General features: G+C 43.1%; 1 protein-coding gene across 2 annotated transcripts; it reads right to left on the bottom strand.

The window, feature by feature from the left end:
- Positions 1-68,004: 68,004 nt before the first annotated feature.
- Positions 68,005-142,155, bottom strand: SCARA3 (scavenger receptor class A member 3). 2 transcript variants are annotated; one of them, XM_066594610.1, is made up of 6 exons: positions 141,765-142,155; positions 130,634-130,690; positions 128,996-129,115; positions 119,573-119,671; positions 108,772-109,815; positions 68,005-71,891 (listed from the first exon to the last, which is right to left on the bottom strand). In XM_066594610.1, exons 1-6 carry the CDS (start codon positions 141,769-141,771, stop codon positions 71,437-71,439), a joined length of 1,782 nt encoding a protein of 593 aa, XP_066450707.1. In that variant the 5' UTR covers positions 141,772-142,155; the 3' UTR covers positions 68,005-71,436. The 2 variants fall into 2 exon arrangements, with proteins under 2 accessions (XP_066450707.1, XP_066450702.1); XM_066594605.1 differs by having other exon boundaries at positions 130,634-130,708; positions 141,765-142,154.
- Between the last annotated feature and the right edge of the window lie 2,024 nt (positions 142,156-144,179).

Genomic DNA, 144,179 nt, shown 5'->3' with positions numbered 1-144,179 from the left:
CAAGAATAGGGAAAGTGTATGTTTACAGAAAACATTCTTCAGCAGAATAGTGAGTGCAGCTCTGGAGTATAATACACTACTGATCCTGAGTTACATCCTGTATTATACTCCAGAGCTGCACTCACTATTCTGCTGGTGGAGTCACTGTGCACATACATAACTTATCCTGTACTGCTCCTGAGTTACATCCTGTATTATACTCCAGAGCTGCACTCACTGTTCTACTATATACACGGTGCCTCCACCAGCAGAATAGTGAGTGTAGCTCTGAAGTATAATACACTACTGATCCTGAGTTACATCCTGTATTATACTCCAGAGCTGCACTCACTATTCTGCTGGTGGAGTCACTGTGTACATACATTACTTATCCTGTACTGCTCCTGAGTTACATCCCGTATTATACTCCAGAGCTGCATTCACTATTCTACTATATACATATCGCCTCCACCAGCAGAATAGTGAGTGCAGCTCTGGGGTATAATACAGGATGTAACTCAGGATCAGTACAGGATAAGTAATGTATGTACAGAGTGATCCCACCAGCAGAATAGGGAGTACAGCTCTGGAGTATAATACAGGCTGTAACTCAGGATCAGTACAGGATAAGTAATGTATGTACACAGGGACCCCACCAGCAGAATAGTGAGTGCAGCTCTGGAGTATAATACAGCATGTAACTCAGGATCAGTACAGGATAAGTAATGTATGTATACAGTGACCCCACCAGCAGAATAGGGAGTGCAGCTCTGGAGTATAATATAGGAAACTCAAATTTTATTTTACGGCGGTGGTGAAGATGTCACAACTCTAATGACACGAAAATCATCCACTAAAGGTCATGCAAAGGGGGGAAAGTGTGGTACAAGAAAAAGCCTGTAGACTTCTTTATATTAGATTGATCCCCAGCAGGTCCAGTCCTTCTCGGGGGGGGGGGGGGGGTCGTGGTATATTATGGAAGTCCAGGAAATTCTACCTATCGTAGCGGGAGCCAGAGAAACACAGACAGAACCTCCGGCAGTAAAAAAGCAGTTGTCTTAGTTTAGAGGATTGGGTCCCGTCCGCTGGCGGCAGCAAAGCCTTCTACTGGCAGCATCTTTCCTGATCCCACTGGACGGGGCTTGGACTAGTCCGCTCATGCAAGGAGCTGTAATGCACTGGGCTAGTTAGCCGTCTCTAAGAAGGGGTACTATTCTAGCACCTACTACTTATGGGGGCACTCTTACAGCCAGTCTTGATGCATGCCCTCTCTGCCTGGCAGCGCATATATGGGCTCTCTTTGGCAGGCACTGCCTATCGGGATACCCTAGTTGACCCTGTTTTATGTGGGCACTCTAACAGGCACATTCCAGCTGGTTAGGTGGGCTCTCTACCTGCCCCTGATTCTGCTTTATGTGACCACTCTACCTGGCATTGCTTTTGGGAGTGCTCTCTGGTTGGCACTGCTTATTGGGACACGGTTACTAAGCCAGCCGCTAATATTTAAGGACACATTTATGAAGACTCTCCTATCATACGCCGGTGGAAGGCTTGCTCACATCTGTCATAGAGGTTCCGTTCGGAAGGTCCAGCATAGATTCCCATTAAATCAAGGACGAAATAGTTCTACATGCGGCTCTATTCCACTTGGGAGAATGCCGAGAGCAGAACGGAAACCGGACCGATCCCACCAGTCAGTGGGATCCACTCAGCACAGTTGGTTTTGTCATAGGACAGATCCATTCCAGGCGGGAATTCAGTTATTCTGCTCCTATAACAGAAAAGGAAACGGAGACCATAAGCACCGATGTAAACAGGCCCTCACGGAACACTGCATTATGTAGGATGGTCCTAATGTATAAAGAGGGGTGCGCCTCAGAATGTACACTTGTCAGGACAGGGAGGTGTCAGAATGTGATTATGATATCACAGCAAAAAGAGCAGCTATTGTTGGTAGAACCGACCCCTTGTAGGGAGGCTCTAGTACCCTGTTGTACTGCCTCTAGCTTGGATACAAGATGTGATACAGGCAGGCATGGAGGCTCTAGTACCCTGTTGTACCGCCTCTAGCTTGGATACAAGATGTGATACAGATAGGCATGGAGGTTCTAGTACCCTGTTGTACCGCCTCTAGCTTGGATACAAGATGTGATACAGGTGAGCATGGAGGCTCTAGTACCCTGTTGTACCGCCTCTAGCTTGGATACAAGATGTGATACAGGCAGGCATGGAGGCTCTAGTACCCTGTTGTACTGCCTCTAGCTTGGATACAAGATGTGATACAGATAGGCATGGAGGTTCTAGTACCCTGTTGTACCGCCTCTAGCTTGGATACAGGATGTGATACAGGCAGGAATGGAGGCTCTAGTACCCTGTTGTACCACCTCTAGCTTGGATATAAGATGTGATACAGATGGGCATGGAGGCTCTAGTACCCTGTTGTACCACCTCTAGCTTGGATATAAGATGTGATACAGATAGGCATGGAGGTTCTAGTACCCTGTTGTACCGCCTCTAGCTTGGATACATGATGTGATACAGGCAAGAATGGAGGCTCTAGTACCCTGTTTTACCACCTCTAGCTTGGATACAAGATGTGATACAGGTGGGCATGGAGGCTCTAGTACCCTGTTGTACCACCTCTAGCTTGGATATAAGATGTGATAAGGATGGGCATAGCAATAAACCTATGCCAGCTGCAAGCTGGTATAGTATACACCACCTTCTTCCATGAGTTATACATAAAGAGGTATTCTGGGACCTTTATACCATTACTTCATTTAATGTACCTTTGGAATTGAGCACTTTTGCCATATGGTTTTCTTACCTATTCCCAATAGATTGCTCCCTCTCCCCCACACCCCCGCAAGTTGGTCACATGACTATTTACTTTCCTTTTCATGACTTCCACCTACATCATGTCCATAGGCCCTTCTTTCAGTCCTGTCCATGTGCGCTGGCAGTGCAAGTTGTTATGGGTATTGTGAACTGGTAGTGGTCACTGTCGGAAGTCACGTTGGTAAACGTACCTCACCAAGAATTCAGTGGGAGCTGCGGAAAACTGCTAAGGTATCTGGGGGGGATTTTGAGAAACTAAAGAAGCTAGTGGAGCGTTTTTTCTTATAATTAATGTATGGCTGGAACACCTCCTTGAATAAGCATTCATTTTTGCAGAAAAGACTATTTTCTCCAAAATTTTGGCTGATGGAATTCTGGTTCCACCGGGTTAATACTGAACCCCCTATATTTTTTTGTGCAAAGATTTTTCCACAGCACACGACACTTATCAAATGTTAGCAACTATGGGCAAAGGTGTCTGTCAACCGCTCTCAAGGCCCATTTACACTGGACGATTATCGCTAAAAATTTGCTAATTGACGATCGTTTTAGCGATAATCGGTGCGTGTAAATGGGCGCGGGGCACCCACATTTCGGTCACTTTTAGCTGATCATTAAAATCAAGCTCCCCTAAAAATCATCACTCATTCTTATCAGTAGTTCTCCAGGGGGGGTGGGGGTGAGGGGGGGGGGGGAGGAAGGAGTGCTGATAGCATTGTTTCCCCATGGAGAACAAAGGATCTGAGCACAGATAATAGCCTCAGGCTATTAGCTGTGTTCAGAGAAGGCTTCATTTGCATACATAATTGGTATCTAAGTAGCTATCTACTTATGCAAAATGATCGCTCAAAGGTCTCTCTCACACTGTACTTTGAGAGATCTTTGAGTGATTATCTGCTCCTGTAAATGAGCCTTTACCGGAATGTGCATATTAATTAGGGGACTTGGAATGTAAACCAGCAGTTTCATGTCAGGACATAAGTATCTCTATGACCCTCACAGGATGCAGCAGAGCTGAGCGCCTGCAGAATTTTAGTGGAAAACCCGTAATCTCCCGGACTTTGCTGTTCTGTTTAAACAATAAATATGAATATGAAATAAATCCTGGAATGTGCAGACGGCGCGGAAATGTGGGGCTTCCACTAATGCTTTGTGACTTGTAAGAGAAAGCTGGGACTGAGAAGTGACTTCTACAGCAGCAAGTCCTGAGCTTGACACTGGGGCCACAATGGGCTCTAATCGGGCCCTGGAAGAAGCAAAAGGATGATGGGTCGTACTGGAAAACAAACCCAAATACAAGAGGAAGTCAGGGTATTGGATCAGTCTCTGGACCAAGAATGGTGTGATCGAGGAAATACATCCTGTGGACAGAAACAACTCATTAAAGGGGTCAGAAGAGGATGTCAGGAATCATTCTGATGAACAGGTGCTGCACAGTCAAGAGCAGCCAAATACAGCACTGGTGCTCCAACTAATATGTCTGAATGCACAACTCACCATTCCTTGACCTGGATGGGCTATATTAGTGTTGTACCCCAGAATTGGGTACTACTGCACTTGTTTGGTTATGTAAAAGGTTTAATACATGCTGGTTTTCGTGCAATCTAAAGTTGATGTTTTATTGTATAATGATGTGTTTCATGCCTCACTGCCTTACCCTTAGAAAGTACAGGTCACCTAGCAACAGTCTGGGGGAGTGTTTAGCCAGAATAGAGGGCCTGGGATTGGTAGCCTAGACCCCTATTACAGGTTAAGCTAATGTGGCAGTATAAATAGAGGAGTGTATAGAGCTATGTCAGTCTAGTCCAGGAGTGTAGTCCAGCACATCCTGAGATAGACCTGCTGCAAAGTCATTGCAAAGCCAGCCAGTGCGGTGGGAAGGAACATCACAAGTGTGAGTACTTTGAGCTAAGAACTGTCAGCTGAGAGCATCAAAAGAGAAGAGGAGAAGCTAGGGATAGGAAAGGAAACTAAGTCAGCCAGACATAGGCACAGCCAGGGAGACAAGCTGGAAGGAACAGCAAATGTATTTTCTTGTACCAAATCCCATGAGGAAAATGCAGAAATGATTGCCTACAGATGTAACTGTTTATCACCAAGTCATCTCATATGAACTGTTGAAAGTACTTAAACCTGAACTCTTATCTGCTCTTAAGGAATAAAGCTATTTTTGGTTTATTTTGCAACCTGACTCCTGGAGTCCCTTTCCATTAACCTAAAACCTGCACTGAGGTACCACACTACGTTCTCCAGGGACATAGAGGTTCTACCCCTTGTAGGTATTTCTCCAGTATTTATAATTTTTGCTCATAGCGGATCCCTACTAGAGATGAGCGAACGTACTCGTCCGAGCTTGATACTCGTTCGAGTATTAGCGTGTTCGGGATGCTCATTACTCGTAACGAACACCACGCGATGTTCGGGTTACTTTCACTTTCATCTCTGAGACATTAGCGCGCTTTTCTGGCCAATAGAAAGACAGGGAAGGCATTACAACTGTGACGTTCAAGCCCTATACCACCCCCTGCAGTGAGTGGCTGGCGAGATCAGGTGTCACCCGAGTATATAAATCGGCCCCTCCCGCGGCTCGCCACAGATTTGTTCTGACATAGAGGAGGGAAAGTGCTGTCTTGGTGGAGCTGCTATAGGGAGAGTGTTAGGAGTATTTTAGGCTTCAAGAACCCCAACGGTCCTTCTTAGGGCCACATCTAACCGTGTGCAGTACTGTGGAGGCTGCTTTTTGCAGTGTTGCACATTTTTTCTTTTGCTATATCGGCCGTGCAGAGCATTGCGCCCTGCAGTAATACTCCAGGGCCAGAAGCGCTTGGGCAGGGACAGAAGACATATTGATTGAATATAGGCAGTGGGCCTTTGCAAAAAAATTTGGGGAAAAATATCTATTTGGGCTGCCTGTCACTGTCCTCAGTGTTCTGGGTCTGTGCTGGGTGTAGTAGTTATCCAAATTCATACGCAGCCAGCTAAGTGTTACAGCAGGCTTGCGCAAAATTATTTCCTGGCTCTGTCTGGGCTGTGAAATCACCGCTGTATTGCAGTTCACAGTGCAACACTCTGCAGTTCTTTGACATACTCCAGGGCCAGAAGCGCTTAGGCAGGGACAGAAGACATATTGATTGAATTTAGGCAGCCAAGTCAGCCTCCAACCACAGGCCAATAAGCGGCACATTTAATTACAGCGTTCTGTTTCTGCACTACTGGTAATACACCATGCTGAGGGGTAGGGGTAGGCCTAGAGGACGCGGGCGAGGACGCGGAGGCCCAAGTCAGGGTGTGGGCACAGGCCGAGCCAGTGCGGTGGCCAGGGGTAGAGGCAGGGCCAGACCGAATAATCCACCAACTGTTTCCCAAAGCGCCCCCTCGCGCCATGCCACCCTGCAGAGGTCAAGGTGCTCTACGGTGTGGCAGTTTTTCACAGAGACGCCTGACGACCGACGAACAGTGGTGTGCAACCTTTGTCGCGCCAAGATCAGCTGGGGAGGCACCACCACCAGCATGCGCAGGCATATGATGGCCAAGCACCCCACAAGGTGGGACGAAGGCCGTTCACCGCCTCCAGTTTGCACCACTGCCTCTCCCCCTGTGCCCCAACCTGCCACTGAGATCCAACCCCCCTCTGAGGACACAGGCACTACCGTCTCCTGGCCTGCACCCACACCCTCACCTCCGCTGTCCTCGGCCCCATCCAGCAATGTCTCTCAGCGCAGCGTCCAGACGTCGCTAGCGCCACTGTTTGAGCGCGAGCGCAAGTACGCCGCCACGCACCCGCACGCTCAAGCGTTAAACGTGCACATTGCCAAATTGATCAGCCTGGAGATGCTGCCGTATAGGCTTGTGGAAAGGGAGGCTTTCAAAAGCATGATGGCGGCGGCGGCCCCGCGCTACTCAGTTCCCAGTCGCTACTACTTTTCCCGATGTGCCGTCCCAGCCCTGCACGACCACGTCTCCCGCAACATTGTACGCGCCCTCACCAACGCGGTTACTGCCAAGGTCCACTTAACAACAGACACGTGGACAAGCACAGGCGGGCAAGGCCACTATATCTCCCTGATGGCACATTGGGTGAATTTAGTGCAGGCTGGGACAGAGTCAGAGCCTGGGACCGCTCACGTCCTACCCACCCCCCGAATTGCGTGCCCCAGCTCGGTGGTGGTATCTGCGGCGGTGTATGCTTCCTCCACTAAACCACCCTCCTCCTCCTACGCAACCTCTGTCTCGCAATCAAGATGTGTCAGCAGCAGCACGTCGCCAGCAGTCGGTGTCGCGCGGCATGGCAGCACAGCGGTGGGCAAGCGTCAGCAGGCCGTGCTGAAACTACTCAGCTTAGGAGAGAAGAGTCAGACGGCCCACGAACTGCTGCAGGGTCCGACAGAGCAGACCGACCGCTGGCTTGCGCCGCTGAGCCTCCAACCGGGCATGGTCGTGTGTGACAACGGCCGTAACCTGGTGGCCCATGTCTTTAATTTGGTGGTTCAGCGCTTTCTGAAAAGCTACCCACACTTGCACATTTCCGCAACTCCAAGACGGACGCTGCCACCCTGCGGACCCTGCAACATCGGTTTCATCTGCCAGTGCACCGATTGCTGTGCGATGTGCCCACACAGTGGAACTCTACGCTCCACATGTTGGCCAGGCTCTATGAGCAGCGTAGAGCTATTGCGGAATACCAACTCCAACATGGGCGGCGTAGTGGGAGTCAGCCTCCTCAATTATTTACAGAAGAGTGGGCCTGGTTGGCAGCCATCTGCCAGGTCCGTGGAAACTTTGAGGAGTCTACCCAGATGGTGAGCGGCGATGCTGCAATCATTAGCGTCACCATTCCTCTGCTATGCCTCTTGAGAAGTTCCCTGCAAAGCATAAAGGCAGATGCTTTGCACTCGGAAACGGAGGCGGGGGAAGACAGTATGTCGCTGGATAGTCAGAGCACCCTCATGTCTATATCTCAGCGCGTTGAGGAGGAGGAGGAGGGGGAGGAGCATGAGGAGGAGGGGGAAGAGACAGCTTGGCCCACTGCTGAGGGTACACATGCTGCTTGCCTGTCATCCTTTCAGCGTGTATGGCCAGAGGAGGAGGGGGAGGAGCATGAGGAGGAGGGGGAAGAGACAGCTTGGCCCACTGCTGAGGGTACACATGCTGCTTGCCTGTCATCCTTTCAGCGTGTATGGCCAGAGGAGGAGGAGGAGGATCCTGAAAGTGATCTTCCGAGTGAGGACAGCCATGTGTTGCGTACAGGTACCCTGGCACACATGGCTGACTTCATGTTAGGATGCCTTTCTCGTGACCCTCGCGTTACACGCATTCTGGCCACTACGGATTACTGGGTGTACGCACTGATCGACCCACGGTATAAGGAGAACCTTTCCACTCTCATTCCCGAAGAGGAAAGGGGTTCGAGAATGATGCTATACCACAGGGCGCTGGTGGACAAACTGATGGTAAACTTCCCATCCGAGAGCGCTAGTGGCAGAAGGCGCAGTTCCGAGGGCCAGGTAGCAGGGGAGGCGCAGAGATCAGGCAGCATGTACAGCGCAGGCAGGGGACCATTATCCAAGGCCTTTGCCAGCTTTCTGGCTCCCCAGCAAGACTGTGTCACCGGTCCCCAGTCAAGGCTGAGTTGGCGGGAGCACTGTAAAAGGATGGTGAGGGAGTACGTAGCCGATCGCACGACCGTCCTCGGTGACGCCTCTTCCCCCTACAACTACTGGGTGTCGAAGCTGGACACGTGGCCTGAACTCGCGCTGTATGCCCTGGAGGTGCTTGCTTGTCCTGCGGCTAGCGTCTTGTCAGAGAGTGTGTTTAGTGTGGCTGGGGGAATCCTCACGGATAAGCGTACCCACCTGTCAACCGACAGTGCCGACAGGCTTACACTCATCAAGATGAACAAAGCCTGGATTTCCCCAGACTTCTCTTCTCCACCAGCGGACAGCAGCGATACCTAAGCAATACGTAGGCTGCACCCGCGGATGGAAGCATCGTTCTCTATCACCATCCAAAACGGGGACCTTTTTGCTTCATCAATCTGTGTATAATATTCCTCCTCCTCCTCCTCCTGCTCCTCCTCCTGAAACCTCACGTAATCACGCCGAACGGGCAATTTTTCTTAGGCCCACAAGGCTCAGTCATATAATTTTTGTAAACAATTTTTATACGTTTCAATGCTCATTAAAGTGTTGAAACTTTCACCTCAACCAATTTTTATTTTTACTGGGCTGCCTCCAGGCCTAGTTACCAATTAAGCCACATTAACCAAAGCGATTAATGGGTTTCACCTGCCCTCTTGGTTGGGCATGGGCAATTTTTCTCAGGTACATTAGTACTGTTGGTACACCAATTTTTTGGGGCCCTCGCCTACAGTGTAATCAAATGAATTTTTAGCCCACCTGCATTACAGCTGATGTAACATCAGCTGTGTTGGGCACTGCAATGGGATATATTTATGTACCGCCGGTGGGTTCCAGGGAGCCACCCATGCTGTGGGTCCACAGGGAGTTGTAACTGCATGTGTCCACTTCTAAAGAACCCCAGTCAGACTGGGGCATGCAGTGTGGGCCGAAGCCCACCTGCATTAAACATGACATTACCTCAGCTGTGATGGGCAATGTAATGGGATATATGTATGTACCGCCGGTGGCTTCCTGGCACCCACCCATGCTGTGGGTCCACAGGGAGTTGTAACTGCATGTGTCCACTTCTAAAGAACCCCAGTCTGACTGGGGCATGCAGTGTGTGCCAAAGCCCACCTGCATTAAACATGACATTACCTCAGCTGTGATGGGCAATGCAATGGGATATATTTATGTACCGCCGGTGGGTTCCAGGGAGCCACCCATGCTGTGGGTCCACAGGGAGTTGTAACTGCATGTGTCCACTTCTAAAGAACCCCAGTCAGACTGGGGCATGCAGTATGGGCCGAAGCCCACCTGCATTAAACATGACATTACCTCAGCTGTGATGGGCAATGCAATGGGATATATGTATGTACCGCCGGTGGCTTCCTGGCACCCACCCATGCTGTGGGTCCACAGGGAGTTGTAACTGCATGTGTCCACTTCTAAAGAACCCCAGTCTGACTGGGGCATGCAGTGTGTGCCAAAGCCCACCTGCATTAAACATGACATTACCTCAGCTGTGATGGGCAATGCAATGGGATATATTTATGTACCGCCGGTGGGTTCCAGGGAGCCACCCATGCTGTGGGTCCACAGGGAGTTGTAACTGCATGTGTCCACTTCTAAAGAACCCCAGTCAGACTGGGGCATGCAGTGTGGGCCGAAGCCCACCTGCATTAAACATGACATTACCTCAGCTGTGATGGGCAATGCAATGGGATATATGTATGTACCGCCGGTGGCTTCCTGGCACCCACCCATGCTGTGGGTCCACAGGGAGTTGTAACTGCATGTGTCCGCTTCTAAAGAACCCCAGTCTGACTGGGGCATGCAGTGTGTTCCAAAGCCCACCTGCATTAAACATGACATTACCTCAGCTGTGATGGGCAATGCAATGGGATATATTTATGTACCGCCGGTGGCTTCCTGGCACCCACCCATGCTGTCGGTCCACAGGGACTTCACAATAGGGAGTTGTACCTGCCTGTGTCTATGAATTAAAAAGCCCGGTCAGGTTGGGGCATGCAGTGTGGGCCGTAGCCCAGCTGCATTTAATCTGATGTTAGCTCTGCTGTCCAGGGCACTGCAATGGGATACATTTATGTACAGCCGGTGGGTTCCAGGGAGCCACCTATGCTGTGGGTGCACACAGAATTCCCATTGCGGAGTTGTACCTGCCTGTGACTATTTATAAAAAAAACGCAGTCTGACTGGGGCATGCAGACACCTTGACAGAATGAATAGTGTGTGGCACATAGGTTCCCCATTGCTATGCCCACGTGTGCAGCTCCAGATGGAGGTGGCACAGGATTGGATTTCTCATTGCTTCTGTACAGCATTGTGGACTATCGCCCCACCCCTTTTAAAGAGGGTCGCTGCCTAGCCGTGCCAACCCTCTGCAGTGTGTGCCTGCGGTTCCTCTGGCAGACGCACTTATAAATAGACATGAGTGTGGCGTGGCATGAGGGCAGCTGAAGGCTGCGCAGGGACAATTTGGTGTGCGCTGTGGACACTGGGTCGTGCGGGGGGGGGGGGGGGGGGCAGCATGTAACCCAGGAGAAGTGGCAGCGGAGTGTCATGCAGGCAGTGATTGTGCTTTGTTGGAGGTAGTGTGGTGCTTAGCTAAGGTATGCATTGCTAATGAGGGCTTTTCAGAAGTAAAAGTTGTTGGGAGGGGGGGGGGGGCACTCTTGCCGCTATTGTGGCTTAATAGTGGGACCTGGGAACTTGAGATGCAGCCCAACATGTAGCCCCTCGCCTGCCCTATGTGTTGCTGTGTCGTTCCCATCACTTTCTTGAATTGCCCAGATTTTCACAAACGAAAACCTTAGCGAGCATCGGTGATATACGAAAATGCTCGGGTCGCCCATTGACTTCAACGGGGTTCGTTACTCGAAACGAACCCTCGAGCATCGCGAAAAGTTCGTCTCGAGTAACGAGCACCCGAGCATTTTGGTGCTCGCTCATCTCTAATCCCTACCCGTATATAGACTGGCGTCACGGCAAAACAAAATCTTCCCCTACCTGTCTCAGTGGGTAGCGCCCCACTGGGGTATGACCATCTGACCCTGCCCGACTCAGTGGGCAGCATGTAGTTAGAACTGCCAAATTTACCACCATTATAGCACCGCCACAGACTGCTGGTTGCCACCAGAGAGGAGCAGCAGCGCCACTATGACTATCATCTAAATTTTTCCCACTACTCTCCCTCCTAGGTCTAGGTCGCTACGATAGCAGATAACCAGTTGCAGCACCAAACAGGAAGGCGAGACTCCAGTGGGCAAAAGAGCATGAAAATTATATCACTGAGGATCAAAAAAGCATCAGCTGGGCAGATACATTCAGATCTGTGCTGCAACGTGCTGATGACAGGAGCAGCTCCTCCATCTGATTTCCAGCAGCTCGACGAAGCTTCCTGTTCACAAGGGGGCCAATATTCCTGCAGAACGAGTTGGTTTGTGTTGCCACTTCAAGGCGTTTGAGATCATTTTAGCTGAGTAGCCTATAAGTTGCTGCCCTTCTCTATCTTCTTCTCTCTCCAATCAACTTTTTAATCAAAGTCCGTCCTTCATCAGAACAATGTCTGTAATGACCCACTTTCACCGGTACTGCAGAAGCATATGCACTACAATAACGTGCAACATTTGCCACCTGCCTACCATAAATACCGGCCAACATTAACTCATTCCACAAAATTAATGACCAATCTAACTCCTCGCTGCTACTATTTTCAAGAAATGATTCAATTACTCGGAATGAGTGACACGTCCTAATTGTTGGCTGTTCTTTTCTATTACCCTACTACACTTACAAGTAAATTACTTGCGGTGTAGAAACATTAATTCTACCAAAACCAGGTTAATGATGTTGCAGTGCTATATATGTAAAGACTATCAAACGTGTGAGCCAGGGAAAGCTACATTGACCATAGTCAGCTGCCCATGGCACACCCCCCACCATGGAAATATCATGAAGACATAACTAATGCTTACTTACCCTGAGACATATTGGGGATCCTGGTCCACAGGCCCAAAGATGCAAACACACCCCAACTCATGTTATACTGTATTCAGCTTCATACTGAGAAGAAGGGTGTAAAAAAGGGGAAAGGACAAAAGGGATGGATGGAAATGAAATGGTGTAGAGTTGTCTCAAAAGTCTAGTCGGTGGAGACAAAGCTGGCACTAAGATCACATTTCAAAAATGCAACATGTTGAAAATATGAAGTTGACCTTCCTATTATGACCAAGATAGCGAAATTATTAATTTGATATCGGAAGACTTGGCCGCCACCAAAATACAAACTGGTTTTCTTCAAGAAGCAGAAAGTATTTAGTGGTTGACCGCATAGGAAAGTATTTGGGTGCGGTGGGATGGAATGTTTAAACCTTCGTGGAAGAAGTCCTCTTCTGTCTTCCACTGGCAGGGCACAATCAGTTAAGTCTACCAAGTGTTCCTAAATGACCTTCCAGTGCCACAGCCTTTAGCATGTTGATTGGGAAGACCGGAGGTAATCCTGCAGATGTGTAGTGCCTGCTGTATAATGTAGACTTCTGCGCTTGGCTTGGATGTTATGTGATAAGTCCAAAATGATCAATTGTCAGAAAGTTCAATGATTTCAACTGTTCACAATATACCCTGGTGGTAGATATGGTTATTGTATAGCCCCCTTTATCACCATACACACAGTCAAGTCACATTATTATGACCACCTCCCACTTTCGCGGTCGGCAGCGTGTAGCTCATGAAGGAAGTGTCGTGGTGGGCTGGCTTGGTGGGTTGATAAGGTGTGTGGTAGACTGCTGCCCACATATCACTCTTTATATGTAAAGGGGGCTATTTATCAGAGTTGCAAAAATAATTATTATTGGCTTTCGGCCTAGGGTGGTGGTATTTCTTAGGCAGCGCAGTGAGCTGTTGGTGTGCTGCTTTGGTGAAAGCGTATTGTGACTGGACAAAGGGCACCATTGAGAATAACATATCTGGAAACTCTGGTGCATCATATGCCATTGATGTGAGAGGTGAATATCAACTCTGGAGGTATGCAAGGGCCAACCGATACGCTACAGTGGAGCAGCTCGCTATGAAAGTGAACCTGAGGACTACCAGACTTATTTCTAAAGCAACAGTTCAGCAAACTCTACTGTGTACAAGGCAACGAAGCTGACAGATGATCACTGCACCTATACTATCAAAGGTGCACTGGAAGAAAAGGCTTCAATTTAGATGGTAGTATTGGAATTGGACCACCGCTAATTGGCAAAGAGTTGCCTTCTCCAATGAGTCACATTTTCTGTTTCATCGAACGGATGGGCGTTGGGAGTGTCAGGCAAGAAACATGAGAGACCACCCACCCTGCAACCACTGCTGGAAGAACACAAGCTGGTGGAGCAGCATTGGTCTAGGGATTGTTTCCGTGATGTTCTCTGAGCCATTCATCCATATGGAAGGATCTCTAAACCAATTTGGTTATAAATGCATCCTTGCAGATCACGTACACCAATACATGCTGTGTGTCTTCCCTGTGGCAGATGGGACCTTCCAGCAAGACAAAGCTGCTAGAAACCTATGTGGTCCAACAGATCCCAGCCAGCACAACCCTTACAGTAATATGGTCCCTGTATGATAATGAGTATAGTACTATGGTCCCTATATGGTGGCCTGGTCTCTGTACAGTAGATCTGGGCGTGTGCTCTGGCTTTGCGCCCCGTACAGTAGTGGATACATGATGAGTTATTTCCAGATACGGGTGCTACTGAATGTTCTCTGTAGCCATCATTTCAGGAATTTTTCCCACAGTCCCGGGAGATTTGTGGCCGTCTATGTGGAATTTCTTCAGCTATAGTACTGTTGGCTGGATCTCCATTCGCGGCTACTTCTGTAACCACATGAAAAACTGCCGTGTACCTAACATCCATAGGGATGACACTGTATGTACTGGAGGTGCCGAGTATCGGAAGATCACAGCTTCTGTGCTGCATGAGGGTCCAGTGTTGAGTCTACAATGAGTACCTGACTAGCGGACTTTACCCCTTAGAATACAATATTGGACTCAGGACTCTACATCTTAGGACTTTTGTTGGAGGCCATCAGCTCATGGTCACCCCCTATATGATGGGCACATCCTACATGACTTGTTGTGTTTATAGTGGTCATTCCTGTAATTCTTCATATAGCAGATTGTCATTCTGAGTGTCGTGAAATAAGCACATATAATAAACACATATGATATACCTCTGATGGAATCGTGTAGTCATAAAGAGCTCATTGCTGCGACTTTTCACTGAGGATGGAGTTGTCCATCATTGTATCCGCTATGGACAATTCCATTCTAGTGACCGCTGAATTACCACGGAGAGTAGTCAGCCACAGGGGAGCCGGTTGAGCTGATTTGGCCCAACAGGTTGTGATATCAGGTGGTCTATGGTGTACAGAAGTGATAGTTGGTCCATGAATGGTGGCGTAGCGGGTCAATATTACTACGGCCCGCCCTCCTCCATTGACAGTAAACAGGAGTTGCTCAAATATTTAGCAGCTCCTGCTTATAAGGTCTGATAGTCGCTTGGTTTTTAAGAGTACTTCACACGGGGTGATTATGGAAACAGGGCATTCGGGGGATAATCGTCCCGTGTACACGGTCACTGACAGGGCACTGAGCGAGAGATCAAATTAGCTATTTCCAGTGAGAATTTGAGCGATAACGTCCCCATGTAAAGTACCCTGGAGTTTGGTTCTTGTGTTGTGTTTATGGGTTTGGTCCAGTTGCTGTATTTTTGTACTGAACTTGGTTCTGGTACTGTATTTATTAAAGGGGTTGTCCCGCGCCGAAACGGTTTTTTTTTTTTTTTTTAACCCCCCCCCCCCCCCGTTCGGCGCGAGACAACCCCGATGCAGGGGTTAAAAAAACAACCCGCACAGCGCTTACCTGAATCCCGGCGGTCCGGCGTCTTCATACTTACCTGCTGAAGATGGCCGCCGGGATCCTCTGTCTCCGTGGACCGCAGGGCTTCTGTGCGGTCCATTGCCGATTCCAGCCTCCTGATTGGCTGGAATCGGCACGTGACGGGGCGGAGCTACACGGAGCCGGCATTCTACACGAGCGGCCCCATAGAAGACTGCAGAAGACCCGGACTGCGCAAGCGCGGCTAATTTGGCCATCGGAGGGCGAAAATTAGTCGGCTCCATGGGAACGAGGACGCCAGCAACGGAGCAGGTAAGTATAAAACTTTTTATAACTTCTGTATGGCTCATAATTAATGCACAATGTACATTACAAAGTGCATTAATATGGCCATACAGAAGTGTATAGACCCACTTGCTGCCGCGGGACAACCCCTTTAACTGAGCTGTCCTGGTGCCGCTATGCTGCTATCTTGCTGCCTTTTTGCACAAGCAGAATACAGGCAGACTGCCTATCGGTGCAGTATATACTGCTTTTTTCTTATGATGAGGGGATTCCATACAGTGTGGCACTGATGCCAAGGGATGAAGGGCCCTCTCACCCTCGCCGGCTCTCAGTTGTCAGCATTCACGTTTGTATAGTTTTAAAATAGCAAGTAAAGACGATGACTCAGAAATAAGAGGAAATCAGCAGATTTCAGCAGCGCGGGGAGCGATCCATGTGCCCAGCTGCAGAGCCGCGAGTCAGCACTTCGGTCTTGTGACACATAAACCAAGATCTCGGTGCAGAAGCAGGTCACACACAAGGTTGTAGGAATAAAATGGATTATCAGCAGGTTTTAGCCTTAAAGTGCACCCGACACGCAGCTGCATGCACCGGGGAGGGGTGCGCCCTCCGACCACCACCCTGCCACCAAGATCACCTGATGGTTCTCACTGGACTTAACACACCTTACAGTATATCTCAGGAATATTCTAATTAATATTCCTTATCCAGCTGCTCTTCCTGTAACATTGGACATTGGCTGCCATGTTAGAGATTCTGAGAACTGTCTTTTGCCATCCAGTCCCAGAAGCTACATACAAGCTTGAGAACATTTCCTGGAGTCTGACTCCATCTTCCCTCGTATCTGTGAAAACACAATCCATGAACAGATCTCTGCTCTCTCGGGCTTCGTTATAGCACAAGTTGTGTCAAATTTAAGAAATGCTTTGAAAAAAATCCCACAAATCATTATCATCAAAAGTATCAGGAAAAGTTACTGATGTCATGTCTCTCCAGTGAACCGATAGGCTGTCTTAATTGTGATGTCATCACTCTGTACTGAATGGTTAGGCTGCATTCTTAGTGATGTCACCACTCTCTAGTGAATTGATAGGCTGTATTCTCTATGATGGCACTGCTTTCTAGTGAATTGATAGGCTGCATTCTTAGTGATGTCACCACTCTCTAGTGAATTGATAGGCTGTATTCTCTATGATGGCACTGCTTTCTAGTGACTTGATAGGCTGCAGTCTTTGTGATGTCACCCCTCTTTAGTGATTTCATAGGCTGTACTCTCAGTGATGTCACACCTCTCTAGTGAATGGATAGGCTACATACTCAGTGATGTCACCACTACTCTCTAGTGAATGAATCTGTAGCTCTGTGCCATTCAAGATGCAGTTTATTATCATGGCAGCGCATGCAGCTGTTATCTCCCTGTTCTGCTATTCTCTTTCATACTGTGTCTCCATTCTGGCAGAACCCCCACATCCATCTAGCCCCATTCCCATGCCGAAGGGAGCTCAACCTCTTCAGGACTGGCACCTGTGAGACGCCAGGATAGGTTTCCTAGACAGGCTGGTGCAGGGACCTCCTGGCATCTTCTCGGCTGCAGTCCTGAATAGGCTGAGCCCTCTTTGGTGTGGAAACAGGACTAGGTGAGTAATATTTTCTTTTTAATTGAGGCACTATTCTATTGCTCAGTGTGGTATATAGGGGTACCATTACTGAGGGCATTATTACTGGGCACTAATGGGGCAATATAACAAATTGTGGCACTGTTAGTTTGCTAGTGCAGCGTCTCGTAGAGTGACCTCGGACACAAGGCATACGATGAGGAGCTGGGAGGCCAAGATGCCATTTCCTGCAAATGATCACTGGCAAAAGCAATAATGCATTGCAGTACATCTGTACTGCAATGTATTATCATAGCTATCATATAAATCATGGGTTCACTACATGGACAAAAAAAAGCGTGTAAAAAAAATAAAAATAGTTTTAAAAAAGTGTAAAAATAGTGGTTAAAAAAATTAAACTTTTTTGCCCACTTTCCCCTAGCGTGCTAAGCCCCCTCCCCCCCCCCCCATTGCAAACAGCCGACAAGGGGTGGAGAGGAGGAGAAAAGGGGGTGGGAGTTATCAGACAGGCTGCTAAACTCCCTCCCACCTCTGGCAGCTACCATAGGCTCCCATCGGAGCCTAAGGGAGCCGCCGCCAGTGTAAAAGCACCCGGCTGAAATTCGCACCGTATTTGCTATCTTGGCCGGCCAGGCGCTTTTACAGTGCAGGAATCCGCCCATCTGAACTGATACATTGTAAACCAATGCATCAGATGGGCGGTGTATATCGGCTGGCCGTGAAAGCGCATCCGATATACGTTCGTGTGAATGAAGCCTAAAAGTCATGTATCCCAAGGTGGCACCAATAAAAACTACAGCTTGTCACGCAAATAAACAAATCCTCACAAGAGCCCCATCCTTGAAAAAATGAAAAAGTTCTGGGACTTTGAATGCAGCGGAGCAAAGAAAAACAATAATTTCCCAAAAAAAGGGGTTTTATTTTTATTGTGCAAAAGTGGAAAAACCTAAAAAGAAAAGTATATAATTTTGGTATTGTAATAATCGTACTTATCTGCAAAAAAAAAACTGATCATGTCATTAAAGCTCTACGATTCACACTGTAGAAAAAAAAGCAAAAAAAACAATGGCACAAGTGAGGCATTTTTTTTCTCCCTGTTCTGCCAAAATATGTAACAAAAGTTATACAATCCATTCTATGTAGCCATAAAATGTACCAATAGAAGCTGCAGCTCCCCAGACAGAAAAAGCCCTCACAGAGCCGTCTTGATGTAAAAATAAAGAAGTTAGGTTTTTTGAAAAGTGGAGATGAAATCTCCGCCAAAAAAGCACCATCTTTGCCGATCCCAAACCAATCTGTGTCCCCATACTGTGTTCTCACAGGGGCTTCCTGATTAGTACAAAGTAATATTACTAGATGTGCCGATACGCCCAGCTCTTGTAGGGGGCGCCATAGCTTGCCATGGTCGATGCAGTCAAAGGCCTTGATGTAGTCGATGAAGCACATGTAGATATTCCTTTGATATTCTCAAGCTTTTTCCATGGTCCATCGCAGGTTTGCAATATGATCGCCGGAATCCTGCCTGTGCATCAGGGAGCGCCGCTTCGACTACTAGTCTCAGACTTTCCTGTGTAATTTTGAGAAGGATCTGGCTTGAATGCGGAATGAGGGCGATTGTTGGGTAGTTGGAGCAATTCTGGGAGTCTCCTTTCTTCGGTAGAGGGATGAAGACAGATCTTTACAGTCCTGTGGCCATTGTCTGGATGCCCATACTGCCTGGCACAGCGCTGTGATGGTTTTCACTGATACTGGCAGCAATAGCTCTGCCGGTATGTTATCTATGCCTGCCACTTTATTTTTGGCTAGTTGTTTCATTGTCATAACCACTTCTGACTCCATAATGGAGGCTCCAAGTCCACCGGCTCCACCTCATGCAGAGGTCCATGTTGGTTGCAGGCATATAGTTCCTCTGAGTAGTCCCACTCCCATCCTTAATACTCTGTTGGTCATTCAGTTCCTTCCCATTTTTGCCTTTGATTGTTGCGTGCCATGAAAGGTTTTCGGACCATCTTGACCTGTGAGAATCGGCCTTGCATATGGCCTTTCATGGCTTCTGCTTCAATTTGTTTGTAACGCTCATTCCTGACCATCTCCTTGTCTTTCCTTACCGTTCACTGAAAATCAGCATTTAGTTCCCGAACTTCGTCTTTGTTGCCGGCCACCTTTGCTGCTCTTCTTTTATCGGCTATTCTGAGGGTTTGCTCAGACAACCAATAGCATTGTTTTTCCTGCTTCTTATAGTTGAGATGCTTACTGACTGTTTCCATAACCATGGGCTGTATATCGTGCCATAGTTCCTCTGGATGCTTTTCTTAAAGGGGTTGTCTCGCGGCAGGAAGTGGGGTTATACACTTCTGTATGGCCATATTAATGCACTTTGTAATATACATCGTGCATTAAATATGAGCCATACAGAAGTTATTCACTTACCTGCTCCGTTGCTGGCGTCCCCGTCGCTATGGATCTGTCTAATTCTGATGTCTTCTGGCGTTTTTAGACGCGCTTGCGCAGTCCGTGCTTCTGACTGGTGAATGGGGCCGCTCGTGCCGGAGAGCTGGTCACCGCGTCGTCATCGTAGCTCCGCCCCGTCACGTGTGCCGATTCCAGCCAATCAGAAGGCTGGAATCGGCAATGGAATGCACAGAGCCCACGGTGCACCATGGGAGAAGACCCGCGGTGCACCATGGGAGAAAACTGCAGTGCATCCCTGGGAAAGGACCGGCGGCCGTCTTAGGGAGAAGAGTTTTATAACTCCATATTTCGTCGGATCGGTGAGTAGCAAGCGGTTTAAAAACCGCTTTAAATTGCTATTTTATGCCAGGGGGGTGACAGGGGGAATGGGGTAATGTAAAATTTTGATGTTTGCCGCGAGACAACCCCTTTAAGTGTCAAGCAGTTTGAATCTGTTTGCTACCTCAATTGAATTTTATCAATGGAACAACTTTCTTAATGCTACAAAATTTGATCTTAGCTGCGAGGAGTCCATGATCGGTGCCGCAGTCAGCGCCAGGAAAGGTTTTCATTGCAACGACTGAACTTTGCCAACGATGATTACACAGGATGTAATCAATCTGATTTCAATGGAGACCACTTTGAGATGTCCATGTGTATAGTCAGTGTTTGGGTTGCATAAACCACGTGTTTGCTATCCTGAGACAATTTTCTTGGCAGAACTGTTCACCAAGCCCAAATCTTCTTTGATGGTTGCTTCTGGCTGGCTGCCAACTTTGGCATAAAAACCTTCGATGGTTTCCTTTTAAGCATCCATTGTTGGGGCATAGATCTATAGGATTGAGATGTCCACTGGCTTACCATGTATACGGATGGTGTAGTGGCCCAGTACATGCTTTTCTGGCCCCTTTCATAATGTCATACATCTCATGTCTTGTGTAGATGCACTGTGAAAACTGTCTTGTCATTTTGTTCTGTGTATTGCACAGCTGCAGCAAATAAGAGGTTAAAGGGGTTGTCTCGCGGCAGCAAGTGGGGTTAAGCACTTCTGTATGGCCATATTAATGCACTTTGTAATATACATCGTGCATTAAATATGAGCCATACAGAAGTTATTCACTTACCTGTTCCGTTGCTAGCGTCCTCGTCTCCATGGCTCCGTCTAACTTCAGCGTCTAATCGCCCGATTAGACGCGCTTGCGCAGAACGGTCTTCTGCCTTCGGGTCTGTCCGGCAGCAGCGGCGTCCTGGCTCCGCCCCCTTCTACGCGTCATCACGTAGCTCCGCCCCATGACGTGTGCCGATTCGAGCCTCCTGATTGGCTGGAATCGGCACACGTGACGGGGCGGAGCAACGCGATGACGCACAGAGACACATGAGGGCACCTTGAGCCCTCATGTGCTGAAGATGGAAGAGGAGGAGAGATTTCCCAAGCGCATAAGCAGTGAGTGAGCTCACCCCAGAGAGAGAGAGCGTGAGCCAGTCCTCAGTTTTCTACTCAAGGCCCAGTGCAGTACTCTTCCTTTCTCAAGTGTTCACGCCGGAGCGTCCTGAAGCCTGGGACGGCTGGGTGGAGGTATGCGTCTACAATTGTCACACACGCAGGCCTACTGAAATCTGGGATCGCTGTGTGGAGGTACTTATCTTCAAGTCTGTCTGTATATATCTCTAATTTTACCTGCACGTGGAATACTGTGTGTTTGTGCCTTGTATCGTTGGAGTTGTTACCCAGTAAAGTTATTCCAGGCCCTGAATGTTCCCATGGACCTGAGGTACTATACTCCTGTCTGTGGCTCGTTATTTCCCGCTGATGTTCATACCGGTGGGTGCCGGGACGGTGGTGTCACCCGTGAAAACCCCTTCACCTGTTCTGTTTATTCGGCATCCCCATACCGAGGGGGTTCAGAAGAGGCCCAGCGCTCTTAGCTGCATACCCTGGCCTTTGGTGCATGCGTCCCTCCGGGAGGGAGCGTGGTGTGTGCCATAGTGACAAGCCAGCATTTTGCCCTCCAAGCTCCTTAGTGTATGCCATGTGTCCGAGGTCACCCTACGGGACGCTGCAGATGGCCTCTGGTGTGGTCGCTGATTGTTCTAAAAGTTTCTATTGCCTTTGAGGTCCACTTGCTTGCAATAAAGGCTACTCCATTCTTTTTGATTTCCTCTGGCATAGTGCAGTGTGGAATCATCGGACTGAAAATATCCATTACCTGTCCAGTCCAACTTCCTTAGACTCATGCCACGCACATTCCATGTTGCTAGTATGTGAGCTTTGGTACAGTGTGGTCCTTTCCTTTCATCTTGAGATGCATCAGCAGATGGGCTTCCCGAGGGCTATCCCCCAGTTGCATCATGAGGAAAACCCCAACTACTTGTACTCAGACCTCGCTCTTCCCCAGTAGCATTTAGAGAATCCTTTGGCCTGGGGGTATGGGGGGGACCTGCCATCGGATGCCATGTCTGAATCATTTGAGCGCTTTTTCATAGTGTTTCCAAGGGTGGGTGGCCAGGTCTTCCCCTAACCCTCCCTATTTATCCGGCATATAGGGATGCATGGCTGGGTTTCAGCACATTATATGATACCTCAAATAGTACCATTCAAAAATACAACTTCTGCAAAAAAAAAAAAGCCACCAGACAGCTATGTTGATGGAAAAATAAAAAAGTTATGTTTTTTTGAAAGTGGGGAGGAGACACGTTAAAAATGGAAGACAAAAAAACAAAAAAATGTCCGCTTCATTAAAGGGTTAAAGGGGTTGTCTCGAGGAAGCAGTGAATTTTTTTTTTTGCCCAGTCCCCCTAAGTAAGCATACATTACTAAGCCCCCCTGTAAATGACTTTTCTAGCTGGTTTGTACTTACAGTTCCAGCGTTTCAGCAACTTATAAAAACTTTCCCAAGATGGCCGCCGGCTTTTTTCCCGTCGCTTGCTGTAGCCCGACGTGCACGCTCCCGAGGCGCTACCAGCTGTGTCTCCCTGACAACCAGACGCCCCGCAGCCGCCGACCGGACCCACCGCAGCCGCCGACCACGGCACACAGTCACCCACCGCCAGGCAGCAGGTAACCGGCGCTAGACCCCTGACACCAGACGAAGGCCCCCCCGGCCCAGCGGCAGCCCCCCCCCCCCCCGGCCCAGCGGCAGACCCCCCCCGGCAGAGCGGCAGCCCCCCCGGCAGAGCGGCAGACCCCCTGGCAGAGCGGCAGCCCCCCCCCCCCCCGGCACAGCGGCAGACCCCCCGGCACAGCGGCAGCCCCCCCCGGCCCATCACTTACCTGGGCGGCAGGACGGCGGGACAGCTGGGCGGCTTCTCGGGACAGCTGGGCGGCTCAAGTTACCCGGCCGGTAGCTATTTTTTTAACAGTAACATTAATAGCCGCTAAAAATAATTACCAGCAACCCGATAAGCAGTTAACCCGCTCAGTCTGCAGCTCCGGTCCAGTGGCCACCACCGCTGCTGTAATCAATCTGTGACCCCTAACCCACCTCTGGGACTACCAAGGGTTGGCCATTATTACTACTAGGGACACTATTGGGGACACTATTATTACTGTGACTGCTTTGGGGGCACTATTACTACTGGATCCACTATGGGGGGCACTTACTACTGAGACTGCTGTGGGGTCAATGTTACTACTGGGTCCATTATGGGGGTCACTATTATTACTGGTACTACCAAGGGTTGGCCATTATTACTACTAGGACCACTACTGGGGACACTATTATTACTGGGAAAGCTTTGGGGGTTACTATTACTACTGGGACCACTATGGGGGTCACTATTATTACTGGGACTACTATGGGGGTCACTATTATTACTGGAACTACTATGGTTGGTCACTATTACTACTGGGACCACTATGGGGGCCGCTATTATTACTGGGACTGCTATGCTGGCCAGTATTATTACTGGCTCTGCTATGGTCATTACTATTACTACTAGGGCCACTATGGACGTCACTATTACTACTGGGGCCAGCATGCGGGTCACTATTGATATGGGAGCTACTATTAGTACTGGGATTGCAATTGGGGCCACTATTACTATTGGTGCCACCATGGGGGGCACAATTACTATTTGGGCCACTACAGGGTCTATGTTACTACTGGGCCCCTAATGGAGTCATTGTGACTACTGGGAGCACTATTAACTGCTGGGGCCACTAATGGGGTCACTGTAAATACTGGTGTCACTAACCTAATTGATGTAGTGCAGCCACTAATATGGACACTATAGCTACTGGGGCCATTAAGGGGACACTTACTATTGAGGTCACTGAAGGGGGCACTATTACTTTGTCACTTCAGACATGTCTCAGTGGTTCAAACATGTGTTGGGTATCTTGTGTATTGGCGTTCTCCGTGCCTATTTGTTTTCTCCGCAGACATTCTAAGTGCTTGGGGCACTGCTGCTCCTATGATATCATCCTGGAGCCACGGTTTCCCCATAACTGACCCTGCACGCTCCTCACAGACTTGTTTTCGCCCCACGTCTCTGGTATATTGAAGTTCTGCTGTATATTTTCCTTTCGTGCACCTGCGCTATTTAATCGTATCACAGAAACTTGTGTTGGCCGCAGATTTTGCAAACCGTTCATTTCCACCTGATCTTGTGACTTGGAGAGAAGTTTCCTCTGCAGACAAAGGGCCTTGTGTAGCGAAGGACGGAGCTCCCACGTTTGCTGAGAAGATGTATTTTCCTAAATGAGGCAAAGTGCATGAGTGAGCACATGGCGTCTGTTGGCAGGACCCTCCCCGGCCACCTCAAAGTTAACGACCCACCCTGCCCGCCTCTCCCTCCCATTCCATGGATGGGACTGTGGTCTGACCAAGTGGCTGGCCAAGCCAAACAGCTGCCTCTCAGATCCCGCTCTGGAAGAACGTTCTATTTTTTTCTGCCCATTAAAGTGAAAAACAGGACTTAGGTAGATGTTTATTTGTGGAGGCCGCGGGCCACGGCCTGGGAGCGTTCCCGCTAGCTGCAGGCGGCCATGTACTTGTGGTGTGCCCCCTCAGGAGGGAACTGCAAGATGATAAACAAGGCCATAGAGGACTTAACCATATCCCGTGCAGAATAAGACCTCTCCGGGGACTCGTACTGATGTCCAGGGGGGCCGGGACAACCTATAGTATATGACTGTTAGTTCAGCTCCCGTAGAAGTTGGCATCCATTATCTACTGCTAGTCTATAGGAGTGGAAACTATACTGGATATTACCAGGGATGTGGCTGGGCAGGGAGCATCTCCTGTCTTTACCCTAGGGGGCACTGCTGGGCAGTGAGCATCACCTGTCTCTACCCTAGGGGGCACTGCTGGGCAGGGAGCATCACCTGTCACTACCCTAGGGGGCACTGCTGGGCAGGGAGTATCACCTGTCTCTACCCTAGGGGGCACTGCTGGGCAGGAAGCGTCACCTGTCTCTACCCTAGGGGGCACTGCTGGGCAGGAAGCGTCACCTGTTTCTACCCAAGGGGGCACTGCTGGGCAGGAAGCGTCACCTGTCTCTACCCTAGGGGGCACTGCTGGGCAGGAAGCGTCACCTGTCTCTACCCTAGGGGGCACTGCTGGGCAGGGAGCATGATCTGTCACTACCCTAGGGGGCACTGCTGGGCAGGAAGCATCACCTGTCACTACCCTAGGGGGCACTGCTGGGCAGGGAGCATCACCTGTCACTACCCTAGGGGGCACTGCTGGGCAGGGAGTATCACCTGTCTCTACCCTAGGGGGCACTGCTGGGCAGGAAGCGTCACCTGTCTCTACCCTAGGGGGCACTGCTGGGCAGGAAGCGTCACCTGTTTCTACCCAAGGGGGCACTGCTGGGCAGGAAGCGTCACCTGTCTCTACCCTAGGGGGCACTGCTGGGCAGGAAGCGTCACCTGTCTCTACCCTAGGGGGCACTGCTGGGCAGGGAGCATGATCTGTCACTACCCTAGGGGGCACTGCTGGGCAGGAAGCATCACCTGTCACTACCCTAGGGGGCACTGCTGGGCAGGGAGCATCACCTCTCACTACCCTAGGAGGCACTGCTGGGCAGGGAGCGTCACCTGTCACTAACCTAGTGGGCACTGTTGGGCAGGAAGTTTCACCTGTCACTACCCTAGGGGGCACTGCTGGGCAGGAATTGTCACCTGTCTCTACCCTAGGGGGCACTGTTGGGCAGGAAGCATCCGGTGTATCTACCCTAGGGGGCACTGCTGGGCAGGAAGCATCACCTTTCACTACCCTAGGGGGCACTGCTGGGCAGGGAGCGTCACCTATCACTACCCTAGGGGGCACTGCTGGGCAGGAAGCGTCACCTGTCTCTACCCTAGGGGGCACTGCTGGGCAGGAAGCGTCACCTGTTTCTACCCAAGAGGGCACTGCTGGACAGGAAGTGTCACCTGTCTCTACCCTAGGGGGCACTGCTGGGCAGGAAGCGTCACCTGTCTCTACCCTAGGGGGCACTGCTGGGCAGGGAGCGTCACCTGTCACTACCCTAGGGGGCACTGCTGGGCAGGAAGCATGACCTGTCACTACCCTAGGGGGCACTGCTGGGCAGGGAGCGTCACCTGTCTGTACCCTAGGGGGCACTGTAGGGCAGGAAGCACCACCAGTCTGTACCCTAGGGGGAAAGGCTGGGCAGGGAGCGGCACCTGTCACCTCCCTAGGGAGCACGGTTGGGAAGGAAGCATCACCTGTCATTACCCTAGGGCGCACGGCTGGTCAGGAAGCATCATCTGTGACTACCCTAGGGCGCACTGCTAGGCAGGGAGCATCACCTGTCACTACCCTAGGGGGCACTGCTGGGCAGGAAGTGTCACCTGTCACTACCCTAGGGGGCATGCATGGGTAGGGACGCTTGGTTCTGGGAACTGTGCACTATATTGCGGTAGTGATTGGGCACTGTGCATTAAATGATGATGGTGATCAGGTTCGGTGCACTGTATTGCGGTGGTCATCAGGCACTGTGCCCTGTATTGCGGTGGTCATCAGGCACTGTGCCCTGTATTGCGGTGGTCATCAGGCACTGTGCCCTGTATTGCGGTGGTGATCAGGCACTGTGCACTGTATTGCGGTGGTGATCAGGCACTGTATTGCGGTGGTGATCAGGCACTGTATTGCGGTGGTGATCAGGCTCTGTGCACTGTATTGCGGTGGTGATCAGGCACTGTGCACTGTATTGCGGTGGTGATCAGGCACTGTATTGCGGTGGTGATCAGGCTCTGTGCACTGTATTGCGGTAGTGATCAGGCTCTGTGCACTGTATTGCGGTGGTGATCAGGCACTGTGCACTGTATTGCGGTGGTGATGAGGCTCTGTGCACTGTATTGCGGTGGTGATCATGCTCTGTGCACTGTTAGGTGGTATATAGTGGAAATGTTTACCCACCCTTCTCAGAAACAGATGTACTATATGTCCTGCTTTGGAAGCTGATGATTTGGGCCCCAGAGTACTTTTGTTTCCATCCTCTCTGATGAGTATAAGGGGGGTTTGTTCGGCGGCGGTGATTCTGACTGGATGTGACATGACAGATTTTCCATGTTTGGCTCCCCGTCGCAGTGTGTGGGTGATCCGGTCCTGCCAAGCTGGGATTGTTCCTGGAGAATGTAACAAAAACTGTTCTCAGGACAGGCGTGAATGCCATGAATATATAGTCAGAACCCCAACCCATCCGTTGGAGAGGCGGCTCGCCCAGTGCGAGATATTTCCCTGCAGCCCCTTAATCCAACACTTTATGGTCCAGAAGCCTTATAATCCAGCAGGAGACAATAATAGTCCTGTGCCGGAGAAACAGAAATATGTAATAGTCCACGGAGGTTCCTGACACAAGAGGAGATCTGATATATAAATCACACTAGACCGCCAGGGACTATATGTATTCACCCCCAAGTCACCACCAACCACAAGCAATATTAGACATTATACCAGTGGTGGCGAACCTATGGCACATGTGCCAGAGGCGGCACTCATAGCCCTCCCTGCTGGTACGCAGCATATGAATTTAATTTTGCTTTTCATTTTACCTGGCCTGGAGGGTTATTTTACAGTGAGGCTTACATATAATGGGGGGCTGCTGTGGGATGTCACTATTACACTGGGGCCACTGTGGGGTGTCACTATTGTACTGGGGGCCGCTGTGGGATGTCACTATTCTACTGGGGGCCGCCGTGGGATGTCACTATTCTACTGGGGCCACTGTGGGGTGTCACTATTATACTGGGGGCCGCCGTGGGGTGTCATTATTATACTGGGGGCCACCGTGGGGTGTCACTATTCTACTGGGGGCCGCCGTGGACTGTTACTATTCTACTGGGGGCCGCCGTGGGGTGTCGCTATTCTACTGGGGGCCGCCGTGGGATGTCACTATTACCACTGGGGACCACTGTGGAGTGTTACTATTCTATTGGGGGCCGCCGTGGGGTGTCACTGTTCTACTGGGGGCCGCTGTAGGGTATGGGGGGGGGTCACTATTACCGCTGGGGTATTTTTACATGTGGTGGAAATGGGCAGGACTGTTTCAAAATAGACAGGGTGCAAAAATGGATGCAGAAATGCTGCAGAATTTTCCACAGAAATGTCCGCTGAGGACGTTCTGCAGCATTTCACCTCCAAAAAGCAGTCACAATCTGCACCCTGTCTATTTTGAAGCAGCCCTGACCTTTTTAGAACGTCAGGGGTAAAATCATACGTTGTGGTAAGCCCCGCCCCCTGACATTTTGGCACTCTGCGATAAATGAGTGGGTTTTGGGTTGCAGTTTGGGCACTCGGTCTCTAAAAGGTTTGCCATCACTGCTCTTGACCATCAGGGCTGCTGTGTTATGATGCCCTAAATTATCCTAGACCACTGGAGATATTATATGTATCAATCACCAAACCACCATAGATTATCAGAGCAATATATTAAACCCTAACACCCTAGTCCACCAGGGATGTTCTGTAATAACCCCTAGAGCACCAGACATGTGTACTAAACCACAAACTACCATAGATCATCAGAGAGATATATTAAACCCTAACTCCCAGACCACGAGGGATATTCTATATTAACCTGAAGACCACCAGAAATGTGTACCAACTCCCAAACCAACATAGATCTTCAGAGAGATATATCAAACCCTAACCCCTAGAATACCAGGGATATTCTGTATCAACCTCAAGAGCACTAAAAATATGTACTAACCCCCCAAATCACAACAGATCATTAGAGAGATATATTAAAACCCAACCTCCAGACCACCAGGTATATTCTATATTAAATGGGCTGTCCTGTTACCAAACAGCATCCCCTCAATGGGGCTGGATGTAGTAAAATAACAAACTCCGCATTACTTCCCCCTTCACTGCCGCCAGGATCCAGCGCCGCGGTCCTGATGTTTGTTGTGACAACTGACGCAACCAGAAGTCAGGCGATCGCTGCAGCCAATCTCTTCCAGATCAATCCCACCCTATTAAAGAGACAACCCCTTTAACCATTAGGTCCCAAAAATATGTACTAACCCCAAACCCCCCATAGATCTTCAGAAATAATGGGTCCGATCTACTACTCTTGTCTAACAGACGGTGCAAACTTAAAATGCACTGAATTTATCAAAGTGCTCCTAAATCTGTCATATCTATAGACGAGTCTAATTGTATACCAACTATTACTTGACTTAGTTTTACAACAGATTTAAACCAAACTTTGGTGCCAAAAGTCACATTATGCCCTGCCCCTTTCAGCAAAGCCACACCCAGTTCCTATAAAACCTGGCCCCCTTTGTGGACTAAACATTTCATAAATGTAGAGCAAACCATGTAAAACAGTTTTCTGTGGCAATTTGCATAATAGATCTGCCCTACTGTTGATTAGACCTTAACTATGCAACCAGTGGCCAGGTTTGACTTTACATTAAAGGGAAAATACTATTGATGACCTATCCTCAGTAGAGGTCATCAATAGTTGATCGGCCGGGGTCTTTCACTCGAGACCTTGAGTGATCAGCTGAGCGGGCGCATGCTGTCATCGCCGCAAATACACAGGTCTGAGTGTAAGTCTCCACGCCAACCTACGGCTCGCATTAAAGGAGATGTCCCGAGGCAGCAAGTGGGTCTATACACTTCTGTATGGCCATATTAATGCACTTTGTAATATACATTGTGCATTAATTATGAGCCATACAGAAGTTATAAAAAGTTTTATACTTACCTGCTCCGTTGCTAGCGTCCTCGTCTCCATGGTGCCGACTAATTTTCGGCCTCCGATGGCCAAATTAGCCGCGCTTGCGCAGTCCGGGTCTTCTGTAGTCTTCTATGGAGCCGCTCGTGCCAGAGAGCGGCTCCGTGTAGCTCCGCCCCGTCACGTGCCGATTCCAGCCAATCAGGAGGCTGGAATCGGCAGTGGACCGCACAGAAGAGCTGCGGTCCACGAAGGCAGAGGATCCCGGCGGCCATCTTCAGCAGGTGAGTATGAAGACGCCGGACCGCCGGGATTCAGGTAAGCGCTGTGCGGGTGGGTTTTTTAACCCCTGCATCGGGGTTGTCTCGCGCCGAACGGGGGGGGGGGTTTAAAAAAAAAAAAACCCGTTTCGGCGCGGGACATCTCCTTTAATTTCAATGAGAGCCTTGCCTGCAGATACCAGGGTCGGCCACTACACAGAGGTCGACGTGCAGACTTCTGCTGCTTCAGCTTCGACCTCTGTGTATTTGTGACGCTTACAGCATGCACCCGCTCAGTGGATCGGTTGAGGCCAGGTCATCAACTGAGGACAGGTCATCAATAGTATTTTCCCTGGATAACCCCTTTAACTTCAATGGAAACTTGGCCTGCAGTACCAAGCCTGACCACTGTAATGGGAACAGAGCTCTTTTCTTCCTGCACACATTAGCTCTGTGCACAAGCTCACCAGCCCGGCAAAAAGCTGATCAGTGGGGATGTCGGAGTAGGACATCCATGTACCCTAATAGAGCATATGAACAGGGGTTGACTTCTTGAGACAACCCCTTTAATACCCCTGAACTAGAGAGCACAATTGTATCTACCAAACGTTTGCCATATGCATTTTTGTATCAATAGGTGTATAGTTTTATTATAAGACTCTGTTTATACATTAAAAAAATTAAACATTTAAAAAAACCCCTCTGGATTATCCCCGAATACTTCTGTTACACGGGAGCGTCCGTCCCACACCGCCAGTCACAACTCTGATGCAGAGCTCATAATCCCCTGCATAGACATAGTAAGAGTGTGCTAAATACTCTCTCCCTGCAGCCACCACCAGAGGGAGCTCACTGTATACTATTGAGTGCAATGTACATACAGTACTTGAACCTCTCCCTCTGTGAATTGTCTCAGCTACAAAGTATAGTCGAAAGCGGTCACATCAGTGTTTTTCTCACCATTCGTATTCCAGCTTGTAGTTTTTAATGATTCTGCCTGTACTATAGTGGAAACAACCAATAGGAATAGACAGAGCTGCAGTATAAAGTATGGAGGGTTGACAGAATAGTAGCCTCAACCTGGGATGAGACAAGATGATGGGTCCTTCAGACTCCAAAAGACAAATCAGTTTAGCTGAATTCACTAATCATAGTAAGAAGACACTGGGGCCAACACCCAGCAGACAAGCATCGGGCCCCGCTCACGCCTGAGGAGCCTCCATCCAATATACTGGGAATATTGCGCTGCATGCAAAGCTATTTTTTCCAGTATGATGCCAGACACCCTGACAGCAACCCAGTGGACCCTACTATAGCTGTTAGTAAGACGGATCCAGCGTGGCTGTTAAAGGAGTTATCCAAGGTTAGAAGAACATGGCTGCTTTCTCCCAAACACAGCGCCCCCCTGTGAGTTGTCTGGTATTGCTGCTCACCTCCTATTCAATTTAATAGAGCTGAGCTGCAATACCACACACAACCCACAGACAGGGCAAGCTGCAGGTTTATGCATGACCCTGGGTCACAGAGTCTCAGTGGCCCCTTTGCAGTGTGTCACAACACATGTGGCAGTCAGTCTGCAGCAGCGCATACAATGACCATACGATACATACCAGCCCTACACAGATGCTTTGCAGACTGTATAAGTGATTGCAGTACAGTTATATGCAATGGTAACAAGTGACGCCCTTTCTGACTGGAGTCGTTCAGTTTCCCCTTTTCTTCTGTATCTGTCCCAGACCGCCATGATGATTTCTCCTGACCACAACTTGCCTGTGCAGAATTTTACACACAGCCATCTTTGGACCCTCGCTTTTCCATCACTCTGTCTACGTTGTCTACACCATCACACAATCCCTCTTTTATGGTACCCAAGATAGTAATAGTGCCACCTGTGGTACCCCACATAGTAGTACTGTCACCATATTTTGTGCCCCCGGCAGGCCCCACTCAGTAGTAATTACACCCTTTTGTCTCCACTCACTAATAATTTGCTCCCTTTTGGAAAGAATGTCCCCTTTTGCCCCCTTACAGATATTTGAGGGATGTTGACGCCGGCCCTGCCCACAGACAAGGGTGGCGCTGTGTTTAGAAGAAAGCAGCCATGTTTTTCTAACCCTGGACAACTCCTTGTTCCTTGTTGTGCTTGTATAGTTGTAAGGGTGTGCAGAAGCACATGTAAATATCGCCTTATCCAAAAGGGGGCATTAAAGGTAATGATGAGGAATGTGAAATGCTTCCTGGTGCTGAACCGGCCTTGTCCTGACACCCCCGCACTCTTACGCAGATGGATCCCGAAGCAGCCGAGTCATTGGGTTATTTTTGGACTTGAGCCTATTGGATTACCAGAAGTTGTGGACCATCAGGCTCCGGCTTAATGTTGGCTCACTTTATCCTTATTATGTCTTGGTTTTATGCGCCGTCATTGGTTTTTTGGAGGAGCAGCAGGAGGTGGGAGACCACTCAGTGTTTGGACTGGTAAGTAGTCATTTCCAGCATATACTTAGACGTATCTTTGTGGCCGCTAGTAAGAAGAGATAAGTATCACTCTCCCCTCTACAACTACTACTTCCACCTCATTCTCACAGCCCAGGCTCGCTCCTATTTCCTCCTGCCCTGAAGGCTGTAATTACTGCTCTGTGTGGCTCTCTTTTGTTTATGGGTGGTAAAGAACTTACCAAGAAATTGTAAGAATACCGTCTTTTCCACAAAGTCCCGACTCTGCATTTCTAGACTTGCCACATACATCAGTGCTATAGAATACATACATTACTTGCTGTGCAAAAGTCTTAGGCGGGTGGGGATAAAATGCAAGAGAGTAAGAATGCCTTCAAAATAGAAGTGATAATAGTTTGTTTTTGTCAATTAACAAAAGGCAAAGTGACCGAGCAGAAGAAAGACCAAAGTCAAATCAATACTTGGTGTGACACCCTTTACCTTCACATCAGTTCTTCTAGGTACACTTGCACACAGTTCTTGAAGGAACTCAGCAGGGTTGTTTTTCCAGACATCTCTGAGAACTAAGCACAGATCTTCTGTGGATGTCGGCTCGCTCCAATACTTCTGTTTCATCATGTAATCCCAGATAGACTGGATAATGATGAGATTCAGGCTTTGTGGGGCCAAATCATCACTTCCAGGACTGCTTGTTCTTCTTTATACTGAAGATAGTTCTTAAAGACATTAGCGGGATGTTTGGGTTCGTTGTCCTGCTGCAGAATAAATTTGGAGCCAATCAGATGCCTCCCAGATGGTATTGCATGATGGATGCGTGTCTGCTTGTATCTCTCAGTATTAAGAGCACCACTAATCCTGACCAAATCACCAACTCCATTTGCTGAACTGCAGCCCCAAACCTACAGGGAGTCTCCACCATGCTTCAATCTTGGCTGCAGACACTTATTATTGTACCGCTTCCCACCATGCTTTACTGCTGCCTGCAGACACTCATTTTTATACTGCTCTCCACGATGCTTCACTGCTGCCTGCAGACACTCATTATTGTACCGCCCTCCCCCATGCTTCACTGCTGCCTGCAGGCACTGATTTTTGTACCGCTCTCCACTATGCTTCACTGCGTCTGCAGACACTGATTATTGTACCGCTCTCCACCATGCTTCACTGCTGCCTGCAGACACACATTATTGTACCGCTCTCCACCATGCTTCACTGCTGCCTGCAGACACACATTATTGTACCGCTCTCCACCATGCTTCACTGCTGCCTGCAGACACACATTATTGTACCGCTCTCCACCATGCTTCACTGCTGCCTGCAGACACTCATTATTGTTATGCTTACCACTATGCTTCACTGCTGCCTGCAGACACTCGTTATTGTACCAATCTCCACGATGCTTCACTGCTGCCTGCAGACACACATTATTCTACTGCCCTTCCCCATGCTTCACTGCTGTCTGCAGACACTCATCATACTGCTCTCCACGATGCTTCACTGCTGCCTGCAGACACTCATTATTGTACCGCTCTCCCCCATGCTTCACTGTTGCCTGCAGACACTAATTATTGTACTGCCCTCCCACATGCTTCACTGCTGTCTGCAGACACTCATTATTATAATGCTCTCCACAATGCCTCACTGCGGACTGCACACACTCAATATTGTGCCGCACTCCACCATGCTTCACCTGCAGGCACTAATTATTATACCTCTCTACAGCCTTTCAGCTAACAAACTGCCTTCTTTTAGAATACTGCCTCCTATGTACAAGAACATACCTACTATCATACTGCCCTCTATGTACAAGAAAATAACTACTATAATACTGCCCCCTATGTACAAGAATATAACTACTATAATACTGCCTCCTATGTACAAGAATATAACTACTATAATACTGCTCCTATGTACAAGAATAGAACTACTATAATACTGCTCCCTATGTACAAGAATATAACTACTATAATACTGCCCCTATGTACAAGAATATAACTACTATAATACTGTCTCCTATGTACCAGAATATAACTACTATAATACTGCTCCTTTGTACAAGAATATAACTATTATAATACTGTCTCCTATGTACAAGAATATAACTACTATAATACTGCCCCCTATGTACAAGAATATAACTACTATAATACTGTCCCCTATGTACAAGAATATAACTACTATAATACTGCCCCTATGTACAAGAATATAACTACTATAATACTGCCCCCTATGTACAACAATATAACTACTATAATACTGTCTACTATGTACAAGAATATAACTACTATAATACTTTCCCCTATGTACAAGAATATAACTACTATAATACTGCCCCCTATGTACAAGAATATAACTACTATAATACTGCCCCTATGTACAAGAATATAACTACTATAATACTGCCCCTATGTACAAGAATATAACTACTATAATACTGCCCCTATGTACAAGAATATAACTACTATAATACTGTCTCCTATGTACCAGAATATAACTACTATAATACTGCTCCTTTGTACAAGAATATAACTATTATAATACTGTCTCCTATGTATAATATAACTACTATAATACTGCCCCTATGTACAAGAATATAACTACTATAATACTGTCTCCTATGTACAAGAATATAACTACTATAATACTGTCTCCTATGTACCAGAATATAACTACTATAATACTGCTCCTTTGTACAAGAATATAACTATTATAATACTGTCTCCTATGTATAATATAACTACTATAATACTGCCCCTATGTACAAGAATATAACTACTATATTACTGCCCCGTATGTACAAGAATATAACTACTATAATACTGCTCCCTATGTACAAGAATATAACTCCTATAATACTGCCCCCTATGTACAAGAATATAACTACTATAATACTGCTCCCATGTACAAGAACATAACTATTATAATACTGCTCCCATGTACAAGAACATAACTACTATAATACTGCTTCCTATGTACAATAATATAACTACTATAATACTGCCCCCTATGTAGAAGAATATAACTACTATAATACCGCCCTCTATGTACAAGAATATAACTACTATAATACTGCCTCCTATGTACAAGAATATAACTACTATAAAACTGCCTCCTATGTACAAGAATATAACTACTATAATACTGCCTCCTATGTACAAGAATATAACTGCTATAATACTGCCCCCTATGTACAAGAATATAACTACTATAATACTGCCCCCTATGTACAAGAATATAACTACTATAATACTGCCTCCTATGTACAAGAATATAACTACTATAATACTGCCCCTATGTACAAGAATATAACTACTATAATACTGCCCCTATGTACAAGAATATAACTACTATAATACTGCCCCCTATGTACAAGAATATAACTACTATAATACTGCCTCCTATGTACAAGAATATAACTACTATAATACTGCCTCCTATGTACAAGAATATAACTACTATAATACTGCCTCCTATGTACAAGAATATAACTACTATAATAATGCCTCCTATGTACAAGAATATAACTACTATAATACTGCCTCCTATGTACAATAATATAACTACTATGGTACTGCTCCCCTATGTACAAGAATATGACTACTATAATACTGCCCCTATGTTCAAGAATATAACTACTGTAATAATGCTCCCTTTGTACAATAATATAACTACTATAATACAGCCCCTATGTACAAGAATATAACTACTATAATACTGCCTCCTATGTACAATAATATAACTACTATAATACTGCTCCTATGTACAAGAATATAACTACTATAATACTGCCTCCTTTGTGCAAGAATATAACTACTATAATACTGCTCCCATGTGCAAGAATATAACTACTATAATACTGCTCCCATGTACAAGAACATAACTACTATAATACTGCTCCCATGTACAAGAACATAACTATTATAATACTGCTCCCATGTACAAGAACATAACTACTATAATACTGCTTCCTATGTACAATAATATAACTACTATAATACTGCCCCCTATGTAGAAGAATATAACTACTATAATACCGCCCTCTATGTACAAGAATATAACTACTATAATACTGCCTCCTATGTACAAGAATATAACTACTATAAAACTGCCTCCTATGTACAAGATTATAACTACTATAATACTGCCTCCTATGTACAAGAATATAACTACTATAATACTGCCCCTATGTACAGGAATATAACTACTATAATACTGCTCCCTATGTACAAGAATATAACTACTATAATACTGCCCCCTATGTACAAGAATATAACTACTATAATACTGCCCTCTATGTACAAGAATATAACTACTATAATACTGCCCCCTATGTACAAGAATATAACTACTATAATACGGCCCCCTATGTACAAGAATATAACTACTATAATACTGTTCCCTATGTACAAGAATATAACTACTATAATACTGCCCCCTCTGTACAAGAATATAACTACTATAATACTGCCTCCTATGTACAAGAATATAACTACTATAATGCTGCCCCTATGTACAAGAATATAACTACTATAATACTGCCCCCTATGTACAAGTATATAACTACTATAATACTGCCTCCTATGTACAAGAATATAACTACTATAATACTGCCTCCTATGTACAAGAATATAACTACTATAATAATGCCTCCTATGTACAAGAATATAACTACTATAATACTGCCTCCTATGTACAATAATATAACTACTATGGTACTGCTCCCCTATGTACAAGAATATGACTACTATAATACTGCCCCTATGTTCAAGAATATAACTACTGTAATAATGCTCCCTTTGTACAATAATATAGCTACTATAATACAGCCCCCTATGTACAAGAATATAACTACTATAATACTGCCTCCTATGTACAATAATATAACTACTATAATACTGCTCCTATGTACAAGAATATAACTACTATAATACTGCCTCCTTTGTGCAAGAATATAACTACTATAATACTGCTCCCATGTGCAAGAATATAACTACTATAATACTGCCCCCTATGTACAAGAATATAACTACTATAATACTGCTCCCATGTACAAGAACATAACTACTATAATACTGCTCCCATGTACAAGAACATAACTATTATAATACTGCTCCCATGTACAAGAACATAACTACTATAATACTGCTTCCTATGTACAATAATATAACTACTATAATACCGCCCCCTATGTAGAAGAATATAACTACTATAATACCGCCCTCTATGTACAAGAATATAACTACTATAATACTGCCTCCTATGTACCAGAATATAACTACTATAATACTGCCCCCTATGTACAAGAATATAACTACTATAATACTGCCCCTATGTACAAGAATATAACTACTATAATACTGCCCCCTATGTACAAGAATATAACTACTATAATACTGCCCCCTATGTACAAGAATATAACTACTATAATACTGCCTCCTATGTACAAGAATATAACTACTATAATACTGCCTCCTATGTACAAGAATATAACTACTATAATACTGCCCCCTATGTACAAGAATATAACTACTATAATACTGCCTCCTATGAAGCTTTGAGTGGTTTTCTGATAACTACAATGATTTGTTTAGTCACATCTGCAATGTTTGTTGATCCTTTTAGTATTGACGGTATTTAGGGAGGTTGCCTATATTTTTATAGGGACCAGTAGCTGTGCGTTCGCCTGCTGAGCGCCCCCTTCCTCTCGTTTATCGGTGCCATGTTGGTTACATTTTTTATTAAGCCTATAAAATAAAAAGTCAAGAGGAAAAGGTGGGAGGAGGAATCTGCTTACTGATTGTAATCTGCAGACCTCGTCAAAAGTGCAGCAGGAACACATTTTACCGCGACGTCTTATAGCTGTTTCATGGATCTGGAGGAAGTTATTGAGTCGCCCCCACCCACCTCCTCCAACCCCTCTCCCCGCGTACATCTGAAGCTACTGTACGTTGGTTGTCATTGACTTGTTACAAAGTGATAGAATTAAGAGACAGCTGTGTAGAAGTTTTACGACAAGTTGAGGTCTTCTTGGCTCTCAGTAGAATGCTCCTTATAATCCGGACCTCACCTCTCGGTGTCTGTTGTCTTCTCCATTATATACCGTTATCTCAATCAACTTCTCCTCTTGTCCATAAAACCCATGTTCTGCTAAATCTTTCCCTGAACATCTGGGAAGAGCGATCAGCTGTAAATGTGTGATCCGCGACCTCTGCATGTTCTCAAACCAAAGTGAGTCAAATAAGAAACATGTGTCTGGAGGCCGAGCCAAGGCTTCCCTAGCAAACCGTGGGGAGGCCACAAGCCGATCCACCCCGTGTCCAAAACAGCAGCTACCAGCGAAGATGTTCTGAGACAAGAGAAGGCCTGGATAGTGAGCAGTTTTCTCTGCCAGTCCTCAGTGCATGCAGCTCGTTATATACGGCTCGTTGCAGGCAGCAGCTTTTACTTATTTGCAACTGCTATATAGTCAGTTAGTACAATTAAACTTCCCCAACTTACAGGCCTCTGGAGGGCGTCCTGCTGCGCCAAAGGAGACAAAATTCAGACAACGGCCACTTCAAACGATTCGCTCGCCATTTCTGAAAATTTGGGGGGGGGGGGGGGTAATAAAAGTCACCAATAGGTGGCAGTATAGAAGACCCGGTCTACCGAGACAGACCGGTATCAGTATCTGATGTAAAGCACAGCATTCTTCGGCATGTTGAAGCAGTTAAAGCTGACTTTCTGCCTTCAGCAGTGGAAAATAGGGGGATGAATTGAACATTTGTAGTGTGATTTGCATAGCTACAGCGCCAACTATTGGCAAATTGATGCTTTTTTTCATTAATGGTGAGCACATCGTCTAAAGTCACCGTTGTCTGAATTTTGTCTCAATTGGAGTGACAGAACGGCCTTCAGATGCCTCTTAGTTGGGGAAGTTTAATTTCACTAACCCTATACTAACACTGAGGGCCCCTTTATTAGAGCCCTCGGCCCTCTCACAATTGGCACTTCCCTATATGAAAATTAGAGCCGTGACTCCAGAGGGCAGCATAAAATCATGTGACAAGTTTTCCTTAGATCGGTGTCACTATGAATCCACATTAGATGGGGAAAATCCAGTGATTGATGCTAGACTAGCCGGGGAGAGGGTTTCATTGCCAACCGTGTGGGGCTTTCTCTTGTAACGGTCTGGAGAGTACACTGAGAATGGCGCCATTAAGGAATTGAGAAAAAATATCCAGCAAAATTGGATTGTGTGGACGGGAGCAACTTGTCACCAAAAAGGGGTCATAGGAGGATGTCAGGAATTGAACCGATGACCAGATCCTGCACTGTCAAGTGAAATGCAGCCGAATACAATGCTAGTGCTCCAAATAAAATATCCAAATGCACAACTCGCTGTTCCTTAGCACGGATGAGCTATAACAGCAGAAGAACAGTTCCAGCACCATTGTGTCTCAGAAAAATAGAAAGGGGGGACTCCAAAAAGCGCAAAAAAACTGTACCATCTCGCAGTGCAAAAACATCACCTGGTCAGATGGATCCAGATTTCTGTTGCCCCATGCTGATTGGAGGTCAGTATTTGGCATGAGCAGCATGAATCGCTAACCTCTTCCTGTCAGCTGGTCAGAACTAGTCAGCACCTCTATCTAATCCGTGGTATGTGCAAGAAGATTCCTGTCCGCGGGGGCTGGTATTCCTGCCATCACCTAATGGAACCTATTCCATAACGAAATGCTGTGGTTCTGTAGGCCAAAGGAGTCCAATGTGTTACAAGATGGGGGTCTAATAAAGTGGGCATTCCGTATATGCAGCAGGCCTGAACTTTTTATCTGCCTTTAGTCATGTGATATCATGATTTAGCTCAGGTGTTACATAGACCTACCTGCATGTAGAACCCAAAGGTGGAGCACACATCTGCTGTGTTACCTTTATGAGAGAGACAGGACCGGGTACAAAAGGACTGCAAACAAATCGGGTCCCAGAGGAGCACCGTAACACGACCATGAAGAAAAAGTATCACAAAGGTCCAAGGTCCTCGAACAAAAGGATCCTAGAGGACAACTACTACAGAGGAACAGAACCCCGGATGAAATGTAACAGACCCACAGCATCTAGGGGCCTTCAACACACTCCTCCAGGAGACTGACAGCAGGACTCATGTAATCCCCAATACAGTCAGTGTTATCAGTGGGAAGCTGGTGGCGGGGAAGCGCCGTGTTGTAGGTGGCAGACGGAGAAGTATTTCCTTCTAAAACAATAAACTTACTAAAGAAACCTGCAACTTTGTATCATTCCATAGGAGGGGGTTATTACTTACATGTTACAATATGTGAACACCAGTTTATACATATAATATATATATGTATCCATATAAGAGTAACACATCGGAGCAACGAGGTTCTTAGTCTTAATTCATAATAAACCATCATCATCATACTCCATACTATGCTTTTAAAGGTCCATAGCATAACACAAACATCACAGCCTAACACACGGTAGGTGCAGATCATCACTCCCGTAACTGTACGCTTTCATCTGCACATATTGCCACTACTACAAAGTGCCTTGTCTTCCCCTCATACGGTATCCTACACATCACATCAGTTTACTAATATTTACCTTCATCATAACCAGTTCCATAAAGCAATGCACCATCTCCCTGTATTACTACAGTCCACCTGTTTCCGTCAAAGGCTCTATGGTGTACACACCACAACTTCATGTTGGAGACCAGTCTCACTTGTCTGGCCACACTGCTTTCGTCTTGGATCCATGATGCTGTCATCTGCTTCTGGACCAAATCCCATGTGGGAAGGAAGACTCCATGTTCTTCCACACTGTGTGTCATCTTTGGCCCCCGGTTCATCAGAGCCCCCTTAGTTCTCGCTGGATCCAAGAGCTATGTCATTCAGGTCCTCTAGCAGCTGCCCTAATCATCCCCCAGCATAGAGATAGAGCTGCCGATGTGGCTATGATGGTGGTAGCCTCTGTTACTTTAAATGCCAACCTGCTCACTCTGCTCTGCCCCACTCTGTGCTGCTTTTTGCATCACACACTTCCCTTAGGCGCAGCATCTATTTTCTTTTATAGGGGCCTAAGGTGCCTGGAACATTCCCGACTGTTTGGGATGTTGGGCAAGGCTTAGCTCCATTCACTATCCTGCAAGGGGATAGATGCATCACCACTAAACACATCTGCCAGGCAGAGCCTCCTTGTGCTCCAGCGCTATGAGGGCTTCCACTTTCTGGTGCTCCTAGTGGCTTTGTCCTGTCCACCCTCCACGGCTATGTCTCTGGCCAGTGAAGGGAAGTCTTCCCTGCGGAGCCTAAAGTGCCTCTTCATCTCTTCTCCCTGTCCTCCTCTTAGCAGCATACTAAGCAGGGGAGATGGGGGCTTAACCTTTTCCAATCCACTGACGTCTGAAGACATTATGATTTAAGGCTGTACAGCTCCGATGTTGGAAGACGTCCGTCGGGGTTCTCTTACTGTATATTGCCAGCCTGTCTGCTGTTGGGGCCTATCCAACGTGTCACCTCATGCAGTACTGGCTTTAGCCAGCATATAGCGCCATTGTATAACAGCAGAAAAAGAGTAAGCCCCCTAGGAAAACTAGGATACAAATTGGATTGGAAAGGGTTAAAGGGGATTTCCGTCACTGAACTACTGATGATCCATCCTCAGGATAGGTCATCAATAGTTAATCAGTGGGGGTCCATTGCTCATGATCTCTGCCAATCAGCTGATTGAAGTGACTGCGATGCTTGGGTGAGTGACGCCATCACTTAAGTCCATACCAGGCACAGCACTGTTCATTGTATAGTGGATGTGCCTGGCATTGCAATTCCGTCCCGTTCACTTGAATGAGTAGGAGCTGCTCTCGGGCCACGTGACTAATGAACGTGATGTCACTCGCCTGAAAGGAGGCCCCTGTACTCTTTAGTCAGCTGATTGGCGGGAATCATGAGCGGTGCACCCCCACGATCAACCATTAATGACCCATTTTGAGGACAGGTCATCAATAGTTTAATGCTGGAAAACTCTTTTCAGCTTGCACACAGCCACAGAGCCACTGCCCTCTGTACGAGGGGAGCAGGGTGCAGCTCACCCATCTCACAAGTGCACTATTATTTTGTCATTACATAGCTTCACATTTCAAGCCAGTTTGCCTCATTCCATCTCCGTCTTTTAAAAAAAGAGGAAGTCCGAGTTGATTAAAATTCCCCCGGCTTTATACCATGTGCGTTATGTAACTTTCCAGGATCTAATACTGATGGGGGAAAGAGATTTAGAAACAGATCACACCCAACTAAACTCTGTTCCCCCAGGACCAATGTCATGAGCGGCGAAGTGTGTCATCATCTTCACTGCATGTGCTGGAAAGTCACATCACCCTCGAGTATAAAGCAGAGCTGGTTTTAGGGGGAGGCCAATGAGGTAACTGCCCAATGCCTCCTTTGCTAGTGGGCCCCACAAAAGCTAAGTAACCCCCCAGTAATTAGTGGTGTGATGTGGTATTATTTGGTAACTGAACTCTATCATGTAATGAGAAGTATCTGGCGGTGCGATGCCGGATGTACAACCACATTCCGGACACTTCAGGTTGGTCTTTAGGGGACTTTTACATGGGATGATTATTGGGCAGCCGTCCCATCGCTCTTGTTCTCTCCCACATGAGCAGTAGTCATTCAGTGAATGGAGGCAGAGCGCACCGCAGTTCACTTCCGTCCGTCTGACTCCGTTGACTGCAAACAGGTAGAGAATGACTGCCTGTTCACACGGCCGATCGCCATTCAGTTTTAATGCCTTCAGAAACTGAACGAGGAACGCTAAGCGAACTAATTAATGTACGTTGTTCAGTCGCTGCATGCAATTACACTGAACCATTACCGTCCCATGATGCCTTGTGCACAGAGTGCGCTATTAACACCTGCCTACACTCAGCGAGAAGTCAGTCACCAGTCGCTACAGTAAGCTGGAACAAAGTAACTAATGAGCCATTTCCCATTGAGCACCCTGTCAGGTCCCACTTTAACATTGGATGACTATCGCTGGAAATTGCTCATTTTTCAGACAATAGCCCATATAAAATGTTCACTAAAGCCAACTTCACACGGGCGAGTGCGATATGGGCTGTGGTGCAACGCACAAATCTCACGCGATTTTCCCAGCCGTGTGAAACGAATGTAGATGCGCCAGGATTGAAAGTTGCTCCCTATAAACAGGACAGGAATACATTTCTAATCTGTAGGTGTCGATTCGCAAGAGCAGTATGAATAGAGAAGTATGCCATTACATTCATTTCAATGGAACTGCAAGAAACAACCACGTTCAAGCAGAACAGTGAGTGCAGCTCTGGAGTATAATACATGATGTAACTCAGGATCAGTACAGGATAAGTAATGTATGTACACAGTGACTCCACCAGCAGAATAGTGAGTGCAGCTCTGGAGTATAATACAGGATCAGTAATAAAATAAATCTTGGTATTTGTATAGCGCCAACTTATTACACAGCGCTTTCAGGTAATTATTACTTAATTAATTATTACTTAATTACCCCCCACCAAGCTAGGTTTTCATTTTACCAACCTCAGAAGGATGGAAGGCTGAGTCAACTTTGAGCCGGCTACCTGACACATGTGGAGATTGAACTTGCAACCTTCAGGTCGTAGGCAAGAGCTTACACTCTGCGCCACACGAGGCTCATGTAATGTATGTACACAGTGACTCCACCAGCAGAATAGTGAGTGCAGCTCTGGAGTATAATACAGGATGTAACTCAGGGTCAGTACAGGATAAGTAATGTATGTACACAATGACTCCACCAGCAGAATAGTGAGTGCAGCTCTGGAGTGTAATACAGGATGTAACTCAGGATCAGTACAGGATAAGTAATGTATGTACACAGTGATTCCAGCAGCAGAATAGTGAGTGCAGCTATGGAGTATAATACAGGATGTAACTCGGGATCAGTACAGGATAAGTAAGGTCTGTACACAGTGACTCTACCAGCAGAATAGTGAGTGCAGCTCTGGGGTATAATACAGGATGTTATTCAGGAGCAGTACAGGATAAGTAATGTATGTACACAGTGACTTCAGTAGCAGAATGGTGAGTGCAGCTCTGGAGGATAATACAGGGTGTAACTCAGCATCAGTACAGGATAAGTAATGTATGTAAACAGTGACTCCACCAGCAGAATAGTGAGTGCAGCTCTGGAGGATAATACAGGATGTAACTCAGGATCAGTACAGGGTAAGTAATGTATGTACACAGTGACTCCACCAGCAGAATAGTGAGTGCAGCTCTGGAGTATAATACAGGATGTAACTCAGGATCAGTACAGGATAAGTAATGTATGTACACAGTGACTCCACCAGCAGAATAGTGAGTGCAGCTATGGAGTATAATACAGGATGTAACTCGGGATCAGTACAGGATAAGTAAGGTCTGTACACAGTGACTCTACCAGCAGAATAGTGAGTGCAGCTCTGGGGTATAATACAGGATGTTATTCAGGAGCAGTACAGGATAAGTAATGTATGTACACAGTGACTTCAGTAGCAGAATGGTGAGTGCAGCTCTGGAGGATAATGCAGGGTGTAACTCAGCATTAATACAGGATAAGTAATGTATGTAAACAGTGACTCCACCAGCAGAATAGTGAGTGCAGCTCTGGAGGATAATACAGGATGTAACTCAGGATCAGTACAGGGAAGTAATGTATGTACACAGTGACTCCACCAGCAGAATATTCAGTGCAGCTCTGGAGTATAATACAGGATGTAACTCAGGATCAGTACAGGATAAGTAATGTATGTACACAGTGACTCTCACCAGCAGAATAGCGAGTGCAGCTCTGGAGTATAATACAGGATGTAACTCAGGATCAGTACAGGATAAGTAATGTATGTACACAGTGACTCCACCAGCAGAATAGTGTGTGCAGCTCTGGAGTATAATACAAGATGTAACTCAGGAGCAGTACGGGATAAGTAATGTATGTACACAGTGACTCCACTAGCAGAATAGTGAGTGCAGCACTGGAGTATAATACAGGATGTAACTCAGGATCAGTACAGGATAAGTAATGCATGTACACAGTGACTCCACTAGCAGAATAGTGAGTGCAGCACTGGAGTATAATATAGGATGTAACTCGGGATCAGTATAGGATGTACACCATGACTCGGCTTCTTATGCAGATGTATTCTATATGTAAGCTGTAAGTACATGAGCTGATGGAGTTCCAAGTGAAGTAATGAACTCATTAAACATTTTGTTCTGAGTCCCAGAATAATTCGGTTGTGTGGGAATGAGTGGCTGTTACTAGTATTATAATCTATAGTCCGGCTTTGCCCAGTTCTGTCTTGGCCCCGTTGTCCATACTGGATGCAAGTCAAATCCCTGCAGTAATGAACTATCCGACAACATACACTTTGGGCGAGGAACATAATTCATCAGGGCCGGCACTGCCATGACACAAGTGAGTGTGACACACATTATTCAGTAATCTGGCCGGGAGACATGAACAACTTTTAGTTTTGGTATATTGTGATTTTCCAGCATTGGGGTCCAGGGGACGGGCAGTTCCAGCCCCCGCTGCCAGGATAAGGTTTCCATCATAAAAATGCACATTTTTATTGATAATATTTACAAGTCTCATTACTCTACCCCACGAAGGAAGAAACAAGAACCACATGTCCCAACCAAACCAAGAGCAGCCCGTAAACTGACCTCCGGACCCCCTCATGCCCCTGATTGAGGTTCCTTCCCCCGGTTTCCTGATGATTGCCTTCTCCTCCCGGGTGGATGACTTACTTATAGGTTATAATCATGGATTTCATGTAATATAAAATACTTTCACCATGCATTCACTATCTGCTGAGCTGCTGACAGCAGCACCCCTACCATGAGGCGACCTGAGCCTATCGCCTCAGGCTGCAGCAACTCACAGGGGTGGTGCTGGAGTTGCCGCCTGGCCAGCAGTTCACTGGCCAGCAAGCAATAAAGGCTGGTATTTATGAGCCATATTAATGTACGGTAAAAAAATAATTGCCAGCTGTGAGCTGGCCAGGCGGCAACTTGACACCATCAAGCTTTTAACTCACTCCATCTGTAGCTTTGGCCGGATGGCCCTGCACAGCTGTCATCAGACTGTGACCCCTGACCTCCCCCCCAGACACTGCAGAAGTCGGGCAGAGAGGTCAGGGGTCACAGTCAGATTACAGCAGCAGTAGCCACTCAACCAGAACTAGGATGGAGTGATTTAAATGCTTGATGTTGTTGGGCAGCTGACCAGCCAGGAGATCCACTATTAGTATTCGGGCCACTAACAGGGTCACTATTACTGCAGGGGCCACTAATGGGGTCACAGTTATTGCTGAGACCACTAATGGGCCACTATTACTACTAGGGCCACTCTGGGGGTTACTATTACTAGTAGGACCACTATATTGGTCACTATTACTACTGGAACTACTAACAGGGTCACTATTTCTACTGGGGCAACTAACAAGTTCACTATTACTACTGGGGCCACTAATGAGATTAGTGCTACTACTGGGGTTGTTAACAGGGTATAGTTATGGTACCGGGGGTGAACTGTAGTGTAGTTAGGAAAGAAAGCCTTGGGACAGTGTAGTGGGCCAGAGTTAGTGGGGCCCCTCCATAATCTTTTATGTCAGTCTTGTGTCACTGTCTTGTCAATGTCTTATGTGTAGTATACATTTGGATTATGTGTATTGCACCTTTGCAGCACTGAATGGTTAATGCCTGGTTTATATCATGTTGTATGTCATGTGACTATGTCCTATATATGTGTTTGCAAGGTTGGAGTGTGGGGCTTTTTAGTCTGTGGATGCAAGTCAGTCTGAAGTTGTGGCCGGAGTTTGCACGACAGAGAAAAGCCACTGATCGGTTCGTGTGCGGAGAGAATGGAGAAAGCTGAGCAATTCCCTTCTGCTTGGCCTGGGACCAGTCTAACCATGATATGCCGATGCTACCACTAATCGCTGAGTGACAGAGAGAAGGACCACTGCTTAGTGAAAGAAAGGAACCAGAAGTGTGAGTGTTGACCAGAAGAGAATAGGAGAGAGAGAGTGAGAGAGTCGGTGGGAGCGGGATCACACAGATGACTAGGACTGTGGATTGTCCGGAGCACCCAGAGAATCCTCCCTATCACACCACTTCCTCTGGATGTACTTGTGCCAAAACTGTTGTTGTAAAGTGGAAGGTTGCTAAAGTTATAGTAAGCGGACACTACCGCCCATTCCCGGTTTTGTCCAGAACATTTTCCCGGTGTGTAGACTACTTGTTCTATCGTCAAGATTCGCCATAGAGGATGGAACGGTGTCATCAGGAGTGACAAGAAAGACTACAGGTAACCTCCGGTTACTTTTCCCTGTGATCTTCCCTAGCAGTAACTTGGTCAGGTCCCAAGCTACCCCCAAGGGAGGAAATGGTAGATCCTCGTGAGAAGGCCTTTATCTACCCCACTGTCTCCTCGGCTGTGGGCCTGCTCCTCAGACGCTGCAACAGTAGTGATGGTGTAGCAAAGTTGGGGATGAGATATAGTAGTGAAAGTCAGAAAAGTAGATGAGCCAAAGTTCAGTAATGGTGATGTTATAGGAACTCTGCAGAATGCTCCTATAACCAAATCTGGACAACTTGAGCCTAATGGCACAGTGCATTATCCTTAAGCACCCATAGGTGGCCACTGCGCTGCCCATTATTGGGGGGGGGGGGGTAAAGCCTGCTATGACTTATTCCTGCTACACAGTGACAGATTTAGGAATGTTAAATGTCCACACAATTTTGGAAATGGAATGTCCCATCCTTCTGACACCCACTATTATGGCTCATTCCAACTTCGGTAATTTACATAACCTTACCGTGAGCACACTGGCCAGAGGTCTACCTCACTCACAAGAAAACGCTTTACAACTTGTATGGGTGTGGGGGTTCCCAGGCCATCACACCAGATTTGTTGCCTCCCTAATTTTAATGTGCAGGTGAGAACCTTAGCATGGATCTACTCACCACATGCCCCATGGACAAGGGTGGGGGGCATTAACTGAAAATTCATGGAAAGGAGATGGGTCAATCATGTCTTCCTGCCCCATGTGGCTGGGGGTCTGATAGTGTTAAGCAGCACCAGAAGGGGGCTTCATTTTAATCTTTGCTTTGGGCCTTTACCCTACTATGTATATAGGGATAAAATGTTGCATTCCAAATATGCGATTTGACCAATATGATGCCATTCTTGCTGCTGACCAATACTAAGATCATTCACATTTCCCATCTCAAGCCTATGTTAGTATTCAGTAGTGAAAAAGTTATTTTGTCAATCCCACCATGCACTTTCTAGTCTCCTGACACCCTGCAGTGGAAGCTTTCCTCCTAAACTTTCACATCCTGTAGTAAAGACAAAAGGGAAAGTCTGTTTGTTGCTCATTAAATATCTGCGGTTCGTCCAGTCTTTACATGTGGTCAATCGAAGAACCACGGGAATATTTTCTCAAGACCCTAAATCTCTGTTTGTATTGACTGCAAAACTAGAAAGCCACCTCTAACATCTGTTCGGGTGTGCAGCACATAGTGAGACCTATATGGTGAGGACTAGTTGAGTCATTAAGACCTCACTGCCACCGAAGCATCGAGAGGTCTGAAAAATAAGGTGGCCTAGAGGCAAGTGAGGTATTGGGTAGTAGAAAAAGATTATTGTAATGCGATAAAAATATGGGAAAGACCTACTGAGCATCAGATGTCGATGCGGCTTCATACAGCAGCTTACGTTTTTCACCAATGTCCTAGGTACTCAATAGGACTGAATACGGACCTCGGCCACCAGCTGGCCAGACCTGGAGAAGGAGCCACTGCCGTTTCCCATTTCCCCCTCCGCTAACCCCTTTCAGTGTGGTCACATGACAGGACCTGGCGCTGTAGCAGCTTCTCTCCTCCCCGCCTCTGGACTCTCAGTGATCTTGAGATCAGGAGTCGGGGGAGCAGCGATGCTAGGCTGAGGCTCATAGCAGGAGGCAGCACCGAGCTCATCTACATGTGTGTGCTGGTGAAAGGAGGGGAGGATCTTACATGGGACTGTAAGGGTAGATAATTTGAGGGAGAATGTGGTGTTTACATGGAGCTGTATGTCGGGGTTGAAGGGAGGGGAGGCAGTGATCTTTCTTTGTATGGGACTGTGTGACGCAGGAAATGAAGGGAGGGATAGTGATTTTTACATGGCACTGGATGATGAGGAGCTAGTGGAGGGCAGCATTATAACTGAGAAGGGCCACAGGGGGACAGCATAACGAAAAGGGGCCACAGAGGGAGTAATATAACTAATAGGGGGCACAGAGGGGGCAGTATAACCCAGAGGGACGCTATTTACTATGAGGGAGTTACTGAAAGTGGCATTGTTGGGTAGCAGCAGCATGGAAAGAGTGTGCAGAGATGAGTCATGGCTGGTGATGGCGGTCTGGGCTCAGATAGAGAAGAAAGCAGACGTGACCAATCAGAGAACGTCTTTGGTCCATATAAGAGGAAAACTTCCTTCTGAGAGAGCACAGAGCGAGAGCTGAGAGTCCGTGGAGAGAAGTGTTGTTTACATAGTGGAATTGTCCAAATACTTGTGGCTGCGAACTGTGACAAGTCCGCAGGGTCATGAACCGCCACAATAGTAACATATGCTCAGGGGTTGAACGCTGCGTTTCAACTGGGATTTATCGCTAGCAGCAAAGTGTTAACTTTTTAAGGAGTGTCCGATATGATCTGTGTCTCTGTTTAGACATGGCTGATAGTCGTATAGTAACATTGATATTGTATTCTGACCTGTCCTTGTAACGCATTGTGTGTAAAGCTTTACTGTTATCTATAGGGCATAGAATACTAGCAATCTCAGGATTTAGTTAGCTGCAGTAAATATTAAGTAAATCTGCTCTGAAAGTTAATTTGCTTGCTTCTAAGTTTTTTTTATTCCTTAGGCGCCTCTCTAGATGCTGAAATATGTCACATGCTATAGTCTTTACATCAGTTGGCCTTCTTGGAAAGTCATAAGAGAACCTCAACCCATCTTCTAACTTTACAGTTATGTTGGGATCATATATTCGCTGTGCCACACATAGGTTTGTCTTAGGGACAAATCCAGTTGCAACACCTGCGGTACTCTAGTCTTGCCCTATAACCCCACCATTTGGGATGTGGGCTTCATTGTGGGGTCCCCAGGCTGTTATTCTAGAAGTTATCTCAGTAATGGGGGATTCAGGACATGGAACAATCCAGACGTTGGTGTGATATTGAGACTGGTTGGCCATCAGACATTTTGATAGTGTGTGTCAGGCTTTAGACCTAAATTCAGGCCTGTGACCCTTTGAATATTCACATTTAGAAAGGCAACTTGTCTCCCCTTACCATGGAGCAGAGCTGTGATTTAAATGACCCCATTCCTTTATTTTTCCCTACCTGTCCCTGTGGTTTAGAATTAGCATGTGGATACCAAATTGTGTGACCATTTACTTGTTAATGAAGTCTAAGAAAAATCATTCACTTAGGAGCTGGATTCTCACAGATGCTATGGCTCCAAGATTCAAATTAGGGAAAAATCTTTTAATAAGGATTATTGGTTGTGTGAAGTTCCTAGCCTGATATGAATTATATTTTCAGAATCTTCTCTGAAAATATAATTTCCCTTCTCTTTCAAACACTCCATCATATCCTGTATGCTAAAGAAACCAGCCCTTGACCCAACCGATGCTGCCTACTACCAACCACCAACCAATCTCCAACCTCCCCTTTATCGCCAAACTATTTGAACACCTGGTCTACTCCCGCCTCACACGCTTTTTTCTCTGAAACCCCCCCCCCCTCCCTGACCCCCTCCAGTCTGCCTTCTGCCCCCAACATTCGACTGAAACCGCCCTCACAAAAATATTAAATGACCTGATGATGGCCAAATCGAGGGGTGACTGTTTCCTGCTAATCCTCTTTGACCTCTCCACTGCGTTTGACGCTGACAGCCATGACTTCCTTCTTGCTATACTTTGCTCCATTGGCCTAAAGGACACTGCTCTTTTGTGGTTCTCCTCCTACCTCTCTGACCGCTCCTTCATCATCTCCTTCACTGGCTTTATCTCTTTATCTCTCCGCTCCACCCTGCTGTTAGGTTCTCCCAGGGATCTGTCTTTGGCCCTCTCCTCCATTATCACCTCTATGCTGACCACACCCAATTATACACCTCTTTCCGCGATATCTCTGCACCATTCCACCAAAACATTACCAAATGACCTCCTTGTCTTTCCGTCCTCAACCTGCCAACTTACCCCCAACATCTCCATATCCGTATCTGGCACCATCATAACCCCCAGAAAGCATGCCTGTTGCCTTAGGTTCACACTGGATTCTGACCTCTCCTTTACCCCCCTTATCCAATCTCTGGCCCGAACATGCGACCTGCACCTCAGGAATATTGCTAAAATCATGCCATTCCTCACTATGGACATGCTAAAGACACTCGATGTTGTCCTCATCCATTTCTGACTCGACTACTGCAACTCACTGCTTATTGGCTTTCCCCGCACTAGACTCTCCCCTCTCCAATCCATATTAAATGCAACAGCTAGACTCCTCTTCCTATCCAGCCACTTCTGAGATGCCCCTACACTTCTGGGATGATTTAGTAAATCCTGCACTGAACAGGGGGTTGGATTCAATGGCCCTGGAGGTCCCTTCCAACTCTACCATTCTATGATTCTATGCCAGTCACTGCAATGGCTACCCATCCACTACAGAACTCAATGCAAACTCATCACCCTCACCCACAAAGCGCTCCATGGCACTGTATTACTGTACATCACTTCCCTCCTGTCCATACATCCTAGTCCACGCGCTATGCTCTGCAAACACACTCAGACTAAACACCCCTCTAATACGAAACTCACATGCTCGCCTCCAGGACTTCTCTAGAGCAGCACCGATCCTCTGTAATGCTCTACCCCAAAACATCCGGACAATCCCAGGCACATGGCACTTTAGACGCACCTTAAAAATGAACCTCTTCATATAAGCATACCAAACCTCCTGATCTAGTCCACCATCCCCACAATATGCCCTCTGCCCATCCCTATGGCTTTCCACTTTTGCCTATCATGTACACTTCCTCCCTCACAGCTTCTCACCCTGTTTATATCCCACATGTTATTGTTGCATTGCTGTGTTCCCCCTGCTCCACCTCCTCCCTTTGTACCTTCTGTATCACCCCCACCCCCTTTGTTTCCAAATAATTGAACATCACATGTAACTTCTGTAATTTTGTATTGTTTTTGTTCTCCATGTGCCTCGAAAGCGCCGCGGAATAAGTTGGAGATCCCCTTTACACACTATAAGCACTGAGCAGATACCATGATGATAACCAACAAGCCAAGTAGTCTGTAAATTCTAGGACCCAAAAAGGAGAGGTGTGCTACCTTCCATATTTAGTCCTCTGGCACAGAATAATGACCAGTCCAATTGAGTCCCTTGAGGAATTTTTATTTGATTGTCACAATATGCAGTCACACTCAGGTCTGCCAATTGCATTGAATGTTGGCACGACCTCCAATCAGTCATCCTACTTTCATTAACCACTTCAATACCAGAGATTTATCACTTTTTCATATTTGCTTTTTCGCCCCCGCCTTTCAACAGCCATAAAAGTTTTATTTTTGCATTAACATAGCTTTTTTTTTTTGCCGGATGAGTTGTATTTTTTAATGGTACTATTTAACGTACTGTATAGTTTTTGGAAAAACTTTAAAAAAATTTTAATTGGGGAAAATGAAAAAAAAAATTCAACTATGCCATTGTTGGTAGGTTTAGTTTTAACAGCCTTCACAGTGCAGTAAAAATCTAACTTTAATAAATCTTTTTGTGCACATTTATATTTATTCCACCTAAAGGGGCGTGAACTTGCTATCATTTGATTGCTTGTATGATATACTGCAATACTTCAATATTGCAGTTTATAATGGTTTCTCATGTTGCCTTTCAAGCCCTGCGTTGGAGCGTTCACTATACGGGGTAAATAATAAATATTGTGAAAATTGAATAGTTTGGACTTTAACACGCATGGCAATACCAAATATGTGCAGTTTTAAATTGTTTAGATTTATTATTAATGGAAAATGGGAATGTTTTTTTTACTTTACATTTTTTGTGTGATAAAAAAAAGTTATTAAATCTTTTTTTACACTCTTATTTAGTCCCCACAAGGGACTTGCACTTGCTATAATTTCATTGTTTATAATTTGTATGCAATACTTCAGTACTGCAGTACATTGCAGTTTTTGATGTTGCCTTTCAAGTCCTTCCATTGGAGCCTTCAGTAAGCTCTGGGCTGCCATGCTTGCTGTTTAGACAAGCGGTCAGCTTTGAGCACTGCACCGAAACAGTTAACTGCCACGATCAGAGTTAGTCGGGGGGAGGGGGGGTTGGGTAAAGGTAGGACAATGGAGCGGACCACGAGATGTTATAGTCCTATGGCAGTCCTGAAGTGCTTAGCTTTGAGAAATCAACTTTGTCTAGAATATCCGGATGAGACAAAGATCTAGAAAAGTGAAAATCTATAGAAAGTTTTTGAACTTAAATGAAAACTTCACAAAACAATTTCTTGTGACGGGAAACTGCAGGGTGACCACAGGCTTCATCTAGAGCGTTAGTATAATTATTGTTTTCAGAGTGAGCTCAGCCATGGATTTGAGAAGCATTAACCAAAAAGTCCTGAACCTTGTAATCTCGTATTTACAATTACACCCCTGAGTTCTAAAACCCTCATGCAAAATGGCAGGAGGAAGAATTGAAGAAGTCGTCTTCATTGTTTGTTTTCTATGAGCTCGGTGTCTGGCTGAAGAGACGTTACCTCACTGGACGAGAACAAACTGGGACAATGATGGAAAACATGTATTAGACCACCAGTTTCTACAAGTCATGGAAGTGGATTCATCTATGACATTTCATAGGAAGTCTGAATTTTAGATACTTTAGGATTTAACCCTTTACTGATGGAATGACTACTGACAGCCAGGCTCCTGCTATAACAGGCAGATGTGGAGAAACCTCAGATCCTGGCAATTTAACCCCTTACATGACATAATCAATAGCAACTGCAGCATGTAAGCAGATGACAGGAAATGGGGCTATGTCATCCATTGACACCCCGCAGTGCTATTGTAAGGAATAAATGGCTTCCCATGGCAGCCAGAAGCCTGATAAAGGCCTCCATGTCTGCCATGTGATTCAGTATTAGACTCTGCCTCCAGCAGAGTGTAAGATGCTGCTGTCATAGGCTTAGTAGAACACACTACATGCAGGGGGTGGACAAAAATATGGAAACACTGTATGAAATGCATGTGTAGTGGCCCAAAGTTAGCGGGGCCCCTCCATAAATGTTATTTGTCTGTCTCGTGCTAATTGTCTTGTCAGTCTCTTATATGTAGTGTGCATTTGATGTGTATTGTGCCTCTGCAGCACTGAATAGGTTAATGTCTGGGTTATGTCTGAGAAATGTATCATGTTGTATGTCATGTGACCATATTATATATGTGTGTTGGTAAGGATGCAGACTGTGAAGAGAGTCAGTCAGAGAGTTTGTGCTAGTCTAGCCTGAGGAGTTCTGCAAGTTAGACACACAATCACAGATGGGTCTGTGCATGGAGAATGGAAGAAGCTGAGTGATTGCCTGATGCTCCGCCTCAGCCTGTGAAAACCCCTTGGATCCTCGGTGCTACTTTTGGGTGCTGAAGAAAATGGGAGCGCTTCACAGCGAGTAGAGAGAAAAAGGAAGAAGTGAGTGATTTCACAGTGTAGAGATATTTGTGTCGGGAGAACGTGATCACACAGATAACTGTGACTGTGGATAATCTGAATGCCTCGAGAACCTCCACTGCTTCCATGCTTCCTTTGTACACAACTGTTGTGTTAAGCTGTTACTTTCAAGAAAATAAAGTAAATGGACATTACCGACCGTTTCCGGTTTGTCCATGAAAGTTTTCCCTGTTTGTGCACTATTTTATTACATCTAGTTTCACCGCACAGGACAGAATGGTGGCGTCACGAGTAGCAAAAGAGACTCACGGTAACTTTCAGTTGCTTTTCTCTGTGATCTCCCCCAGCAGTAAATTGGACAGGTCCCGAGCTAGCCCCAGGGGAGGAGATGGTAGAGCCTCCGTGACATAGTAATCCTTATCTACCCCACCTCCTCGGCTGTGGGCCCGCTCCTCGGACGCTGCACAGGCCTTAAAGGGGTTGTCCCGCGAAACAAAGTTGGGGTATACACTTCTGTATGGCCATATTAATGCACTTTGTAATGTGCATTGTGCATTAATTATGAGCCATACAGAAGTTATTCACTTACCTGTTCCGTTGCTAGCGTCCTCGTCTCCATGGTGCCGTCTGATTTTCAGCGTCTAATCGCCGGATTAGACGCGCTTGCGCAGTCCGGTCTTCTTCTTTTCTGAATGGGGCCGCTCGTGCCGGAGAGCGGCTCCTCGTAGCTCCGCCCCGTCACGTGCCGATTCCAGGCAATCAGGAGGCTGGAATCGGCAATGGACCGCACAGAAGACCTGCGGTCCACCGAGGGAGAAGATCCCGGTGGCCATCTTCACCAGGTAAGTAAGAAGTCACCGGAGCGCGGGGATTCAGGTAAGCACTATCCGGTTTTCTTTTTTAACCCCTGCATCGGGTTTGTCTCGCGCCGAACGGGGGGGCTATTGAAAAAAAAAAAAAAACGTTTCGGCGCGGGACAACCCCTTTAAACTACGTAGGATTATAAATCATTTTTCAATAAGACATGTAGAGACTAGAGATGAGCGAACGCGTTCGTCCGAGCTTGATATTCGTGCGAATATTAGGGTGTTCGGGATGTTCGTTATTCGTAACGAACACCATGCGGTGTTCTGGTTACTTTCACTTCCTTCCCTGAGACGTTAGCGCGCTTTTCTGGCCAATTGAAAGACAGGGAAGGCATTACAACTTCCCCCTGCAACGTTTAAGCCCTATACCACCCCCCTGCTGTGAGTGGCTGGCGAGATCAGGTGTTCGCCTAATATAAAAGTCGGCCCCTCCCGCGGCTCGCCTCAGATGCGGTGTGAGTTAGATGAGGGACAGTGCTGTTTATACCGGAGCTGCTGTAGGGAAAGAATTGGTAGTTAGTGTAGGCTTCAAGACCCCCCAAAGGTCCTTATTAGGGCCACTGATAGCTGTGTGTTGGCTGCTGTTAGCAGTGGCATTTTTTTTTTTCTCAAAATCGCCTCTGCAGACCGTTGCACCTGGCATTAGGGACAGAAGTGCTGCATAGGCAGGGAGAGTGTTAGGAGTGAGTGTAGCCTTCAAGAACCTCAACGGTCCTTTCTAGGGCCACATCTATCCGTGTGCAGTACTGTCCAGGCTGCTGTTAGCTGTGCTGCATTTTTTTTTGCTTCTCAAAATCGCCTCTGCAGAGCATTCCACCCTCCATTGATACTGCAGGGAAAGAATTGTATAGGCAGGGCCACAACACAGTTATTATTCATAGAATATACGCAGTGCTGCCTTTTGGTGGAAAAACAAGTGAAAACAAATCTATTTGTCCAGCCTCTGTCCGTCCTTACGGGCGGTGGAGACGTGTGAGCTGCGTGAAGAACAGTGCTAAATCATACGCACCCAGCTACGCTTTACTGCTGGCTTCGCCATTTGCTTTCCTTAATTGGGAAAAAAAATACCTGCTCTGCCAGAGTTATAATAACTCTGCTACCCTCACGTTCTGTGACACATAAGCAGGGACACAGCACAGTTATTAAACTTCTCATGTTCATAGAATATACGCAGTGCTGCCTTTTGGTGGGAAAAAACTGAAAACAAATCTATTTGTCCAGCCTCTGTCCGTCCTTACGGGCGGTGGAGACGTGTGAGCTGCGTGAAGAACAGTGCTAAATCATACGCACCCAGCTACGCTTTACTGCTGGCTTCGCCATTTGCTTTCCTTAATTGGGAAAAAAAATACCTGCTCTGCCAGAGTTATAATAACTCTGCTACCCTCACGTTCTGTGACACATAAGCAGGGACACAGCACAGTTATTAAACTTCTCATGTTCATAGAATATACGCAGTGCTGCCTTTTGGTGGGAAAAAACTGAAAACAAATCTATTTGTCCAGCCTCTGTCCGTCCTTACGGGCGGTGGAGACGTGTGAGCTGCGTGAAGAACAGTGCTAAATCATACGCACCCAGCTACGCTTTACTGCTGGCTTCGCCATTTGCTTTCCTTAATTGGGAAAAAAAATACCTGCTCTGCCAGAGTTATAATAACTCTGCTACCCTCACGTTCTGTGACACATAAGCAGGGACACAGCACAGTTATTAAACTTCTCATGTTCATAGAATATACGCAGTGCTGCCTTTTGGTGGGAAAAAACTGAAAACAAATCTATTTGTCCAGCCTCTGTCCGTCCTTACGGGCGGTGGAGACGTGTGAGCTGCGTGAAGAACAGTGCTAAATCATACGCACCCAGCTACGCTTTACTGCTGGCTTCGCCATTTGCTTTCCTTAATTGGGAAAAAAAATACCTGCTCTGCCAGAGTTATAATAACTCTGCTACCCTCACGTTCTGTGACACATAAGCAGGGACACAGCACAGTTATTAAACTTAGATAATTCATTCACTAGAGGCAGTGGGGCCTTTTGTTTTCCAAAAAGGGCAAAAATTATATTTGGCCTGCAGTCTTGCGCCAATTTATTTCCTGCCTGTGAAATCAAATCACTGGTAATACAGCATGCTGAGGGGTAGGGGTAGGCCTAGAGGACGTGGACGCGGCCGAGGACGCGGAGGGCCAAGTCAGGGTGTGGGCACAGGCCAAGCTCCTGATCCAGGTGTGTCGCAGCCGACTGCTGCGCGATTAGGAGAGAGGCACGTTTCTGGCGTCCCCACATTCATCGCCCAATTAATGGGTCCACGCGGGAGACGGTTATTAGAAAATGAGCAGTGTGAGCAGGTCCTGTCCTGGATGGCAGAAAGTGCTTCGAGCAACCTATCGTCTACCCGCAGTTCTGCGCCGTCCACTGCTGCCAATCCGAATCCTCTGTCTGCTGCTCCTCCTTCCTCCCAGCCTCCTCACTCCACTACAATAACACCTGCTCAGGAGCGGGAGCACTCCCAGGAACTGTTCTCGGGCCCCTGCTTAGATTGGGCAGCAGCGGTTCCTCTCCCACCAGAGGAGTTTATCGTCACTGATGCCCAACCATTCGAAAGTTCCCGGGGTCCGGGGGAAGAGGCTGGGGACTTCCGCCAACTGTCTCAACAACTTTCTGTGGGTGAGGAGGACGATGACGATCAGACACAGTTGTCTTGCAGTGAGGTAGTAGTAAGGGCAGTAAGTCCCAGGGAGCAGCGCACAGAGGATTCGGAGGAAGAGCAGCAGGACGATGAGGTGACTGACCCCACCTGGTGTGCAACGCTTACTCAGGAGGACAGGTCTTCAGAGGGGGAGTCAAGGGCATCAGCAGGGCAGGTTGCAAGAGGCAGTGCAGTGGCCAGGGGTAGAGGCAGGGCCAGACCGAATAATCCACCAAGTGTTTCCCAAAGCGCCCCCTCGCGCCATGCCACCCTGCGGAGGCCGAGGTGCTCTAAGGTCTGGCAGTTTTTCACAGAGACGCCTGACGACCGACGAACAGTGGTGTGCAACCTTTGTCGCGCAAAGCTCAGCCGGGGAGCCAACACCAACAGCCTCACCACCACCACCATGCGCAGACATATGATGGCCAAGCACCCCGCAAGGTGGGACAAAGGCCGTTCACCGCCTCCGGTTTGCACCCCTGCCTCTCCCCCTGTGCCCCAACCTGCCACTGAGATGCAACCCCCCTCTCAGGACACAGGCACTACCGCCTCATGGCCTGCACCCACACCCTCATCTCCGCTGTCCTCGGCCCCATCCAGCAGTGTAGTTCAGCGCACCGTCCAGCCGTCGCTTGCGCAAGTGTTCGAGCGCAAGCGCAAGTACGCCGCCACGCACCCGCACGCTCAAACGTTAACCGTCCGCATCGCAAAATTCATCAGCCTTGAGATGCTGCCGTATAGGGTTGTGGAAACGGAGTCCTTCAAAAGTATCATGGAGGCGGCGGCCCCGCGCTACTCAGTTCCCAGTCGCCACTACTTTTCCCGATGTGCCGTCCCAGCCCTGCACGACCACGTCTCCCGCAACATTGTGCGCGCCCTCACCAACGCGGTTACTGCCACGGTCCACTTAACTACGGACACGTGGACAAGCACAGGCGGGCAGGGCCACTACATCTCCCTGACGGCACATTGGGTGAATTTAGTGGAGGCTGGGACAGAGTCAGAGCCTGGGACCGCTCACGTCCTACCCACCCCCAGAATTGCGGGCCCCAGCTCGGTGCTGGTATCTGCGGAGGTGTATGCTTCCTCCACTAAAGCACCCTCCTCCTCCTCCTCCTCCTCCTCCTCTGTCTCACAATCAAGATGTGTTAGCAGCAGCATGTCGCCAGCAGTCGGTGTCGCGCGGTGTGGCAGCACAGCGATGGGCAAGCGTCAGCAGGCCGTGCTGAAACAACTCAGCTTAGGCGATAAGAGGCACACGGCCCACGAACTGCTGCAGGGTCTGACACAGCAGACCGACCGCTGGCTTGCGCCGCTGAGCCTCCAACCGGGCATGGTCGTGTGTGACAACGGCCGTAACCTGGTGGCGGCTCTGCAGCTCGGCAGCCTCACGCACGTGCCATGCCTGGCCCACGTCTTTAATTTGGTGGTTCAGCGCTTTCTGAAAAGCTACCCACGCTTGTCAGACCTGCTCGTAAAGGCGCGCCGGCTCTGCGCACATTTCCGCAAGTCCCACACGGACGCTGCCACCCTGCGCACCCTGCAACATCACTTTAAGCTGCCAGTGCACCGACTGCTGTGCGACGTGCCCACACGGTGGAACTCTACGCTCCACATGTTGGCCAGGCTCTATGAACAACGGAGAGCTATAGTCGAATACCAACTCCAACATGGGCGGCGCAGTGGGAGTCAGCCTCCTCAATTCCTTTCAGAAGAGTGGGCCTGGTTGGCAGACATCTGCCATGTCCTTGGTAATTTTGAGGAGTCTACCCAGGTGGTGAGCGGCGATGCTACAATCATTAGCGTCACCATTCCTCTGCTATGCATCTTGAGAAATTCCCTGCAAACCATAAAGGCAGCTGCTTTGCGCTCGGAAACGGGGGCGGGGGAAGACAGTATGCCGCTGGATAGCCAGGGCACCCTCCTGTCTATTTCTCAGCGCGTACAGGAGGAGGAGGAGGAGCATGAGGAGGATGAGGAGGAGGGGGAAGAGACAGCTTGGGCCGCTGCTGACGGTACACCGGCTGATTGCCTGTCATCCTTTCAGCGTGTATGGCCTGAGGAGGAGGAGGAGGAGGAGGAGGATCCTGAAAGTGATCTTCCTAGTGAGGACAGCCATGTGTTGCGTACTGGTACCCTGGCACACATGGCTGACTTCATGTTAGGATGCCTTTCTCGTGACCCTCGCGTTGCACGCATTCTGGCCACGACGGATTACTGGGTGTACACACTGCTCGATCCACGGTATAAGGAGAACCTGCCCACTCTGATTCCCGAAGAGGAAAGGGGTTCGAGAGTGTTGCTATACCACAGGACCCTTGCGGACAAGCTGATGGTAAAATTCCCAGCCGACAGCGCTAGTGGCAGAAGGCGCAGTACCGAGGGCAAGGTAGCAGGGGAGGTGCGGAGATCGAGCAGCATGTACATCCCAGGCAGTGCAACAGTCTTTAAGGGCCTGGCCAGCTTTATGGCTCCCCACCAAGACTGTGTCACCGCTCCCCAGTCACGGCTGAGTCGGCGGGAGCACTGTAAAAGGATGGTGAGGGAGTACGTAGCGGATCGCACGACCATCCTTGGTGACGCCTCTGCCCCCTACAACTACTGGGTGTCGAAGCTGGACACGTGGCCTGAACTCGCGCTGTATGCCCTGGAGGTGCTTGCTTGTCCTGCAGCTAGCGTCTTGTCGGAGAGGGTGTTTAGTGCGGCTGGGGGAATCATCACAGATAAGCGTACCCGCCTGTCAACCGACAGTGCCGACAGGCTAACACTCATCAAGATGAACAAAGCCTGGATTTCCCCAGACTTCTGTTCTCCACCAGCGGACAGCAGCGATACGTAAGCAATACGTAGGCTGCACCCGCGGATGGAAGCTACGTTCTCTCTCACCATCCAAAACGGGGACATTTCTGCTTCATCAATCTGTGTCTAATATTCCTCCTCCTCCTCCTCCTGCTCCTCCTCCTGAAACCTCACGTAATCACGCTGAACGGGCAATTTTTCTTAGGGCCACAAGGCTCACTCAAATAATTTTTCAGAACAATTTTTATAAGTTTCAATGCGCTTAAAAGCGTTGGAACTTTAACTTGAACCAATTTTTCGTTACACTGGGCTGCCTCCAGGCCTAGTTACCACTTAAGCCACATTAACCAAAGCGATTAATGGGTTTCACCTGCCCTCTTGGCTGGCCATGGCCAATTTTTGGGATGTACATTAGTACTGTTGATACAGCAATTTTTGTGGGCCCTCGCCTACAGTGTAATCAAATTAATTTTTAGCCCACCTGCATTACAGCTGACGTTACCTCAGCTGTGTTGGGCAATGCAATGGGATATTTTTATGTACCGCCAGTGGGTTCCAGGGAGCCACCCATGCTGTAGGTGCACACGGAGTTTTTAATACATGTGTCCACTTCTAAAGAACCCCAGTCTGACTGGGGCATGCAGTGTGGGCCGAAGCCCACCTGTATTACGCACGACATTACTACCTCAGCTGTGTTGGGCAATGCAATGGGATATTTCTATGTACCGCCGGTGGCTTCCTGGCACCCACCCAGGCAGTGGGTCCACAGGGAGTTTAACCTACATGTGTCCACTTGTAAAGAACCCCAGTCTGACTGGGGCATGCAGTGTGGGCCGAAGCCCACCTGCATTAAGCACGACATTACTACCTCAGCTGTGTTGGGCAATGCAATGGGATATTTTTGTGTACCGCCGGTGGGTTCCAGGGAGCCACCCATGCTGTAGGTGCACACGGAGTTTTTAATACATCTGTACACTTCTAAAGAACCCCAGTCTGACTGGGGCATGCAGTGTGGGCCGAAGCCCACCTGTATTACGCACAACATTACTACCTCAGCTGTGTTGGGCAATGCAATGGGATATTTCTATGTACCGCCGGTGGCTTCCTGGCACCCACCCAGGCAGTGGGTCCACAGGGAATTATAAATGCATCTGTTTCCACTTATAAAGAAACCCAGTCTGACTGGGGCATGCAGTGTGGGCCGAAACCCACCTGCATTAACCCTTTCCAGTCCACTGTGTGACCTGTGAAGACATTAGGGTTTAAGGCTGTACAGCTCCGTTGTTGGTAGACGTCCGTCGGGGTTCTCTTACTGTATATTGCCAGCCTCTCTGCTGTCGGAGCCTATCCTACGTGTCAGCTCATGCAGTACTGGCTTTAGCCAGCATATAGCGCCGTTGTATAACGGCAGAAAAAGAGTAAGCCCCCTAGGAAAACCATATACAAATTGGATTGGAAAGGGTTAAGCACAACATTACTACCTCAGCTGTGTTGGGCAATGCAATGGGATATTTCTATGTACCGCCGGTGGCTTCCTGGCACCCACCCATGCTGTAGGTGCACACGGAGTTTTTACTACATCTGTACACTTATCAAGAACCCCAGTCAGACTGGGGCATGCAGTGTGGGCCGAAGCCCACCTGCATTAAGCACGACATTACTACCTCAGCTGTGTTGGGCAATGCAATGGGATATTTCTGTGTACCACCGGTGGGTTCCAGGGAGCCACCCATGCTGTGGGTCGACAGGGATTTCACAATAGGGAGTTGTACCTGCCTGTGTCTATGAATTAAAAAGCCCGGTCTGACTGGGGCATGCAGACACCTTGACAGAATGAATAGTGTGTGGCACATAGGTTCCCCATTGCTATGCCCACGTGTGCAGCTCCTGATGGCGGTGGCACAGGATTCTATTTCTCATTGCTTCTGTACAGCATTGTGGGCTATCGCTCCGCCCCTTTTAAAGAGGGTCGCTGCCTAGCCGTGCCAACCTCTGCAGTGTGTGCCTGCGGTCCCTCGTCATGGCAGACGCAATTCTAAATAGACATGAGCGTGGTGTGGCATGAGGGCAGCTGAAGGCTGCCCAGGGACACTTTGGTGTGCGCTGTGGGGGGGGAGGGGGGGCGGTTGGGCAGCATGTAACCCAGGAGAAGTGTCAGTGGAGTGTCATGCAGGCAGCGATTGTGCTTTGTTGGAGGTAGTGTGGTGCTTAGCAAAGGTATGCCATGCTAATGAGGGCTTTTCAGAAGTAAAAGTTGTTGGGAGGGGGGGGGGGCACTCTTGCCGCTATTGTGGCTTAATAGTGGGACCTGGGAACTTGAGATGCAGCCCAACATGTAGCCCCTCGCCTGCCCTATCCGTTGCTGTGTCATTCCCATCACTTTCTTGAATTGCCCAGATTTTCACACATGAAAACCTTAGCGAGCATCGGCGAAATACAAAAATGTTCTGGTCGCCCATTCACTTCAATGGGGTTCGTTGTTCGAAACGAACCCTCGAGCATCACGGGAAGTTCGTTACGAATAACGAACACCCGAACATTTTGGTGTTCGCTCATCTCTAGTAGAGACTAGAGATGAGCGAACACGTTCGGCTCCGCCCCTTTTTCGCCCGAACACCGAACTTTGCGAACACTTCAGTGTTCGGGCGAAAAAGTTCGGGGGCCGCCGTGGCAGCGCGGGGGGGTGCGGCGGGGAGTGGGGGGGAGAGGGAGAGAGAGAGGGCTCCCCCCTGTTCCCCGCTACTGCCGCCCGCGCCGCCGCGCATCTCCCCGCCCCCCGGCGGCACCCGGACACTTAACGCGCGAACACTGCAGTGTTCGGCAAAGCCGGTGTCCGGGTGCGGATGTGTCCGTAACGGACACGTTCGCTCATCCCTAGTAGAGACCAATTTTAAGTGAAGGTAATATGACACAGATGCTGAAATGAACCTCTGCCAAAGCAACAAGGGTCCATTGGTTGGGGGCTTTAGCCACCCAGCTGCTGTTACCAGCCGGCTCCCAGGGCAAGAGGTGCAGTAAACATAAATATGGGGGAAAGCTCTCTGCCAAGCAGGGGTCAAAAGGGCAGTTTAGTGCTAATGATTAAAATCCCATGCATTTTGTATTGTGTTTCTATATTTTTGTTCACCACCTGTAAGTAATGCAGTGTACTATCCTAGTGAACGAACAATCACACGTTGAAGTCTCCTTCAGAGAATAAAACTGCATGAAAAAGTTCAATAAAGTTTAATTGAAAGAAAAAAAAATTCAGTTAAAATAAAAAATATGCATTTTTACCCACAAAGCCTCATTTTAAATGGATAAAATAAAATGTAATAAAGAAACACATAATGGGTATTAGCGCACTCGGAACGACCCAGAGTGTGAAAATAATTCATTTACCACGCATGGTGAACATCGTAAAAATACTTTTTAAAAAGTAGTGCCAAAATTGTTATTTTTATTTTGCTCGCTCCCAAAAATGTAATAAAAAGCAACCGGATAGTCACATGGACCTCAAACTGGTACCAATAAAAACTACAACTCTTCCCACAAAAACCAAGCCTGCATATAGCAATGTCAGTAAGTTACCACAACAATGAAAATCGCCGGGTCCTTAGGGCAAAAAATAAGCGGGTCGCTGAGGCTTTAAAGGAGATGTCTCGAGGAAGCAGTGAATTTTTTTTTTGCCCAGTCCCCCTAATTAAGCATACATTACTAAGCACCCCTGTAAATGACTTTTCTAGCTGGTTTGTACTTACCGTTCCAGCGTTTCAGCAACTTATAAAAGTTTCCCCAAGATGGCCGCCGGCTCTTTTCCCTTCGCTTGCTGTAGCCCGACGTGCGCGCTCCCGAGACGCTACCAGCTGTGTCTCCCTGACAACCAGACGCCACGCAGCCGCCGACCGGACCCACCGCAGCCGCTGACCAGTCACCCACCGCCAGGCAGCAGGTAACCGGCGCTACGCTCCCGGCTCCCCAGCGCTACGCTCCCGGCTCCCCAGCGCTAGACCCTGACAACAGACGAAGGCCCCGGAGCCCAGCGCTAGGCCCCGGAGCCCAGCGCTAGGTTCCGGAGCCCAGCGCTAGGTTCCGGAGCCCAGCGCTAGGTTCCGGAGCCCAGGTGAAGGCCCCGGAGCCCAGCGCTAGGTTCCGGAGCCCAGCGCTGGGCTCCGGGGCCTACCGCTGTGGCCCGGGACCTTCACCTGTTAGTGAAGATCACCCCCCGACCCATCACTTACCTGGGCGGCTTCTCGGGACGGCTGGGCTTCTCCGCTGGGCGGCTCCAGTTTCTGCACCTTCCTCTAACAGAGGATGGTACAGAATGGCCGCTCCAGCGCGCTCCCGAGCAGTGACAGCTCGTCTGCGCATGCGCAGAAGAGCTGTAGCGGGGAGCACACTGAAGCGGCTCGTGCTGAAAGGAAAAGACCGGACTGCGCAAGCGCGTCTAAAAAAGCAAGCTGCCAGCGAATTTAGACGGAACCATGGAGACGGGGACGCCAGCAACGGAGCAGGTAAGTGGAATAACTTCTGTATGGCTCATATTTAATGCACGATGTATATTACAAAGTGCATTAATATGGCCATACAGAAGTGTATAACCCCACTTGGTTTCGCGAGACAACCCCTTTAAGGACCAAGTGTTCTTCATTGTCACATTGCAACAGCCAGAACTCCTTGACATGGCCGTGGGGGGGGGGGGGTTTAGTTTGTGGGGGACAAGTTGTATTTTTCAATGGCACCCCACATATACTGCTTTGTATATCTTTTAGGGTTTTTTTTTTTTTTTTGAGAAATAGAAAAAAACCCAGATATTCGACCATTACTCTGGGCGTTTAATTTCACAGGGTTCGTCATTCAGTAAAAATAATGTGATAACTTTCTTACCTGCATCAGCACGATTACTATGATATCAAGTTTATATATATATACCGTATATTTGGGCGTATAAGACGACCCCCCCAACTGTCGCCTTATACGCCGGGAATACGGTGTAGAAAAAAAACCAAACCAGTACTCACCTCCCACGGCATTCTGCGCCGCTGCTGCAGGCTGTCGCTCCCTTCTCGTCGCCAACAGAGCATTGCTTTCTGGATGCGGGGCTTCAATGCCCCGCCTCCAGAAAGCTAATGCTGTGATTGGCTAACTCAGGCAGCGTCAGCCAATGAAATCTGGCACTGCGTTAGCCAATCACAGCCATTCAATGACGTCATTGAATGGCTTTGATTGGCTAACTCAGGCGGCGTCAGTCAATCACAGCATTGCTTTCTGGATGCGAGGCTTGAAATCCCTGCCTCCAGAAAGCTAATGCTCTATCAGCGACGAGGAGGCAGCGACAGCCTGCAGCAGCGCCGCAGAACGCCCTGCTAGGTGAGTACTGCTTTTTTTTGGTTTTGGACTACCTTTTTTTTTTGTATACCCAGCGTAAAAGACGACCCCCAACTGCAGAGCAGATTTTTCGGGATTAAAAGGTGGTTTTATACGCCGGAATATACGGTGTACATTATTTTTTCTAAAACTGGATTTTTATTTCTTTAAATCAGACTTTGTTGATTTTTTTTATATTAGGGGACTTAAAGATCCAAATGTTCAATCGCTAGTATAGTACACTGCATTACTTATGCAATGCATTCTACTAATGCACCATTTACATGGGAAGAGCTGTTGGGCAAACAATGCTTGGCAGTTTGTCCCAGTGATGCTCGCTCCTGTGATATTACAGAGCGCTGCCAGAACGGAGGCGGAGCCCCCCCCCCCCCCCCCCCCCCCAGCCTCCACTCACTATAAGCAGTCATCAGAAGTGAACAACTGCTGTTTACACTGAACTGAATAAGTTGGTGTTGGGTTGCAGTTTGGGCACTCGGTCTCTAAAAGGTTCACCATCACTGATCTAGGGAAAGTCATAGTCGCCCAAGGTTCCTGACAGTGGGTCACCCTTATCAGGGCAGTTGCTCCACTGGTCTTCTCATATTTGAGGGTTTAGGTCAAATTCCCATATTCCTTGCTTTCTCTTTCCTTCTGACATTTTTGTTTAATCCTCGTTTTTGTTACAGTACATATAGGATGTAACCATTACTTCTGGGTAGGACATAACAGGCCCTTTTCTTATCGACATCCCTCTGAGCACTATAGTGACATAAGTGCACAGTGCAAGTCAGTATCATTCACATACAGCAGAAGCTTCTGAGCTGCATCTTCTCTAGGAAATCACACAACTGGGCTTACCATGTCAGTGCATGAGAATAAAGGGGTAGAGATGCAGATGGGGAATGCCCACTGAGCCCTGAACTTGCAGCTCCACAAGCAACATGTTAGATAAAGCAGCTCATAGATGCATACACTTTAGCCATAAACACAAGTCCTAATGTTTTAAACAATGTTTATTTTCCTGTGAATAAACGTGTAGATACCATGTAGATAACACAGTGAGACCTACAGTAACACAAAAGCATCCGGTACATTGTGAGTGCAATCCAGTTGCACATTTACATAGAGAAACATAAATGATTTGATTAGTTATGAAAACCTCTTTGCTTTAGGATTACACGTTTTAGGTTAGGCATCTACCTTCACCTGCATTACCGCATACTGAACATTAAGTGTTGCCTTCCAGACACTGACCCCACATCCTCCATATAATGCTGATATAGCAAGGAGATTCTGATAAATAATCAATTCAACCTTATATATTATGCTCCAAGGAAGAAGAAAGCGACATAATACGAGAAGATGCAGCATTCGTGTGGAGTAGTTTAATCATTAGGTATCGCTTTGTGATGTTTATTATACAGGCTGAAGCCTCAACAATCTCATAGGAGGGACCAAGAGACCATGTTATAAATTTGGTCGGACATACAGAGCATACCTGGAATTCCTATGAGATTCTGTAATTCTTCACCTCACCCATTACCCAGATGTATACTCATCTCATCCATCTTGTTTTGGTTTGGACTTCCTTATAACTAAACCTAAAAAATCACAACCAAGAACTGGGGAACTGGATTGGTTCAACAAAGATGTGGGCTGATTTTAGGTAGATATTGTGTGGATCTACACCAAAATCTGCAATATGGGAACATACACTAAGGGGGTATTCTGGCCTTATATAACTGATGGCCAATCTTCTGGATAGGTCATTAGTAGTTGATCAACAGGGATCCACTGCTTGTGATCTCTGTTTATCAGCTGATCGTCCAGCCTACTATCAGTGCAGCATGGCTGGACATGTCATGGGTGGTCAGGAGAGGAAGTGTACTAGCCAGCTTCACTCCCACTGAAGTCAATGGTAGCATTGTGTTTCTATAAAGGCCCATTTACACGGGACGAATGTCAGGCAAACGATGCCCGACACGCGTCCCTGTGTCTCTGTGCTCCTGCACGGGAGCTAGCAGAGCTGGCTTGCACGTGGAGCTGCCAGCAGGGAGGCGGGGCAGTGCAGGAGATTTCTCTCCTCTCGCTCCCCCGCTAATTGTGCAGTTTAAACAGCGGCCATTCAGTAGTGAACGGCCGCTGTGTTATCTCAATGGAGAGGGGCGGGGGTGCGAGAGGAGAGAAATCTCCTGCACTGCCCTGCCCCCCTGCTGGCCGCTCCGTGAACCAGCCTTCTATGCTAGTTACCGTGCAGGAGCATGGGAGCGCGGAGACACAGGAACAAATGTCGGGCATCGTTTGCCTGACATTCGTCCCGTGTAAATGGACCATAACTCCTCCTGTTCCTCATTATGGTCAAAGTTGCATGTGAGGAGTAGGAAATGTAATTAGAGGCAGCACTTAGATTTATTTCAATGGAAGTGAAACTGGCTAGTACACCACTTCTCCTGACCACTGATGATTATGCCCGGCCCTGCTGCACTGACAGCAGGTCGGACAATCAGCTGATGGACAGGGATCCAGAGCAGCGTTGTAACATCCCCTAACCAATTTTTCTTTGGTACAATAATTGTCCTTTCTTTTCTTCTCTGTTATCTCACTTTTCTCCTTTCTGGTGCTATGCTTATCTCTTCTCTGGTGCCATGCCTGTCTCTTCTCTGGTGCCATGCTTGTCTTTTCTCTAAGACTCTTTTCTGGTACCATACTTATCTCTACTCTGGTGCTATACTTGACTCTTCTCAAGTGCTATATGTATATCTTCTCTGGTACCATACTTGTCTCTTACTTGTTTATTTTCTGGGGCCATGCTCATCCCTTCTCCATTATTGCACTTGTCTCTTCTTTAGTACCATATTTGTCTTTTCTCTCGAACCATATTTGTCCCTCGTCTTATATTGTACGTGTTTTTTTCTCTCGTACCATACATGTCTCCTCTTCTGTGTCATCCCTGATTTTTTTGTCTGCTGTAATATTTGCCCTCCTATTAGACTCGTACTTCGGTAGTAAACGCAACTTTCTTTTAATACCTTACTTGTCTTTTCTTTGGTATAACACTTGGGTTACCTTGCTTCCCATATTTCCTTTGGCATTATGGATTGCTCTTTGATGCTATGCTTGTTTTTCCTGTGCTTCTAAACTTAGCTTATGTTTTTCCTTTGGTAGTGTAGTTGACTTTCCTTTCTCACCATGCTCACATCATCTATTTGTTATTCTAGCTTTATAATACTCTTGTACTTTCTTGTTCTATCATTTTTTATGGTATTATGTCTGACTTTCCTCTGGTTAATGCAGAATTCATAAAAGTGCGTAAAAGAGAAAACTTAAACATTCGTACATGTTCATGATAAACCAGAAGTGCTGCTGAGATCCTCCAGTTAGAACTTCTACAGTAGAGGACCTTCTTCATTAGACTACAAAGAACTCAATTCAAAAAGCACTTAGCCAGCAAGTGCAGACATTCTAATTAAGAGTTTCTAAAAGTGCCTAGTCTCTCGTGAGTATTGTCATCTCTGCGATGGGCGACTGTGCAGTATCAAGGGATGAGTTTCCCCGTAACAAGGGCAAATGTTCTACACATAAGTGATCTTGGAGTTCACAGTGCACATGCAAGACTATGACTGCAGAGAGAGGAGCAGTGTTGGGGGAGTCACCTAGAATTCCAGAGGCGGTCTGGACAACCCACCTCGAACAATCCGGCACGCCCACTGGACCGATTGCATATAATTTGCATATCGCGCAGGACAAATATAACTCTTCAGTTTAAAGGTATGAATCAGGGGCGTAACTATAGAGGGTGCAGGGGATGCGGTTGCACCCGGGCCCAGGAGCCTTAAGGGGCCCATAAGGCCTCTCTTCTCCATATAGGGAGCCCAGTACTATGAGTAAAGTATTATAGTTGGGGGCCCTGTTACAAGTTTTGCATCGGGGCCCGGGAGCTTCAAGTTACGCCTCTGGTATGAATAGCATTGGGTGAACAACACCGTAACTGCTGAACTGCTAATATCAGGTTTAAATGTTGTAGGAAGATTTAGGTCTTAAAACTGGTAACAGGTGTCCTCTAAAAATGAAGCTCTGGATGTGGCTCAAAGTTAGAGCAAAAGTAGAATACTTGCTAAGTAACTGAATTTTTCATGTCAACTTGTTAACGATGTTGAGGAGATGGATGGGTGTCTGAACAGTAGTGCTTTGGGGCAGGTAAGCACAGTCGAAGGACCTCGATAGATGTGGCGTTGATAATGAAAGCACCTTACAAAAATATGTCTACATTTATATGACTTGGTTACTTTCCACCCAACCTTCTATCTCCATGACTTCATCACCAAGGCTAGAGTCCAATGTTCAGTGATCTACATCATCCAATCAACAGTCTACATCATTCATGGGTCATTCTGTGTTTATCAAGTTTTTTGGGGGCGGAAATACATTCATTGTGTTATGACAGATCTTCCTTTTGCTCCAGGTGGTCCAGGCAAACCAGGAGGACCAGGAATACCAGGTTCCCCTTTCAATCCCATTGGTCCATCTTTCCCTCGTGAGCCGGGTGGTCCTGAAAAACCTGGCAGTCCATTCAAGCCTTGAGGTCCTATCTCACCCGGAGGGCCAATAGGTCCAGGGGGACCTTGATCACCTTTTATTCCTTTCTGACCTTTCGAACCTGGTAGGCCCATACCACCTTTGTCACCTTTAATTCCTGAGCTTCCCTTAAGTCCAATAGAGCCCTTTTCTCCAATAGATCCAGTTTCTCCAATAAGTCCTCTTGGTCCTTGAGGGCCTAGAGACCCTATTTCACCCGTGTCACCTTTCTCTCCCTTCAAACCTAGGGGTCCCTTTCCTCCCATATCTCCTTTTATACCTCTTGGACCTGGAGGTCCTGGTGCACCTGAAAAAATAATTCCACAGTTAATGATAATTTCTTCAGATTTTTTAAACATTTTTTGCAAATGTATACATAACGATGAAAGAAAATTTATATCCCATAGCTGAGAAATGCTGTCTAAACATCTTGTACATAGGGGGCACTATTATAGTGTTTATATTCTTGTACAAGGGGGGCAGTATTATAGTAGTTATATTCTTGTACATAGGGGGCAGTATTATAGTAGTTATATCCTTGTACATAGGAGCAGTATTATAGTAGTTATATTCTTGTACATAGGAGCAGTATTATAGTAGTTATATTCTTGTACACAGGAGGCAGTGTTATAGTAGTCATATTCTTGTACATAGGAGCAGTATTATAGTAGTTATATTCTTGTACATAGACAGTATTATAGTAGTTATATTCTTGTGCACAGGAGGCAGTGTTATAGTAGTCATATTCTTGTACATAGGAGCAGTATTATAGTAGTTATATTCTTGTACATAGGGGGCAGTATTATAGTAGTTATATTCTTGTACATAGGGGCAGTATTATAGTAGTTATATTCTTGTACATAGACAGTATTATAGTAGTTATATTCTTGTGCACAGGAGGCAGTGTTATAGTAGTCATATTCTTGTACATAGGAGCAGTATTATAGTAGTTATATTCTTGTACATAGGGGGCAGTATTATAGTAGTTATATTCTTGTACATAGGGGGCAGTATTATAGTAGTTATAGTCTTGTACATAGGGGCAGTATTATAGTAGTTATATTCTTGTACATAGGGGAGTATGTAGTATTATAGTAGTTATATTCTTGTACATAGGAGCAGTATTATAGTAGTTATATTCTTGTACATAGGGAGCAGTATTATAGTAGTTATATTCTTGTACATAGGGGCAGTATTATAGTAGTTATATTCTTATACATAGGGGGCAGTATTATTGTAGTTATATTCTTGTACATAGGGGCAGTATTATAGTAGTTATATTCTTGTACATAGGAGCAGTATTATAGTAGTTATATTCTTGTACATAGGGGGCAGTATTATAGTGGTTATATTCTTGTACATAGGAGGCAGTATTATAGTAGTTATATTATTGTACATAGGGAACAATATTATAGTAGTTATATTCTTGTACATAGAGGCAGTATTATAGTAGTTATATTCTTGTACATAGGAGCAGTATTATAGTAGTTATATTCTTGTACATAGGAGGCAGTGTTATAGTAGATATATTCTTGTACATAGGAGGCAGTATTATAGTAGTTATATTCTTGTACATAGGAGCAGTATTATAGTAGTTATATTCTTGTACATAGGAGGCAGTATTATAGTAGTTATATTCTTGTACATAGGAGCAGTATTATAGTAGTTATATTCTTGTACATAGGAGGCAGTGTTATAGTAGATATATTCTTGTACATGGGAGGCAGTATTATAGTAGTTATATTCTTGTACATAGGAGCAGTATTATAGTAGTTATATTCTTGTACATAGGGGCAGTATTATAGTAGTTATATTGTTGTACATAGGAGGCAGTGTTATAGTAGATATATTCTTGTACATAGAGGCAGTATTATAGTAGTTATATTCCTGTACATAGGGGGCAGTATTATAGTAGTTATATTCTTATACATAGGGGGCAGTATTATAGTAGTTATATTCTTGTACACAGGGGGCAGTATTATAGTAGTTATATTCTTGTACATAGGAGCAGTATTATAGTAGTTATATTCTTGTACATAGGAGGCAGTGTTATGGTAGATATATTCTTGTACATGGGAGGCAGTATTATAGTAGTTATATTCTTGTACATAGGAGCAGTATTATAGTAGTTATATTCTTGTACATAGGGGGCAGTATTATAGTAGTTATATTCTTGTACATAGGGGGCAGTATTGTAGTAGTTATATTCTTGTACATAGGGGGCAGTATTATAGTAGTTATATTCTTGTACATAGGGGGCAGTATTATAGTAGTTATATTCTTGTACATAGGAGCAGTATTATAGTAGTTATATTCTTGTACATAAGGGGTAGTATTATATTAGTTATATTCTTATACATAGGGGGCAGTATTATTGTAGTTATATTCTTGTACATAGGGGCAGTATTATTGTAGTTATATTCTTGTACATAGGGGCAGTATTATAGTAGTTACATTCTTGTACATAGGGGGCAGTATTATAGTAGTTATATTCTTGTACATAGGGGGCAGTATTATAGTAGTTATATTCTTGTACATAGGGGGCAGAATTATAGTAGTTATATTATTGTACATAGGAACAGTATTATAGTAGTTATATTCTTGTACATAGGAGGCAGTATTATAGTAGTTATATTCTTGTACATAGGGGCAGTATTATAGTATTTATATTCTTCTACATAGGAGGCAGTAATATAGTAGTTATATTCTTGTACATAGTGGGTAGTATTATAGTAGTTATATTCTTGTACATAGGGGGCAGTATTATAGTATTTATATTCTTCTACATAGGCAGTAATATAGTAGTTATATTCTTGTACATAGTGGGCAGTATTATAGTAGTTATCTTCTACATAGGAGGCAGTAATATAGTAGTTTTATTCTTGTACATAGGGGGCAGTATTATAGTAGTTATTTTCTTGCACATAGAGGGCAGTATTATAGTAGTTATATTCTTGTACACAGGAGCAGTATTGTATAAGTTATATTCTTGTACGTAGGGAGCAGTATTATAGTAGTTATATTCTTCTACATAGGGGGTAGTATTATAGTAGTTATATTCTTGTACATAGGAGGCAGTATTATAGTAGTTATATTCTTGTACATAGGAGCAGTATTATAGTAGTTATATTCTTGTATATAGGAGGCAGTATTACAGTAGTTATATTCTTGTACATAGGAGGCAGTATTATAGGAGTTATATTCTTGTACATTGAAGCAGTATTATAGTAGTTATATTCTTGTACATAGGAGCAGTATTATAGTAGTTATATTCTTGTATATAGGAGTCAGTATTACAGTAGTTATATTCTTGTACATAGGGGGCACTATTATAGTAGTTATATTCTTGTACATAGGGGGCAGTATTATAGTAGTTATATTCTTGTACATAGTGGGCAGTATTATAGTAGTTATATTCTTGTACATAGGAGGCAGTATTATAGTAGTTATATTCTTGTACATAGGGGGCAGTATTATAGTAGTTATATTCTTGTATATAGGAGGCAGTATTACAGTAGTTATATTCTTGTACATAGGAGGCAGTATTATAGGAGTTATATTCTTGTATATAGGAGGCAGTATTATAGTAGTTATATTCTTGTACATAGGAGCAGTATTATAGTAGTTATATTCTTGTATATAGGAGGCAGTATTACAGTAGTTATATTCTTGTACATAGGGGGCACTATTATAGTAGTTATATTCTTGTACATAGGGGGCAGTATTATAGTAGTTCTATTCTTGTACATAGTGGGCAGTATTATAGTAGTTATATTCTTGTACATAGGAGGCAGTATTATAGTAGTTATATTCTTGTACATAGGGGGCAGTATTATAGTATTTATATTCTTGTACATAGGGGGCAGTATTATAGTAGTTATATTCTTGTACATAGGGAGCAGTATTATAGTAGTAATAATTTTCTACATAGTGGGCAGTATTATAGTAGTTATATTCTTGTACCTAGGGGGCAGTATTATAGTAGTTATATTCTTGCACATAGGAGGCATAATTATAGCAGTTATATTCTTGCACATAGGGGGCAATATTATAGTAGTTATATTCTTTACATAGGAGTCAGTATTATAGTAGTTATGCTCTTGTACATAGGGGGCAGTATTATAGTAGTTATATTCTTGTACATAGAGTGCAGTATTATAGTAGTTATATTCTTGTACATTGGGGACTATGCAGTATTATAGCAGTTATATTCTTGTACATAGGAGGCAGTATAATAGTAGTTATATTCTTGTACATAGAGGTCAGTATTACAGTAGATATATTCTTGTACATAGGGGCAGTATTATAGTAGTTATATTTTTGTACTTAGGAGGCAGTATTATAGTAGTTACATCCTTGTATATAGGAGTAGTATTATAGTAGTTATATTCTTGTACATAGGAGCAGTATTATAGTAGTTATATTCTTGTACACAGGAGGCAGTGTTATAGTAGTCATATTCTTGTACATAGGAGCAGTATTATAGTAGTTATATTCTTGTACATAGACAGTATTATAGTAGTTATATTCTTGTGCACAGGAGGCAGTGTTATAGTAGTCATATTCTTGTACATAGGAGCAGTATTATAGTAGTTATATTCTTGTACATAGGGGGCAGTATTATAGTAGTTATATTCTTGTACATAGGGGCAGTATTATAGTAGTTATATTCTTGTACATAGACAGTATTATAGTAGTTATATTCTTGTGCACAGGAGGCAGTGTTATAGTAGTCATATTCTTGTACATAGGAGCAGTATTATAGTAGTTATATTCTTGTAAATAGGGGGCAGTATTATAGTAGTTATATTCTTGTACATAGGGGGCAGTATTATAGTAGTTATAGTCTTGTACATAGGGGCAGTATTATAGTAGTTATATTCTTGTACATAGGGGGCAGTATTATAGTAGTTATATTCTTGTAAATAGGGGAGTATGTAGTATTATAGTAGTTATATTCTTGTACATAGGAGCAGTATTATAGTAGTTATAATCTTGTACATAGGGAGCAGTATTATAGTAGTTATATTCTTGTACATAGGGGCAGTATTATAGTAGTTATATTCTTATACATAGGGGGCAGTATTATTGTAGTTATATTCTTGTACATAGGGGCAGTATTATAGTAGTTATATTCTTGTACATAGGAGCAGTATTATAGTAGTTATATTCTTGTACATAGGGGGCAGTATTATAGTAGTTATATTCTTGTACATAGGAGGCAGTATTATAGTAGTTATATTATTGTACATAGGGAACAATATTATAGTAGTTATATTCTTGTACATAGAGGCAGTATTATAGTAGTTATATTCTTGTACATAGGAGCAGTATTATAGTAGTTATATTCTTGTACATAGGAGGCAGTGTTATAGTAGATATATTCTTGTACATAGGAGGCAGTATTATAGTAGTTATATTCTTGTACATAGGAGCAGTATTATAGTAGTTATATTCTTGTACATAGGAGGCAGTATTATAGTAGTTATATTCTTGTACATAGGAGCAGTATTATAGTAGTTATATTCTTGTACATAGGAGGCAGTGTTATAGTAGATATATTCTTGTACATGGGAGGCAGTATTATAGTAGTTATATTCTTGTACATAGGAGCAGTATTATAGTAGTTATATTCTTGTACATAGGGGCAGTATTATAGTAGTTATATTGTTGTACATAGGAGGCAGTGTTATAGTAGATATATTCTTGTACATAGAGGCAGTATTATAGTAGTTATATTCCTGTACATAGGGGGCAGTATTATAGTAGTTATATTCTTATACATAGGGGGCAGTATTATAGTAGTTATATTCTTGTACACAGGGGGCAGTATTATAGTAGTTATATTCTTGTACATAGGAGCAGTATTATAGTAGTTATATTCTTGTACATAGGAGGCAGTGTTATGGTAGATATATTCTTGTACATGGGAGGCAGTATTATAGTAGTTATATTCTTGTACATAGGAGCAGTATTATAGTAGTTATATTCTTGTACATAGGGGGCAGTGTTATAGTAGTTATATTCTTGTACATAGGGGGCAGTATTGTAGTAGTTATGTTCTTGTACATAGGGGGCAGTATTATAGTAGTTATATTCTTGTACATAGGGGGCAGTATTATAGTAGTTATATTCTTGTACATAGGAGCAGTATTATAGTAGTTATATTCTTGTACATAAGGGGTAGTATTATATTAGTTATATTCTTATACATAGGGGGCAGTATTATTGTAGTTATATTCTTGTACATAGGGGCAGTATTATTGTAGTTATATTCTTGTACATAGGGGCAGTATTATAGTAGTTACATTCTTGTACATAGGGGGCAGTATTATAGTAGTTATATTCTTGTACATAGGGGGCAGTATTATAGTAGTTATATTCTTGTACATAGGGGGCAGAATTATAGTAGTTATATTATTGTACATAGGAACAGTATTATAGTAGTTATATTCTTGTACATAGGAGGCAGTATTATAGTAGTTATATTCTTGTACATAGGGGGCAGTATTATAGTATTTATATTCTTCTACATAGGAGGCAGTAATATAGTAGTTATATTCTTGTACATAGTGGGTAGTATTATAGTAGTTATATTCTTGTACATAGGGGGCAGTATTATAGTATTTATATTCTTCTACATAGGCAGTAATATAGTAGTTATATTCTTGTACATAGTGGGCAGTATTATAGTAGTTATCTTCTACATAGGAGGCAGTAATATAGTAGTTTTATTCTTGTACATAGGGGGCAGTATTATAGTAGTTATTTTCTTGCACATAGAGGGCAGTATTACAGTAGTTATATTCTTGTACACAGGAGCAGTATTGTATAAGTTATATTCTTGTACGTAGGGAGCAGTATTATAGTAGTTATATTCTTCTACATAGGGGGTAGTATTATAGTAGTTATATTCTTGTACATAGGAGGCAGTATTATAGTAGTTATATTCTTGTACATAGGAGCAGTATTATAGTAGTTATATTCTTGTATATAGGAGGCAGTATTACAGTAGTTATATTCTTGTACATAGGAGGCAGTATTATAGGAGTTATATTCTTGTACATTGAAGCAGTATTATAGTAGTTATATTCTTGTACATAGGAGCAGTATTATAGTAGTTATATTCTTGTATATAGGAGGCAGTATTACAGTAGTTATATTCTTGTACATAGGGGGCACTATTATAGTAGTTATATTCTTGTACATAGGGGGCAGTATTATAGTAGTTATATTCTTGTACATAGTGGGCAGTATTATAGTAGTTATATTCTTGTACATAGGAGGCAGTATTATAGTAGTTATATTCTTGTACATAGGGGGCAGTATTATAGTATTTATATTCTTGTACATAGGGGGCAGTATTATAGTAGTTATATTCTTGTACATAGGGAGCAGTATTATAGTAGTAATAATTTTCTACATAGTGGGCAGTATTATAGTAGTTATATTCTTGTACCTAGGGGGCAGTATTATAGTAGTTATATTCTTGCACATAGGAGGCATAATTATAGCAGTTATATTCTTGCACATAGGGGGCAATATTATAGTAGTTATATTCTTTACATAGGAGTCAGTATTATAGTAGTTATGCTCTTGTACATAGGGGGCAGTATTATAGTAGTTATATTCTTGTACATAGAGTGCAGTATTATAGTAGTTATATTCTTGTACATTGGGGACTATGCAGTATTATAGCAGTTATATTCTTGTACATAGGAGGCAGTATAATAGTAGTTATATTCTTGTACATAGAGGTCAGTATTACAGTAGATATATTCTTGTACATAGGGGCAGTATTATAGTAGTTATATTTTTGTACTTAGGAGGCAGTATTATAGTAGTTACATCCTTGTATATAGGAGTAGTATTATAGTAGTTATATTCTTGTACATAGGAGCAGTATTATAGTAGTTATATTCTTGTACACAGGAGGCAGTGTTATAGTAGTCATATTCTTGTACATAGGAGCAGTATTATAGTAGTTATATTCTTGTACATAGACAGTATTATAGTAGTTATATTCTTGTGCACAGGAGGCAGTGTTATAGTAGTCATATTCTTGTACATAGGAGCAGTATTATAGTAGTTATATTCTTGTACATAGGGGGCAGTATTATAGTAGTTATATTCTTGTACATAGGGGCAGTATTATAGTAGTTATATTCTTGTACATAGACAGTATTATAGTAGTTATATTCTTGTGCACAGGAGGCAGTGTTATAGTAGTCATATTCTTGTACATAGGAGCAGTATTATAGTAGTTATATTCTTGTAAATAGGGGGCAGTATTATAGTAGTTATATTCTTGTACATAGGGGGCAGTATTATAGTAGTTATAGTCTTGTACATAGGGGCAGTATTATAGTAGTTATATTCTTGTACATAGGGGGCAGTATTATAGTAGTTATATTCTTGTAAATAGGGGAGTATGTAGTATTATAGTAGTTATATTCTTGTACATAGGAGCAGTATTATAGTAGTTATAATCTTGTACATAGGGAGCAGTATTATAGTAGTTATATTCTTGTACATAGGGGCAGTATTATAGTAGTTATATTCTTATACATAGGGGGCAGTATTATTGTAGTTATATTCTTGTACATAGGGGCAGTATTATAGTAGTTATATTCTTGTACATAGGAGCAGTATTATAGTAGTTATATTCTTGTACATAGGGGGCAGTATTATAGTAGTTATATTCTTGTACATAGGAGGCAGTATTATAGTAGTTATATTATTGTACATAGGGAACAATATTATAGTAGTTATATTCTTGTACATAGAGGCAGTATTATAGTAGTTATATTCTTGTACATAGGAGCAGTATTATAGTAGTTATATTCTTGTACATAGGAGGCAGTGTTATAGTAGATATATTCTTGTACATAGGAGGCAGTATTATAGTAGTTATATTCTTGTACATAGGAGCAGTATTATAGTAGTTATATTCTTGTACATAGGAGGCAGTATTATAGTAGTTATATTCTTGTACATAGGAGCAGTATTATAGTAGTTATATTCTTGTACATAGGAGGCAGTGTTATAGTAGATATATTCTTGTACATGGGAGGCAGTATTATAGTAGTTATATTCTTGTACATAGGAGCAGTATTATAGTAGTTATATTCTTGTACATAGGGGCAGTATTATAGTAGTTATATTGTTGTACATAGGAGGCAGTGTTATAGTAGATATATTCTTGTACATAGAGGCAGTATTATAGTAGTTATATTCCTGTACATAGGGGGCAGTATTATAGTAGTTATATTCTTATACATAGGGGGCAGTATTATAGTAGTTATATTCTTGTACACAGGGGGCAGTATTATAGTAGTTATATTCTTGTACATAGGAGCAGTATTATAGTAGTTATATTCTTGTACATAGGAGGCAGTGTTATGGTAGATATATTCTTGTACATGGGAGGCAGTATTATAGTAGTTATATTCTTGTACATAGGAGCAGTATTATAGTAGTTATATTCTTGTACATAGGGGGCAGTGTTATAGTAGTTATATTCTTGTACATAGGGGGCAGTATTGTAGTAGTTATGTTCTTGTACATAGGGGGCAGTATTATAGTAGTTATATTCTTGTACATAGGGGGCAGTATTATAGTAGTTATATTCTTGTACATAGGAGCAGTATTATAGTAGTTATATTCTTGTACATAAGGGGTAGTATTATATTAGTTATATTCTTATACATAGGGGGCAGTATTATTGTAGTTATATTCTTGTACATAGGGGCAGTATTATTGTAGTTATATTCTTGTACATAGGGGCAGTATTATAGTAGTTACATTCTTGTACATAGGGGGCAGTATTATAGTAGTTATATTCTTGTACATAGGGGGCAGTATTATAGTAGTTATATTCTTGTACATAGGGGGCAGAATTATAGTAGTTATATTATTGTACATAGGAACAGTATTATAGTAGTTATATTCTTGTACATAGGAGGCAGTATTATAGTAGTTATATTCTTGTACATAGGGGGCAGTATTATAGTATTTATATTCTTCTACATAGGAGGCAGTAATATAGTAGTTATATTCTTGTACATAGTGGGTAGTATTATAGTAGTTATATTCTTGTACATAGGGGGCAGTATTATAGTATTTATATTCTTCTACATAGGCAGTAATATAGTAGTTATATTCTTGTACATAGTGGGCAGTATTATAGTAGTTATCTTCTACATAGGAGGCAGTAATATAGTAGTTTTATTCTTGTACATAGGGGGCAGTATTATAGTAGTTATTTTCTTGCACATAGAGGGCAGTATTATAGTAGTTATATTCTTGTACACAGGAGCAGTATTGTATAAGTTATATTCTTGTACGTAGGGAGCAGTATTATAGTAGTTATATTCTTCTACATAGGGGGTAGTATTATAGTAGTTATATTCTTGTACATAGGAGGCAGTATTATAGTAGTTATATTCTTGTACATAGGAGCAGTATTATAGTAGTTATATTCTTGTATATAGGAGGCAGTATTACAGTAGTTATATTCTTGTACATAGGAGGCAGTATTATAGGAGTTATATTCTTGTACATTGAAGCAGTATTATAGTAGTTATATTCTTGTACATAGGAGCAGTATTATAGTAGTTATATTCTTGTATATAGGAGGCAGTATTACAGTAGTTATATTCTTGTACATAGGGGGCACTATTATAGTAGTTATATTCTTGTACATAGGGGGCAGTATTATAGTAGTTATATTCTTGTACATAGTGGGCAGTATTATAGTAGTTATATTCTTGTACATAGGAGGCAGTATTATAGTAGTTATATTCTTGTACATAGGGGGCAGTATTATAGTAGTTATATTCTTGTATATAGGAGCCAGTATTACAGTAGTTATATTCTTGTACATAGGAGGCAGTATTATAGGAGTTATATTCTTGTATATAGGAGGCAGTATTATAGTAGTTATATTCTTGTACATAGGAGCAGTATTATAGTAGTTATATTCTTGTATATAGGAGGCAGTATTACAGTAGTTATATTCTTGTACATAGGGGGCACTATTATAGTAGTTATATTCTTGTACATAGGGGGCAGTATTATAGTAGTTATATTCTTGTACATAGTGGGCAGTATTATAGTAGTTATATTCTTGTACATAGGAGGCAGTATTATAGTAGTTATATTCTTGTACATAGGGGGCAGTATTATAGTATTTATATTCTTGTACATAGGGGGCAGTATTATAGTAGTTATATTCTTGTACATAGGGAGCAGTATTATAGTAGTAATAATTTTCTACATAGTGGGCAGTATTATAGTAGTTATATTCTTGTACCTAGGGGGCAGTATTATAGTAGTTATATTCTTGCACATAGGAGGCATAATTATAGCAGTTATATTCTTGCACATAGGGGGCAATATTATAGTAGTTATATTCTTTACATAGGAGTCAGTATTATAGTAGTTATGCTCTTGTACATAGGGGGCAGTATTATAGTAGTTATATTCTTGTACATAGAGTGCAGTATTATAGTAGTTATATTCTTGTACATTGGGGACTATGCAGTATTATAGCAGTTATATTCTTGTACATAGGAGGCAGTATAATAGTAGTTATATTCTTGTACATAGAGGTCAGTATTACAGTAGATATATTCTTGTACATAGGGGCAGTATTATAGTAGTTATATTTTTGTACTTAGGAGGCAGTATTATAGTAGTTACATCCTTGTATATAGGAGTAGTATTATAGTAGTTATATTCTTGTACATAGAGGACAGTATTATAGTAGATATATTCTTGTACATAGGGGGCAGTATTATAGTAGTTATATTCTTGTACACAGGAGGCAGTATTATAGTAGTTATATTCTTGTACATAGTGGTAGTATTATAGTTGTTTTATTCTTGTACATAGGGAGCAGTATTATAGTAGTTATAATCTTGTACATAGGAGCAGTATAATAGTAGTTATATTCTTGTACATAGGGGGCAGTATTATAGTAGTTATATTCTTGTACATAGGGGGCAGTATTATATTAGTTATATTCTTGCACATAGGGAGCAGTATTATAGTAGCTATATTCTTGTACATAGGAACTGTATTATAGTAGTTATATTCTTGTACATAGGGGGCAGTATTATAGTAGTAATAATCTTGTACTTAGGAGGCAGTATTATAGTAGTTATATTCTTGTACATAGGGGGCAGTATTATAGTAGTTATATTCTTGTACATAGGGGCTGTATTATAGTAGTTATATTCTTGTACATAGAGGGCAGTATTATAGTAGTTATATTCTTGCACATAGGGGGCAGTATTATAGTAGTTATATTCTTGTACATAGGAGGCAGTATTATAGTAGTTATATTCTTGTACATAGGGGGCAGTATTATAGTATTTATATTCTTGTACATAGGGGGCAGTATTATAGTAGTTATATTCTTGTACATAGGGAGCAGTATTATAGTAGTAATAATTTTCTACATAGTGGGCAGTATTATAGTAGTTATATTCTTGTACCTAGGGGGCAGTATTATAGTAGTTATATTCTTGCACATAGGAGGCATAATTATAGCAGTTATATTCTTGCACATAGGGGGCAATATTATAGTAGTTATATTCTTTACATAGGAGTCAGTATTATAGTAGTTATGCTCTTGTACATAGGGGGCAGTATTATAGTAGTTATATTCTTGTACATAGGAGGCAGTATTATAGTAGTTATATTCTTGTACATAGGAGGCAGTATTATAGTAGTTATATTCTTGTACATAGGAGGCAGTATTATAGTAGTTATATTCTTGTACATAGGGGGCAGTATTATAGTAGTTATATTCTTGTACATAGGGGGCAGTATTATAGTAGTTATATTCTTGTACATAGGAGGCAGTATTATAGTAGTTATATTCTTGTACATAGGATGCAGTATTATAGTAGTTATATTCTTGTACATAGGAGGCAGTATTATAGTAGTTATATTCTTGTACATAGGGGGCAGTATTATAGTAGTTATATTCTTGTACATAGGGAGCAGTATTATAGTAGTTATATTCTTGTACATAGGGGGCAGTATTATAGTAGTTATATTCTTGTACATAGGGTGCAGTATTATAGTAGTTATATTCTTGTACATTGGGGACTATGCAGTATTATAGCAGTTATATTCTTGTACATAGGAGGCAGTATAATAGTAGTTATATTCTTGTACATAGAGGTCAGTATTACAGTAGATATATTCTTGTACATAGGGGCAGTATTATAGTAGTTATATTTTTGTACTTAGGAGGCAGTATTATAGTAGTTATATTCTTGTACCTAGGGGGCAGTATTATAGTAGTTATATTCTTGCACATAGGAGGCATAATTATAGCAGTTATATTCTTGCACATAGGGGGCAATATTATAGTAGTTATATTCTTTACATAGGAGTCAGTATTATAGTAGTTATGCTCTTGTACATAGGGGGCAGTATTATAGTAGTTATATTCTTGTACATAGGAGGCAGTATTATAGTAGTTATATTCTTGTACATAGGAGGCAGTATTATAGTAGTTATATTCTTGTACATAGGAGGCAGTATTATAGTAGTTATATTCTTGTACATAGGGGGCAGTATTATAGTAGTTATATTCTTGTACATAGGGGGCAGTATTATAGTAGTTATATTCTTGTACATAGGAGGCAGTATTATAGTAGTTATATTCTTGTACATAGGATGCAGTATTATAGTAGTTATATTCTTGTACATAGGAGGCAGTATTATAGTAGTTATATTCTTGTACATAGGGGGCAGTATTATAGTAGTTATATTCTTGTACATAGGGAGCAGTATTATAGTAGTTATATTCTTGTACATAGGGGGCAGTATTATAGTAGTTATATTCTTGTACATAGGGTGCAGTATTATAGTAGTTATATTCTTGTACATTGGGGACTATGCAGTATTATAGCAGTTATATTCTTGTACATAGGAGGCAGTATAATAGTAGTTATATTCTTGTACATAGAGGTCAGTATTACAGTAGATATATTCTTGTACATAGGGGCAGTATTATAGTAGTTATATTTTTGTACTTAGGAGGCAGTATTATAGTAGTTACATCCTTGTATATAGGAGTAGTATTATAGTAGTTATATTCTTGTACATAGAGGACAGTATTATAGTAAATATATTCTTGTACATAGGGGGCAGTATTATAGTAGTTATATTCTTGTACACAGGAGGCAGTATTATAGTAGTTATATTCTTGTACATAGTGGTAGTATTATAGTTGTTTTATTCTTGTACATAGGGAGCAGTATTATAGTAGTTATAATCTTGTACATAGGAGCAGTATAATAGTAGTTATATTCTTGTACATAGGGGGCAGTATTATAGTAGTTATATTCTTGTACATAGGGGGCAGTATTATATTAGTTATATTCTTGCACATAGGGAGCAGTATTATAGTAGCTATATTCTTGTACATAGGAACTGTATTATAGTAGTTATATTCTTGTACATAGGGGGCAGTATTATAGTAGTAATAATCTTGTACTTAGGAGGCAGTATTATAGTAGTTATATTCTTGTACATAGGGGGCAGTATTATAGTAGTTATATTCTTGTACATAGGGGCTGTATTATAGTAGTTATATTCTTGTACATAGAGGGCAGTATTATAGTAGTTATATTCTTGTACATAGGGGGCAGTATTATATTAGTTATATTCTTGCACATAGGGAGCAGTATTATAGTAGCTATATTCTTGTACATAGGAACTGTATTATAGTAGTTATATTCTTGTACATAGGGGGCAGTATTATAGTAGTAATAATCTTGTACTTAGGAGGCAGTATTATAGTAGTTATATTCTTGTACATAGGGGGCAGTATTATAGTAGTTATATTCTTGTACATAGGGGCTGTATTATAGTAGTTATATTCTTGTACATAGAGGGCAGTATTATAGTAGTTATATTCTTGCACATAGGGGGCAGTATTATAGTGATTATATTCTTGTACATAGGGGACAGTATTATAGTAGTTATATTCTTGTACATAGGAGCAGTATTATAGTAGTTATATTCTTGTATATAGGAGGCAGTATTACAGTAGTTATATTCTTGTACATAGGAGGCAGTATTATAGGAGTTATATTCTTGTACATTGAAGCAGTATTATAGTAGTTATATTCTTGTACATAGGAGCAGTATTATAGTAGTTATATTCTTGTATATAGGAGGCAGTATTACAGTAGTTATATTCTTGTACATAGGGGGCACTATTATAGTAGTTATATTCTTGTACATAGGGGGCAGTATTATAGTAGTTATATTCTTGTACATAGTGGGCAGTATTATAGTAGTTATATTCTTGTACATAGGAGGCAGTATTATAGTAGTTATATTCTTGTACATAGGGGGCAGTATTATAGTAGTTATATTCTTGTATATAGGAGCCAGTATTACAGTAGTTATATTCTTGTACATAGGAGGCAGTATTATAGGAGTTATATTCTTGTATATAGGAGGCAGTATTATAGTAGTTATATTCTTGTACATAGGAGCAGTATTATAGTAGTTATATTCTTGTATATAGGAGGCAGTATTACAGTAGTTATATTCTTGTACATAGGGGCACTATTATAGTAGTTATATTCTTGTACATAGGGGGCAGTATTATAGTAGTTATATTCTTGTACATAGTGGGCAGTATTATAGTAGTTATATTCTTGTACATAGGAGGCAGTAATATAGTAGTTATATTCTTGTACATAGTGGGTAGTATTATAGTAGTTATATTCTTGTACATAGGGGGCAGTATTATAGTATTTATATTCTTCTACATAGGCAGTAATATAGTAGTTATATTCTTGTACATAGTGGGCAGTATTATAGTAGTTATCTTCTACATAGGAGGCAGTAATATAGTAGTTTTATTCTTGTACATAGGGGGCAGTATTATAGTAGTTATTTTCTTGCACATAGAGGGCAGTATTATAGTAGTTATATTCTTGTACACAGGAGCAGTATTGTATAAGTTATATTCTTGTACGTAGGGAGCAGTATTATAGTAGTTATATTCTTCTACATAGGGGGTAGTATTATAGTAGTTATATTCTTGTACATAGGAGGCAGTATTATAGTAGTTATATTCTTGTACATAGGAGCAGTATTATAGTAGTTATATTCTTGTATATAGGAGGCAGTATTACAGTAGTTATATTCTTGTACATAGGAGGCAGTATTATAGGAGTTATATTCTTGTACATTGAAGCAGTATTATAGTAGTTATATTCTTGTACATAGGAGCAGTATTATAGTAGTTATATTCTTGTATATAGGAGGCAGTATTACAGTAGTTATATTCTTGTACATAGGGGGCACTATTATAGTAGTTATATTCTTGTACATAGGGGGCAGTATTATAGTAGTTATATTCTTGTACATAGTGGGCAGTATTATAGTAGTTATATTCTTGTACATAGGAGGCAGTATTATAGTAGTTATATTCTTGTACATAGGGGGCAGTATTATAGTAGTTATATTCTTGTATATAGGAGGCAGTATTACAGTAGTTATATTCTTGTACATAGGAGGCAGTATTATAGGAGTTATATTCTTGTATATAGGAGGCAGTATTATAGTAGTTATATTCTTGTACATAGGAGCAGTATTATAGTAGTTATATTCTTGTATATAGGAGGCAGTATTACAGTAGTTATATTCTTGTACATAGGGGGCACTATTATAGTAGTTATATTCTTGTACATAGGGGGCAGTATTATAGTAGTTCTATTCTTGTACATAGTGGGCAGTATTATAGTAGTTATATTCTTGTACATAGGAGGCAGTATTATAGTAGTTATATTCTTGTACATAGGGGGCAGTATTATAGTATTTATATTCTTGTACATAGGGGGCAGTATTATAGTAGTTATATTCTTGTACATAGGGAGCAGTATTATAGTAGTAATAATTTTCTACATAGTGGGCAGTATTATAGTAGTTATATTCTTGTACCTAGGGGGCAGTATTATAGTAGTTATATTCTTGCACATAGGAGGCATAATTATAGCAGTTATATTCTTGCACATAGGGGGCAATATTATAGTAGTTATATTCTTTACATAGGAGTCAGTATTATAGTAGTTATGCTCTTGTACATAGGGGGCAGTATTATAGTAGTTATATTCTTGTACATAGAGTGCAGTATTATAGTAGTTATATTCTTGTACATTGGGGACTATGCAGTATTATAGCAGTTATATTCTTGTACATAGGAGGCAGTATAATAGTAGTTATATTCTTGTACATAGAGGTCAGTATTACAGTAGATATATTCTTGTACATAGGGGCAGTATTATAGTAGTTATATTTTTGTACTTAGGAGGCAGTATTATAGTAGTTACATCCTTGTATATAGGAGTAGTATTATAGTAGTTATATTCTTGTACATAGGAGCAGTATTATAGTAGTTATATTCTTGTACACAGGAGGCAGTGTTATAGTAGTCATATTCTTGTACATAGGAGCAGTATTATAGTAGTTATATTCTTGTACATAGACAGTATTATAGTAGTTATATTCTTGTGCACAGGAGGCAGTGTTATAGTAGTCATATTCTTGTACATAGGAGCAGTATTATAGTAGTTATATTCTTGTACATAGGGGGCAGTATTATAGTAGTTATATTCTTGTACATAGGGGCAGTATTATAGTAGTTATATTCTTGTACATAGACAGTATTATAGTAGTTATATTCTTGTGCACAGGAGGCAGTGTTATAGTAGTCATATTCTTGTACATAGGAGCAGTATTATAGTAGTTATATTCTTGTAAATAGGGGGCAGTATTATAGTAGTTATATTCTTGTACATAGGGGGCAGTATTATAGTAGTTATAGTCTTGTACATAGGGGCAGTATTATAGTAGTTATATTCTTGTACATAGGGGGCAGTATTATAGTAGTTATATTCTTGTAAATAGGGGAGTATGTAGTATTATAGTAGTTATATTCTTGTACATAGGAGCAGTATTATAGTAGTTATAATCTTGTACATAGGGAGCAGTATTATAGTAGTTATATTCTTGTACATAGGGGCAGTATTATAGTAGTTATATTCTTATACATAGGGGGCAGTATTATTGTAGTTATATTCTTGTACATAGGGGCAGTATTATAGTAGTTATATTCTTGTACATAGGAGCAGTATTATAGTAGTTATATTCTTGTACATAGGGGGCAGTATTATAGTAGTTATATTCTTGTACATAGGAGGCAGTATTATAGTAGTTATATTATTGTACATAGGGAACAATATTATAGTAGTTATATTCTTGTACATAGAGGCAGTATTATAGTAGTTATATTCTTGTACATAGGAGCAGTATTATAGTAGTTATATTCTTGTACATAGGAGGCAGTGTTATAGTAGATATATTCTTGTACATAGGAGGCAGTATTATAGTAGTTATATTCTTGTACATAGGAGCAGTATTATAGTAGTTATATTCTTGTACATAGGAGGCAGTATTATAGTAGTTATATTCTTGTACATAGGAGCAGTATTATAGTAGTTATATTCTTGTACATAGGAGGCAGTGTTATAGTAGATATATTCTTGTACATGGGAGGCAGTATTATAGTAGTTATATTCTTGTACATAGGAGCAGTATTATAGTAGTTATATTCTTGTACATAGGGGCAGTATTATAGTAGTTATATTGTTGTACATAGGAGGCAGTGTTATAGTAGATATATTCTTGTACATAGAGGCAGTATTATAGTAGTTATATTCCTGTACATAGGGGGCAGTATTATAGTAGTTATATTCTTATACATAGGGGGCAGTATTATAGTAGTTATATTCTTGTACACAGGGGGCAGTATTATAGTAGTTATATTCTTGTACATAGGAGCAGTATTATAGTAGTTATATTCTTGTACATAGGAGGCAGTGTTATGGTAGATATATTCTTGTACATGGGAGGCAGTATTATAGTAGTTATATTCTTGTACATAGGAGCAGTATTATAGTAGTTATATTCTTGTACATAGGGGGCAGTGTTATAGTAGTTATATTCTTGTACATAGGGGGCAGTATTGTAGTAGTTATGTTCTTGTACATAGGGGGCAGTATTATAGTAGTTATATTCTTGTACATAGGGGGCAGTATTATAGTAGTTATATTCTTGTACATAGGAGCAGTATTATAGTAGTTATATTCTTGTACATAAGGGGTAGTATTATATTAGTTATATTCTTATACATAGGGGGCAGTATTATTGTAGTTATATTCTTGTACATAGGGGCAGTATTATTGTAGTTATATTCTTGTACATAGGGGCAGTATTATAGTAGTTACATTCTTGTACATAGGGGGCAGTATTATAGTAGTTATATTCTTGTACATAGGGGGCAGTATTATAGTAGTTATATTCTTGTACATAGAGGGCAGAATTATAGTAGTTATATTATTGTACATAGGAACAGTATTATAGTAGTTATATTCTTGTACATAGGAGGCAGTATTATAGTAGTTATATTCTTGTACATAGGGGGCAGTATTATAGTATTTATATTCTTCTACATAGGAGGCAGTAATATAGTAGTTATATTCTTGTACATAGTGGGTAGTATTATAGTAGTTATATTCTTGTACATAGGGGGCAGTATTATAGTATTTATATTCTTCTACATAGGCAGTAATATAGTAGTTATATTCTTGTACATAGTGGGCAGTATTATAGTAGTTATCTTCTACATAGGAGGCAGTAATATAGTAGTTTTATTCTTGTACATAGGGGGCAGTATTATAGTAGTTATTTTCTTGCACATAGAGGGCAGTATTATAGTAGTTATATTCTTGTACACAGGAGCAGTATTGTATAAGTTATATTCTTGTACGTAGGGAGCAGTATTATAGTAGTTATATTCTTCTACATAGGGGGTAGTATTATAGTAGTTATATTCTTGTACATAGGAGGCAGTATTATAGTAGTTATATTCTTGTACATAGGAGCAGTATTATAGTAGTTATATTCTTGTATATAGGAGGCAGTATTACAGTAGTTATATTCTTGTACATAGGAGGCAGTATTATAGGAGTTATATTCTTGTACATTGAAGCAGTATTATAGTAGTTATATTCTTGTACATAGGAGCAGTATTATAGTAGTTATATTCTTGTATATAGGAGGCAGTATTACAGTAGTTATATTCTTGTACATAGGGGGCACTATTATAGTAGTTATATTCTTGTACATAGGGGGCAGTATTATAGTAGTTATATTCTTGTACATAGTGGGCAGTATTATAGTAGTTATATTCTTGTACATAGGAGGCAGTATTATAGTAGTTATATTCTTGTACATAGGGGGCAGTATTATAGTAGTTATATTCTTGTATATAGGAGCCAGTATTACAGTAGTTATATTCTTGTACATAGGAGGCAGTATTATAGGAGTTATATTCTTGTATATAGGAGGCAGTATTATAGTAGTTATATTCTTGTACATAGGAGCAGTATTATAGTAGTTATATTCTTGTATATAGGAGGCAGTATTACAGTAGTTATATTCTTGTACATAGGGGGCACTATTATAGTAGTTATATTCTTGTACATAGGGGGCAGTATTATAGTAGTTATATTCTTGTACATAGTGGGCAGTATTATAGTAGTTATATTCTTGTACATAGGAGGCAGTATTATAGTAGTTATATTCTTGTACATAGGGGGCAGTATTATAGTATTTATATTCTTGTACATAGGGGGCAGTATTATAGTAGTTATATTCTTGTACATAGGGAGCAGTATTATAGTAGTAATAATTTTCTACATAGTGGGCAGTATTATAGTAGTTATATTCTTGTACCTAGGGGGCAGTATTATAGTAGTTATATTCTTGCACATAGGAGGCATAATTATAGCAGTTATATTCTTGCACATAGGGGGCAATATTATAGTAGTTATATTCTTTACATAGGAGTCAGTATTATAGTAGTTATGCTCTTGTACATAGGGGGCAGTATTATAGTAGTTATATTCTTGTACATAGAGTGCAGTATTATAGTAGTTATATTCTTGTACATTGGGGACTATGCAGTATTATAGCAGTTATATTCTTGTACATAGGAGGCAGTATAATAGTAGTTATATTCTTGTACATAGAGGTCAGTATTACAGTAGATATATTCTTGTACATAGGGGCAGTATTATAGTAGTTATATTTTTGTACTTAGGAGGCAGTATTATAGTAGTTACATCCTTGTATATAGGAGTAGTATTATAGTAGTTATATTCTTGTACATAGAGGACAGTATTATAGTAGATATATTCTTGTACATAGGGGGCAGTATTATAGTAGTTATATTCTTGTACACAGGAGGCAGTATTATAGTAGTTATATTCTTGTACATAGTGGTAGTATTATAGTTGTTTTATTCTTGTACATAGGGAGCAGTATTATAGTAGTTATAATCTTGTACATAGGAGCAGTATAATAGTAGTTATATTCTTGTACATAGGGGGCAGTATTATAGTAGTTATATTCTTGTACATAGGGGGCAGTATTATATTAGTTATATTCTTGCACATAGGGAGCAGTATTATAGTAGCTATATTCTTGTACATAGGAACTGTATTATAGTAGTTATATTCTTGTACATAGGGGGCAGTATTATAGTAGTAATAATCTTGTACTTAGGAGGCAGTATTATAGTAGTTATATTCTTGTACATAGGGGGCAGTATTATAGTAGTTATATTCTTGTACATAGGGGCTGTATTATAGTAGTTATATTCTTGTACATAGAGGGCAGTATTATAGTAGTTATATTCTTGCACATAGGGGGCAGTATTATAGTAGTTATATTCTTGTACATAGGAGGCAGTATTATAGTAGTTATATTCTTGTACATAGGGGGCAGTATTATAGTATTTATATTCTTGTACATAGGGGGCAGTATTATAGTAGTTATATTCTTGTACATAGGGAGCAGTATTATAGTAGTAATAATTTTCTACATAGTGGGCAGTATTATAGTAGTTATATTCTTGTACCTAGGGGGCAGTATTATAGTAGTTATATTCTTGCACATAGGAGGCATAATTATAGCAGTTATATTCTTGCACATAGGGGGCAATATTATAGTAGTTATATTCTTTACATAGGAGTCAGTATTATAGTAGTTATGCTCTTGTACATAGGGGGCAGTATTATAGTAGTTATATTCTTGTACATAGGAGGCAGTATTATAGTAGTTATATTCTTGTACATAGGAGGCAGTATTATAGTAGTTATATTCTTGTACATAGGAGGCAGTATTATAGTAGTTATATTCTTGTACATAGGGGGCAGTATTATAGTAGTTATATTCTTGTACATAGGGGGCAGTATTATAGTAGTTATATTCTTGTACATAGGAGGCAGTATTATAGTAGTTATATTCTTGTACATAGGATGCAGTATTATAGTAGTTATATTCTTGTACATAGGAGGCAGTATTATAGTAGTTATATTCTTGTACATAGGGGGCAGTATTATAGTAGTTATATTCTTGTACATAGGGAGCAGTATTATAGTAGTTATATTCTTGTACATAGGGGGCAGTATTATAGTAGTTATATTCTTGTACATAGGGTGCAGTATTATAGTAGTTATATTCTTGTACATTGGGGACTATGCAGTATTATAGCAGTTATATTCTTGTACATAGGAGGCAGTATAATAGTAGTTATATTCTTGTACATAGAGGTCAGTATTACAGTAGATATATTCTTGTACATAGGGGCAGTATTATAGTAGTTATATTTTTGTACTTAGGAGGCAGTATTATAGTAGTTACATCCTTGTATATAGGAGTAGTATTATAGTAGTTATATTCTTGTACATAGAGGACAGTATTATAGTAAATATATTCTTGCACATAGGGGGCAGTATTATAGTAGTTATATTCTTGTACACAGGAGGCAGTATTATAGTAGTTATATTCTTGTACATAGTGGTAGTATTATAGTTGTTTTATTCTTGTACATAGGGAGCAGTATTATAGTAGTTATAATCTTGTACATAGGAGCAGTATAATAGTAGTTATATTCTTGTACATAGGGGGCAGTATTATAGTAGTTATATTCTTGTACATAGGGGGCAGTATTATATTAGTTATATTCTTGCACATAGGGAGCAGTATTATAGTAGCTATATTCTTGTACATAGGAACTGTATTATAGTAGTTATATTCTTGTACATAGGGGGCAGTATTATAGTAGTAATAATCTTGTACTTAGGAGGCAGTATTATAGTAGTTATATTCTTGTACATAGGGGGCAGTATTATAGTAGTTATATTCTTGTACATAGGGGCTGTATTATAGTAGTTATATTCTTGTACATAGAGGGCAGTATTATAGTAGTTATATTCTTGTACATAGGGGGCAGTATTATATTAGTTATATTCTTGCACATAGGGAGCAGTATTATAGTAGCTATATTCTTGTACATAGGAACTGTATTATAGTAGTTATATTCTTGTACATAGGGGGCAGTATTATAGTAGTAATAATCTTGTACTTAGGAGGCAGTATTATAGTAGTTATATTCTTGTACATAGGGGGCAGTATTATAGTAGTTATATTCTTGTACATAGGGGCTGTATTATAGTAGTTATATTCTTGTACATAGAGGGCAGTATTATAGTAGTTATATTCTTGCACATAGGGGGCAGTATTATAGTGATTATATTCTTGTACATAGGGGACAGTATTATAGTAGTTATATTCTTGTACATAGGAGCAGTATTATAGTAGTTATATTCTTGTATATAGGAGGCAGTATTACAGTAGTTATATTCTTGTACATAGGAGGCAGTATTATAGGAGTTATATTCTTGTACATTGAAGCAGTATTATAGTAGTTATATTCTTGTACATAGGAGCAGTATTATAGTAGTTATATTCTTGTATATAGGAGGCAGTATTACAGTAGTTATATTCTTGTACATAGGGGGCACTATTATAGTAGTTATATTCTTGTACATAGGGGGCAGTATTATAGTAGTTATATTCTTGTACATAGTGGGCAGTATTATAGTAGTTATATTCTTGTACATAGGAGGCAGTATTATAGTAGTTATATTCTTGTACATAGGGGGCAGTATTATAGTAGTTATATTCTTGTATATAGGAGCCAGTATTACAGTAGTTATATTCTTGTACATAGGAGGCAGTATTATAGGAGTTATATTCTTGTATATAGGAGGCAGTATTATAGTAGTTATATTCTTGTACATAGGAGCAGTATTATAGTAGTTATATTCTTGTACATAGGGGGCAGTATTATAGTAGTTATATTCTTGTACATAGTGGGCAGTATTATAGTAGTTATATTCTTGTACATAGGAGGCAGTATTATAGTAGTTATATTCTTGTACATAGGGGGCAGTATTATAGTATTTATATTCTTGTACATAGGGGGCAGTATTATAGTAGTTATATTCTTGTACATAGGGAGCAGTATTATAGTAGTAATAATTTTCTACATAGTGGGCAGTATTATAGTAGTTATATTCTTGTACCTAGGGGGCAGTATTATAGTAGTTATATTCTTGCACATAGGAGGCATAATTATAGCAGTTATATTCTTGCACATAGGGGGCAATATTATAGTAGTTATATTCTTTACATAGGAGTCAGTATTATAGTAGTTATGCTCTTGTACATAGGGGGCAGTATTATAGTAGTTATATTCTTGTACATAGAGTGCAGTATTATAGTAGTTATATTCTTGTACATTGGGGACTATGCAGTATTATAGCAGTTATATTCTTGTACATAGGAGGCAGTATAATAGTAGTTATATTCTTGTACATAGAGGTCAGTATTACAGTAGATATATTCTTGTACATAGGGGCAGTATTATAGTAGTTATATTTTTGTACTTAGGAGGCAGTATTATAGTAGTTACATCCTTGTATATAGGAGTAGTATTATAGTAGTTATATTCTTGTACATAGAGGACAGTATTATAGTAGATATATTCTTGTACATAGGGGGCAGTATTATAGTAGTTATATTCTTGTACACAGGAGGCAGTATTATAGTAGTTATATTCTTGTACATAGTGGTAGTATTATAGTTGTTTTATTCTTGCACATAGGGAGCAGTATTATAGTAGTTATAATCTTGTACATAGGAGCAGTATAATAGTAGTTATATTCTTGTACATAGGGGGCAGTATTATAGTAGTTATATTCTTGTACATAGGGGGCAGTATTATATTAATTATATTCTTGCACATAGGGAGCAGTATTATAGTAGCTATATTCTTGTACATAGGAACTGTATTATAGTAGTTATATTCTTGTACATAGGGGGCAGTATTATAGTAGTAATAATCTTGTACTTAGGAGGCAGTATTATAGTAGTTATATTCTTGTACATAGGGGGCAGTATTATAGTAGTTATATTCTTGTACATAGGGGCTGTATTATAGTAGTTATATTCTTGTACATAGAGGGCAGTATTATAGTAGTTATATTCTTGCACATAGGGGGCAGTATTATAGTAGTTATATTCTTGTACATAGGAGGCAGTATTATAGTAGTTATATTCTTGTACATAGGGGGCAGTATTATAGTATTTATATTCTTGTACATAGGGGGCAGTATTATAGTAGTTATATTCTTGTACATAGGGAGCAGTATTATAGTAGTAATAATTTTCTACATAGTGGGCAGTATTATAGTAGTTATATTCTTGTACCTAGGGGGCAGTATTATAGTAGTTATATTCTTGCACATAGGAGGCATAATTATAGCAGTTATATTCTTGCACATAGGGGGCAATATTATAGTAGTTATATTCTTTACATAGGAGTCAGTATTATAGTAGTTATGCTCTTGTACATAGGGGGCAGTATTATAGTAGTTATATTCTTGTACATAGGAGGCAGTATTATAGTAGTTATATTCTTGTACATAGGAGGCAGTATTATAGTAGTTATATTCTTGTACATAGGAGGCAGTATTATAGTAGTTATATTCTTGTACATAGGGGGCAGTATTATAGTAGTTATATTCTTGTACATAGGGGGCAGTATTATAGTAGTTATATTCTTGTACATAGGAGGCAGTATTATAGTAGTTATATTCTTGTACATAGGATGCAGTATTATAGTAGTTATATTCTTGTACATAGGAGGCAGTATTATAGTAGTTATATTCTTGTACATAGGGGGCAGTATTATAGTAGTTATATTCTTGTACATAGGGAGCAGTATTATAGTAGTTATATTCTTGTACATAGGGGGCAGTATTATAGTAGTTATATTCTTGTACATAGGGTGCAGTATTATAGTAGTTATATTCTTGTACATTGGGGACTATGCAGTATTATAGCAGTTATATTCTTGTACATAGGAGGCAGTATAATAGTAGTTATATTCTTGTACATAGAGGTCAGTATTACAGTAGATATATTCTTGTACATAGGGGCAGTATTATAGTAGTTATATTTTTGTACTTAGGAGGCAGTATTATAGTAGTTACATCCTTGTATATAGGAGTAGTATTATAGTAGTTATATTCTTGTACATAGAGGACAGTATTATAGTAGATATATTCTTGTACATAGGGGGCAGTATTATAGTAGTTATATTCTTGTACACAGGAGGCAGTATTATAGTAGTTATATTCTTGTACATAGTGGTAGTATTATAGTTGTTTTATTCTTGTACATAGGGAGCAGTATTATAGTAGTTATAATCTTGTACATAGGAGCAGTATAATAGTAGTTATATTCTTGTACATAGGGGGCAGTATTATAGTAGTTATATTCTTGTACATAGGGGGCAGTATTATATTAGTTATATTCTTGCACATAGGGAGCAGTATTATAGTAGCTATATTCTTGTACATAGGAACTGTATTATAGTAGTTATATTCTTGTACATAGGGGGCAGTATTATAGTAGTAATAATCTTGTACTTAGGAGGCAGTATTATAGTAGTTATATTCTTGTACATAGGGGGCAGTATTATAGTAGTTATATTCTTGTACATAGGGGCTGTATTATAGTAGTTATATTCTTGTACATAGAGGGCAGTATTATAGTAGTTATATTCTTGTACATAGGGGGCAGTATTATATTAGTTATATTCTTGCACATAGGGAGCAGTATTATAGTAGCTATATTCTTGTACATAGGAACTGTATTATAGTAGTTATATTCTTGTACATAGGGGGCAGTATTATAGTAGTAATAATCTTGTACTTAGGAGGCAGTATTATAGTAGTTATATTCTTGTACATAGGGGGCAGTATTATAGTAGTTATATTCTTGTACATAGGGGCTGTATTATAGTAGTTATATTCTTGTACATAGAGGGCAGTATTATAGTAGTTATATTCTTGCACATAGGGGGCAGTATTATAGTGATTATATTCTTGTACATAGGGGACAGTATTATAGTAGTTATATTCTTGTATATAGGAGGCAGTATTACAGTAGTTATATTCTTGTACATAGGGGGCACTATTATAGTAGTTATATTCTTGTACATAGGGGGCAGTATTATAGTAGTTATATTCTTGTACATAGTGGGCAGTATTATAGTAGTTATATTCTTGTACATAGGAGGCAGTATTATAGTAGTTATATTCTTGTACATAGGGGGCAGTATTATAGTAGTTATATTCTTGTATATAGGAGCCAGTATTACAGTAGTTATATTCTTGTACATAGGAGGCAGTATTATAGGAGTTATATTCTTGTATATAGGAGGCAGTATTACAGTAGTTATATTCTTGTACATAGGGGCACTATTATAGTAGTTATATTCTTGTACATAGGGGGCAGTATTATAGTAGTTATATTCTTGTACATAGTGGGCAGTATTATAGTAGTTATATTCTTGTACATAGGAGGCAGTATTATAGTAGTTATATTCTTGTACATAGGGGGCAGTATTATAGTATTTATATTCTTGTACATAGGGGGCAGTATTATAGTAGTTATATTCTTGTACATAGGGAGCAGTATTATAGTAGTAATAATTTTCTACATAGTGGGCAGTATTATAGTAGTTATATTCTTGTACCTAGGGGGCAGTATTATAGTAGTTATATTCTTGCACATAGGAGGCATAATTATAGCAGTTATATTCTTGCACATAGGGGGCAATATTATAGTAGTTATATTCTTTACATAGGAGTCAGTATTATAGTAGTTATGCTCTTGTACATAGGGGGCAGTATTATAGTAGTTATATTCTTGTACATAGAGTGCAGTATTATAGTAGTTATATTCTTGTACATTGGGGACTATGCAGTATTATAGCAGTTATATTCTTGTACATAGGAGGCAGTATAATAGTAGTTATATTCTTGTACATAGAGGTCAGTATTACAGTAGATATATTCTTGTACATAGGGGCAGTATTATAGTAGTTATATTTTTGTACTTAGGAGGCAGTATTATAGTAGTTACATCCTTGTATATAGGAGTAGTATTATAGTAGTTATATTCTTGTACATAGAGGACAGTATTATAGTAGATATATTCTTGTACATAGGGGGCAGTATTATAGTAGTTATATTCTTGTACACAGGAGGCAGTATTATAGTAGTTATATTCTTGTACATAGTGGTAGTATTATAGTTGTTTTATTCTTGTACATAGGGAGCAGTATTATAGTAGTTATAATCTTGTACATAGGAGCAGTATAATAGTAGTTATATTCTTGTACATAGGGGGCAGTATTATAGTAGTTATATTCTTGTACATAGGGGGCAGTATTATATTAGTTATATTCTTGCACATAGGGAGCAGTATTATAGTAGCTATATTCTTGTACATAGGAACTGTATTATAGTAGTTATATTCTTGTACATAGGGGGCAGTATTATAGTAGTAATAATCTTGTACTTAGGAGGCAGTATTATAGTAGTTATATTCTTGTACATAGGGGGCAGTATTATAGTAGTTATATTCTTGTACATAGGGGCTGTATTATAGTAGTTATATTCTTGTACATAGAGGGCAGTATTATAGTAGTTATATTCTTGCACATAGGGGGCAGTATTATAGTAGTTATATTCTTGTACATAGGAGGCAGTATTATAGTAGTTATATTCTTGTACATAGGGGGCAGTATTATAGTATTTATATTCTTGTACATAGGGGGCAGTATTATAGTAGTTATATTCTTGTACATAGGGAGCAGTATTATAGTAGTAATAATTTTCTACATAGTGGGCAGTATTATAGTAGTTATATTCTTGTACCTAGGGGGCAGTATTATAGTAGTTATATTCTTGCACATAGGAGGCATAATTATAGCAGTTATATTCTTGCACATAGGGGGCAATATTATAGTAGTTATATTCTTTACATAGGAGTCAGTATTATAGTAGTTATGCTCTTGTACATAGGGGGCAGTATTATAGTAGTTATATTCTTGTACATAGGAGGCAGTATTATAGTAGTTATATTCTTGTACATAGGAGGCAGTATTATAGTAGTTATATTCTTGTACATAGGAGGCAGTATTATAGTAGTTATATTCTTGTACATAGGGGGCAGTATTATAGTAGTTATATTCTTGTACATAGGGGGCAGTATTATAGTAGTTATATTCTTGTACATAGGAGGCAGTATTATAGTAGTTATATTCTTGTACATAGGAGGCAGTATTATAGTAGTTATATTCTTGTACATAGGAGGCAGTATTATAGTAGTTATATTCTTGTACATAGGGGGCAGTATTATAGTAGTTATATTCTTGTACATAGGGAGCAGTATTATAGTAGTTATATTCTTGTACATAGGGGGCAGTATTATAGTAGTTATATTCTTGTACATAGGGTGCAGTATTATAGTAGTTATATTCTTGTACATTGGGGACTATGCAGTATTATAGCAGTTATATTCTTGTACATAGGAGGCAGTATAATAGTAGTTATATTCTTGTACATAGAGGTCAGTATTACAGTAGATATATTCTTGTACATAGGGGCAGTATTATAGTAGTTATATTTTTGTACTTAGGAGGCAGTATTATAGTAGTTACATCCTTGTATATAGGAGTAGTATTATAGTAGTTATATTCTTGTACATAGAGGACAGTATTATAGTAGATATATTCTTGTACATAGGGGGCAGTATTATAGTAGTTATATTCTTGTACACAGGAGGCAGTATTATAGTAGTTATATTCTTGTACATAGTGGTAGTATTATAGTTGTTTTATTCTTGTACATAGGGAGCAGTATTATAGTAGTTATAATCTTGTACATAGGAGCAGTATAATAGTAGTTATATTCTTGTACATAGGGGGCAGTATTATAGTAGTTATATTCTTGTACATAGGGGGCAGTATTATATTAGTTATATTCTTGCACATAGGGAGCAGTATTATAGTAGCTATATTCTTGTACATAGGAACTGTATTATAGTAGTTATATTCTTGTACATAGGGGGCAGTATTATAGTAGTAATAATCTTGTACTTAGGAGGCAGTATTATAGTAGTTATATTCTTGTACATAGGGGGCAGTATTATAGTAGTTATATTCTTGTACATAGGGGCTGTATTATAGTAGTTATATTCTTGTACATAGAGGGCAGTATTATAGTAGTTATATTCTTGTACATAGGGGGCAGTATTATATTAGTTATATTCTTGCACATAGGGAGCAGTATTATAGTAGCTATATTCTTGTACATAGGAACTGTATTATAGTAGTTATATTCTTGTACATAGGGGGCAGTATTATAGTAGTAATAATCTTGTACTTAGGAGGCAGTATTATAGTAGTTATATTCTTGTACATAGGGGGCAGTATTATAGTAGTTATATTCTTGTACATAGGGGCTGTATTATAGTAGTTATATTCTTGTACATAGAGGGCAGTATTATAGTAGTTATATTCTTGCACATAGGGGGCAGTATTATAGTGATTATATTCTTGTACATAGGGGACAGTATTATAGTAGTTATATTCTTGTACATAGGAGCAGTATTATAGTAGTTATATTCTTGTACATGGGAGCAGTATTATAGTAGTTATATTCTTGTACATAGGGGGCAGTATTATAGTAGTTATATTCTTGTACATAAGAAGCAGTATTATAGTAGTTATATTCTTGTACATAAGGGGGCAGTATTATAGTAGTTATATTCTTGTACATAGGAGGCAGTATTATAGTAGTTATATTCTTGTACACAGGGGGCAGTATTATAGTAGTTATGTTCTTGTACATAGGGGGCAGTATTATAGTAGTTATAATCTTGTACATAGGAGGCAGTATTATAGTAGTTATATTCTTGTACATAGAGGGCAGTATTATAGTAGTTATATTCTTGTACATAGGGGGCAGTATTATAGTAGTTATATTCTTGTACATAGGGGGCAGTATTATAGTAGTTATATTCCTGTACATAGGGAGCAGTATTATAGTAGTTATATTCTTGTACATAGGGGCAGTATTATAGTAGTTATATTCTTGTACATAGGAGCAGTATTATAGTAGTTATAGTCTTGCACAGAGGAGGCAGTATTATAGTAGTTATATTCTTGTACATAGAGGGCAGTATTATAGTAGTTATATTCTTGTACATAGGAGCAGTATTATAGTAGTTATATTCTTGTACATAGGGGGCAGTATTATAGTAGTTATATTCTTGTACATAGGGGCAGTATTATAGTAGTTATATTCTTGTACATAGGAGGCAGTATTATAGTAGTTATATTCTTGTACATAGAGGCAGTATTATAGTAGTTATATTCTTGTACATAGGAGCAGTATTATAGTAGTTATATTCTTGTACATAGGGGGCAGTATTATAGTAGTTATATTCTTGTACATGGGAGCAGTATTATAGTAGTTATATTCTTGTACATAGGGGGCAGTATTATAGTAGTTATATTCTTGTACATAGGAAGCAGTATTATAGTAGTTATATTCTTGTACATAAGGGGGCAGTATTATAGTAGTTATACTCTTGTACATAGAGACACTATGTGTCATCTTCCTGGCTCACTGCTTTCCTCTATTATGTATAATTCTGCAGATATCTGTATCACCATGTTCCTGTCCGTATACATGCGCTATCTGGGGAAGCCGTTTTTTGAATTTGATGGATTTGATTGTTTTTATACATTTTATTTTACATATTTGTTCTTTGCAAAATATAAATTCTCCCTCCCTGTTCTCCCACTCTGTGCAGTGATTTCATACTTGGAAGTCATTTATCCCACCAGCAGTGGATGTGAGCGCTGAACGCGTTAACGACTTGTGGAGTCGAGTTCTGAGTCACCCGGCTTGTTTTATGAGGGACCTGCTCAGCTTCTTACTGTTTTGCTCAGTAATTTCTGACACTTTTTACGGTCTGCCAGTTTATGCTGCGCACACTGATGTCAGTGTTTATTTCCTGTATGTTGCAGCTCGGGAATTGTTGTAGTTGAAATTGGAAAAACATCATAAATCCTAATAATTTGCAGTGATAAGAAATATCCGGAATCTTCTTGGAGTCTTTCAAAAAAGGAGGCGAGGTCTCAGTTTTGTTGGATGGAGAGGCAAGTCTCCGTCCAAGAATGTTTGGTAAATTGTTTAACTCTGATAAACACTTTATATAGGACATTTCTTATATTATGGATGGAGAGATTTCAGTCTTAACTCCTTCAATGCCGCAGTTGGTAAATTTAGATTGGGTGATCATGAAGGGTGTGTGGAATGAGCACAGCAGCCGAGTCTGCTCCATATCCAGTGGCTACCAGCTGTTTCTGACCGCTGACGGTAACTGCCATGAGAAGCGTAATCTCTGATCGCGGCAGTTAAGTCTTTAGATGCCGTTGTCAAAGCTAACTTTGCGTCTAAACAGCCAGTGAATGGGGAAACCTCTTCCCACTCCCCATAGACACCCCGAAGCCTACTGAAGGCTTCCAGGCCTGCCATGTATAGATGCTTATAATGGCAGGGCTTGAAAGGCAACATCAAAAATCGCTACATACTGCAATAATTAGGTATTGCAGTATATAGTAGAAGCATTTAAATGGTCTCAAGTTTGCTGTGGGGGCTGCAAAAATGGGTATATAAAGATTTAAGAATTTATTTATTTTAGGCTGCTTCAACACACCCGTTTTTTTTACTGTGATTAGCATGGCGTTTCAAATTGCTTCTAATTTTTCCACTGTGGAAAGTCCGCAGTAAATCCTCCATGTGTGAATGCACCTTAAGACAACTCCTATACCATGGCAGGCTTAGATACAGTACAGCAGCTCAGCTCTACCATTCCTCTAAATAATGCACTCACCATATAATAGATACCAGATTCCCCTTTCTGCCCCAGGTAGTAATAGTGCCCCCTCAGTGTCCCCAACTAGCAATAGTGCCTTCCCTCAGTGGCACCAATAGTAATAGTGCCTCTCTTAGTGGCCTAACTAGTAAATGTGCCTCCCTCAGTAGCCCTAACTAGTAATGGTGCCTCCCCTCAGTGGCACCAACTAGTAATAGTGCCTCCCCTCAGTGGCACCAACTAGTAATAGTGCCTCCCCTCAGTGGCACCAACTAGTAATAGTGCCTCCCCTCAGTGGCACCAACTAGTAATAGTGCCTCCCCTCAGTGGCACCAACTAGTAATAGTGCCTCCCCTCAGTGGCACCAACTAGTAATAGTGCCTCCCCTCAGTGGCACCAACTAGTAATAGTGCCTCCCCTCAGTGGCACCAACTAGTAATAGTGCCTCCCCTCAGTGGCACCAATAGTAATAGTGCCTCACTTAGTGGCCCCAACCAGTAAATGTGCCTCCCTCAGTAGCCCTAACTAGTAAATGTGCCTCCCTCAGTAGCCCTAACAAGTAATAGTTCCTCCCCTAAGTGGCACCAACTAGCAATAGTGCCTTCCCTCAGTGGCACCAATAGTAATAGTGCCTCTCTTAGTGGCCCTAACTAGTAAATGTGCCTCCCTCAGTAGCCCTAACTAGTAATAGTGCCCCCTCAGTGGCCCCAACTAGTAATAGTGCCTCCCCTCAGTGGCACCAACTAGTAAATATGCCTCCCTCAGTAGCCCCAACTAGTATTAGTGCCTCTCTTAGTGGTCCCAACTGGTAAATATGCCTCCCTCAATAGCCTCAAGTTGTAATAGTGCCTTCCCTCAGTGGCACCAATAGTAATAGTACCCCTTTGCAGCCCCAACAGTAATAGTAACCCCCAGTGGCCCTAACTTGTAAAAATGCCCCATCATTGGCCTCAACTAATAAGAATGCCTCACCTTAGTGGCTCTAATAGTAATAATGCCCCCCTCAGTGGCCTGGAACCTGAAGCTGGTGCACAACCCTATAAGCAACTACTTTAACTCACCAATGCCCCTTTACAGACACCACGCTGCTCTGTCCATAGAACACCCTGTCTCCCACCCCCCAGCGCCTGTGCTGCTTGCGAGAATGGAGGTATTGTGGGAGGAGTCAGGGTGTTCTTTGTATAGCGCTGCCCGGAGTTGCTGCCCGGCTAGAGATGCCCCACAGCAGCAAATTATTTTTTACCAACAACTAATATAGCTGGAAAAAAATAAATACAGGAAACAGTGTTTGGACAGAATTACCGGCCGGTGTTTAGGCGGCAGATGACAATCCTTCTGCCAATCCTCCAGAATTGTCTACTAGCTTTCTAAATAGGAGGAAAGCTTCCACATCCAGGGGAGAGGGCTCCCATAGCATATGCCCTGGATGCCAGGTGGGGAACCAATAGGCTTCTTGGTCTTGGCCAGGGTATCTAGGTATGGGGCTACAGCAGCAAAATAAACCTTTTCCCCGGATGAAGACAAACCTAGCTACAGCTTCCAACCCTCCCCCTCAGAACAGAAGAATTCCCCTTAAAGCCAGGACACTTTTTACAACTTGTCTGACAAAGGGGTGGGGCTTAGTGAAAAACTGTTTTGGCCTGTTCTGGGTCATTTTAAGACTGTCAAGACTAAGTTTGTGCTGTCTGACTATTAGACAGTATTAGTAAATCTGCCCCATTATGACTGCAGGGGAGTAATGTTGAGTATTTCAAGGCATATACAAGGGATCAAATGTTTGCGACTTCATGTCCTCCTACTGGGGCAAAAAAGCTGAAATTAACATCAGAAAAGTTTAATGAAGTAAAACAACAGCCTGCTCCAAAAAACTAAAAATAACAGGTTTTCATGTTAAATATATTCTAGAGGAGACCCTAATGCAAGGAGAAGGGCTTTTTTTAATATGGTGGTTCTCTCTCACTGACAGAGCACACAATCCTGAAAGGGGTTATCCCAAAATTGACTTTCATCTATTCATAGCTGCTAAGAGCTCCCAAGAACAGGGTTTCCGTGCCCCCTCCCCCCTTTCCCCTTCACTGTGGGCTAACTCTACACCCTATAGTGAGGAGAAGATGGAATGGAGTGGCGGTCCAGCATGCACAGTGCCATTCATTGGGACTGCTGGAGGTACGGTAGCCAAGTACTGGTACTCCGCTACTACCCTAAGCCCTATTGAAATGAATGGATTGGAACAGCGCATGCGTGACTATCACTCCATTCAGTCTCCATACCACTGTGAGTGTGTGCAGCGAGCCCACAGTAATGAGAAGGAGGGGATACAAGATCCCTGTTCTCGTGATTGGTGGAGTCCCAGCAGTGAGAACCCCACCAGACTTTTTTTTCCATCATATTGATAGGTGATAAAAGTCAACTTTGGGAATACCCCTTTAACCCCTTTATTGGTGCCATCTCCAATTACGGCATCTTTCACAGTCCATTTCTCTGTCAAATCCCTTAGGGCTGACACCCACTGGCGATATTTTCTTTCTTGCGCTGCGAGAGCACGTGAAAACTCTCGCCTCGCAGCGCAAGAAAGACGCCGAAATAGATCCGGCATATCGCCAGTCTTTTCAATGGGGCCAGCGGCAGCAGCGCTAGCCCCATTGAAAAGATATGGAGAATGCCGCGGACTTCTGCCACACCTGTGACAGCTGTGCAGAAGTGCAGCATGCTATTCCATTGCTTTCAATGGGATCGGCACTGCTGCCAGTCTTATTGAAAGCAGTGGTTTGTAGCAAACCCTGCAGTATGATTTTCGGGGAAGGGCTTGAAATAGAAGCCCTATCCTGAAAATCATCAATAAGTGGTGGAAAAAAAAAAAAATTACTCACCTCTCCGCCCCTCAGACGCGTCCTCCGGCTGGCTCCCCGACACTGCTGTCCAGCACTTTCAGCAGGTGGGGATTTAAAAAAAAAAAAAAACCCGCCTCCTGAAAGGGCTGTGCTGATTGGCTGAGGGCTCAGCCAATAGCAGCTAGTGCTTAGCTATTGGCTGAGCGCTCAGCCAATTACAGATAGTGTTTAGCTATCCATTCATGAATAGCACTATCTTAGCTGAATGAATAGCTAAGCACTATCTGTAATTGGCTGCCTATGTTTTCAATCTGTATTCTCCCTATGTTTTCAATGGGGCTAGTGCTGCTGCCGCTGGCCCCATTGAAAACACTGGCGATGTTCCAGCGTTTTTCTCGCACTGCGCTGCGAGACTTTTCAATTACTGTCGCAGCGCAGTGGAGAAAAAAACGCCAGTGAGTGTCCACCCTTAGACTGCAATATCTAATTTGATAAATGGTCAGGATCAGAAAGAACTCTGATCCTGATCATTGTGGTAGGATGTCAACAGTATATTACAACTGATGGCCCAGGTACACCACAATTAGGGCATCAGAGTACCTTCATTTGTAGGTACTATGGGCTTAAGAAAGTAGTCAGCACAGAAATGTGAACCATAGGTGTCGTTTATTCACACATGACTGTTGTAGTCAGCGATTGGCGGAAACAGTCATGTAAGTGATGGAAAACCATTCTATGATTCTATGAAAACGCTTCCTTCATTGAACATAATTGCTTCCTGTTTCAGAGGGGACTGGAGCAGAATGGGCCCCGTTGGGTGGCATTAGACCAAAAGCACACTGGAAGGGTGAGTAATGGTTATTTATTTATTTATTTGCCATTTTCTATTCTGGGGCATTAAAAAAAAAGATCAGAAAATTCTTTTAAACTTTCTTGCCCTTTCTTGATTCTCAATTTGTCAATGCCCTTTCTGCTTTGAGTTAAAGACACACTGGTTGCTACAGATATGGTCAAGCTAGTGTATTCACAGCAAACAGACTTGAAGACATGAAATGCGTTGAAGAACCTTTTTAAGAGTAACTAGAACTTTAGCACATTTACCTTGCACAATGGTGACTTTCTGGAGGATATCCCCATGCTTCACATCCACCAGTTTCATTTCTTCCATGATCATTGAAAGGTTCCTAATGTCAAAATCTAGGCGGGCGTTCATCAGACTGAACCTCTCTCTCAGCAAATCGGTGGCCCCTTGCATGAGGCTGACAGACTTGTTAAGGTGATATAGTTCTTCGGCATGAGAATTGAACCCATAAGTACAAGAGAGCCTGACGTCATCCAGGTACTTCAACATGCTGTGTACGTGGCTGTCCGTAGCGTTGATATTTGTGAATATGGTCCCAATTTCAGTTTCATGAGAGAACATCCTGCCTTCCAGGCTCTCGAACCGTTCGACAGTCCTGTTTTGCGTGTACTTGGAATGATACTGGAGATCTTGCATGTTTTCTTCGTGGTCGTCGAGGAAAGACGTAATGTTATCTAACTGTAGCTGAAGGCCCATCACTTGTAGGACCAGATCATGCATGACTTCCGTGTTCATGGTGATACGTTGGGCAGTTGCTGTGATGCTACTTTGAATGTTTCTTACTAGGTCGATGGTTTTGGTAGACGTCGATTTAAACCCACCCAAAATCTTGCTATAATTTTGCCAGTCGGTGACAATTTTTTGCAAGGTCAACGTTTCCTCATCGGTCTTCCTCTGGATAACTTGTATCCACTCCGAGGTTTGCCCAACAGTAAAATTTATCTGCTGGATGGCGCCTGTGATATCATACCTCTCCTGAACCAGATTTTTCACAGAGGCCTCCAGCTCGGCGGCAGCAGCTTGCCATCCCTTCACCTGCGACAAGAACAGTCCCAAAGTCTGATTGATCTGCTGAAGGGAAAAGTTACTCCTTTCTATCTGGTTGTCCATCTTACTGTTGAAAGTTATGAGCTGCTGATGATTTTGGGACGCTCTGTCCAATTGCATCTCCTGGGCCAAGAGCATCTTCTGTATCTCCTCCAGTTCTCCATGAAGTCTGCTGATCTCTTGTCCCAAGTAGGTGGCGTCATGGCAGTAGGAGCAGTTTCCAACAGATTTCATGTCTAATGATCCAAAAGCATAATTATTAAAATTTGCTGCTATTAAGGGAACCAATAATGAGATAATTACATAAACATCACTAATTAATGTTGCCTTCTAGTACAGTTTTTCCAGGCTTATAAAAATCTGGGTCTATGTAACTATGGCAACATGTAAAAAGCATCAAAAATTGGCTAAATCACTTCTGAACCATGTTAATAAGGAAGATGGAAAAATACCTCTGCAGCGCCACCTATTGGACGGCAGCATTTCTTACAAATCAATGTGACTTTCTAATAAGTCTTAACAATGATTGGGGATAGGAAACCAAGCCAAAGAACCATGCACATACAGATGAGGGCAAACACCCCGAAACAGCTGTATGTGCATGGTTCTCTGGCTTGGTTTCCCATTCCCAATCATTGTTAAGACTTGTTAAAAAGTCACATTGATTTGTGAGGAATGCCGCTGTCCAATAGGTGGCGCTGCAGTGGTATTTTTCCATCTTCCTTATTTGCTTAAATTACCCAGAGGAGTTAGCATGGCCTTATAAGTCTCTTTACTCCCCTTCTAGGTGTCCCCACACCCCTTTTGGGTGCTCTCCTGAACCATGTAAATAGGCAGGATACAAGGGGGTGAAGCATGGCATACTTGCTAACCTCTCCAGGAATGTCTGAAATATTCCATACTCTCAGAAGTGCAGACAACTCTCCATGTGTAATTATACTCACCACTTTCGAGCATGTGCACATTATCTGTGGTGGCACCTGGAGGTGAGAAGTGGTGTGCAGAAATGGAAAGAGGTGACTACCTGGTTTGAGGTACATATAAAGGATGGTCTGGGGTCAGTATTAAATGGGTATCTGATCTAGGGGTCTGTATAAAATGGGTCTGGATTAAGCGGGTCTGATCTGGGGGTTTCCACTGAAAGGATATTCCCAACCAAGACTTTCTACAAGTCAAGCCATGAAAATCGTAAAAAGTGGGTCCCACCTCTAGAACTCACACTGGTCTCAAGAACCGAGTCCCCCAGCACCCATCCTGGCTGTATGTGGTGGTTGGGCTGTTCTTTGCCGACTTGGTAACTCCCATAGAAGCTGTTTCCCTTCTCATGGCCATGGCATACATGGTGGTTTTGCCTTCTGAACCATGATTGGCCAAGATGTCAATACCCCTTTAAGAGGAGTCTGAGGTCTGTATTGTTTTACTGGGTTTGGCCTGGGGTCTGTATTTATATTCAGGGGGTGAGATGTACTTTTTGTGAGATCCAACCAATAGTGGAGAAATGAAACATAACGTATACTAGAAACCTCCTGGCTCTTCATCCTGGCTGTCCTCGCGGCAGTGTTGGCCCTTTCTCTGACTCTTCTGTAATGTTTCTCTATAATGGTGTTTGCCGACTGCAGCCGTTTAATTGGATGTATTTCTCTCATTTCTTAATGAGTCTCATTATCTCCGACCTCTGCAGCCAATAATAGCTTACAAATGACTTCATCGAGTAGCAGGATGTGATGGAAGACGCTTGGAAGTAACAGAACAGTCAGTCCTCGGCCCTGGAGAGGGTCCCACTCAGCACTAGGAGTTGCCCGCGACTCTTACAGGTTTTGTCACCCAAGTTTCCTGGAGTCCTGAGCAGTAAATCCAACTAGTTTTGAAACGAAGGATGTGCTATTGTATGACTGACTTACTCGGGGGTCTGGGAAAGTTGGATAACACCCCTCTCAGGTTACTACAGATCTCCCAACTTTTGAATACTGAAAAAAGGGACAATCCTTTTTTATTTATTTTTTTACATTAGACCACGCCCCTTTACACTAAAACATCCCTGTTGGTATCTTCTTCACAGTAATGGTGCCCCTTAGTGTCCCCCCAACAGTAATATTACCTCTGCCTGCCCCCTCAGTAATAATGTCCTATTCAGTGATAATGTAGTAGTCTTCCCCTCAGTAATAATTACCTCACTCAATAATACCCTCCCAATAATAATGCCTTGCTCCATATTGCCCCTCTTCAGTAATAATGCCCTTGTCTTATAATGCCCCCCTCAATATTAATGCCCTCTTTTATGCAGTAAAATGAAAAAAAAAAAAACTATACTCCCCTCTTTTGCTCCATTCACTAGTCTGATCTCCTGCTCACTTTTAGGTACTGTCATCACGTAATTGCTTATCTCAGTATTGCTCTGGCTGAGGCCAATGACTGGTCACAGTAATCACATGACCTGTAAGTGAGCTGGGGACAGAAGTAGAGGTGGCAGGGGGAGCTGAAGGACTAACAACAGGCGGTATGGTTTTTTATTTCCCACCATGCTCTGTAGGATATTTCAGCCCTCAAAGTCCAGGATTGTCCCTTTGAATCCAGAACAGTTAGGAGACATGTTACTGTAATGCAAGAAAGAAGCTGGCAGAGTTATGGGTGCCCTAAGATATGGGTGCCACGGGAGAACCAACAAACTACTCTTCTTTGGCCAGAGTTGGGTGGTAGTATAAGGCTGGGTTCACACAGGGCGTATTCCTGGCGGAAATCTCGCGGTTTGGCCGCAGCAAAAAAATGCGAGACTTCCCAAGGGAAAGCGCTGCTTCAAAACCCGCATCACTTAGCCACGGGTTTTGAAGCGGCTTGGCCGCACGCTTTTCTGTTGCGGCAGGGCTCTTATAGGGGACAGCGTGGCCGCAAAGGAGTTTAAAAAAAATGGACATGCTGTCTTTGCCGCGATGGATTCGCTGTTCCGTGTGGATGAGGTTTCTGACAAAACTCGTCCACATGGCTGGGTAATCCTCAGATTAGCGGCCACAGGCGGATTTGCTGTGGCGAAATTACGGATGGAATTTCCGCAGCAAATCTGCCCTGTATGAGCCCAGCCTTAAAGGGGTTGTCCCGCGCCGAAACGTTTTTTTTTTTTTTTCAACCCCCCCCCGTTTGGCGCGAGACAACCCCGATGCAGGGGTTAAAAAAGATCACCGGACAGCGCTTGCCTGAATCCCCGCGCTCCGGTGACTTCTTACTTACCCGGTGAAAATGGCCGCCGGCATCTTCTCCCTCCGTGGACCGCAGGGCTTCTGTGCGGTCCATTGCCGATTCCAGCCTCCTGATTGGCTGGAATCGGCACGTGATGGGGCGGAGCTACACGGAGCTACACGGAGCCCCATTGAGAAGATAAGAAGACCCGGACTGCGCAAGCGCGTCTAATTTGGCCATTAGACGGCGAAAATTAGACGGCAACCATGGAGACGAGGACGCTAGCAACGGAGCAGGTAAGTATAAAACTTTTTATAACTTCTGTATGGCTCATAATTAATGCACAATGTACATTACAAAGTGCATTATTATGGCCATACAGAAGTGTATAGACCCACTTGCTGCCGCGGGACAACCCCTTTAAGGTGAAGCTACAAATCATTTCTAATGGTGGCCACATGGGTTGTCACTCAGCTTTCCTTAGAACAGACATAACTAAGAAATATTTGGACAGAATTGTTCGGATCTAAGAGAGGAGATGACGCCAAGTCTTATGTTTACACAATATATCACTCTCACCGCTGGGGTGCTCTCAGGGAATAGGCTCCCGGAAATACTTGTGTAAGAGGGACGTTAAGTAGGAACAGATTTAGGAAAAACCCGCAAAACAACACACACAGCTGATCATGCCTGGAAATGGAGCGAGGAGGCCACGGCTCGGTCATCACATGGCCAGTGATTTGGTATCCGTCACAGATAACACACAATAACAGACATCATGTGACCAGCGGGATACGCCAGATGTGACAACTTGTTTTTATTACATGAAGAATTTTCACATTGTTTATATTCTTTTGTCTCCAATATATTACACAACTTATTACACTAACTCTACTTGCTCTAACCCTACTAACTATACACCTAACCGTCCTAACTATACACCTAACTCTACTTGCTCTAACCCTACTAACTATACACCTAACCGTCCTAACTATACACCTAACTCTACTTGCTCTAACCCTACTAACTATACACCTAACTCTACTTGCTCTAACCCTACTAACTATACACCTAACCGTCCTAACTATAAACCTAACTCTACTTGCTCTAACCCTACTAACTATACACCTAACTCTACTTGCTCTAACCCTACTAACTATAAACCTAACTCTACTTGATCTAACCCTACTAACTATACACCTAACTCTACTTGCTCTAACCCTACTAACTATAAACCTAACTCTACTTGATCTAACCCTACTAACTATACACCTAACTCTACTTGCTCTAACCCTACTAACTATACACCTAAGTCTACTTGCTCTAACCCTACTAACTATACAACTAACTCTACTTGATCTAACCCTACTAACTATACAACTAACTCTACTTGATCTAACCCTACTAACTATACACCTAACTCTACTTGCTCTAACTCTACTAACTATACACCCAACTCTACTTGCTCTAACCCTACTAACTATAAACCTAAGTCTACTTGATCTAACCCTACTAACTATACACCTAACTCTACTTGCTCTAACTCTACTAACTATAAACCTAACTCTACTTGCTCTAACCCTACTAACTATGACCTAACTCTACTTGCTCTAACCCTACTAACTATACACCCAACTCTACTTGCTCTAACCCTACTAACTATAAACCTAACTCTACTTGCTTTAACCCTACTAACTATAAACCTAACTCTACTTGCTCTAACCCTACTAACTATAAACCTAACTCTACTTGCTCTAACCCTACTAACTATACACCTAACTCTACTTGATCTAACCCTACTAACTATACACCTAACTCTACTTGCTCTAACTCTACTAACTATAAACCGAACTCTACTTGCTCTAACTCTACTAACTATAAACCTAACTCTACTTGCTCTAACCCTACTAACTATAACCTAACTCTACTTGCTCTAACCCTACTAACTATACACCCAACTTTACTTACTCTAACCCTACTTGCTCTAACCCTAACTATAAACCTAACTCTACTTGCTCTAACCCTACTAACTATACACCTAAGTCTACTTGCTCTAACCCTACTAGCTATACACCTAACTCTACTTGCTCTAACCCTACTAACTATACACCTAACTCTACTTGCTCTAACCCTACTAACTATACACCTAACTCTACTTGCTCTAACCCTACTAACTATACACCTAACTCTACTTGCTCTAACCCTACTAACTATACACCTAACTCTACTTGCTCTAACTCTACTAACTATACACCCAACTCTACTTGCTCTAACCCTACTAACTATAAACCTAAGTCTACTTGATCTAACCCTACTAACTATACACCTAACTCTACTTGCTCTAACTCTACTAACTATAAACCTAACTCTACTTGCTCTAACCCTACTAACTATAAACCTAACTCTACTTGCTCTAACCCTACTAACTATACACCTAAGTCTACTTGCTCTAACCCTACTAGCTATACACCTAACTCTACTTGCTCTAACCCTACTAACTATACACCTAACTCTACTTGCTCTAACCCTACTAACTATACACCTAACTCTACTTGCTCTAACCCTACTAACTATACACCTAACTCTACTTGCTCTAACTCTACTAACTATACACCCAACTCTACTTGCTCTAACCCTACTAACTATAAACCTAAGTCTACTTGATCTAACCCTACTAACTATACACCTAACTCTACTTGCTCTAACTCTACTAACTATAAACCTAACTCTACTTGCTCTAACCCTACTAACTATGACCTAACTCTACTTGCTCTAACCCTACTAACTATACACCCAACTCTACTTGCTCTAACCCTACTAACTATAAACCTAACTCTACTTGCTCTAACCCTACTAACTATAAACCTAACTCTACTTGCTCTAACCCTACTAACTATAAACCTAACTCTACTTGCTCTAACCCTACTAACTATACACCTAACTCTACTTGATCTAACCCTACTAACTATACACCTAACTCTACTTGCTCTAACTCTACTAACTATAAACCGAACTCTACTTGCTCTAACCCTACTAACTATAAACCTAAGTCTACTTGATCTAACCCTACTAACTATACACCTAACTCTACTTGCTCTAACTCTACTAACTATAAACCTAACTCTACTTGCTCTAACCCTACTAACTATAAACCTAACTCTACTTGCTCTAACCCTACTAACTATACACCTAAGTCTACTTGCTCTAACCCTACTAGCTATACACCTAACTCTACTTGCTCTAACCCTACTAACTATACACCTAACTCTACTTGCTCTAACCCTACTAACTATACACCTAACTCTACTTGCTCTAACCCTACTAACTATACACCTAACTCTACTTGCTCTAACTCTACTAACTATACACCCAACTCTACTTGCTCTAACCCTACTAACTATAAACCTAAGTCTACTTGATCTAACCCTACTAACTATACACCTAACTCTACTTGCTCTAACTCTACTAACTATAAACCTAACTCTACTTGCTCTAACCCTACTAACTATGACCTAACTCTACTTGCTCTAACCCTACTAACTATACACCCAACTCTACTTGCTCTAACCCTACTAACTATAAACCTAACTCTACTTGCTTTAACCCTACTAACTATAAACCTAACTCTACTTGCTCTAACCCTACTAACTATAAACCTAACTCTACTTGCTCTAACCCTACTAACTATACACCTAACTCTACTTGATCTAACCCTACTAACTATACACCTAACTCTACTTGCTCTAACTCTACTAACTATAAACCGAACTCTACTTGCTCTAACTCTACTAACTATAAACCTAACTCTACTTGCTCTAACCCTACTAACTATAACCTAACTCTACTTGCTCTAACCCTACTAACTATACACCCAACTCTACTTACTCTAACCCTACTTGCTCTAACCCTAACTATAAACCTAACTCTACTTGCTCTAACCCTACTAACTATACACCTAAGTCTACTTGCTCTAACCCTACTAGCTATACACCTAACTCTACTTGCTCTAACCCTACTAACTATACACCTAACTCTACTTGCTCTAACCCTACTAACTATACACCTAACTCTACTTGCTCTAACCCTACTAACTATACACCTAACTCTACTTGCTCTAACCCTACTAACTATACACCTAACTCTACTTGCTCTAACCCTACTAACTATACACCCAACTCTACTTGCTCTAACCCTACTAACTATACACCTAACTCTACTTGCTCTAACCCTACTAACTATAAACCTAACTCTACTTGCTCTAACCCTACTAACTATACACCTAAGTCTACTTGCTCTAACCCTACTAACTATACACCTAACTCTACTTGCTCTAACCCTACTAACTATACACCTAAGTCTACTTGCTCTAACCCACCTAACTATAAACCTAACTCTAATTACTCTAACCCTACTAACTATACACCTAACTCTACTTGCTCTAACCCTACTAACTATAAACCTAACTCTACTTGCTCTAACCCTACTAACTATACACCTAACTCTACTTGCTCTAACACTACTAACTATACACCTAACTCTACTTGCTCTAACCCTACTAACTATACACCTAAGTCTACTTGCTCTAACCCTACTAACTATACACCTATGTCTACTTGCTCTAACCCTACTAACTATACACCTAAGTCTACTTGCTCTAACCCACCTAACTATAAACCTAACTCTAATTACTCTAACCCTACTAACTATACACCTAACTCTACTTGCTCTAACCCTACTAACTATAAACCTAACTCTACTTGCTCTAACCCTACTAACTATACACCTAACTCTACTTGCTCTAACCCTACTAACTATACACCTAACTCTACTTGCTCTAACACTACTAACTATACACCCAACTCTACTTGCTCTAACCCTACTAACTATAAACCTAACTCTACTTGATCTAACCCTACTAACTATACACCTAACTCTACTTGCTCTAACTCTACTAACTATAAACCTAACTCTACTTGCTCTAACCCTACTAACTATAACCTAACTCTACTTGCTCTAACCCTACTAACTATACTCCCAACTCTACTTGCTCTAACCCTACTAACTATAAACCTAACTCTACTTGGTTTAACCCTACTAACTATAAACCTAACTCTACTTGCACTAACCCTACTAACTATAAACCTAACTCTACTTGCTCTAACCCTACTAACTATAAGCCTAACTCTACTTGCTCTAACCCTACTAACTATACACCTAACTCTACTTGATCTAACCCTACTAACTATACACCTAACTCTACTTGCTCTAACTCTACTAACTATAAACCTAACTCTACTTGCTCTAACTCTACTAACTATAAACCTAACTCTACTTGCTCTAACCCTACTAACTATAACCTAACTCTACTTGCTCTAACCATACTAACTATACACCCAACTCTACTTACTCTAACCCTACTAACTATAAACCTAACTCTACTTGCTCTAACCCTAACTATAAACCTAACTCTACTTGCTCTAACCCTACTAACTATACACCTAACTCTACTTGCTCTAACCCTACTAACTATAAACCTAACTCTACTTGCTCTAACCCTACTAACTATACACCTAACTCTACTTGCTCTAACCCTACTAACTATAAGCCTAACTCTACTTGCTCTAACCCTACTAACTATACACCTAACTCTACTTGCTCTAACCCTACTAACTATACACCCAACTCTACTTGCTCTAACCCTACTAACTATACACCTAACTCTACTTGCTCTAACCCTACTAACTATAAGCCTAAGTCTACTTGCTCTAACCCTACTAACTATACACCTAACTCTACTTGCTCTAACCCTACTAACTATACACCCAACTCTACTTGCTCTAACCCTACTAACTATACACCTAACTCTACTTGCTCTAACCCTACTAACTTTAAGCCTAACTCTACTTGCTCTAACCCTACTAACTATACACCCAACTCTACTTGCCTTAACCCTACTAGCTGTATAGGTGCCCACTAACCATAATTCTACCTCTTTTAGGCTGTATCTACATGGCCGATGTAAGTGGTTCCTGACATTTCTGCATTGCACAGCACACTACACCAAAATGGGATTGCAACGATTTTTGCAAACTAGCAAGCTCAGTGTCAAGACTCTGGGAAAAAGGAAGCTTGGTATCTAGAGAGAAAGAGGACGGCTGCACCCAGCTATAAAGCCTACAGTCCTCTACGAGGAAGAGATGATCTCTAGTGCAATCATCACAGGCGAATCCTCGCTCTGGCACTGAGTGAATGAAACCATTTACAAAGTTCTGATGTCGAAGCAAGATGGAGTTAAGACCCTATCTGGATGGGAAGCCGCCCTGGGCTGAGGTCTCGGTAAGGCCTGTGACAGGAAATTTGCTAAGAGGTTTTCAAATGCAGTGAACACACCAGCTACAGCTACCGATACCGGTCCTGAACCGGCATCGCCTCCGTTGAGCGTGACCCCCTACGCCGGACGTTCATATTCCCGACTCAGAATGAGACTGTTCCCATTTACTCCATTCCATTATGCTTCTGGACGGCGTACTAAGAGGTCATATGGCCATATGCAGGAGCGCTAAGCCTTGGGGATCATTCCGGCTCACCAGAATCTCGTGGCACGGCTGCAGCCACGACTCATACATGTATCTACTAACGTGATGGTGACCCAGACAAGAAGACCAGCGTAGGCAACCTGCATAGAGGGATCGGTAAAAAAGAATAAGCGGTCAGGTGGGTGGAGTTTACGGCTTCTGGCCTTTAGACTGACTCTTTTCATAGAAGTTAATGGAAGCAATTGAGCCCAGACACCCAGAGGAGGAAGAAAATCCCAATATTTACCGAGCTCCTGAAGGTCCACTTGGACGGAGACAATCTTCTTCTCATAGCCGGACTTTGCAGAGCTGAAGTCATCGTACAGGGAATTGACTTTCCTGAAAACTGTAAATAACAAGGGAAATAAAGCGTCATCCTCCAACATTTACTCATCGCTTCACATTCGGATTCAATGCTGTCATTCTTATTTACCCCGGCTAAAAATGTGTCCTCAACCATGTTTTTAAAGAGACGGTACAGATTTATAAGTAGACAGTACTTTTTTCTTCTCGCAGTTGAACTTACTGCAGAGAGTGTAAAGAATTCTCCTTCCCGTGAGGGACCTACAGTTAGGACATCTTGCTTTAGGAACAGAATTCTAGTACTACAGTGTAAACTGACACTTGTACAGGCAAAGCCCTTAAAAAAGAGGGAGCTGCTGCTTTGTGCAAAAACACCTTTGCGCGCTGGAATGGAGACCACTGTTGGTTGTCACTAAAAGACATCTAAAGAGCTCTGACCAGAGCATCATTACAAAATGTCAGAAGGAAAACGTGCAACTTTTTAACTTTTTGCGCGGACCCCAACATTTTTCCAAAAAGTGGGTGGGGCTGGTCAGGAGGGGGTACCCACATGAAAAACACGCTTGAAAATCGCATGTTCAGCGATGCAAATTTCAGGCAAATCACATTTTTACAAGTGCGATAGACTCCTGTGTAGAGATGAGCGAACCTACTTGGCCACGCCCCTTTTTCGGCCAAGCGCCGCGATTTTCGAGTACTGCCGTACTTGGGTGAAAAGATTCGGGGGGCACCGTGGGTGAGTGGGTGGTTGCAGCGGGGAGTGGGGGGGAGAGGGACAGAGAGAGAGCTCCCCCCTGTTCCCCGCTGCTACCCCCCGCTCCGCCACGCCTCCCCCCGCCCCCCGGCGCCCCCCCGGATCTTTTCACCCGAGTACGGAAGTACTCGAAAATCGCGGTGCTCGATCGAGTAATTACTAGAAACGAGTTTATTCGCTCATCTCTACTCCTGTGCCATTCAGGACTTGTAGCGCAAAAAGCTGTGTGACAAGTCTTTAATGGTGTCACACTGACAAACTCAAGGCTCCCTCGTTTGTATACGATAGAAGCAGCAGAGCTGAGTTTGTCATGTGTCGTCACGATGTGGTACCAGTAGTCCTACATGAGACTTCATGATCTAAGCCCAGAGTGTTGGCAGGATGCACAAACTATGCAACCCTAAAGAGTTAAATAAGTTCCACTCTGCTACATGAATGTTCTAGAACACGCAGACATCTTGGCCGCCCTCCATCGCTCCTCAGATCTGCCATGTTTGCAGTTTATCAGTTCGGGACGGCTGGACACAGGCAGCATCTTGGAAGAGGACACAGATTAGGCGTAGATCACATGCTTCGGCGAGGCGGTTTATGTTCTTGCTGATATGTTTTTGCACCAGTAGATGGGATCGATTGATCAATCTCTATCTCTCTCTCTTTCTCTCTCTCTCTCTCTCTCTCTCTCTCTCTCTCGTAATTCAGTACTGCTCCTTTAAGAGAGTTTATACCATGTTATTATGTAACGTTCGGGTATACAGCTGACAGCCTTATCTCCAATAATATAGTTATCAATGGTCAGCAACAGCCTTATCTCCAGTAATATAGTTATTAATGGTCAGACAGTGACAGCCTTATCTCCAGTAATGTAGTTATTAATGGTCAGCAACAGCCTTATCTCCAGTAATATAGTTATAAATGGTTATTGACAGCCTTATCTCCAATAATATAGTTATTAATGGTCAGACGGCGACAGCCTTTTCTCTAATAATATAGTTATTAATGGTCAGCAACAGCCTTATCTCCAGTAATAAAATTATTAATGGTAAGCGACAGCCTTATCTCCAGTAACATAGTTATTAATGGTCAGACAGTGACAGCCTTTTCTCTAATAATATAGTTATTAATGGTCAGCGACAGCCTTATCTCCAATAATGTAGTTTTTAATGGTCAGTGACAGCCTTATCTCCAGTAATATAATTATTAATGGTAAGCGACAGCCTTATCTCCAGTAACATAGTTATTAATGGTCAGACAGTGACAGCCTTTTCTCTAATAATATAGTTATTAATGGTCAGCGACAGCCTTATCTCCAATAATATAGTTATTAATGGTCAGCGACAGCCTTATCTCCAATAATATAGGTATTAATGATCAGCGACAGCCTTATCTCCAATAATATAGTTATTAATGGTCAGACAGTGACAGCCTTATCTCCAATAATATAGTTATTAATGGTCAGCAACAGTCTTATCTCCAATAATATAGTTATTAATGGTCAGCAACAGCCTTATCTCCAGTAATATAATTATTAATGGTAAGCGACAGCCTTATCTCCAATAATATAGTTATTAATGGTCAGCGACAGCCTTATCTCCAATAATATAGTTATTAATGTTCGGCGACAGCCTTATCTCCAATAATATAGTTATTAATGTTCGGCGACAGCCTTATCTCCAATAATATAGTTATTAATGGTCAGCGACAGCCTTATCTCCAATAATATAGTTATTAATGGTCAGCAACAGCCTTATCTCCAATAATATAGTTATTAATGGTCAGTGACAGCCTTATCTCCAATAATATAGTTATTAATGATCAGTGACAGCCTTATCTCCAATAATATAGTTATTAATGGTCAGCGACAGCCTTATCTCCAATAATATAGTTATTAATGGTCAGCGACAGCCTTATCTCCAATAATATAGTTATTAATGGTCAGCAACAGCCTTATCTCCAATAATATAGTTATTAATGGTCAGCGACAGCCTTATCTCCAATAATATAGTTATTAATGTTCGGCGACAGCCTTATCTCCAATAATATAGTTATTAATGTTCGGCGACAGCCTTATCTCCAATAATATAGTTATTAATGGTCAGCGACAGCCTTATCTCCAATAATATAGGTATTAATGATCAGCGACAGCCTTATCTCCAATAATATAGTTATTAATGATCAGTGACAGCCTTATCTCCAATAATATAGTTATTAATGATCAGCGACAGCCTTATCTCCAATAATATAGTTATTAGTGATCAGCGACAGCCTTATCTCCAATAATGTAGTTATTAATGGTCAGCGACAGCCTTATCTCCAATAACATAGTTATTAATGATCAGCGACAGCCTTATCTCCAATAATATAGTTATTAATGGTCAGACAGTGACAGCCTTATCTCCAATAATATAGTTATTAATGGTCAGCAACAGTCTTATCTCCAATAATATAGTTATTAATGGTCAGCAACAGCCTTATCTCCAGTAATATAATTATTAATGGTAAGCGACAGCCTTATCTCCAATAATATAGTTATTAATGGTCAGCGACAGCCTTATCTCCAATAATATAGTTATTAATGTTCGGCGACAGCCTTATCTCCAATAATATAGTTATTAATGATCAGTGACAGCCTTATCTCCAATAATATAGTTATTAATGGTCAGCGACAGCCTTATCTCCAATAATATAGTTATTAATGGTCAGCGACAGCCTTATCTCCAATAATATAGTTATTAATGGTCAGCAACAGCCTTATCTCCAATAATATAGTTATTAATGGTCAGCGACAGCCTTATCTCCAATAATATAGTTATTAATGTTCGGCGACAGCCTTATCTCCAATAATATAGTTATTAATGTTCGGCGACAGCCTTATCTCCAATAATATAGTTATTAATGGTCAGCGACAGCCTTATCTCCAATAATATAGTTATTAATGGTCAGCAACAGCCTTATCTCCAATAATATAGTTATTAATGGTCAGTGACAGCCTTATCTCCAATAATATAGTTATTAATGGTCAGACGGTGACAGCCTTATCTCCAATAATGTAGTTATTAATGGTCAGCGACAGCCTTATCTCCAATAATATAGTTATTAATGGTCAGCAACAGCCTTATCTCCAATAGTATAGTCATTAATGGTCAGCGACAGCCTTATCTCCAATAATATAGTTATTAATGGTCAGCGACAGCCTTATCTCTAATAATATAGTTAGTAATGGTCAGTGACAGGCTTATCTATATATATAAAATTGAATGTATGTCTGTCTGCGTGCGTGTCTGTTTGTCCTTTATGCGCTACTACACCATTCATCCGATCGCCATGAAACTTTGGGAAGTTGTTAAGTACACTCCTGGGAAGATTATAGGCATAGTACAAATATCCTATGATAAATGGCGCGCGAGTGTCGTCGAAAGTTACGCCCCCCCCCCCACGTAGATCGAATAAGTAAGCCACCTGCTATTGTGATGTCATCACTGATGTCATCAACATCGGACGCCCTTGAACATGCCCCAACATGTTCTATAAAGCTGCATTGTGAGACCTCCTGCTCATATACTAATATATTAAACAGACGACCTCCTCCTCATATACTAATATATTACACAAGACGACCTCCTCCTCATATACTAATTCTATGCGCAAAAGAATTAGCGTCCAAATTTTACGTACGGAACCGAATTCTCTCGCTTCGCGATGTAATAGAAACTTGAAATTTGGCACGAGCATTGAATATGTCATAAATAGGAAAAGGTAATGGGTCCCAACTCGATTATTCAATTCTAGGCGCAAAAGAATTGGCGTCCAAATTTTACGTACGGAATGTAATTTTCTCACATAGAAACTTGAAATTTGGCACGGGCATTGATTATGTCATAAATAGGAAACGCTAACGGGTCCCAACTCGATTATTCAATTCTATGCGCAAAAGAATTAGCGTCCAACATGTTCTATAAAGCTGCATTGTGATGTCATTAAGGCTCTATTATGACACGTACAGCTTGGAACCACTAGAGCACGCCAGCCAATTACCATTGGAGTTGGAAGTGGGTAAACAAGTACTAGGATATCTTCCTAAGAAGCCACAGCAGCCGGATAAATTGTATGTTCCACCCAACGGCTATTTTATTCAGCCCGCAAGGGGGAAGCAGCGGCCTACAAAATCTCATTCAGGTAGGTAGGTTCAGTTCTTGGAGGTTGGGGAATGCTTATGGGCAAGGCCTTATGTCTCATCCCAACTCGATTATTCAATTCTAAGCGCAAAAGAATTAGCGTCCAAATTTTATGTACGGAATCTAATTCTCTCACTTCCCAATGTCATAGAAACTTGAAATTTGCACGAGCATTGATTATGTCATAAATAGGAAAAGTTAATGGGTCCCAACTCGATTATTCAATTCAAAGCGCCAAAGAATTAGCGTTCAAATTTTACGTACGGAATCTAATTCTCTCATTTCCTGATGTGATAGATAGATAGATAAATAGATAGATAGATAGATAGATAGACTGTATGCAATAACCCAGATAGATAGATAGATAGATAGATAGATAGATAGATAGACTGTATGCAATAACCCTGATAGATAGATAGATAGATAGATAGATAGATAGATAGATAGATAGATAGATAGATAGATAGATAGATAGATAGATAGACTGTATGCAATGACACGTACAGCTTGGAACCATAAATACTAGAGCACGCCAGCCATTTACAGTCAGTCTCCATTGGAGTTGGAAGTGGGTAAACAAGTACTAGGCTATCTTCCCAAGAAGCCACAGCAGCCGGATAAATTGGATGTTCCACACAACGGCTATTTTATTCAGCCTGCAAGGGGGAAGCAGCGGCCTACAAAACCTCAGTGGTCGCTGCTGCCATCATCTAGATATATAAAAACGAATGTATGTATGTATGTCTGTCTTCGCAGCAACGCGCGACGGGTACGCTAGTCTCTAATAATATAGTTATTAATGGTCAGTGACAGCCTTATTTCTAATAATATAGTCATTAATGGTCAGCGACAGCCTTATCTCCAATAATATAGTAATTAATGGTCAGCGACAGCCAGAGGGTGCATTCACACGAACGTATATCGGCTCGGTTTTCGGTTTTATACGTCGTCCTCGTGTGCAGGGGTGGGGGGGGGGAGGAAGGAAGAGCCAGAAGCAGGAACTGAGCTCCTGGCCCCTCTCTGTCTCCTCTCCGCCCCTCTGCACTATTTGCAATGGGGAGAGGCGGGACGGGGGCGGGGCTAATCCACAGACCTTAGCCCCGCCCCCTTTCCACCTCCTCTCATTGCAAATAGTGCAGAGGGGCGGAGGGGAGGCAGAGATGGGGCAGGAGCTCAGTTCCTGCTTCTGGCTCTTCCATCCTCCCCCCACGTCTGCAGAGAGAGACAACGTATATCGGCTTGGCGTGAAAACTGAGCCGATATACATTCGTGTGAATGCACCCTTAGCTCTAGTAATTTATTTATTATTCTAGTTTATAATTTTTGTAATTCCACAGATTCCTTCTTTCTGTCACTAATATACCTGAAAAATGTTTTATTCCCCCTCCTCAATGGATTTGGCCATTTTCTCTCCGCATTTTTCCATGATCTCCAGCGGGGACTTTTTTGTTTATCCCCACGGCGTTCCGCGGCATAAAACCATGGGCGTATCCCACTCCGTCCGTGGGCATGACCCCCTATAGGCAGATTTAGATTACTAGATTGCTAACTTTCTTTTTACTTTTCCTAGTTTGTTTGACACTAAGTTTAGTTGCCTTTAAGCTGGCCATAATAGTGTCCACTGGGCACACTCTGTTTATTCATTGATTCCACCCTCACCCCTGAAATTAGTCTAAAATGTAATAATAATAAACTTTATTTGTATAGCGCCAACATATTCTGCAGCGCTTACATAGACAGGGGGAATACAGAAAGACAAAATACAAACATTACAGAACCACGGTTACATAGTAATCAGCTGATTGGTACAATAGGGGTGCGGGTCTTGCTCCAACGAGCTTACATGCTATGAATGGTGGGGAGATACAGAAGGTAAGGGGCTGGAGATGTGCACGGTATGGCGAGGTGGAAGAGGGAGCGATGTTATATACATAGACAATGGTCAGACATTTAGCCGTGTGATGGTAGAATCAGTATGACTGCAGAAGCGGTTTATGATGGCTGGCAGAGATTGCAGTCAGTAGGTCAGGGAGCATGTTATCAGGCGGAGTACAGAGGAGTTTGTTTAGGGAATTCGGTATGCCTCCCTGAAGAGGTGCGTTTTTAGAGCACGCCTGAAGTTCTGCGAGTCCTGGGTTGCTCGGGTAGCCTTTGGTAGTGCGTTCCAGAGGACCGGTGCTGCTCTGGAGAAGTCTTGGAGGCAGGAATGAGAAGTTCGAATGAAAGGGGCACTCAGTCTGGTTTCATTAGCAGAGCGGAGAGCCCGGGCTGGGTGATGGATTGAGATCAGGGAGGCGATATGGGGGGCGCTGCACTGTGGAGGGCTTTGTGGATGAAGGTAGCGAGTTTGAATTGAATTCTGTATTTAACGGGCAGCCAGTGCAGTGAGCGGCACAGGACAGAGGCGTCCGAGTAGCGGCTGGACAGGAAGATGAGCCTGGCTGCCGCATTCAGGATGGATTGGAGAGGGTAGAGTCTGGTGCAGGGGAGGCCGATCAGCAACGAGTTGCAATAATCGAGCCGGGAGTGGATGAGGGCAACAATAAGCGTTTTTAACATCTCCACAGTGAGAAAAGAGCGGATTCTTGCGATGTTCTTGAGGTGCAGCTGACATGTTCGGGCCAGAGATTGGATGTAGGGGGTGAAAGAGAGATCAGAGTCAAATATGACCCCAAGGCAGCGGGCGTGTTGTCTAGGAGTTATGGTGGTGCCACACACTGAGATGGAGATGTCAGGAGGAGGTCGGTTTGTGGAGGGTGGAAATACCAGCAGGTCAGTTTTAGAGAGGTTTAGTTTTAGGTAGAGAGAGGACATAGTGTTAGAGACAGCGGACAGACAGTCGGTGATGTTTTGGAGGAAGGGTGCAGACATGTCACGGGCAGAGGTGTATAGCTGGGTGTCAGCATATAGGTGGTATTGGAGGCCAAAGCTCCTGATGGTTTGTCCAATAGTGGCTGTGTAGATAGAGAAGAGAAGGGGACCGAGGACCGAGCCCTGGGAGACCCCAACAGCAAGGGGAAGAGGAGGGGAGGTAGAGCCAGCAAAGGAGACACTGAAAGAGCGGTCAGATAGGTTGGAGGAGAACCAGGAGAGGGCAATGTCCTTTAGGCCGATGGAGCGAAGCATACTGAGGAGGAGTTTGTGGTCAACAGTGTCAAACGCTGCAGAAAGGTCAAGGAGAATCAGTATATACTTCGGTTGTAGTAAAGAATTGCTCAATGTCAATTATGTCAAACTATAAACTTCTGTTTTACCTCTTTAGTTTGCATGCAAACCCAGAGAGTTTTTAGTTATTTGTGTATTTTGAATCACTGGTGATTTAGGACTCTCCTTAACATAAATAGCTATTCCACCACTCTTTCTTTCTTCTGTCTTTTCTGTACAATGTTTACCCAGGCACAGCTATTTTCCAGTGATTACAATCCTTAAACCATGCTTCTGCTATGGCAACCAGGTCTAAATTACCCCTAGATATAATAGTCATTAGATCACAGAGATTGTTTCCTAAGCTACGAGCATCCCTACACATTGTGTGGAGAACATTTCTTTTTGTTTTTTTTTCTTAACAACTGCATTAATTCAATCACCAAAATTAACCACCACATTTTTTGAGTTGCCAATACAGTGCTTTAACCTAACTGGCTGGAGACCGAAATCATCCTCAAATTGAATTTGTCTCCTTCATAGTTTAAATATTTGTCAAGGGTTGGGAAGGGTATAGTTTCTCTATAAAGAGAGCACCTAAGAGGTGTGAGGAGACTTATAAGGCCATCCATGCTCCACTGGGAAATATGAAAGTGCGAATATGGAGCAATGTCTCCACAGCACCATCTATTGGAAGGCAGCATTCCTGCAAGTCAATGTCAGACCTTTTAATAAACTTCGTTGCTAAGAAGCTTATAGAAGTGATCGGAAAGGATATAGTTTCTCCTTAGTGAGAGCAACTGGAAGGGGTAAGGAGACTTTTAAGGCTCCTCTGGGAAATATGTAAATGGGAAGATGGAACAATGCCGCTACGGCGCCGCCTATAAAAAGGCAGCATCTTCCCATTTGCAAGGTCTTAGACCACCTTCTAACAACATACAAAGTGCCTTGTTCATTTGATAACAGAAGGAGGAACCTCTGAAAATATAACTGAACCCATTATCTTACGAAAGCCTTTGGCAAAAATTTTGCAATTCTTTTTGTACAGAAACAAAATTATTTTGCGACAAATCAGAAGATCCGCCATGAGATAACCTTCACTGTTTCTACTTGCCACCTTGACAATATTCGCAATACATCTCTTATCTCTACTGATTGTGGCACCTAGGGTCTCTAATAAAGTCATTCAGTATAGAAAGGGGTCAAAGTGGATAACCCCTTTAAGATTGTTCCTCACACCTGGAGTTATTACGGTTGTTACTGGTAATAAAGCAAAGATTGATATTCAGCTACTTACCCAACGAGGCCAACACAATCACCGCAATGATGAGAATCACCACAAAGACATAGAGAACCCTCACTGAGTTCTGGAGAGACAGGTTCTTCTGACATCTGGCACAGTTGGTCCTCGTCCTACCTGCAATTTATAGATCACAGATGAAAGCAGAAGATGAGGAGAATGAAGCTCCACCATCCAATCTCTAACTTCATAATGTCATACTCAGGGTATTTAACTGCGACGGAGAAGCATTTCAACTTTCCACATTGGTAACCTAGTTTGAAGCTTGATTAAAGCCAGCTGCTCGGGATTCACTGTCTCAGGGTCTTTTACATCTGTGGTGGGGTTTCCGTTTTCAAGCTCCATTCGGGAGCAGAAAAGGAGAATCCCCTGGCCAAATGGCTTTGTCTTATGATGGAACTGAATACCACCGAACAGACCCCTTTGGCTATAATGGGGTCCCTTCGTTTCCGCTCAGCTGCCCACTATCTTCCGTGTTTTGTGCTGGATCTGTGATGGGACCTCTGAATGGAGGTTCCAGCACAGATGTGAGACCACCCTAAGCCATTCCATCAGGTTTTATGGATTGGTCAGGCACTGTGTCCTTAGCAGCCAGTTGTTCTCTTATGACTCGGATTTGGAAAGTTGAACTGCTGTCAAGAGCGCAGTTGACTCAAGTCAAAAATGGACATCTTTTACCACTTTTTATGGACGGCACATCCGAAGAGTAGAAATCTTTGTATGTTCATTCAGCAAGTCAGCAAATGAGGTTTGTAAACTGATTGGCATGTATGGGGGCACTGCGGCTGGCAATTGGACATATTTCGGAAAAGGGGGGTTGCCTGTTTTCTTTTTACCTTTGAATGTTGTGTTGAATGCAGAATTAAAAAATTGGCAAATGAGTGAAAGTAATTTGGTGCCATTGTCTAGGGGTCTTGAGCATTGCCAGCATTGTGGATGACTTTGGCTCATTGTAGACATGTAACATGCCAGAGACCACATTCTGACTTAGTAGCAGAGCCCAGCGTGTCACTCGGTACCTCTTATGGCCCCTACAAATTAGTGCTTAGTCGTTGAAACTTACTCCTTTTGGCAGGTCTGGGAGACTTTCAGATGTGTATGGGGGCCACTTAAAGGGAACCTGTCACGTCCCTCCAGCAATATGAACTAAGTTGTGGTGCTGTTAGGGGACATGACAGGGAGGAGGGTGATATATTTTGGTTCCTATGGTGTCCTCCTCTGAAGTCCCAGTGGCACATGAAAATCTGACTCTTTTCGCATGCTGTGCATGCTCTTCTATACTGGTCTATGGGAGAGTCCATAAACAAGTCTCTGAAAGGTGTCAGATTTTCAGTCGGTCCGAGGACTTTACAGGCGGGCACCACAGGAACCGAATATGAAAAATACATCACCGGCTCCCTGTCACTTGCCCTACTAACTTAGTTTACGGTGCTTTTAGCAGGTGCAGGTTCTATTTCACGTTCCCCAGTAGAAGATGTTGGGGAGAAGAAGGATTAGGGACGTTAAGTTTTAACACCCGATCTTTTTATGCTGTGAAAGATAAGCCAAGCCGAGCGGTCATCTGTATGAGGATGCCATGGGAAACATCTGCGGTCGGCTGATGACTATTGAATGTGCCTAGGCACCTTTACTTACCATTCTGCCTGTGTCTAGACGACGGCATGTCATCGTCTTCTTGTAGGAGCTGCTCGTCTGAAAGACAGAAGAGGTCTGCCTCCGTTTATAGTAAGTTGATACAAAGCCACATGTAGGTTACATGAAAAAGCATTGACCAAAGATTGTCTCGCTTAGCTGTGAGGCAGCACTTGTTATTTCTCCTACAGTGCCCCCACAGGAGAAATGAAGCATTACACAGCTCCCATAGAATGGATTGTCCATGTAATGCATGGACGCAGTAAGTCCTCCATAGAGATGGAGACGCTCTTTGTGGCCACTATCTGCGCTAACAAATGGATGAGGGTCCTGAATGTTGCACCTCTCTCCATTAACTCAGAAGTCCCTAATAGTGAATATGGAAATGGGTTTACTAACCCAGTAAACCCCTTTATAGGTCAACTGTCACCAGCATAGGTATTAAACTACAGGGAGCAATGTGACCCCTAAGGAGCTTCCCAATGTACCACACAGGGGATGGAAAGAGAATTTTCCTCATTTTTCCTTCCACTGAGGTCCTACAGCAGAGCCAAAAGTGGCCATAGGCAGTTTCATGAAATGTCTATCCTTGAATCCATATTCAGGGCTTGTCACTTATAGTGCTGATATTATCTAATGGTGCAAGGAGACATGTTGTGCAGTCTGGAACAAGTGACCCAACTGCAACTGCAACCATTGCACCCTCTTTGGTACCCTATAGAGAGCACAATTGCACCCAGTAGTTCAGCATGGAATTGGGCATTGTAGATGTCCTCAGTCAAGGGTATATGTACATAGGCAGACCATGCGACTGCTATGGGGCCCGTGGAGAGAGGGGGCCCAGCTATGTTTAATTCCACTCCCTTTGCTACTGGGAGGCTGGAACCAGTCCAGCTCTTACTTTCTGAATTGCTCGAAAACAAGATGGTTTGGAAAGGTCCTAAAGGGTTTTCTGGCAAAAACTATTGATGACCCATCCTCACAATCGGTCACCAATAGTTAATGGCTGGTAACCTGACGCTTAGGATCCCCAGCAATGCACTGATACGGGCAGGCATGGAGGCCACCGTCGGGTGCAGCGAGCAGAACATCATAGGGGAGTGAGGATAGGTCCTCAATACTTTTTACCCAGAAAACCCCTTTAAGGATCATGGAAAGGAAGTGGAGGGAAAACACATACAAGACCCTTCTTTCCCGGGTACCAGAATCCAGCATTTTAATGAGAGGCCCATTTTAACCTTCACTATAGGACCCCCCTTTTCCATTCTCATTGTATCCAGATGACACATTTTCTCCTACATTGCCTCACCATCTGCTATCACATAACATGACATCATAATTTATAGGCTATTACTCAATGTGTGATGACATCATCAAGTTCAACAAAATTTCACATTGTGACTTGACATCGCCCACTTATAGTTATCGATGTACCAGATGAACTTATGTAGGGTCGCTACCACTTTGACCCCTATGTCTACACCACTATATAACCCAACAAAGACTTCCACAGACAAGCGCTATGGGCAGAAGGACCTGTAGGGTTGGTTATTATTCCAGGAGACCACCGGTGGCCACAGGGAATTCTACCCCAATTCATTTAACAATTCTACGTATTAAGTTCCCAGAACTCTGACTAACAGTTAATTTTCAGAGCAATATTATTTTTCACTTGTCGACATCATTTTTCTGGCAGGCCGGGATAATAAGATGTCGACTCGGGGCCAGGAATAGCGGGGTGACATCATCGTTTAGCAGGGTGGGATTTTTTTCCGGCAAGTGTGACAACTGGGAATTGAGGATTAAATGTAACGGAGCTCCCTGCATTATGCAGTAATCTGATGTTCTTATTCTATACGAGGAGAAAAGCAGAACCTGATCCCCTCAGAAGGTATCCATTTTTTTTCTCCGCGCATTTCCTAGGTTCTTATGGCACAGTTCTCGCTCTTTGGCTACAGGCCATCCCCAAATGGCCCCGTAACTTGTGTGTATATTACATAATACCCTGATACCGGCCAACATTCTGTCAAATATGGGCTAACAAGTACAAATCTGTCTTTCGCCACGCGTTTCGTTGGTTCTTATTTCTGTTCTGTGGAATTTATGTGCAAATTACATAACACAGTCCTAGCAGCCAACAATTTGACAAGCCCATGGGGCTATAGGAACCCATTTGTGATACACTTACCCCACCAGGCCACTACATCAACCACACAGTTTCTTCCTTAGTTTCCTTCAGCCATCTTTTACTACATAGTATAAGTTTGTGCCCCCCCTGCTAAAACCACAACGAGCCTTGTGACTACTTCTGTTATATCCCTTGGCACTGTATGGTTGTGACCCTGCTTGATGACTACAAGACCAGGGCTAACAGTTCCAAGATAGTTCACAAAGTTGCAGGAAATGGGGGAGCTATAAGTGAAACGCGTGGAGACTAATTCCTTCTCAGGGTAATTCAAGACCGGCCATTATATAAATACCCATCCCATTTGAGGTGCTAAAAATGGTCTTTATCCACGTATTTCATGGCATTTTACTTTATATTTCCTGTCTGCTCTTCTGTTGTTAGTCTAACCTAGAAGGTCCTGAGCGTCTGAGTCTATTACATAATGCAGTGATAACGGCCAAGGTCCTGACAAGCCTCTATGGCTCATCTTGGAACGGCTGGTTATAGTAAGCACATGCAGTTAACCTGAACCCCCCCCCCCCTCACAATTATTTCAGCACTATATGGCGGTATTATTTAGATAATGGCACTACACAGCAGTGGTAGTTCTATACCTTACCAATATAAAGCATTGTTATCTGGAGGTCATACCATATGGTGCTGCAACCAAGCACTGTATGATAATACACTCATTGTCAACCCCCCCCCGAAGGAGTTGTCAGAAACTTTCTCAGTGTCATTGTAGCATTGATATAAGTAAGTGATTGCAATATCGGAGCAAAATGAGTATTTATGGCAGAAGAGTAACTCCTTGAAGGGAGGCTCTAGTACCCTGTTGTACCACCTCTAGCTTGGATACAGGATGTAATACAGGCAGGCATGGAGGCTCTAGTACCCTGCTGTACCGCCTCTAGCTTGGATACAAGATGTGATACGGGCAGGCATGGAGGCTCTAGTACTCTGTTGTACCGCCTCTAGCTTGGATACAAGATGTGATACAGGTAACCATGGAGGCTCTAGTACCCTGTTGTACCACCTCTAGCCTGGATACGAGATGTGATATGGGCGGGTATGGAGGCTCTAGTACTCTGTTGTACCACCTCTAGCTTGGATACAAGATGTGATACAGGCAGGCATGGAGGCTCTAGTACCCTGTTGTAGCACTTCTAGCTTGGATACAAAATGTGATAGAAGTGGGCATGGAGGCTCTAGTACCCTGTTGTACCACCTCTAGCTTGGATACAAGATGTGATACGGGCAGGCATGGAGGGTCTATTACCCTGTTGTACTGCCTATAGCTTGGATACAAGATGTGATACGGTTTGGCATGGAGGCATACGGGTTTTGTATGGTAGCCTGCAGCATTTCTGTTCACATTTGCTGTAACTGAGCCTCTAAATTGTGTAAACGCGTAGGCTGTGGGGGTTGGTGTCCCAGATGGTCCCATACATGTTCTATTGGCGATACATCTGGCGACCGGGCAGCCACGGAAGTGTGACAATGTTGTGGAGGCTTCCTATGACCCCCTTGTGTGTGCGGCCATGGAAGTGGGACAATGTTCTGGGGGCTCCTGAGACCCCCTTGTGTGTGCGGCCATGGATGTGTGACAAAGTTGTTGGGGGGGCTCCTGTGACCCCCTTGTGTGTGCGGCCGAGCATTATCCTGTTGGAAGCCGCCATGAGAGGAACACAAGTGGCTGCAGGATGTCCTGAACATATCGCTGAGCTGTCATTGTCCCTCGTACCACTACAAGCAAGGGGCAGTGTGCCGCTCAAAGGCAAAGGCAGGATAGAGGCCTCACCCCGAGGTCTCCATACACGAACATGGCTGTGGTCACCGCCCAAACAAAACCTGGATTCATCGCTCATGGAATAACTGCAAACGGAGAATATGGTGGGTGATGGAACCTGTACATGTAATGGGGTCTGTGAGACCAAAATGTCCTTTAGCCTAGCAGCTGTAGATGGTTCTGACAGACACAGGGGTGTAAAGATTGCGCCCCCTGTCTCTGGATGGCAGACAATGAAACAGTTGGAGCTGCTGCTGCTCGTTGTACGATCAAAAAATCCTCTACTGGTGGTCTGTAGGGGGCGTCCTGAGCCCGGTCACCTTGTGTGCCCCCACACATCCGCTGGTCCCAACACCTCCTAACAGTCTGGCTGGACGCTCCTCTCTACTGGTGGTCTGTAGGGGGTCCTGAGCCCAGTCACCTTGTGTGCCCCCATCCACTGGCCCCAACACCCCCTAACAGCCTGGTCAGATGCTCCTCTCTACTGGTGGTCTGTAGGGGGCGTCCTGAGCCCGGTCACCTTGTGTACCCTCACACATCCACTGGTCCAAACACCCCCTAACAGTCTGGTCAGACGCTCCTCTCTACTGGTGGTCTGTAGGGGGCGTCCTGAGCCCGGTCATCTTGTGTGCCCCTATCCACTGGCCCCAACACCCCCTAACAGCCTGGTCAGATGCTCCTCTCTACTGGTGGCCTGTAGGGGGCGTCCTGAGCCCGGTCACCTTGTGTGCCCTCACACATCCACTGGTCCAAACACCCCCTAACAGTCTGGTCAGACGCTCCTCTCTACCGGTGGTCTGTAGGGCGTCCTGAGCCCAGTCACCTTGTGTGCCCCCATCCACTGGCCCCAACACCCCCTAACAGCCTGGTCAGATGCTCCTCTCTACTGGTGGCCTGTAGGGAGCGTCCTGAGCCCGGTCACCTTGTGTGCCCTCACACATCCACTGGTCCAAACACCCCCTAACAGTCTGGTCAGACGCTCCTCTCTACTGGTGGTCTGTAGGGGGCGTCCTGAGCCCGGTCACCTTGTGTACCCCCATCCACTGGTCCCAACACCTCCTAACAGACTGTTCAGAACAGCGGGTGGGTGACAATTCATCAATTAGACCATCCAGCTTCTCACATCCAAATAATGCGCCCCTCTCAGACTCTGGTAACGGGGCGAAATCTCTTCTCTGTGTCGTAGAGGCGTCTACTGGTCAACAACTGTACACAAGCGGAAGAGGAGGTCACTACACACTATTGTTTTGGAGCCCCATCATAAGAAAAAAATGATTTATATATTGCACTGATAGACAGTCTGCCTGTGTTATACTTGTATAGAAGGAGACAAGATAAGAGTTCAGTAAATACTGTACCAGCACCAAGCAGAGGGACTTGTTATTTGTATAGCTCCAACTTATTCTGCAGCACTTTCAGGTAATTGTTTTATTTATTACCCCCCACCAAGCTGGGCGCTCATTTTACTGACCTTGGAAGGATGGAAGGCTGAGTCAACCTTGAGCCGGCTACCTGAACCAGGCGGGGATAGAATCCGTAACCTTCAGGTCGTGAGCGAGAGCTTAGGACTGCATTCTGCTGCCTTAACAGCCTGTGTCACATTCGGCTCCGTACATAGATACAATACCAGAACCAAGCTCACAGCATAAACACCACAGTAAAACGATCCGCTTGTGTTGCGCAGGCACTGATGGGCTGACAGTGGCGCTTGGGAACATCAGAGGGAAGGATGATACATGTAGCTCCACAAGACACTGCCACATAAAGGACGGTCATCTGGCCGCTCGCCAACAGCCAACATCTGCCTAGTGCTCTCCTAGAAGGTGGCAGACAGCGCCCTTGTCAACCTCATGGGTCGCACACAGCTACGACCATGTTGTCAACTTTTAGAGGGTATTGTAATAAACCTGCCTCATGCATTGTCGATGCCGGATTGATATTGGGAGCCGCGTCTGTCAGTATCCTTACGGTTATCAGCCTTTTCTGAATTACCCCCCCCTTCAATATTAATAGTGACCATCGCAGAGCCCATAGGGCTGGCCCCAGTTTCCTGCAGACCCTGACTGCCATCGAAATCCGTGTTCTTATACACAGATTCCTCCTTTATTCCCTTTGTGATCGCGTCAGTCTTTACCGCAACTCTTGCATTTAATTCATGAAACAGGACATTGGGGATGAACAGAGCTCTGTCCTCCAGATAAGGGTCATATAATTGTGGGGAGATCTTGGTGGTCAGAGGGTTATTTTCTTCAGCTGGCGTCCGCCATCTGCTTTCTTTATCGGCTCTCTAGACATTGGGCAGCAGCAGGTCCTGCTCTGGGCTCGGCCTGCGGCTGATGAGGTGCTGCGCTGCCCCCTTCTGGCCTCCAGCTGTTTGCTCTGTTTTGCGTTTTTTCTTCAGTAGGGAAAACCCAAAACTTTGTAGTCACAAAACTAGAGGATATTTGGAAGGTTCAGGAAACAGTCGTCCCCCCCAGCGATCCTGAACCAACAGGCGATGAATGGGGCGGTCCAACGGGAGAGACTTCACAGACTGGGGATTAGTAGCCCCGATGGCTTCTCACCCAGCTTTCCGCGAGTGACCTGTTGTGATCTTGGTCAGTTCTTTCTTTCTGCCTGAGACCCCCGGCCTCTTTTTCCTCAGATGGTCATGTGATCTCAGTTCTGACCAACTCTGCTTGGGGTTAGGGATTCATTTTCTAGTCTGTGTGATGCTGTTACATGGAACCATGTTGTTGCAGAAACTGCCTACAGGAGAACACAGACACACCTGTCACAGTTACTGAGGATGATCACACAGCTCCTGTCTCACAGTTATAATAGAGAAGATCACAGCTCATCCTCCTGACTGTATACTTCTGGGCTGTAGCTTGTAAAGGTGAACATAGAAGGTGATGACAATTAAACTGTGTCTCCAGCAGGCAGAAATGGTATAATTAATGCTGTGCTGATGATGATCACAAAGCTCCTGTCTCACAGTTATAATAGAGAAGATCACAGCTCATCCTCCTGACTGTATACTTCTGGGCTGTAGCTTGTAAAGGTGAACATAGAAGGTGATGACAATTAAACTGTGTCTCCAGCAGGCAGAAATGGTATAATTAATGCTGTGCTGATGATCACACAGCTCCTGTCACACAAGTATAAGAGAGGAAATCACAGCTCATCCTTCTGACTGTATACTTCTGGGCTTCAGCTTGTGAAGATGGACATAGAAGGTGATGATAAACTAACCCTCCAGTAGGCAGAATTAGTATAGCCGCTAGCTAATGTTACTGATGATGATCACATAGCTTCTGACACACAGTCATAATAGAGGAGATCACAGCTCATTCTGTTGTCTCTCCATACACATGGACTGTAGCTTATTTATTTACATATAGAAGGCAATGGTACATAAACTATACCTCCAGCAGGCAGAAATGGTATAGCCTCTAGCTAATGTTATGGGACAGATGTGCAGCTGAAAGTAAAAAAATCTCACTCTCAAGATGTTGTCTGATAAGGGGGCTGCACTGCATGGAAGTGACTGGAATACACAGGGGAGACCTCCAGATTGTGACAGGCTATCGGGGGAAGGTGGAGGGGGGGCGTAATGATGGCAAAATGTGTTCTCACTAAAGGGGCCCTTTAATCTGCGTTCTAATTCCTGCTTCGCTCTCTGCAGTCTGCCAGCTGCAGTTTCTGCTGCCAGTGAGATTTGTTTTGCGAGAAAAGCTCATCCGTGAAACCTGCGACTTTCATTCACGCTAAAGTATCACGCTGCTTCAGCAGGAAAGAGAAAAATCGCATCTCCGTCCGCGTACCCTTAAAAAATGTTTTTCTGCCACAGTGAGGCTGCCGCCCCGCGGGTGCGTCGTCCTCACGCTTCACGTGCGCAACTTGCGATGCCAACAGCCCACTGATTACTCGTGCCAAACTAGGGCGCGCACTATATTGGGGCGTATTATGCGGGCACACATGCCGAGACAGTGTGTGGGGAATGGGACATGAAATGTGCGCAGCAACGGGGTGCCCGTGTATACCGTGATGCGAGTTGCGTCTGAGAACCTCGGGCACAACTTACTTTGGCCCCTTGAAAAGCCTTAGGGCTTTTACCCGCTAGCGTTTTTTTTACGCTGCGACATCGGAGTGTTAAAAAAAGTGTAGTGGGTAAAAGCCCTCAGACTTACACTTCTTGCTGCTTTCTGCTGTGTGTCAGTCTTCACTGCTCCTCTGGCATTATATTCATGATCAATAAATACAGCGTTACAGATATTTAATAGGTATCAGAGGGTATTTGCTTCAGTCCTGATAAGAGTCTGGGGGCTCCATAGTCGCTCGTTGAAAGGGGAATTCCGCCACTTCTGAGAATCTTCCCAAGATACCGCAGATGGTGTTAAAGTTCGGCCCGCATGCACCTGTGTGACGTCGCGTCCACCTGACCACATCGCCTCGGGTATTTCTTATGTGTATCAGTATAACTTATGGAAAACCACAGGTTATCTCATAACAGCACCGGAAGTAGAGGCACATGACACACTCAGCTCTGCTACATAGAAATAAGGTTATCCAGATGTAGCAGAGCTGAGTTTGCTCTGTGCTATAACTCCCAGCTAGATCACCAACTGTGGTCTTCATTGACTTCCCGAGTTATAAATGACACGGTCAGCTCTGCTACATCTGTTTGTCAACGGAGATCTAACATTCCACTTCAGCCCATGTGGTGCAGAGGAGGGCGAGGTGAGTGGTCAGAGGTGAGTGTGGAGCTACCGGCCCTGAAATACACCCGCCGTTATTGCCCTCTGATTTCTGCTGCAGGGTTTATTTCACAGGCGCAGAATTTCCTGCGCATTTCTACTACGCAAAAAAGCCCTGCATAAAACCGCATTGCTGTTGGGTATAAATACACCGCGGATGCGCAGGTGTCCAGCGTATTTTGCACATATTTACACACGTCCAATGATTTCCATGGGCTTCTACGGTGCGCAGTGCGTACTAAGATGGGACATGGCGTCACATGAAACAATATGCTCAAGTGAACGAACCCACTGAAATCCACGTGTTCTATTCGCTGCGTATTACACGTACAAAAATTGCGCACAAATCGTGTGAATGAGCCTCTATTCGTGTGCAGAAGCTGAAGACCCCTCCGGATGGAACGCTTCTCACAGCTGAAGTGTTGTCACAGTTCTAGCGCCGATCCCTCTGGTGCTGAGAGACTGTTACAGTGTATCGGTGCAGGCGAGGCATCAGCCTGGAGGGCAGGGGATTGTCTAGACTGGATACAATTGTAGCAAACCCTCAGCTGTGAGAAGTGTAAGGCTGGGTTCACACGAGACGGAATTGACGCAGAATTTCCATGCTGAACGTCTGCACAGCAATGCCGCCCGCGGCTCCTAATCCCGGGGTCGGTCAGCAAAGTGGACGAGATTCTGCAAAAGTCCCATCCACGCGCTGCGGCCGAGCCGCACTGAAAGTGGCATGCGGTGCGGAAAGCACAGACGCGGCATGGCAATTCTTTTTTCATTTCCGCAGCGGCCTCTCTCCTCCCTATGGCTGCGGCCGCGGGTTTTGAAGCTGTGCTTATCCCGTGGAAATCTTGCCGTTTTTTAGGGCAACCAAGCCACAAGATTTCCGTGGTTTTTTTCCGTCCCGTGAGAACCCAGCCTTAGGTGGTCTGCGAGGGATTTCAGCCTCTGGGTGTCAGCAAGAATATTCCCACTCACTGACAGCCAGCAGAGATCTTGAAAAAGATAAAGGATTAAAACAAGTATTATCTGAAAGTGACAGAACTCGTCACTTTATAAAGCGATAACCGTGCCTTGGCTGATAACAGCAAACAATAGCTTACTTTCACCCTACCTACAGTCAGCCTGGGTGACAACAGCAGACAATAGATTCTGTTCCCTTCTTGTTAAGATGTATATTGTAATTACCTGCCCTAAAGCTAGTAACTGCCCAACCTGAAGAGGCTGATAACAGTGAACAGTAGCTTTTGGTCACTTGTCCTTCTCAGAGAGCCTCTCCCTTCAGTGGCTGATAACAGGGGAGAATAGATAATACGCCCTTGCCCTACCCAACCTGAAATGGCTGATAACAGAGAGCAATATATTGTAGTCACCTGTCCTATCAATAGCTGATAACAGGGAAGAATAGATTGTCACTTGTCATCCACTTATTTCTTTCAGCTTAAAAATGGTTGATAATAGAGAGAAATAGATTGCATTCACCTGCCTGGAAGTTAGCAGCTGCCCAACCTGAAGTGGCTGATAACAGTGAGCAACAGCTTTGCTCACCTGTCCTACAGAGAGACTCTCCCTGGCCAGAGATTGCTGATCATGGAGTTCAATATATGGAAGTCAGCTGCCCTAAAGTGAGCAGCTGCCCAACCTGAAGTGGCTGATAACAGAGAACAACATATTGTATTCACTTGTCCCACACAGAGATCCTCTTTATAGTTTGCTATGGCTGATAACAGAGTACAATATATTGTAGTTACCTGCCATAAAGTGAGAAGCTACCCAACCTGAAATGGCTGATAACAGAGAACAATATATTGAAGTTACCTGCCATAATGTGAGCAGCTACACAACCTGAAGTGGAACAATAACTTCCTATCATGAGCTTCTCCCAGTCTAAAATGCCTGATAACAGAGAAAAAAAGACTGTGAACTCTAGTCCTACAGACTGTCTGCAATGGCTGATAGCAGAGAACAGTAAACTGTGTTCACTAGTCCTGCAGACAGACTGGACTCCACCTGTAATGGCTGCTAACAGAGAACAATAGATTATATGCACATGTTCTACAATCACATTCTGCCCAGCCTGCACCATCAGCATCTCTCCAGCCTACAATGGCTGATAACAGAGAATAACAGCTTATACACAGTTGTTCTACTATCAGCTTCTCCCCAGTCTGCAATGACTGATAACAGAGAACAATAGATTGCATTCATCTGCCCTAAAAGCAAGCATCTACCCAACCCGAAGTTATTGATAACAGAGAGCAATAGATTGTGCTCGGCGGTCCTACACAAATAGCCTCTCCTCAGCCTGCAATGGCTGATAACAGAGAATAATAGCTTATATACACTTGTTCTACAACCAGCTTTTCCCCAGCCTGCAATGGCTGATAACAGAGAGCACTACAGTGCAGGAGGACAGGCTTCTCCCTCTGGTCTTGTCCAGCTACCTACCTCTCATGGTTCCCTGGAGGAGGACGAGTCTATAAACCCGGACCGACTGCTCCAATGACTGCCGCAGCGCCGAAGGGTCTTCGTTAGAATGGGAAGAGTCTCAGTTTCTTGAGCTCATCTCCTTGCAGGATCCTAAGGAGTCGCCGCAGCCCCATCTACGTCTGCAGGAACGTGCGGCCGGAACGGAGCGCTCTTCTCCCCCGTAACATCCTCAGAAGTCGCCGGTCCTGATAGGATCAGCTGGGAATCTCATCCCCGAAGCCCCCCGTCCTTTGGTGAGCAGCCCAGACAAACTTCCTTGGCTGTGAGGAGCGCAGAATAAGGAGTCAGTGTTCGCATCCTCTTCTCCGACTCTGCTGCTCCGGCTCAGCCTGCAGAGGGGAAAAGAAAAAAACTTTGGATGGTTTCCACTGCAGGCGAGGAGAAATCTGACACAGAGAAGTGTATGCAGAACAGAGGAATCCCACCCATACTAATGGCAAACAAATGTAAGGACCCAGAACCAGGGATGGGGGAGGGGAGGAAGCCATGCAGGTACAATGTAGAAGGTGACAGCGACTTAAAGGGACGGTCCAAAGTAATGGTCGCCCCTGTCCTGGATATGCCATGCCCAATGTATCACCTCTGCAACTGCACCTACAAAGTGAATCATAGTCCCCTGACTCCTGTAACCTAAAGGTGGCCAGATGGAGGGGTGACCAAGTCCAGGGGTTTCCATAATTTCCATGAACTTCAATAAAGGCGCAACCACTTCTTCATTTTTTCTCCTGCGTTGCACGAACAGGGTTTACGCTTAACAACTACTTGACTGACCAATATCAGTGTGCGATGCGCCTGCAAAAGGAGAAGAAAGTGCTCAAAACAATCATATATTACGGTTATAATCAATAATGTTGGAACGAACCTCATTACATAAATACGGAACCAGAAACAAGCACATAACACAGAACCAAGGCCATAACAAAAGTATGGCACCAGAGCCTAGCTCATAACAGCAGTACAGCACCATAACCAAGCTGATAACACAAATATAGTACCAGAATGTAGCTTGTGACATAAAAATATCAGCAGAGCCAAGGTCATAATATCAATACAGCAGCAGAACCAAACCGATAATATACAGTACAAGAACCAAGCTCATGACATAAATATGGCACCACAAACAAACGCATAACATAAATACAGCACCAAAACCAAGCTGATAGCATAAATACAATACCAGAAAGAAGCTTGTGACATAAACACAGCATCAGAACCAAGCTGATAACATACAGTACAAGAACCAAGCTTGTCACATAAATACCGCACCAAATTCATGACATTATTACAGCACGAGAATGAAGCTCAGCACATAAATACAGCACCAGAACCTGGCTGATATCATAAATAAGACGTTAGAACCAAGCCCATCACATTAATAAGCCCCAAATACAGCACCAGAAGTAACCTCAGTATGAAAATACAGCACCAGAGTCAGGCTTGTAACATAAATATGACATTAGAACCAAGCCCATGACATTAATAAGGCAATAGAACCAAGCTTAAATAATAAATATGGGACCAGGACCAAGCTCATAGCATAAATACAGCACCAGGAGTAAGCTCAGTACATAAATACAACACTGAAACCAAGCTTGTTCTCGAAATACAGCACCTGAGCCAAGCTCAGTACATAAATGTGGCACTAGAGCCAAGCTCATATTATAAATACAGAACCAGAGCCAAGCTGTTGTGGCTTGTTGGACGCGATGACGTCTTGGCATGTTGGCCACGATGCAGGGACAAACCAGTCCCTCTGCTGCTATGCAGATCACTGGTTGACATACATTGTGCGGGGGCTGCTGGCTACTATCAGCACATGTATGTTCACATGCTGGTATTCTCTCTGGGAGTCCTCCTTTGAGAGAGGGTTTGGGGTATGGTTCCTTCTCTGTGCGACTTATCAGCAGGTGGGGTTAGCTTTATACTCCTACCCCTCCCCTTGTCCATTGCTGTTCATTCAGTTCTGTTGGTGGTTGGAGCCTCTATGTAAGCTGGCTACTTGCAGATAAGTGCCGGTTTACTTTCCTCTCGCTGTGTTGCTGTTTGCACAAGTTGCTTGGCTGTGTTTAGGTGTTTCCCTCCAGCAGTTTTCATAGGAATAGCCAGGAGAAGACCGTGGGTCCGTCCTTTACAGGACGCTCACTCTGCATTTAGGCAGGGTTCCCTATCTTCCTGACTAGTAAGGGATACGTTATTTCCATGTTTCATAGTCTAGTGTGGTATAGTATTAATCAACATTATTCTGTTTGTGGTTCTGTGTGGACGCAGCCCTGCGTCTGTGCTGGGCGTGGTGTTCGAGGACCACGCGAATGCACCATAACCAAGATAACACAAATACAGTACCAGAATGAAGCTTGTGGCGTAAATACAGGA

The sequence above is a fragment of the Eleutherodactylus coqui genome, chromosome 1, assembly GCF_035609145.1.
Source record: "Eleutherodactylus coqui strain aEleCoq1 chromosome 1, aEleCoq1.hap1, whole genome shotgun sequence".
Classification (NCBI taxonomy): Eukaryota; Metazoa; Chordata; class Amphibia; order Anura; family Eleutherodactylidae; genus Eleutherodactylus; species Eleutherodactylus coqui.
The sequence above is the reverse complement of the archived record's forward strand: the minus strand, read 5'-3'. Positions and strand labels throughout refer to the sequence as shown.

Excerpts from the sequence above, each read along its gene's own strand:
- SCARA3 (XM_066594605.1), bottom strand. Across the intron at positions 109,816-119,572 it reads AGTGGACCTTCAGGAGCTCG|ACATGAAATCTGTTGGAAAC; the intron begins GTAAATATTGGG and ends TTGGATCATTAG. Across the intron at positions 71,892-108,771 it reads GAAAGTCACCATTGTGCAAG|GTGCACCAGGACCTCCAGGT; the intron begins GTAAATGTGCTA and ends TTATTTTTTCAG.